At 29.8% G+C, this 144,179-nt stretch overlaps 13 protein-coding genes and 2 long non-coding RNA genes across 16 annotated transcripts; 9 read left to right on the top strand and 6 right to left on the bottom strand.

Moving 5' to 3' along the window:
* Positions 1–7,553: 7,553 nt before the first annotated feature.
* On the bottom strand, positions 7,554–11,308 carry LOC112702284 (putative BPI/LBP family protein At1g04970). Its single transcript, XM_025753256.3, has 6 exons — positions 10,575–11,308; positions 9,708–9,847; positions 9,169–9,523; positions 8,821–9,069; positions 8,117–8,242; positions 7,554–8,021 (listed from the first exon to the last, which is right to left on the bottom strand). The coding sequence occupies exons 1-6, from the start codon at positions 10,980–10,982 to the stop codon at positions 7,824–7,826; spliced, it is 1,476 nt and encodes a 491-aa protein (XP_025609041.1). The 5' UTR covers positions 10,983–11,308; the 3' UTR covers positions 7,554–7,823.
* Positions 11,309–16,315: 5,007 nt separating this feature from the next.
* LOC112702285 (protein IQ-DOMAIN 33) lies at positions 16,316–19,168 on the bottom strand. Its single transcript, XM_025753257.3, has 6 exons — positions 18,460–19,168; positions 18,080–18,373; positions 17,745–17,951; positions 17,361–17,474; positions 16,902–17,285; positions 16,316–16,688 (listed from the first exon to the last, which is right to left on the bottom strand). Exons 1-6 carry the CDS (start codon positions 18,529–18,531, stop codon positions 16,584–16,586), a joined length of 1,176 nt encoding a protein of 391 aa, XP_025609042.1. The 5' UTR covers positions 18,532–19,168; the 3' UTR covers positions 16,316–16,583.
* A 5,204-nt stretch (positions 19,169–24,372) lies between these two features.
* On the bottom strand, positions 24,373–25,519 carry LOC112703926 (heavy metal-associated isoprenylated plant protein 47). The gene is made up of 3 exons (XM_025755541.3): positions 25,413–25,519; positions 25,208–25,286; positions 24,373–24,941 (listed from the first exon to the last, which is right to left on the bottom strand). The coding sequence occupies exons 1-3, from the start codon at positions 25,419–25,421 to the stop codon at positions 24,667–24,669; spliced, it is 363 nt and encodes a 120-aa protein (XP_025611326.1). The 5' UTR covers positions 25,422–25,519; the 3' UTR covers positions 24,373–24,666.
* A 14,637-nt stretch (positions 25,520–40,156) lies between these two features.
* Positions 40,157–40,909, bottom strand: LOC112703927 (uncharacterized). Its single transcript, XM_025755542.3, has one exon. The coding sequence runs from the start codon at positions 40,798–40,800 to the stop codon at positions 40,354–40,356; it is 447 nt and encodes a 148-aa protein (XP_025611327.1). The 5' UTR covers positions 40,801–40,909; the 3' UTR covers positions 40,157–40,353.
* Positions 40,910–50,727: 9,818 nt separating this feature from the next.
* Positions 50,728–51,404, top strand: LOC112703928 (uncharacterized). The gene has a single exon (XM_025755543.2). The coding sequence runs from the start codon at positions 50,828–50,830 to the stop codon at positions 51,269–51,271; it is 444 nt and encodes a 147-aa protein (XP_025611328.1). The 5' UTR covers positions 50,728–50,827; the 3' UTR covers positions 51,272–51,404.
* Positions 51,405–56,401: 4,997 nt separating this feature from the next.
* LOC112703929 (uncharacterized) lies at positions 56,402–56,994 on the top strand. Its single transcript, XM_025755544.3, has one exon. The coding sequence runs from the start codon at positions 56,498–56,500 to the stop codon at positions 56,939–56,941; it is 444 nt and encodes a 147-aa protein (XP_025611329.1). The 5' UTR covers positions 56,402–56,497; the 3' UTR covers positions 56,942–56,994.
* Positions 56,995–63,728: 6,734 nt separating this feature from the next.
* Positions 63,729–69,918, bottom strand: LOC112701061 (myrcene synthase, chloroplastic-like). The gene is made up of 7 exons (XM_025751862.3): positions 69,771–69,918; positions 69,179–69,434; positions 67,227–67,608; positions 66,516–66,734; positions 66,270–66,411; positions 65,159–65,407; positions 63,729–64,459 (listed from the first exon to the last, which is right to left on the bottom strand). The coding sequence occupies exons 1-7, from the start codon at positions 69,852–69,854 to the stop codon at positions 64,163–64,165; spliced, it is 1,629 nt and encodes a 542-aa protein (XP_025607647.1). The 5' UTR covers positions 69,855–69,918; the 3' UTR covers positions 63,729–64,162.
* A 7,543-nt stretch (positions 69,919–77,461) lies between these two features.
* LOC112701062 (uncharacterized) lies at positions 77,462–78,400 on the top strand. Its single transcript, XM_025751863.1, has one exon. It carries the CDS (start codon positions 77,462–77,464, stop codon positions 78,398–78,400), a length of 939 nt encoding a protein of 312 aa, XP_025607648.1.
* An 8,628-nt stretch (positions 78,401–87,028) lies between these two features.
* On the top strand, positions 87,029–88,616 carry LOC112702287 (glycine-rich protein). The gene is made up of 2 exons (XM_025753260.3): positions 87,029–87,280; positions 88,003–88,616. Exons 1-2 carry the CDS (start codon positions 87,187–87,189, stop codon positions 88,251–88,253), a joined length of 345 nt encoding a protein of 114 aa, XP_025609045.1. The 5' UTR covers positions 87,029–87,186; the 3' UTR covers positions 88,254–88,616.
* A 5,038-nt stretch (positions 88,617–93,654) lies between these two features.
* LOC140174546 (uncharacterized) lies at positions 93,655–95,126 on the top strand. The gene is made up of 2 exons (XM_072199953.1): positions 93,655–93,985; positions 94,567–95,126. The coding sequence occupies exons 1-2, from the start codon at positions 93,883–93,885 to the stop codon at positions 94,809–94,811; spliced, it is 348 nt and encodes a 115-aa protein (XP_072056054.1). The 5' UTR covers positions 93,655–93,882; the 3' UTR covers positions 94,812–95,126.
* Positions 95,127–95,174: 48 nt separating this feature from the next.
* Positions 95,175–98,273, top strand: LOC112702289 (uncharacterized). Of its 2 annotated transcripts, XR_003153969.2 has the most exons (3): positions 95,175–95,425; positions 95,618–95,955; positions 97,772–98,273. It is a non-coding gene; the product is annotated as an uncharacterized lncRNA (long non-coding RNA). The 2 variants fall into 2 exon arrangements; XR_011864261.1 differs by lacking the exon at positions 95,175–95,425 and having other exon boundaries at positions 95,436–95,955.
* Positions 98,274–100,513: 2,240 nt separating this feature from the next.
* LOC140174547 (uncharacterized) lies at positions 100,514–102,156 on the bottom strand. Its single transcript, XR_011864262.1, has 3 exons — positions 102,090–102,156; positions 101,891–101,981; positions 100,514–101,019 (listed from the first exon to the last, which is right to left on the bottom strand). It is a non-coding gene; the product is annotated as an uncharacterized lncRNA (long non-coding RNA).
* A 3,371-nt stretch (positions 102,157–105,527) lies between these two features.
* On the top strand, positions 105,528–106,988 carry LOC140174548 (uncharacterized). The gene is made up of 2 exons (XM_072199954.1): positions 105,528–105,831; positions 106,415–106,988. The coding sequence occupies exons 1-2, from the start codon at positions 105,729–105,731 to the stop codon at positions 106,690–106,692; spliced, it is 381 nt and encodes a 126-aa protein (XP_072056055.1). The 5' UTR covers positions 105,528–105,728; the 3' UTR covers positions 106,693–106,988.
* An 11,104-nt stretch (positions 106,989–118,092) lies between these two features.
* LOC112702286 (uncharacterized) lies at positions 118,093–119,687 on the top strand. Its single transcript, XM_025753259.3, has 2 exons — positions 118,093–118,400; positions 119,003–119,687. The coding sequence occupies exons 1-2, from the start codon at positions 118,298–118,300 to the stop codon at positions 119,392–119,394; spliced, it is 495 nt and encodes a 164-aa protein (XP_025609044.1). The 5' UTR covers positions 118,093–118,297; the 3' UTR covers positions 119,395–119,687.
* A 6,238-nt stretch (positions 119,688–125,925) lies between these two features.
* LOC112702288 (glycine-rich protein) lies at positions 125,926–127,620 on the top strand. Its single transcript, XM_025753261.3, has 2 exons — positions 125,926–126,431; positions 127,221–127,620. Exons 1-2 carry the CDS (start codon positions 126,341–126,343, stop codon positions 127,433–127,435), a joined length of 306 nt encoding a protein of 101 aa, XP_025609046.1. The 5' UTR covers positions 125,926–126,340; the 3' UTR covers positions 127,436–127,620.
* The last annotated feature ends 16,559 nt before the right edge of the window (positions 127,621–144,179 follow it).

Here is a 144,179-nt window from a genome sequence, read left to right on the forward strand (position 1 = left end):
GGCTATGTCCTGTCTTCTTTCTCCCTTCGCAGATCAATTTCCGCGGCCATCGAAGATCTGCAAGGTTCACCTCCGCCGTTCGAACTTCCATCCTCCGACCCTATCAGCGGCAAGGAGCTTGGAAAAAAACAAATTTAAACCAGTAAAATATGCTTTTAATTTCAAACCAATCCAGGACGTACACTCATTAGCAGGAGAAACAAGGAGAGTGGCTCGTCCTAGTTTATCAGTAAGTGACGCAATACAACAAACGTACCGGAGTTTGCCTTTTCACATGAATTCTAACCGTTATTTTTTTAGGATTTTTTTCTAAAAATTATTTGCCATTTTCCCTAGGACTGTGCTAGTAGTAACTAGTAACATTAAGGAAAGAATACGCTAATATAACCTGTGAAATTAGAATGGTAGCAAAATCAAAAAATAATACATATATAATAAATTTGTAATATTTTTTTAATAAAATAATAAATAATAAAACTTTTCACTTAAAACTAAAAAAAAAAACAAGTTGGTATCATAGTTACAAACGTTAGGCTGAATCGGTCGAACCAAAAATTAAAAATTAATTCAATTTAATCTTTTAAATAATAAAGTATCAATCTCTTAAATTAATATCCAGTAAAAAAATTACCATTGATTATTATAATTAGATTTAATTATGATTTGTTTTTAGTTATGGTAGTATGAACAATGTATTAATCAAGAAGTACTTGTTGTATTAGACTCGTGTTGTAACTACAAGAGATTATGAATTTTAGTAAATTTTATATTTTTAATTTGTGTATTTTTAAAATTTATATTAGAATATAACTATATTTTTGTATATTTATTTATAATTTTATACAGTCTTTATCATAATAAAATTATTTCCATTCAATTTAATCTTGAACTAATAAAATAATAGTTAAAAATAATTGAATAAAAAATTTTATTTCCAAAATTTTGACTTTTACGCATCTCACTTTATTGAATAAAACACAAATTTCTAAATAACCATTTTAACAAATGATAAAATCATCATAAGTTTTATATGAATAAAACACAAGATGAAGTCATGACTATGGTTTTTCTAAAATAAATAAATAAATATACAATATTATAAATTATTTTAATATTAATTAGATTGAAAATTAATAAATGGACAACATTTTTTTGGGTGTCTAATAAATGGACAACATTATTATCAACTTCAAATTTTCTAAATTTTAAAAGAAGTAACTCTTAACTAAGAACTTGTTACTTATTTTTCATTGTTTGACATTTTATATGAATAATAATACTATATTTGATTTTACAACAAATTAAAACTCAATGAATGGGATAATTTATTTGTACTTTTGGAACAAAAGTACTTTTTTAAAAAATATACTTATTTTATTTTTTAGTTGTTTTTTTTTCTTAAATGATAGAAGTAAAATAATTTTGTATTTTTGGAGAATCAACTAGAGGCTTATTCCTATTGGAAGTAAAAGGAGTTAAAGAGAAAAAATATATCATTAATTTTAAAAATATTAGTTCAAACCTCAGAACTAAAAAAATAATTTCGCTTCTTTTTTAAAATTAAATTGTGTTAGCTTGTGTACAAACAAGTATGCGGGTATAAAAAAAAACACATACATTTTTTTATATACAAATAACTCTATAAAACATAATGTGAGAAAATAAAATATTAGTCACTATTAAATTTATAGTTTTTATTATATGAGATTTATTATGTTGATTCAAAAATAATTTTATATTTACTTACATGCTTTGTTATAATTCTTTATATTCGAAGAATTTATGAGATAATATGTTAATATAAAAACGGTGAACTTTTAGGATTAGAAATTTTTTATTTTATTTTATGTGTAATTTATTTTTTATTTATTTATATGAACAATAATGTATTATTGTATTAACATTGTCATCATTATTTTGCATATTTTGTAATTACAAAATTTAAGTAGAAATAAAACAAAGATTTTATCGTACTCTATAATAAATTATTCATATTTTGGTCTGTTTTCTTTCGCAGCAAACGAAAATTATGGCCCATCAATACAAAAAAGGAAAAAAAATGCAAATACATGTCAATTTGCGGACTATTATATAGTATTTAAGGCAACTTTGCGCCTCATGGCTTGTTCAGTTGTTACTTGTTTTTCAGCAGGAGACATTTATCATCTAATTATAAAAAAGTTGACAAAATAAAAGAGAAAACTTATAATAATAAAGATTTGCTAAAAGGGAATCATTAACCTATAGTAACTAGTGTATGCATTTAGGTAAGGTGCAAAAGATAGTAGGTCATGATTATATAAGGGTTACATCTTGCCAAAAAGTGGAGCAAAGCAAAATTAAAGACTTTTTTCTAAAAATTATTTTGTGTATATGTTTCAAATAGGGGTGCACATGGGGCCGGGTGAAGTCGGGTTCGTCGTGACCCGAATTCGATCCTAAATAATGATCGAGTCTATTTATGAGACCCTTATCCGACCCGAGACCCGATGAAATCATGTTACTTTCGGGCCACACTTAAGCCGGATTTAGACCGAGTAAAGTCCGGGTCTTGATCAACTTTATCACGACATCACAAAAAGTTAGATTCTACATCTTTTGAACCTCTAAATTTTGAAAAATAATTATTCTATAACATTGTAACATTCACGTAATAATAATTTAGAATTTAACAACAATAATTTAAAATTTCATAATAATAATTATATCAATTACACATTAAACATTTAAAGTTCAAAAGACAATTAAAACAAAGTTAACAACTAACACAAGATTAACATAATAATAATAATTTATAGTGTCATATCAACCAATAACAACAAAATATTAAGTAACAAACAACTACACGGGTCCAACGGGCCGGGACCGGGTGACCCGAGGCTTGGCGCGAACTCGATTTAATAAATAACCGGGGCCATCTATTGAAACTTCGAGTTTGACCGGATCATAACGAAGCCGGGCCAAATTAGCCCCGAAGTCATCAGATCCGGTCCAGATCTTCGGGCTGGACCGGGTCTTGTGCACCCCTAGTTTCAAAAACATTAAAATAACCTAGATGTAGTTAAACAAATTAAATAAATCGTATTTGGTATAGATAGATGAAAAGGAAATTGGGTTCTCCTAATTGACTACATAAAAGTTGAATTAAATTCAAGTAGCAACTAAAATAACTAAACTATTAGAAAGGTATGCGCGGTTTTGTCTACATAGCCAGAATTCTCCTAATCATCTGAGCTCACTGACGAGGATGACGATGACGATGTCGTATTCGGAAGTGGAGAATAATCACTTGGAAATTGAAGGCCTTCATAATGATCTAGAATCTCTTCCTCAAGAAAAACAGGGACGATATAATTAACAATTTAAACTGTAGGGAATGGTGCAGAAACCTTCATTCCCCAACCTTGTGCTGAAGCTATTCTGAAATATCCAATTTCCATTAGCATCATATCCAATTAATGCTATGGCATGAGGACCATCAGGTCGAATGCTTTTATCACGTACTATTACTTAGATTATTTCTTTATTAGTAATAGGCTTATCATTGTAATTTTTTTTAGTGAGAGTACATAAAGAATAAATACTACATAGTATATAAGGTGTAATAATTCATTTCATTTTAGTTCATCAAACCATCAACATCTCAACTTGAACAGCTTTGTTACCTAGTTTATTTTTTTATCAATAATAGACTTACCGTTGTAATTATTTTTTTAGTGAGAGTACATAAAGAGAAAATAGTATATAAGGTGTAATAATTCAACATGTTACCTAAATTATTTTTTTATCAACTTTTATGTGGTCGATTAGGAGAACCTAATTTCCTTCCCATCTATCTATACGAGATACAATTTATTTAATCTGTTTCACTACATCTACGTTATTTTAATGTTTTTGAAACATATGCACAATTGCACACTATTTTCATCGATAAAATTAATATTTGAATTAAAAAGTAGCTAGTATATAAATTTCTTGTACAAATAAAATTCTAAGTTAAAGCTAATTGAGATATGAAAAAATAATAAGGGTGGAAATGAAATGGAAAAAAAGATGTGTCGTAACCACTTCTCACGCTCTCCATTGGCAGAGTGCATAGTACATGAAGCATTCCCACATTTCATTTTCTATAAAATACGGTTGCAGAGTCTCCTCTTCATAAACGGGGACTTCTATTCGCGAAGGGTGAAAATGTCGTATGTACGTGTTAACTATGTACTCTTTATGTATTCTCACTAAAAAATAATTACAATCGTAAGCCTGTTATTGACAGAGAAATTTTCTAGGGAATACCCTCCCACAAGTTAGAATTGTGTAAATCTAACAATCCTAGCTTAGAAATATTTACAAGAAAAGGATCCGGTGGCAGAATTTTGATAAGAAAATTAGTAAGTTGATCCTTGAAAAGAATTGGGCATAAAATGAATGAGACTAGACAAATATTTATTGAATTATTACACCTTATATACTATGTATTCTTTATGTACTCTCATTATAAAATAATTGCAATAGTAAGCCTATTATTGATAAAGAAATAATATAGGTAACAAAAAAATCCTCTTGTGACAAAAGAATTCGACCTGATGGTCCTCATGCCATAGCATTAATTGGATATGATGCTAATGGGAATTGGATATTTCAGAATAGCTTCCGCACAAGGTGGAGGGATGAAGGTTTCTGCACCATTCCTTATAGTGAGATTGTTAATTATATCGTTCCTGTTTTTCTTGAGGAAGAGATCCTGGATCACTATGAAGGCTTTCAATTCCGAAGTGATCCTTCTCCACCTCCGATTATGACATCGTCATCGTCATCTTCGTGGTGAGCTCAGATGATTAGGAGAATTCTGACTATTTAGACAGAATTGCGCGTATCATTCTAATAGTTTAGTTATGTTAGTTATTACTTGAATTTAATTCAACTTTTATTTGGTCAATTAGGAGAACCCAATTCCTTTTCCATCTATTTATACGAGATACTATTTATTTAATTTATTTCACTACATTTACGTTATTTTAATGTTTTTGAAACATATACAGACTATTTTCATCGATAACATGTTAGCATTATTACACCTTATATACTATGTACTCTTTATGTACTTTTATTAAAAAAATAATTACAATAGTAAGTCTATTATTGATAAAGAAATAATCTAGGTAACAAAGCTGTTCAAGCTGTGATGTTGATGGTTTAATGAATTAAAAGGAATTAAGAGAGGGAGAGAAATAAGTTTTTTTCATTGTTGAAGAGAATAAAAAATTATCCTTAAAAAATATTTGTTGAATTATTACACCTTAATATACTATGTACTCTTTATGTACTCTCACTAAAAAAAATTACAATGATAAGCCTATTATTGATAAAGAAATAATCTAAGTAACAGTATGTGACAAATGCATTCGACCTGATGGTCCTCATGCCATACCATTAATTGGATATGATGCTAATGGGAATTGGATAGTTCAAAATAACTTCGGCACAAGGTGGGGGATGAAGCTTTCTACACCATTCCCTAGGCCTTCAATTACCAAGTGATCCTTCTCCACCTCCGACTACGACATCGTCATCATGATCTTTGTCGGTGAATTCAGATGATTAGGAGAACTCTGACTATGTAGACAGAACCGCGCGTACCCTTCTAATAGTTAAATTATTTTAGTTGTTACTTTAAATTAATTCAACTTTTATGTGGTTAATTAGGAGAACTCAATTTCATTTCCATCTATCTATTTGAGATACGATTTATTTAATTTGTTTCACTACATCTACGTTATTTTAATGTTTTTGAAACACATACACACTATTTTCATCGATAAAATTAATATTTGAATTAAAAAGTTGCTAGTATATAAATTTCTTGTACAAATAAAATTTTAAGTTAAAGCTAATTGAGATATGAGAAAATAACGAGGATGGAAATGAAATGAAAAAAAGATGTGTCGTAACCACTTTCCTCCCTCCCCATTAGTAAAGTGCATAGTACATAAAGCATTCTCTCCCTCCCCATTAGCAGAGTGCATAATACATGAAGTGTTCTCACATTTCATTTTCTACAAGACACGGCTGCAGAGTCTCCTCTTCATTTGTACATTTCTTTTTCTCTTCATTCTCCTATTCTTCTACAAAGATATGGTTGCATTGGCTCAACCTTTGGAAGAATGTTTCATTGGAAGAAAAGAACGAATGGTGCTAGAGGAGTAAAGATCCTTCCTAATGTAGAGAATCAAGGGAAGAAAGATAACTTTAATTATTTATTTTTTTATTAATTATTTCATAATTTTTTTAATTAAAATCTTATTATTCTAATTTATTTTGAAACAGAGACTTGCACTGCCTATGCCTTTAGAATATCCTGCGAGAGCAAAATTAGGCTGGAAGCCTCAAATGATGAAGACAGAGATCTCCTTGAACTTAATGTTCAAGATTTAATATCAGGAATGGGGTTAAAACCTATAAGATTCACTTTGTGGCTAGGTACGTGATGCGAGAAGGCGTTAAAGCTAGAAAGTTGACTCAAGATGGACGATGAGTCCATAGGAGACTGTGGTCCAAACGGTTTAAAATCCAAGCTGTCCGTGATTTACCCGGTGTCACTGATGAAGGAATTGAAGAAGTCAAATAATACATCCGGGAATGTGGAGCAGTGTTTGCGGCTATTTGGATAAACGTGGACTTCTATGCGCGAAGGGTAGAAATACCGTATGTACGTGATGGTCCTCATGCCATAACATTAATTGGATATGATGCTAATGGGAATTAGATATTTTAGAATAGTTTCGGCACAAGGTGGGGGATGAAGGTTTCTGCACCATTTCCTACAGTGAAATTGTTAATTATATCGTCCCTATTTTTTTTGAGGAAGAGATCCTGGATCACTATGAAGGCCTTCAATTCCCAAGTGATCCTTCTCCGACATTGTCATTGTCATCCTCGTCCGACTATGTGATCAACTTGAATTTAGTTATTTTAGTTTAGTTATTTTAATAGTTTAGTTATTTTAGTTGTTACTTGAATTTAATTCAATTTTTATGTGATCAATTAGGAGAATTTTAACTATGTAGATAGAACCACGAATTTACGCTTCTAATTGTCGTCCTTAGTTATTTTAGTTGTTACTTGAATTTAATTCAACGGTTTTAATGGTTTGTGCTTCTAATTGTCATCCTTAGTTATTTTAGTTGTTACTTGAATTTAATTCAACGTTTTTAATAGTTTGTTTATTTTATTTGTTACTTGAATTTAATTTAATTTGTAGCATGTGAGTTGTTATGATGTGATTTGGTTTATTTTAACTTTATTTATAAAATTATTATCACATCATTTTCATTTGTGACTAAAAATGACTCTTAAAATCAGTCTTTTGTGAATTTAATCTACAGTAAAAAAAAATAACAACTAAATCTTGATGTCTCAAAATATTCAGATTTTAGGCAATTACATAATTAATCATATTACGTGTACACTGAAAATTATTTATCAAATCAACTGCTTATATTAAATACATGGTAAAATACAAAATACACATTAAAAATAAATAAATAATATGTATATTTATATCCAAATATATAATAACTTCTTTATTGACTCATGACATATGAAATATATGTATGGAAAACAATGTACATCACGAATATAACCTTCATTGTACATAAAAATTTATGGTGTAAGTACATATGTATCAATGTTTAATTTTTCCCCTTTTCTTTTTCTATTGAGAGTTGCACTGTTGACTATCCTAACAAATGAATGAAAATTGTACAAGCAGATAACAATTCAGATTTCTAAACCGAGCTATTTACATGCATCAACAAACACTATCTCTAGTGAATGAATTTGAAGAGAAGCTTGTTCGAATCGGAAAACGACACGTCGCTGCAAACCGTGATTCTTGAATCTGACAATATTATCTCTGCTTCTTGTAAGGTGAAGCCATGAATGATGGGTAAAGGGAACCCTTTGCTGAGATGTAAATTTGCATATGGCAAGAACACAGTTTCAATGAGAGTCCACACAACTGGCTGCATTGGGAAAAAAAAGGATAACATAAACTTGAATCAATAAAAATGAGATTTTGAATTGTTATGCACTTGTAGAAAACAGAATACAAAAGCACCTGAACAAGGTACATCCTCAGATTGCCAATGGTGCTCCATTTCAATGACATTGAAAAGTCATCCAATTTCACGGCACCTATGAGGTTGTTTCCGTTGACTTTTACCAAGCCTGAGGCTCTAATCACCTGTGCAAACGCGATGAGATGGAGCAATAAAGGATCAAAATTACAACCACAAACAAGAAAGGACAATTCATAGCAAGGTGCTAAGCTGTATATACATTACAAGTTAGATTCCGAATTATCTATATTCTGATGACATTGTGTGTTATGTGATGCAAAGCCCAATATTTATCCTATAATAATTAGTGGCACAATAAGTACAAGCCTGACCTAGTGGCTAATGAGACTATTGAACATTATAATGACCTGTTTGGTTTTCGGCTGTATTTCTTGTTTTCACATTCTTTTTTCACAAAAACTTGAAAGCAGAAAACACAAAAAATAAAAATAGGAAATAAAACAAAACCAAACAGGTCCTAAAAGGTGAGAACTCCTTGACCTCTAGCTATAGACTACACTTCATCTATTCTACTCTCCTAATTGGAACTCTCTATATATGATCTGAAACCATATATGGTGAGATTCTACTACCAACTTCTGCAATTAGGTGCAACGCCCAATTTCTCTGTAGTACTAATTCCCAAACCCATAACAACAGATAGACCCAATAAATATAGCAAATTGAACATTGAAGATTATACCAATGAGATGCATGCCACTGGTATTACTTCATGTTCTTCCAAAACATCAATTGTTAGGTCTGCAAACACGTTGGCACCTGCTTTCTGCTTTGATATCTCCACAACCGGAGGAGAAGATAAAGATATATTCAAGTTCATGTCATGATTTGGGTATTTCCTGTATAGTTGGGGAACAATAAATCTCCATCCTGCAGTGTTCAATAGAGATTGATCTGGTATCTTGTCCACTATCCAGTGCATAAATTTTGCCTGAACCCGAAAACAATTTCTCAATTGACATTAACCCAAATGCAAAAGTAGTATTTAATAAATCTATGATTAAAGACGAGCTAAAACATCCATACTTACATCATAATACAATCCTGATGCGGAGTTAAAGACAGCCTCATCCATGTTTATGCCTAGCATTTTTGAAGAATATGCACAGGAAACTGGGAATTCTGATTTCTTATGGCATAACTTAGGAATATGGACAGAATTATTTCTTTCTATGAATAACCCATTAGTTTCAAATCCGATGGATGAATTGCTTAATAAGACATTATTAACAAAAGTTACATTCAAAGATGCATGATCATCAACTGGAACCTCCTTTGGAAGACTTCCCAAATACAAGTCCAGTTGTGAAATCCCTTCTTTAAGTTTCTTCGTAATTGCATTTTCTACTGCTGACCCGATTTCCTCTTCAAAAGCATCAACTATCCTGTTAGTAAAACGGGAAAATTACAATCATAAGGTATGCATAGACAAGACCAACTACACTGAAAAAAGGAAGAAGCTTTATTGGCTTCTAACACAAGTTCTATAAAGCAAAGAAACACAACACCCAGCAACAAGGAAGGAGGAAATATGAACCCTGAGATAGTCAAATACGGATAGTTCAATACCCTTGATAAAGCCAGGATGCACCTCCATCCAATTTTATTGAAATATCTTTAACATAAGAACCACAGTCCTCAAGTTTCAGCTTCAAAGATCCTTCTTGATTCTCCAAACCAAGCGTAAGGCCAACTTGCATGCCTTCAACCTTTTCAAGCAATAGAATTGATTAAATTCCCTTTTCTATAGTAGTTGTGACTTGCAAAGAAGAAAACTGAGAGATAAATACACATACTAGTAAGAAATAAAAAATAGGGATCATATGGAGCTTATGATACATGACAATAGTCACTGATATAGGGTGGTTTACTGCAAACATCTAGTCAATTACAATAACCAAGTCTTATCCCACTAATTAAGGTGGGCTACATGAATCAAATGACATCATAGTGCCGTATCATAGATTGTATATGTATGTTAAGCCCATTTATACCTAAATATCTTTTCTTTGAATAATTTACTAATGCAAGGAATCTACTTACCAAAAAATTGTAAAACGACAATACCAGGTATCACAACAGAAAAGAACACAGCATTCTTTACATCACAAAGCAAACTAAAAAAGGAAAGCTACAAAGGCATCCAATTTGCAGCAACAACTCTTCCAATTTCAAAGAAAATAACAAAGTTAACTAAACAATCTAACTCTTGTCCATAAAAGGAAATGCTCCAATTAACAACACAAAAGTGCTTAACAGTGAGCATACAAAAAAACAGGTTTTAAACATTCAAATCACCATTATATGAAATACAGAATCAATTTCTATTAACAGCATACATTGCTACTTAACAGTTATCATACAAAAAACAGGTTCTAAGTTCAAAAATCTCAAAACACCATTATATGAACTAAAAACAAAGAATCGCTTCAATACCTGAACTTCTGCTCTACCTCTATCAGAAATCCTCACAGGAACAAGCCAAGTGCTGTAAGAGTAATACCAATTCATGCTCAAATTACAAGTAACCCCAGAAGCCACAATTGAAACCCCTGCTTCCCCTGGCTTCACAATTGATGAAGCAACATCGATTTCGTATATTGTGATGTTGGAAAGTGACATATACACATTACCAACAACTGGAAAATTTGCTCCTTTCTCAATATCCCGCAACCGGAGTGAGATTATTGAAGAAATCGCCTTTTTCACCAGCAATCCCTTCACGAAATCAAGGCCGTTTTGGGTCACCAGAAGGGATATGAAAGCTTCGTTTTTTGGTTCAATTTGAGCATGCCCATGAATCAGAGAGGAGAATAGCAGAAGAAGAATAACGAAAGGTGCCATTTTGGTTTATGGGTAGGTGAGGAAAAAGATTGGAGTTTCTCATAGGGAAAGAAGAAACAGAGTAATGGAGGCAGGGTTGGATGAAACTTTCTGAAGACTCAAAACACTTGTAAATGGAGTGAAATGTCAAAATTGCCCATCCTTGTTGTGCCTGCATGTGATTGTTGGAACTTGGAAGTGGGAGATGGGTGAAAAAATGGGGATCGAATAGAGAAGAGAGGGAAGAGGGTGAAGTTGAGTTCCCAAATCCCAATCCCCTTCACGGAGATGAGTTGGTGCTTGGTAATTTTCTATTTTTATTGGTGAGGTTTTGGTTTCTTTTAACTTTTTGTTATCGGAGAGAAAATAATGAATTCTTGAATTAGTTTAAATTAATATTATTTTTTTATAAAAAATAATTATAATATTTTTATTATAAAAAAATTAAAATATTTTTATTATATATATTAATTTTAAAAATTTTAAATCATAATTTTACGATAAAAAAATAAAAATTTAAAATTTAAAATTTTTAAAATTAATATATATAATAAAAATATTTTAATTATTTTTTATAATAAAATATTATAATTATTTTTTATAAAAAGTAATATTAATTTAAATTAATTTAAAATTTTATTTATTATTTTTTTGATAAAAAAATAATTTAATTGATTATATTATTAAAGTTTAATTATTAAAAAATATTTTTATAAAAGGACATTTTCAGTGAATTGTTCTTATTATTAATAATTGAGCTATTTAGATTATATTATAGGACAAATCACTATATTAAGTCAAGGAGAGCAAAAAATTACACAAATCCGTCAAACCAAAAATTATTTCATGAATCAACCGATGCATATTTTTATATAATTCGAATTAGGTTGTTTCGAACTTTATTTGCATGTAATTCGAATCAACCTGATTCGAATTACACACAAACACACACACCCACTAATTCGAATCAACTTAATTCGAATTACACACATACAATAATTCGAATCAGGTTGATTCGAATTACACCCTGATTTATTAAAAAAATTAATAATTTATTAAAAATTATTAAAAAAATAATAATTTAAAATTAAAAAAAAATATATTTTATTTCATGCATTAAAAAAAGCTAACAAAATATTTAATTGCGAGATTTCTTTAAAATATTAATGAGCTATCAATTCGAATTCCATACAATATTCTTTTGTCCATTTTTAATAGTTCATGAATATTTTTTAATAAAATTTTTTAAATTATATGGTGAGATATTACATAATTCGAATTATGCATGGAGAAGTTCAATCACTCTGATTCGAATTATATGGTGAGCAATTCGAATTATATACAATATTCTTCTGCTCATTCTTGATAGCTCATGAATATTTTTTAATAAATTTATTTTAATTATACCACAAAAAAATATTTTATTCTATGCAAAATAATTTAAAAATGGCTTAAAAGATGTTAGGAGTACTATAAACATTTGTAATGACTTAGGACATTAAAGAAATACTCTACATAGTCTATAATAATTTAGAAATTAAAAAAAATATATTTTTATCATGTATTTACCTAAATCACTAGAATATTATAAACTTTATAGTACTCATAACATCTTTTAAGCCATTTTTTTAAAATTATTTTGTATAGAATAAAATATATTTTTTAATTATTTTGGATGGAATAAAATATTTTTTTAATTTCTAAATTATTATTGACTATGTAGAGTATTTTATTTAAAATTTGTGTACATGCATGTATTTACCTAAGTCATTAGAACATTACAAATTTTTATAGTACTTCTAATATTTTTAAAGCCATTTTTAAAATTATTTTACATAGAATAAAATATTTTTTTGTGGTATAGTTAAAATAAATTTATTAAAAAATATTCATGAGCTATCAAGAATGGGCAGAAGAGTATTGTATAGAATTTGAATTGCTCGCCATATAATTCGAATCAGAGCGATTCGAACTTCCTCATGTGTAATTTGAATAATGTAATATCTCACCATATAATTTAAAAAAAATTATTAAAAAATATTCATGAACAGTTAAAAATGGACAAATGAGTATTGTATAGAATTCGAATTGATAACTCATTAATATTTTAAAAAAATCTCGTAATTAAATATTTTGTTAGCTTTTTTTAATGCATGAAATAAAATATATTTTTTTAATTTTAAATTATTATTTTTTTTAATAAATTTTTTAATAAATTATTAATTTTTTTAATAAATCAGAGTGTAATTCGAATCAACCTGATTCGAATTATTGTATGTGTGTAATTCGAATCAAGTTGATTCGAATTAGTGGGTGTGTGCGTTTGTGTATAATTCGAATCAAGTTGATTCGAATTACATGTAAATCAAGTTCGAAACAACTTAATTCGAACTATATAGAAATGTGTATCGGTTGATTCATGAAATAATTTTTGGTTTGGCGAATTTGTGTAATTTTTTGCTCTCCTTAGCTTAATATAGTGATTTGCCCTATATTATATACCTAAAAATTGTAATTTTACTAAGAAATAAAAATAAAATACATGCTTATAAATTTCGCTTTTATTTGTGGTAGAATACAGCTGATGTTTTTTAATAATATGAATAATTAGCATATTTTTTTTTGGTATGAATACTATAAATTTAATCTTTAAATTTGTAGTTTTTATTTTATTTTTTAAATTTATAAATTTGATTTTTAGATTTGTGCTTTAATATTAAAATTTTTTTAAAACATGCATATCGAATCTTCTGATTTAGATTTTTTAAAATTTTTTTGTTTTTTTGTTTTTATCTAAAATCTACCCTCAATTTTTTATTTTTACCTAAAATTGATCTTCAGTTTTCTACTCTAATTAAAATTTGACCCTCAATTTTTTACTTCCACTCAAATTTGAGAGCCTCCAATTTATAATTTCTAATTAAAAAAATTTATTTTTATATCCATAAAAAATATACTAATTCTCTATAATTATATAAAACACACCTCTTCAATCCATTACAAAAAAATTAGCCTATAAATTTTGGAAATTTGAATATGGATTTACAATTAGTAATTTCTATATTCTATACATACACGGTATATTGTGACATGTTTTTATGCGAGATTTTTTCTGATATAAAAGACATTTTATATGTTGCGAAAAATAATTCATTACACCTACCGTCGGCTTAACATCTATTCTGATGTATTATATCGATGAAAAAATTATTTAAAAATTAATTTCTGCAAAATACAAATTATTTTTGTTGTACATTACATATATAAAAAAGGTTTGTTCTTGAAAATTTAATAGTTATCACTTTTAAACTAGGTGCATGCTATAGTAGTTATATATAGTTACTTAATTTATTAAAAAAAAATAAAAATTAATATTTAAATTAAAAATATAAAAATAAATAATTTTTTAATATTTAAAATTTATTATAAAAAATATATTCGACAATTTTGACACCAAAATATTTGCCTTTAAACTAATCATCGGCATGACAAGTTAAATTATTATTTACATCTTATTCTATTGTAATTAATATTTATCCTAAATTTTGAATTTTAAACTTTTTATTCTAATTTTTTTTTTAAATTGAGAGTTAAAAAAAATTAAGCCTTTAATACTTTTAAGCTCTTATTTGTATATTTTTATAATGCACGGACACTGACACGGACACGAGACATGATACGACACGGGACACACCAACACGCGAATTTTAAAATCTTATAAGATACGGGAATACGCATAAATATAAAATATAAATTATTTTTTAGATAAATCGTAATGATATTTTATTGATATTAAAATATAAATTAATTTTTGTAATTATTTTTAATGTCTTATTTTAATTATATCAAGTATTTAAAATATTTTTTGTTTTAATAAATAATAATATATACTTGTTTGGTATCTCCTCGGTAGGTCGGGTACCGGACGGTTCGAGTGAGGTCTCGGACAGTAAGGTGGGTTCTTCGCCACGTTCAGGTTCGCGGAGCAGGAGCTGGTGCTACCGCCTTCCCGAGCTATTGGTGTGGCGAGGGGTGTCACCTGCAAAGACACTCCGACGCGCAAGTCAGTGTGGAAGTGGTCTACAAGTGGTAAGAGAGTGAAGTTGTTAGTGACGTACCTTGGGGAGGGGTAGGTCTCTCCCCATATATACCTTGTCAGGAGTGGGACCTGCAAGGACAGACCCACCTTCCTTGAAATTTCCCAATACAGCTGTAGTGGTGAGCTGTAGGGGGACGCGTGTTCGGGTCGACTTCTGGGCGCCTCACGCCCGTTTACCGGACCATCCGGGTTGGGTGGTCTGTGAATTGGGTCAGCCAGCATGTCGTTTGGGTTGGGTCGTAACAATACTATATCTAAATTTATTTCAAAAATATATGTTAAGAATAAATCTGGACGCTGACACGTGATAGTATTTAGGTATGTCCAAGTGTGTACGGAGAATAACACACGGTTGGACACAATAGACACACGTGTCGGACAAGTGTCGGTAAGTGTCGTGTCTGAAATGTGCCCGAATTGCGGGTACGACAACTCAACGAAGTATCCGTACTTTATAACTCACCCGAAGTGTCCGTACTTCATAGGTATATTTCAACTGAGTTAAAGTTAATATACAAATAACATAAAAGACAGCCATGTCAGATGTTCTATTCATTTATTCTTTCATAGTTTTATGCTTATTGACATGCTAATTAGTTACTATGCTTCACTTTAAGATTACATTTGATGCCATCAAAATTTTGGGGGCTCGGCAAAACCTTTCCATTCATCCACATACTTCTTATTTGAGTCCTCTAAAATAAAGGATACTCAACGATAATGCCATAATGACTTTTATAGAGCAAGAAATAATGTTATTTTTTATAAGAAGAGAAAATTTACTAACTGCCATAGCTATAATTGAAAGGCAATGCTTCCTCTTCTGGCATGCTGATTGAATTCTATTGAACATCCACTCTGAGGGATATATGCAGGTACTAACCCCATTTTACTGGATCAACCTCTTTTGGATTACTGCTGAACAATATATATGCACATTCTGCTCAAACTCTTGAGTACTTTGTATAGTTGTATTCACTCCTCCCTTCTATGAGGATATTAAATATTTGAATTGAAACATAATAATTTAAAATGCAGTTACCTGTGTTTCCAATAACAGAAAAATTATTGTTATGATTTATTATATGATATGAAAATAGTCCACCTCATTGGATTTGCATGTTCTGCTTTTGTGTGACATTGTATGCAAAGTAGGATCTTTAATATTTAGCATTCTTCTTTCTTGGTAGCAAAATTATTTGTGTTGTGTGTAATGTGTCTTACCAAGAAAGGAAAAACTATATTATGCAAGCAATTTTCTTTATATATATTGCTTTTATTGCTTAAGAATGGATATAATATAACTTCCTAAGTCATTGGAAGTTGGAACAAACATCTCTTTCCATGCATTTGAGACACTATACTGAAGAGAAATTGTACACACAAGACACAAGATGAATCAACAAAATCTACAAAGAGAATCCAACCATTTATGCAGAGCTTACACCAAATCTTAAGTACTAGACACATGACTTTATTTAGCAGATTAATGTTAGAAGTTACTCATTGGGATTTTGAAGTTTTTAGGAAGGCCTAGTTTCAGTTTCAGTTTCATCTTCCTTCCTACATGCTTTTGGTTTTTGCTTAACATCCTTGCTTGCATTGTTTGAGCCTTCTTTCTTGCATACCTGCAAAACGATAAAAGTATATTTAGACGATTGAAGAAATCAACGAACAAGCAACATATCGATGCAATTCTGATAAACTATATAAGAAAATCAAGTTGTACATTCAAAAGAAGCCATAGCTTTTAGTGTTAGTGATTGATCTAAGAATTTAAAAGTCAACGAGGAAGGAAAATCATGAATCATGGATATGCTAAAGATTCCAAAACTATAAACCTTTGGCTGCTCTTCAAGGAACTGATAGCTTGGCACTGTTTTTCGCCTTGACACGGTTCTCCTAGCTTTGAAGTTGGTCTTTGATCTTGGTGATTTGATGCTACAATTTTCTTCTCTTGAATTTACTGAATAGCTATCGAAATGAGGCAGCACTTCATTCGAACCACAGCTCTCTTTTTCTTCCCCAGAAGCAGCATCCAAGAATCTAGTCTTAATTGTGAAATTACTATTAAGAGGATCATGCTGCTTCAAAGCATGGCTTTCAACAGATAATGAAGCAGTGTCTGGAACACGTGTAGCCATCCATCGTTCGAGCCAGCTCCAGCTCATATTCGATTCTATGCTGTTGTATTTTGTTGGTCTTCTCTTTGAACAGATTCTTAGCTGCATTAACCAGAACCAATGTTTTGAATTCTGCACTATCCATTCCTTCTATGCAAATAGTTTTAAGATGTTTACCTGTTGAGAGAAAGCATAAGCTAGTGCTCTTTCTCTTCTGGTTGATGCCTCCATTCTGTTCTGCATTCGCATTTTCGATACATAGCTACTCACAGTGCTATCATCCCATTCTTCCTGAAAATCTCATGAACTATGCTAGTTAACAGAATTCGATTGATGGCGAATTATAGCTAAATTGATAAGCTTAGCACCTTCAATCAAAACACTTTTTTATTAATGCAAGAATAAGATGAGCTTTGGTGAATTATTTTAAGCTTAATCTGAATTCAAGTCTTTAAATTTATGACATCATTTCAAGTGAACTAAAGTAGTTGTTTTTCTTCTAACAAAATCATGAGCTGCTACTTGCTAGTTTCATGAATTTAACATTGTCTTCTGTTATACCTTCTGCTTTGTTATATGACTCCTTGTCCGGCGATGAATACGCTGGTAAATGCTCAATTTTTCGCCTTCAGCCGAGAAAATTTCAGCTGAATTTGCAGTTTGAACTTCAATTGATGTTCCCATGGACTTTCTATCTGGACTTTCAGTTACTAAATTGAGCTGAACTTCACCATTATTGGTTCCAATTTCATCGTTTCGACGCCTTAACTGAAATTTACAACACACTAATCATAAGAAGAAGAAAAAAACACTATGCATCATATAAATAGTGAATTTATTGATGTAACTGATGTGAATATATGCAAATTGATGTAATGGAAGTTTGTTGAGCTAACCAGAAAGCTTCTATATGCTGATTGAATCCGAATTGCTGCTGCTTCTTCACTCAAGAATGTAGAACTACTTGAATTTGGCATTTCTTCTTGTTCTATTACATTCTCCACAGTTTCTTCACTTTTGGCATCTTCTCTATCACTCAAGTTCTCTTGTATTATTGGTTGTGTAACTGTAACTTCAGAACTCTTAAGTGAAGCTGAATCCTCCTCTGCCACAACTGAATTGAATTCATTTCCACACAAGTATGATCTAACAGAACCCCATCTTCGATTTTCTGTCGAATTTCGCCTACCCTGAGAAAAAATAACAAAATTTGTGACATGATCAAGAATTCTTGCAGCATATATATATAAATAGATAGCAATTTTGAGAGACTCACTTTGCTTTCATATGATGCAGCAGAACGGTTTCTGGAGAAGACACTTCTTACCAATTCTCCAGTAAAACCCATATCTTAACTAGCTTTATGAATTTGAGAAGAGATCAGAAGAAATAAGAATGAGATTTATATTAATATGGACAATGCAAAGATAGAGCATATAGAGGATGATGCTACTAACTTTAGCATTTCTACATTATTAGATAGTAAAGTGATAAAGGCCAAGCTACATTCTCACTTGTCCTCACAATATTAGACAAAAATAAATAAAGTTGTATTTATAGCTTACAACAATCTACTATCTCATTTACTCTCTCCTTCATAAATATTTATGATTAAGAATTTCGGTCCTTCACTTTAATAATTATTTTATGATTTACAAAGTAAGTCGCATTGTTTAGAACAACGTAATTTTTTCTTTTCTAGTAAACGCTTAATTCGGTCCCTATCCATTATCAGAAAGGAAGAATGGCGTAATCTTAGTCTTAATATTTTCTTAATATGTGCACTAAAACTTGAAAGACACTTATTATTGTTACTAACTTTATCATATAATATGGTGAAATCACATGTTAGCTAGAATTAAATATGATTGTGATCTATATGCAGGGATTTGCAGAGCTGGAATGCTGGCTCTAAATCAAGAAAAAATAATAGAAGCTGGAAAGTTAAAAAGAAAAAAAAAAGAAGGGTATATGGATTTAAGTGCAATGTTTTTATTGCTTTTTTTTGCATATATACTTTTTGCACATGGCTTGTAGAGGATAGGCTTCTAAAAAAGCTTTGCTTGATGCTGGGGTTATGTACTCTCTTTTATTCCTTTCTGGTTACTAGTACTACTGTTACTCTTTCTTTTTTCTTCTTCTTCTTCTGTCCTTCAAGGATAGCTGCTTTTTTTTAGGTTACTTTAGGTGATGCCAGTTATTTTGGGGACAGGTTTAGCATATATACAATTTTATTTTATTTTATTTTATTTTTTTCCCTAAGGATTCTTCTTCAATGTCAATTTTTTGCAATGTTTTTGTGCTTAGATTGTTTCATGATTTTGGAATGAAACTAATTTAGTGGCAAAAGTTCAAATATGTGAAATGCTTATACTTCATATGGCAAGTTTCTTATGTGGTGTGTTTTTTATGAGGAATTTTAGAATTAAAAAAAAAGTTGGAACCATAATAAAAAATTACTATAATTTTTTGAGTCGAATTAATCAAATAATAATAATAATAATAATAATAATAATAATAATAATAATAATAATAAAGGAATGAAGTAGTCTGAAATTTTTCACATATAGTTTAGGTTTTACAAAGTTGCAAAAAGTATTAAACATGTGGTGTAATAGTTATTTAAAGCAACATTGATATAACTTGATCTTAAAATGCTATGATTTTTTTCCTTTTTGGTATTATTAAAATGTTATGATTGATTATTGCTTGTCTTTAGCTAAGCACAGGAACATGGTACGGATCAAATAATCTGCACGCTAATTATTTGAGAATTAGGGTTGTTATTACTTAATGCACATACACTCTTGATTAGGTCTCTCTTTCTATGCAATAAAATAAAGGATTTAACTTATCTTCTAAATTAAAGCTTTGGTAAACATTAATAGCCTTTATAATAATAATAACAGCATCATTATGATGAAACCAAGTTTATTTCTGAATTTTTTGCTTTGAAGAAAGTTCTCAAGTGCCAAAATTTTCAGGCTAAGAAATTAAAAGATATCTGAGGGATGAAAAGAAAAGAAAAGAAAAAACAAAGGCATTAATTAATAGGCCTGGAATAAAGGTGTCACATAATCCATCATTGGTGGTCCAAATCAGTTTTAAAGTTAAAATTGATCCCAAAAAAAAAACAAAAAAAACTCTGCATCTCTTGGGATTGTCACACTCACACTCTACCCCCTCAGGAAGAAAAGTCCACATGTCTCTACAGCTATGTTTAACCATACATTTGTACAAGTGTTCAAAATTATGTCAATACCCAAAAAAACAAAATGTTAATAATTATGTGAAATTGTGAACAATAATTTATATTGAAAATGTTAATTTTACATTCAAGAGGCTCTCACTGCAATGGAATATATGCTTACTAGAGATTTTCATATTCAAATCAGTAATAAATAAATAATCTAAGAGATATAAAAATTACGAATACATATTAAATTTTTTATAGTGTTTAAAAGAAATTTTACAAAAAAAATCTAGATAGATTTATACAAGATATATACAAAATCTACGTGAATTTGACATAAATTATGTCTTTTATGGGTTGAAAAAATTGAAATGCCTAAAAAGACGTTTTGGGACAGTTGTTTTTGGTTCCACTTCAAAAGCTGAATTGTAATAATAGTATTCATATAAATTTGTACGAGATTATGGGAAATAATTTAAAATTTTTATTAAATATAAATCTTTAAAACAATCTTACAAATTATCTTCCTGTGCAAAATAGGACTAAATCCCTATTTTGTCTTAAAATTTACGTAATTACCCATTTTAATTACCGAAATTTAAAATTATTTATGTTGGTCTAGTCTTTCAGATTTGAGTCCGGACATCAATGTGATTTCTCGACTCTTTTCAACAATGACTAGACAAACAGAATGTTGAGATGACACCTTTCATGCCACGCTAAATGATAAGTAAACAACGTCGTTTATATATCTTTAGCACCTAAACAAGTCAGAAATGTGGTCGTTTTGTATATGAAGGGAGAAGAAAGGTAGAAACTCAAAATAAAGTATTTTTCTTCTCTACTTCTACTATTATTTATTTTTGACTTGTTTGGGCGTCAAGGGCAAACGACGTCATTTACTCATCATTCAGCACGACAAAAAAAGGTGTCATCTCAACACTCCATTTGCCTAATCATCGCCGAAAAGAGTCGAGAGATTATATTGGTGTCCAAACTTAAATTTGAAAAACTAATAAAAATAATTTTAAATTTCGAGACCAAATTGAATAATCACGTTAATCTTAATACCAAAATAAAAATTTAGTCACAAAATAGTATCGATCATGTCAAAACTTTTGAAAATTTACTGATCGACACAACCTTTACAGGTTTTATATACTAATTAATTATCTCTTATTCTTGATGAACCACGTTATCTAAAATGATTATTTCTGAATATTGCATGTGGAAAACAAGAGATTGGTTATTTATGTTCTGCCATGCCATGCCCTCTTTTAATTAAGCATATGGTGTGGAATTAGCATGAATATTATCGAATTGTGAAAATAATAATAATTAATATAAAAGTTTAATTAGCATGTGCATCATACTAAAGAAGGTGGAGTTTTTTAGCTTAGAGTAGTAGAATAGGGACCGTAGAACTATATATAGCATGATGTACATTATTAACTTTAAAAGTACATCAAAATTATTGGAGAACATGCTATTTTTTTCCTCGTTATTATGTACTTCTCATATGTTCTATTTGCGTTGCTTAATTCAAATACACCGATGCTTTTCTGTGTAAGGAAGGCCTGAAGGGATAAAATATGATGCCATGAGAATATCCAAGTGGCTATATATATATGAGTAAATAAGAGTTTTTGATTTGATATATTCATATTGTGACATATCAATAATGTAAATTATTTTTGTCATTCAAAATTTAAAAATTTATCTAACTTGAATTTATTATTTTTTCTTTTTTAACTAATATTGCTTATATATTGTATACACATAGTATGATCGACTGTCAAATTACTTCCTTAAATTATTATTAGTTATTTCTCCTTTAACTTATATATCATAGTTTTATATGCTTGATCTCAATCTATGACTCACAATCAAGAAAATCGGATGATGAAATCTTGGATTCGGTGATTCTTTGCTAGACATGTGTATATTAGGAGGGCTTTGAATTTTCCAGACCCGTTCCTTCAATAAAATCTTCAGATAAATAAAAATTTTTGTGACAGAATAAATACCTTGTTTTAGTACGAACACTTCTTTTTTTAATTCAGTTATATGAAGAAGATTAAACTGAAAAAAATTTCTTACAAAAGTCTATTTAGACTAAGCTGAGAAAGCAGTTGTGAGATAAATGACACTTTGAACGATAGAAAAAAAAGAAAAAATTATAAGAAGATCAAGTTATTGCTTCTCTCTCAAACTGAAAGAAGAGAAGATAACAGTGTGCTAGTGAAAAATCCAAATTTATTTTTAAAAATTAATATAGAAAACGACTTCAAAAATGCTAGTTATTTTTTTGAAGATATGAATGACAAAGACAGAAGTAAAACTCTCACTCTAAGGTAATGTTCGTTTTTAGGAATTAGAATTGAGATTAAAACTAAAATTGCAGTTCTAAAATACAAAATTTTAATTTCTTTAATATTTAAAGTCGAGTAGGCCGGAGAGAATTAAAATTTTTAAGATTGGAGACTGAAACTTTAACAACGTCTCTTTTTAAAAATATTCTCGTTTAACTTTTTAAAATTTAAAAACTATCCTTTAATATTCATATTTATCTTAAACCAAATATAATTCAATCTAATATATAGTTTGTTTTGAGGTATTGAGACAGAAACTGGGAGATTGAGACTCAGTATCATGTTTGTTGGTTCAGAGTCTGGTACTAAAATTTCTGGCTGTCTCCAAAATTTCAGTATTTTAGTACCTCCAAAAAGTCGGGACATAGGAGACTAAAATTTTTAGAGATGGAGACTGAAACTTTAATAACATTTTATACTTAAAATACCTTCATTTCAATTAATTAATTCCAATTTTACCTTTTATATAAGTTAAATTAGAATTTCATTCTTATTTTAATTTCTGTCTCCCACTTTACACCAAACAGAATACTAAAATTTATTTCAATCTCTATCTCTCAGTCTCAATATTTTCGTCTCTGTCTCTCTACCAAACGCTACCTTAATATCAGTCATCTAATCTCTATCTCTCGATCTCATTCTTCATATTAATATATGTGAAAAGAAAAAAATTTAGGGAGTTAACTATAATCTAAGCCAATTTAAGTTAACTCTTTATATTTCTAGTTTTGAAATTTAAAAAATTAGAGTAGTGAGAGCTTATTTTTTCTTTTTTATAATAGATATTTTATTTTTTAACTAGACTCTAATTGACTATCCTCTTAATTGGTTTTCTAGTGGAACTGACGTAAAGACTGACAGACTCTTGGAAAATATTATGGCTGGCTAGATTCTTCTATTGTAGGTGAGACAGAAAAAAACAGAAGAAGATTGGTTATTTGGATTGAAGGTTTTGATTATGGTGAGTATCAGCAGAATTCTATGAACTCTGATACTATAACAGATTTATAGACAATAGCGAATAAATTATATTATATGTATTTTTTTTTTCTAATATTCGATGATTGGGTTTACATTATATATACATGAAGAATATAATTTTATACAGTTATCATATCTCTACTAAATCTGTCAAATCTATATACAAGATTCTTAATATTAACAGAACGATGATATTTGTTGATGAGTCATTGTTTCTACAACATGTAGCAATACGAAAAAGAAGAAGATTGTTTGTTCAATTTGGGTATGTTCGTTCATTATTTTGATCTTTTTTGTCTTGGCCAAATGAAAGTGGCTGGTCCAATAGCAACCACATCATAATTAAATAAATAAATAAATAATTGAAAAGATGAAACACGGAATTAAAAAAAAAGTGCATCCTTTAATTTGTATTAACACTTATTGATTCAGTTGATAGAGAATAAAAATATTAAATAATGCGAATAATGAATATATGAAATGTTCAATTTAATTTATTAAGTGTGAAGATAATTATCCTAATATTAAGATTTAAGTAGGTAATTTAGGATGTAATATATTTTTACTTTAATTTATTAGACCAATTTTAAAGTCCATTATTCACATTGTTCATAAAATCCGCTAAAATAATCACATGCAGATATATACTTAACACAAATTAATAAGGTGCATCTATTTCATTACATTTCTCACACTAGCTATAGCTATAGCTATAGCTAGATGGTAAAAGGATTACAAAGAAAAGGGAGAATATTACACCACAAACACCATGTATAACACATGATATTAGTGTACTGTATATGAAAATTGTTTATACATACACACAAGTTATATATAAGTGTGTATAGTATAGTATAGTATAGTATAGATGCATGGATTCACCCCTTTGATGTATAGAAATGAAGTCTTTGACCGTTGAGAATGACATCATTATTAATTAGAAGAAGAAGGAACTGTTGGGGTATGAATCATAGACGTAGCATGAGGGATAATATGGTGGTGGACGATAGTAATCATATTGATGATGATAAGTAGTAAAAGATGGTTCTTCATTTTGTGGTTCTTGTTCTTTTTTCACATCTTCAACACTTATAATGGAAGCACCCGGGAACTTCTTTCTAATCTGATTAGTCAAACAAACTGAGTCAACTCCATCTCCAGTTACCACTAATTGGTCTTTGCTTTCGCCTTCTACTGCCACTGATTCTACACCTGTAACAATTTATTATTAGAAATTTGATCATTGTTTATTATTTTATGAATGTAAATTGGCTACATTTACATATAATTATATCAAATTTGTCATACATAGTCATTCATCTGTGTCTAGTTAATTATCGGTATAAATATTTAGCATGACTTAAGAGTTTATTGATCTTTCTTAATCATAACAAAAAATCAATATAAAACAAAAAAAAAGAAAGTTTAACTTGGATGAATCCATTATTTTCATTAGATACATGGACACACACACGTACCTTGGCACACTGCAGCAATTTTCATGGCTTTACTTCTGGATTTGTCACTTCCCATATTGTGCACCTGGATAACTATTTTCTGCATATATGTAGCATAGGATATATAGAAACTATTATTGTTAGAAACAAAATTGCATGCACATATATATAGCCAGCTAGCATATGTAATTTAATTTAGTAATTAATCATTGCAAAGTGATCTTACCTTCGTCATGCTGATGATTATCGATATATATAATTTGAAGCACAAGAAACTTTAGCTACTACTTAGCTATGTATGTGTTTGTGGAATTGTGTGTTGATTATGTATGTAGGGAGATTTGTGCGCTGTATATATATGAATCAACAATGAGTCAAGTGAATTTTAGTATTATTTTTTTGTTGACTATATATATTATTGGTAATTTCATGGGGAATTTCGTTAGGCGTGGAAACTATAGTTTATTTCTTGATTTTTCAGATTTTAATTACTTTATTCTCCGTTTTACACTTGTGGTGGGAGATTAGGTGTGGTGTGCCGTTGAAATTAAACGTGTTTGTTAGGAAATATATATTGGTATAGCTAATCAACACTCGTAAAAGTAGCACCAACAAAAATTATTATTATATTATTACTAAAAGGTCGAGGAAGCTAAGAAAATGGTTAGAATAAAAGGCATGTAATAGTCTATGTGGACACTTTCAAAAGATCTGTTGGGAATTACTTTGATTTTATTTAATTTACTATTTTAAGTTTACTTTGATGGTTTCAGTGGCTAAGAGAAGGGGGGTTGAATCTTAGTCCCCTTTTTGCTTGCTAATACTTGCTGGACTCAGAGGAAACTTTTCTGTTTTTACCTCGTTTCTAATCACGAGACATTTTTTTTTTCATCTGAACAGCAAAAACAGAATTGAAGTAGGAAGAGAGAGAGAAGATTACACCCAGATGTATCATGGTTCAGCTGCTAAGTGCAGTGCAGCCTACATCCAGTCTCCATCATAACAATGATGGAATTTCACTATAATCATCCAGATTACAAGTTGTAAAGTGCTAACCCAACTTACAAGGGGATTCCCACAGAATCATGAAACACAACACAGATGAACAAAGGAACTCTAAGACATCTATGACTTTTTCTTTTAATTTTGCACTCTCTGCCTTTTTCCGCTCTATGGCTTTTTCATACAAACCTCACTTGTTTGCCTTTTTCCATGAGACTCAAGACATGACAAAATTAAACAGAAAAATATTAAACAGAAAACATTGAAGGAGAAGAGAACTGCTAGCTTAGGTAGCTCTGAGAACTCTGTGCCTTGCACTCTCAAATCTTACTCCCTTGAATCAAACCATGACTGTTCACCCCTTTTATAGAGAAGTGAAGCCTTCACAGTTGAAACACAAACCCGAGCGTTGCTTCTTTTCCTTCAAAACACAACCGGTTCGGTCACAGAGAGAGAAGAGGTAACTCATGCAAAAACCAACATGCAAATACCTCTAGTTCTTCCTTGGTCATCACTCTTCATCAATCCGAGCGCTCCATCCTTGGCTTCCTCTCCAAGATGGATTTCTGGCCCTTGATGCTTCATGATGATGATGACTTCATCTGCTTCAATCTCTGCCTCAACCATCACTTCGCCACTCTAGCTACTTCTTGTGGTGGTTGAGCAGAATCAAAGACAAGCCATGCCTCCAAAGATCTTCCTTGCTGGCCGAATCTTCTTCCTTCTTTTTGAGTATGAAGGATCCGAGATTACCTCACCAAATCTTACCACATTTGGTGATAATCTCAGCCACACCATACTTTTCTTTTTCTTTTTCGTGCCATCAACTCGATGGTCTTTAGGCTTGCTTTCCATTCCTTTCGGTAGCTCCAAGTAGCTTCCACGGCTTCCTGGTTAATGACCGAAGAAAGAAGAAGAAAGAGATGAGAGAGAAGAGAGTATCTGAAGTAAAAGCAATTCCAAGTGATTAAACAAATTAAAAAAAGTTTGCTTTTACTTCCCTTGCATAAGGTAGCGTGCAGCACTTATGACAATCAATCAATTCAGTTGCAAATTTCTCTCTCATGTTTCCCATGCAATAAATGGTAATTTAATGAAATTTGGAATCCATCACATGGTATAATGCTTGTATCCGTTGGAAGCTTGTAACATAACTAAAGAAATGGGTTTTAGTTAAAATGAATAAGACAATATTGTGCCCCATTTCCTTTTAAATTCGGACCAAGCACTTTTAGTCTTATGCCAAGACTTTTAATTGGGCTTGTTATCACAATTGCTGGCCCATTTAAAGCATTTGCTTTCCTGGTAAGTTTGGATCAAGCATAGGAAACAAATATGGGCTTAGTTGCAACAACTTTTGTTTTTCGGCCCAACTATAAACCTGCATCACAAAATTAATAATTAACATATGATTGATTAAGATTGAATTAATAATTTTGCAATTAAATATTTTAATAATGTTTTTTCATCACAAGTATTAATTTGGAGTTTTCCAAACTCATCAATCTCCCCCTTGATGACAAACATTATTAAAATTGAAATGGGAAAAATTGAAAGATTTGAGTACGAGTACTCCCTTTGAAGATTAAATTTCTCCCCCTTTCAAATTGTCACAAGGCTCCCCCTCAATATATGCTATTTTTACCAAGGGAAACACTAACCTGTAACAATTTAATCAAGCTTCAAGTAACAATGTTATTCAACATATTTATTTTGAAATGTTGAATGCTTGATTTATGAACAGAATAGAATGATATACAACACTTATTTGCTATCACAAGTTTGATTTTCTGCTCAATATACACATCAACTAAGCACAAACAGTGTTGTTCAAAAAAATTCAATTATTTTCCAGTCAAAGTGTCAGAGCTATATCATTCAAGTAAGGAAAATATTTTTGAATCACATATGAACAAAACATGGCAGCTGTTAGATATCACAGTTTAAAGGAACTACCAAAAATATGTTTTCAAATCAATATATTTATCAAGATGAATAATAATATTCCAAATAAAAACATGTTCATCAAGATAAATCAACAATCAGGCTTTCAATAAATCAAACATCACTATAAACCAAATGCCAAATGCAATAAGCAGCAGTAACCATAGTGAAACAAATATGATAACAACATGCATTCTTTAAACAAGAGTGATCATGAATTTTCATCAATTGAAAATGTCATCCCCTGTTTTCATTAATATCCTCCCCTGTTTCATTAGTTCCAGTTTCAATTTTGAAAACTAATTTTCCTTCCCCTTTTGTCATCAAGGGGCACCTGCACAAAGTATGAAAAACAGAACAAGATATCCATAACAAAATAACAAGATTGTATCAAAGTATCATAGAGCAGTGAGTATCAAGTCATACTCATACAAAAAATCAGATTGAGCCTAATAGAGCCAATATCAAATAAAAGAAAACAGTCATTAATCATCAGACAAATTGAAATCAGAGTCTGCAACATCTTCTTCATTGCCAACTCCCAGATCCTTTTCCAAGTTTTCCAGCATCATACCCACTCTCTCTTTACATCGCCCCCAAGCTCGTTCATTTTCATAGGCTTTCGAGCAGCCCTATGAAATTGAACCATGAGTGTAGACATATTAGAGAATTCGGTGAGGATTTTCCTTATTGACTCGGTTGCTTTGGAGGATTCAAACTGGCTTTCAAGGTCGCTGTCCATTGGCATTGATTTCTTACTTTTTGTTCCTTTTACAGCACCACCGCCTTTGATCATAGAAAATTTGTTCTCCACAGTCTCATTTGCTAAGTCTACCTTATAGTACTCAAAGATGCACGTGAGAAACATTCCATAAGGTAAATTAGCCTTTTTAGTACTTCTTACAGACTCCCACATATGTCTAATCATGAGATAAGCAAATGAAATAGGAGAGGAAGTAACAAGGGCAAAAATTATTAAGGAATCAAATACGGTTACCTGATTGTGAGAACCACTTTGTGGAGTTAAAATGTGGGTAGTGATGCGATGCAGCAATGAGTTGGTTAGTCCAAGAGCTTTGTGAGTAGGAACAGTGCCATCTAATCCAAACATGTTTGCACAGATATGAGAGAGAACTTGCTTGTAAATAAGCCCAACATGATCATCCCATTTGTCACTCATGTATACCCTCGGTCCTTCATCCGTGTAGCCAAGGGCAGCACTGATGGTTTCAGTATTCAAAGCGATATGCACATGTTTCACATAAGAGTGAAGACTACCATCAATCAATCTGAGATTTGCATAAAATTGCCGAACCAATTTTGGATAAACCATTTTGTGAGTGTGGAGCAATGGGGACCATTTGATGTTGTCAAACAGAGGTTGCAAGATAATTCCTTTGGCCGCCAGTTGATCAAGATTCACCAAGTATGAGGGACAGATATGCCTCTTTTCCAAAACCTCTTGATGGAATTCATAGAATGCACAAGTCAAGAATCTGGATGGATCATAGTGAGAGTGTGGCTTGTGAAATTTGTTCTTGAATTCCAGTGACTCAAGATTTGCCGGTTCCCTGGTTTCATACAACACGAAACCTTTGGGCTTCTGAGAGCTTCTCCCTGATGTGTGTGGTGTAGCCTTCTTTGGTGAACGCGGCGGTGGAGAGGGAACGGGTGAGGTTTGAGACGATTCTTCTTCAACACTGGGCTCCTTGTTTTTGTCACGGCCAGAGCTCTTGTGAACAATCTTCTTTCTCATGGTGGGTGTTTGTTTGGCAGATTGAGAGGGAGAGGAAGAAGATGTAGAGTGAATGTGAATGTGTGTGTGTGATTGTGGAGTGAACTGTTTTTGAGAGAGACTGATTCTTCCACTTTTTCTTGATGCAGTTTTCTTTTTCATTATGTGAAGAGAGATAATGAGGGTGGAAGAAGAAGAGTTGGCCGAAGGTGGAGAGTGGAGGGAGGTTAAGGAAGCAATAAATGTTGATTGGAGAGAGATAATGGGGGTGGTTAATGATCATCATGCGCGGTTATTAACCAGAGCGGTTTCCCAAGGATTTGAAAAGAAGGTTCCTTGAATCAAGGGATTAGTTGAAAAAGAAGGATTTGATTTGACATTATCCCTTTTTCAACTAGATATGATAGGACAACTTTGAGATTTGGTTTTTCAAAAAAAATGAATAATTAACACAACAGTCAGAGATGGGTCAAAGGGATTTTGTGGGGCCCATTGGAATTTGTTTCTGCGCAGTCTCCCCTTAAGCATAGCTCTCCCATCATGCATTTATTTTTATCTCGTCTATTCCTGCGAGATAAAATTGAACAGAATCAGAAATTCACAAATTTTTATCATGATTTAAATTAATCATTCCCAAGCTTTTCCTTAACAAACAGAATCTATCTTCACAGAGGGGTTTTGTAAAAATATCAGCAAGTTGTTCTTCAGATTTCACAAATTGAATATCAATAGTACCCTTTTGCACATGTTCTCTAATAAAATGATATTTGATTTCAATGTGCTTTGTTCTTGAGTGCAGAACAGGATTTTTGGAAATATTTATTGCACTCATGTTATCACAAAATAAGGGTATGCTATTGATTTTTAATTTGTAATCTTCCAATTGAGTCTTTAACCAAATTAATTGTGAACAACAAGCAGATGCAGAAATATATTCAGCTTCAGCTGTGGATAGAGCCACTGTGGCTTGTTTCTTTCTTGACCACATGTTGAGTGAGCTTCCAAGGAAGCAACACATGCCGGAGGTGCTCATTCTATCCACTCTATCTCCCGCATAATCTGCATCACAAAAACCTACTACACAAAAATCATCAGACTTTGGATACCATAAACCATAATCACATGTTTCCTTAATATATCTAATGATGCGTTTAACTGTCGATAAATGGGATTCTTTTGGGTGAGATTGAAATCTTGAACATACACCCACACTTTGAACAATATCTGGTCTAGAGGATGTAAGATACATTAGTGAACCAATCATTCCCCTATACCGTGTTTCATCCACATCTAGGCCATCATCATCCTTTTCAAGTTTAGTGTTAGGATGCATTGGTGTTCCCATTGGTTTGGATTTTTCTAAGCCAAATTTCTTTATCAATTCTTTTGCATACTTGCCTTGGTGAATAAAGGTACCACTAGGAGTTTGTTTAATTTGGAGGCCAAGAAAGAAAGTTAGCTCTCCCATTAAACTCATTTCAAACTCACTGGTCATGAGTTTTCCAAACTCTTCACACAAGGACTCATTGGCCGATCTAAACACAATATCATCCACATAAACTTGAACAAGAAGGATGTCATCATTAGAAACTTTAATAAACAAAGTAGTGTCGGTGGTTCCCCTTTGAAAATGATTTTCTAATAGGAAGGCACTAAGCCTTTCATACCAAGCTCTTGGAGCTTGCCTAAGGCCATAAAGAGCATTTGAAAGTTTGAAAACATGATTTGGAAAATCTTTATGTTCAAAACCGGGGGGTTGGGCCACATACACTTCTCTATCAATAAAGCCATTAAGGAAAGCACATTTAACATCCATTTGAAACATTTTGAAACCCTTATGGGCAGTGTAGGCAAGAAGCAACCTAATTGCTTCCATTCTAGCTACCGGAGCAAAAGACTCATCAAAATATATTCCCTCCTCTTGATCGTAACCTTGGGCCACTAATCTAGCCTTGTTACGAACAACTTGTCCATCCTCACCAAGTTTATTTTTGAATACCCACTTAGTACCAGTTATCTTCTTACCATCCGGATGAGGTACTAATGTCCAAACCTCATTCTTATCAAATTGAGCAAGCTCCTCTTGCATGGCCTTGACCCATGATGGATCTTCAAGAGCTTGTTTGACATTGTTGGGCTCCATTTGTGACAAGAGAGCAAAGTTGCTAGGTTCGGTTTGCCTTTTGGTGGAGGATCTTGTGGTTACACCTTGAGAAGGATCACCAATGATGAAGTCATGAGGATAACCCCTCATGGACTTCCATTCTCTAGGCTTTCGGACAGGTGTAGAACTTTGATGAACTTCTGGTGGTCTCACTGTTTCAGTTGCTCGTGCTTGCTCAGGAGATAAAATGGAAATGTCTCCTCCCATCTGACGAGATAAAACCGGGCTGACAGATTCTTCATTTTGCACAAATTTGGGATTTTCTTTACTTGTTCCATCCTCTTCACAATCTGAATCACTATCCTTAACAATACTGGGAATTAAGTTAGAATCACAAAAAATAACATGTATGGATTCCTCTATGGTTCTATACTCTTTGAGATAAACTCTATAGGCCTTGCTTGTGGTGGAATATCCAACAAACATTCCTTCATAGAATTTTGGATCAAATTTTCCAAAGTTTTCCTTATTGTTAAGTATAAAGCATTTGCATCTAAAAACATGGAAATACTTAAGATTTGGAGGGGTTCCTTTCCATAGCTCATAAGGAGTTTTCTTTAACCCTTTTCTAATGATTGTTCTATTCAAAATATAACATGCTGTGTTCACAGCTTCAGCCCATAAAAATTTAGGAATTTCATTTTCACATAGCATGGCCCTAGTCATTTCTTGAAGGCTTCGATTCCTTCGTTCAACCACCCCATTTTGTTGGGGGGTTCTAGGGCATGAAAAATTATGAGAAATCCCTAAGTCATCACAGAATTTTTCAAAGTCTTGATTTTCAAATTCTCTTCCATGATCACTTCTCAAATGGGCAATTTTCAAATCTTTTTTGTTTTGAATTTTCTTGGAAAGGGTGGAAAAAGCATAGAATGTATCGTTCTTATGAGCAAGGAAAAGTACCCAACATAATCTAGAGTAATCATCAACCACTACAAGACCATAGTGTTTACCTCCTAAACTTTGAGTTCTAGTAGGACCAAAAAGATCAATATGTAACATCTCCAATGGCCTTTTGGTTGAGATTCCATCTTTTAATTTAAAAGAGGATTTTACTTGTTTGCCTAATTGACAAGCATCACAAGTAAGATCCTTATCAAACTTGATGTTTGGAATTCCTCTAACCAAATTCTTTTTAACTAGCTTAGAAATTTGGTACATGCTAGCATGTCCCAACTTTCTATGCCAAAGCCATTTTTCAGATTCAAAAGATGTAAAACATGTTACATTTTGTTCCTTTAAATCCTCAAGAGTTAATCCATACACATTGTTGCATCTCTTGGCTTCAAATAAAATATCCCTAGTTTTCTCACAAACAACCAAACAAACAAACTTCTTAAAAATAACATCAAAACCTAAATCACACAATTGACTAACACTAAGTAAGTTATGTTTTAAACCATTTACAAGAAGCACATCATTTATACAAGATGAAAAATTTTTACCAACTTTTCCAACAGCCACTATTTTTCCTTTTGCATCATCTCCAAAAGTGACCAGCCCTCCATCATATTCATCAAGCTTTATGAAGAAGGTTGTCTTTCCGGTCATATGCCTAGAGCATCCGCTGTCCATGTACCACATATTTTCTTTCTTCTTGGAAGCTAGGCATACCTACAAAATGAGCTCAAGTGACCTTAGGTATCCAAATTTTCTTGGATCCTTTCACGTTAAAGCATCTCTTATGTCCCAAATCATTGTAATCAAAAACAACCTTGTAAACTTTATCACCTATCATTCTTTCACCAAAGAAACATTGAACTGGAAAATGACCACTTCGATTGCATAGCCTACAAAACCTTGGAGTTGCTGTTTTGTTAAAGTAAGTTGGGTCTTGATGCTTTGTATCATTTGAAGATGAAGCAATGTTTTCAAAATGTGATTTTTCAGATTTATAAAATCCCAACCCAGCTTTATCATAAAGAGGTTTTTGACTAGCCAAGATTTGATTCAAATTTTCAGAACTTTGGGTGAACTTGGCTAAGTCTTTCTTAAGTCTTTTAACCTCTTTAAGCAACTCATCATTTTGCTTAAAACAATCAACATATGCAAGAACAGAATGGTCACTTTTACAGCTCTTGATTTGGGCTCTTAACTGCTTATTTTCTTCAACAAGATCACAAGCAGTTTCGGCCTCTCTTACTTTCTCTTTAAGAAAACTGTTTTCAGCTTTAAGAATGGTGATTTGTTGTTCAAGTTCTTGATTTTCCAACAGAAAACATCTTATTTTTTCAGAAAGGTGGTCTATCATAAGATGAAGGTCTTCAGTGTCAGGGTTTTGAAATGATACCTGATCTACCTCATTTGCCATGAGACAAGGCTGTGATTTAGTCTCAGACTCTTCATCATCATCATCTGAGTTATTTTCCAAATCTTCCCATGTGGCCATCAGTCCCTTCTTCTTCACTCTTTTCGGCTTCTCCTCCTTTTTCAACTTGGGACAATCAGATCTGAAATGACCCATTTCCTTGCAATTGTAACAAGTTACTTTGCTAAGGTCTTTCTTCATCTTCCTTGAGCTGCTGCCTTTGCCTTTGAGCTTCACCATTTTCCTGAATTTTTTTGCAAACAACACAAACTCATTTTCAGAAAAGTTATCACTGGATCCATCATCCAGAGGGTTAGTCATAGAAGAAAAAGCAATTCCTTTCTTTTTTGAATCTTTTTTTAAATAGGTGTTTTCAAAGGCTAGAAGATTTCCTCTCAAATCATCAAGTGTCATGGAATCTAAGCTACTGCTCTCAGAAATAATTAAAGATTTTGTTTCCCACTCTTTTGTGAGACATCTTAACACTCTTCTCACTAGCAATGATTCAGAATGTGTAATTCCCAGAGCATCTAAGCCAACAATGATGGAGTTGAACCGTTCGAACAGTTCATCAATGGACTCTCCTTCCTTCATTGCAAACATTTCATACTCTCTATTCAACATGTCTGTCCGAGTCTTCTTTACAATGGTGGTTCCTTCATGGGTGATTTGCAATTTGTCCCAGATTTTCTTTGCCGTTGTGCATCGTGATACCCGTCGGTACTCCTCGAAGCTGATAGCACAGTTGAGCAGATTTATTGCCTTGGCGTTTAACTCCACCTTCTTCCTATCTTCCTCGGTCCATGTTGCTTCTGGTTGAGAGAAACTACTCCTTCAGCACTTGTGGTAGATGGGAATTGAGGACCTTCTAGGATGATCTTCCATAGTCTGTAATCCACTGCTTGTACAAATATCTTCATCATCTCCTTCCAATAGGTATAATTTTTCCCATTGAAAAGGGGAGGTCTGTTGCTTGATTGACCTTCAGCCAGATTGTAAGACACCACATTTGCGCCACTGTTTTCTGCCATGAGGATCTTTACTCCAAGCTGCAAAGCTTAATCTCTTTGAGACCAAGCTCTGATACCAATTGATGGTTTCATTGGCTAAGAGAAGGGGGGTTGAATCTTAGACCCCTTTTTGCTTGCTAATACTTGCTGGACTCAGAGGAAACTTTTCTGTTTTTAGCTCGTTCCTAGTCACGAGACATTTTCATTTTGTCTCGTCACTTGACACGAGACATTTTTGATTTTTCATCTGAACAGCAAAAACAGAACTGAAGTAGGAAGAGAGAGAGAAGATTACACCCAGATGTATCCTGGTTCAGCTGCTAAGTGCAGTGCAGCTTACATCCAGTCTCCATCACAACAATGATGGAATTTCACTATAATCATCCAGATTACAAGTTGTAAAGTGCTAACCCAACTTACAAGGGGATTCCCACAGAATCATGAAACACAACACAGATGTACAAAGGAACTCTAAGACATCTATGGCTTTTTCTTTTAATTTTACACTCTCTGCCTTTTTTCGCTCTATGACTTTTTCATACAAACCTCACTTGTTTGCCTTTTTCCATGAGACTCAAGACATGACAAAATTAAACAGAAAATATTGAAGGAGAAGAGAACTCCTAGCTTAGGTAGCTCTGAGAACTCTGTGCCTTGCACTCTCAAATCTTACTCCCTTGAATCAAACCATGGCTGTTCACCCCTTTTATAGAGAAGTGAAGCCTTCACAATTGAAACACAAACCTGAGCATTGCTTCTTTTCCTTCAAAACACAACCGGTTCGGCCATAGAGAGAGAAGAGGTAACTCATGCAAAAACCAACATGCAAATACCTCTAGTTCTTCCTTGGTCATCACTCTTCATCAATCCGAGCGCTCCATCCTTGGCTTCCTCTCCAAGATGGATTTCTGGCCCTTGATGCTTCATGATGATGATGACTTCATCTGCTTCAATCTCTGCCTCAACCATCACTTCGCCACTCTAGCTACTTCTTGTGGTGGTTGAGCAGAATCAAAGACAAACCATGCCTCCAAAGATCTTTCTTGCTGGCCGAATCTTCTTCCTTCTTTTTGAGTATGAAGGATCCGAGATTACCTCACCAAATCTTACCACATTTGGTGATAATCTCAGCCACACCATACTTTTCTTTTTCTTTTTCGTGCCATCAACTCGATGGTCTTTAGACTTGCTTTCCTTTCCTTTCGGTAGCTCCAAGTAGCTTCCACGGCTTCCTGGTTAATGACCGAAGAAAGAAGAAGAAAGAGATGAGAGAGAAGAGAGTATCTGAAGTAAAAGCAATTCCAAGTGATTAAACAAATTAAAAAAAGTTTGCTTTTACTTCCCTTGCATAAGGTAGCGTGCAGCACTTATGACAATCAATCAATTCAGCTGCAAATTTCTCTCTCATGTTTCCCATGCAATAAATGGTAATTTAATGAAATTTGGAATCCATCACATGGTATAATGCTTGTATCCGTTGGAAGCTTGTAACATAACTAAAGAAATGGGTTTTAGTTAAAATGAATAAGACAATATTGTGCCCTATTTCCTTTTAAATTCGGACCAAGCACTTTTGGTCTTATACCAAGACTTTTAATTGGGCTTGTTATCACAATTGCTGGCCCATTTAAAACATTTGCTTTCCTGATAAGTTTGGATCAAGCATAGAAAACAAATATGGGCTTAGTTGCAACAACTTTTGTTTTTCGGCCCAACTATAAACCTGCATCAAAAAATTAATAATTAACATATGATTGATTAAGATTGAATTAATAATTTTGCAATTAAATATTTTAATAATGTTTGTTCATCACAAGTATTAATTTGGAGTTTTCCAAACTCATCATACTTCATTCTCATTGGATGTGAATAGGATTTTATGAAAAGGCCAAAGTCCTTTTAGTTAGATAATTATTAGTTAAATATATTTTTTTATTTGTGTTATGATATTTTTTTGTCACTATATTACATGTATATTAAAAATTAATTATTAAATTAGTCATTTAATTTAAATATAATATAATATATATTAAAATATAAAATATAATAAAAAATAGATTAAATAATACATATATTTATATATAAACAAATGATAACTGATTTTTCATGTGCATTAATATTTATTATTTTTTAATAATTATCAAATTCTAAATCTTTTAATCATAAAAGTTTTAATATTATATTATAAAATTATTTATTTTAAAAGTTTAAATTAATAAAAAATATGTGAATAAATATATTTTCAATTATCTAATTAGTTATATAATAATAATGAGTCCAAACTTTAATATTTTTATGGTAAATAGTTAATATTTTCATTTTGACCCTCTTATTTTTTTTTCACTTTGGCCCCTTCTTAATTATTTTTCGCATATTTGCTAGTCCCATTTTTCCTTTTTACAAGTTTCTTTATGTTGCCTCTCTTCCCCTTTTGTTTTTAGTTAATATAAATTTGAATGATCTTACATGTATAAGGTTTAGGTAAAGCTTTTATTTTTTAAGAGTAGTTTATAAAAATTAATTTTTAAAATATGACATTTTAAAAATTATAAGATTTATGTTTAATAAATTAAATTAAAAATAGTTTTTAATAAATACAAGTAATAACAATTGTGTTTGATAAAATAATTTTTAAAATTTAAAAATATTATAATATATATAAATGTAAGCATTAAATTTAAATAATAAACTTTTAAATTTTGAAAAATACAAGCTAACTTTAAAAAGATCTATCTTAAGTATTTTCAAAAGTACTCTATCTTTTAAAAATCGTAAGTACAAGTACATGGTTTTTTTGATTTACCAAATACAAAATAAAGAACTTGAGCTTTTAAAAAAATACAAGCACCTCTTTAAAAAATTTTACCAAACTAAGTCTAAGTATTTTTGTAATTAAATTTAATCAAGTTAGTGTAAACCCAGTAAAAAATATGGACATAGGTCGAACATATGTACTATTTAATTTCTCCTCTTCTGTGTTTTCTATAACACATAAATTAAAAAAATTTATTGATATAATATATAAATTTTTAAAATATAACACACAAATTTTTTATTTTTTTACAACTTTAATATTTCTTTTTACATTGAATATATGATGCGTCCTCACTAACAGTGATAAATTATACGTATACGTATTACTTCATAGATATATATTTAGGTGGAAATTCAACTAAAGTCAACTTCATGTGAAGTTGATAACTGTCGTTAGATAAAAATTTAGTCAAACTATTCAAATCATTTAACGACTTTCAACTATCAATTTTACGTGAAGTTGACTAGACCTGAATTTTCACCATATATTTAAGAGACTAATATTTAAAAATAGATATCTAAATATTTTAATTTGAAGAGTTTTCAACATGCATGCTCTTTCTTTTGCCATACGCCATAAACTACAATGTATAAATAGTTAAATTTACTATTACTATTACTAGCAGTATATTATTCAACTCTCATCTCTTTTGATAATAATTCACCAAAAAGACAATAAATCCCTTTAATAATAAGGATCTAACTAAAAAAAATAATTAGTATTATGTAATTTTTTTAACACGAAAAGTAAAAAAATAAATAAAATGGAACCATTGTTTTTTCTAATCAGAAATAATAGGAAAAGTATAGAATAGACCATAAATTATTATTATTATCATTATTATTGGGGGCTGTTCAATCACAATAGATTATTTCGCTGGTATTTTCTCCGTCAGGTCAACGTGAAGTCAAAATGGGCCTTTCAGTGTATATAGTCTTCGTCAACAAAAGTGTAAATAAAGTTTGTGCTCCATGTCCCATATGGCCATATCTATTGACTCGTCAACAGACAACAAGTATATTTTGTTAAAAAATCTACAAGTTATTAAAAGACCCGTATGTCCTGTCGAAAAAAAAAACTTGTATGTAATTTTCAATTGAAGAATTTATCTCCAATTGAATTTAGATTTACTATTGTTCTATTGTTCATGTTGATAATGAAAAAAATTAACTTTCCACATAAACATACTAATTAAATTGATACATAATACCAAAAATTCAATAGGGGACCTAACATATCGGTAGTAAGTAGTAACTATGATGGGTTTAATTTTAACAAACACACATTATTACCCTTATCAAAAGCTTAGCGTATTCAAGATGACAAAATCTGATAAAATAATTGTTGAAATTCAATTAAAGGTGACCACCTTTGTGTATATAATGTTTTAATTGTAGGATAACTTAGGCCTTATACTTTGAGCCTCATTGCTTTAGCTTTTTTCTAGGTCAGAAAACCGTATCTATGATACCGGGCCTTTGGAGAATTAGCAATCTTTATTTTTTGCTTTTTGGGCCTTTAGTCCCTAGACCCACCGAACAAAATAAGAACTAATCAAATAAAAGACGATTTTCCTTATCAAATTCGTCACGGATTAGTTCTTCCTGTCGGGTTTAAGAATATCATAGAAAACCAAAAAAAAAGATAAGTCGATTTTTGGTGACTTAAATAAACTAAATAAAAAAAAATAAAATATAAAACAAAAGAACTTGCTTAAATAGAAGGACAGTTTGATTTAAGACTATTCTTAAACTTCTTCCAAAGTGAAAAAAGCTCCACGTAAAAAAATAATTGTAACTCTATTGACATTTTTTACCATAATGTCTGCCACCGTATTTGTATTTAATCTAAGTTAGATTGATTTAATAGTTAAATTATTAATCCATTTAAGCTAAGTGTTAGAAGTTTAAATTCGTCTTGTACATACCTCAAACTAAAAATACCATAAAAAAACCAAAAATAAAAAAAATTATAAGACGATTTAACCATAAATAAATTCAAATAAATATAATTATGTATGTATGTTTGTAACATTATAGGAGTAGTCACGTGCACTATTAGAAGCACGAAAATTGAACAAGAATAATAATGAAATCACAGTTCACAAAAACACCTAATAGAAGAACAAGACACTAAGCTAAATTAATAATGAAGAATAACAATAAAAACAAGTGTTTTAATTAATTAAACTAAGCAGCATTAGCAAGAAGATTATTATTAGCAGAAGCAGCAGCACAGGAATATTCACGTTTGACAGCCTTCAAGAGGAGACTATCATGTTCAAGTGCCATCTGAACCGGCAATGATCCAAGCCCATTCGCCATGGCCAGAAGCATCTTCTTTGTTTCCTTCTTGAACTCATTCTTATCTACCCTCCCATTCATGTCGTGGTCAAACTGCACGAACAGCGACTCGTACACACGCGCCACCTCCTCGGGATCGCGCTTCACGTCCACGCCGAAGTGCGTCTCCATCACCCTCAGCCTCTGGAGCTCCTTCATCATCTCCGTGTAAGACAGGAGGCCGTCTTTGTCTGCGTCCAGTTCAGCGAAGAGGTCGCTCACTGATGCGGAGAAAGCCTCTTCGTCTTCCACGAAGCTGGTGATGGTGGTGCCGTCTATGATTTCTACGCTCATGGCTGGTCGTTGATATTCAAAATTCAAAATCAGCTTAATTAGGGTTTTTGTAACTAAGAATAATTAGAAGAGAGACTAGTGAGCCTTTTTGGTTTTGTTTGATGAAAGGTGGGTCTAATCTTATTTATAGGAATAAGGAGAAGGCGGTTATACGGTAAGCAAACGCAATATCTTTAATCTTTAATAATAGAATTCAATTGAAGATTGTATTTTTTTTTTACCAAAAATAGAAGACTCGAACTCGCAACTTTTTAATTCAGTATGGAAAGACTATCAGTTGGCTGTATCTTTTTCTTTTTAGTTAATATCTTATTAATCTTTTTAAATTTTGATCCAAATCACAATATTTTCAGTCAAATTAAATTCAAAATAAATTAAAAAATTAATACAATATACATTGCAATCTTTTGAAATAAAATTAGATTAGATTAAAAAATAAATATTAAATTGATATCACAAACTATATAAATTTTATCTTTTAAATTGATATAAATCATACTCCAGATGTAATCTTATCTTGTTAACAGTAACAATAAATTAAAATATATGTATTAATATCTAGTTATTATTACTAAGATAAATAATAAAAAAGAAATATAAATATTTAAATATACATAGTTCGGTAAATAATTAATTTATTTTATTCAGTTATAAAAAAAACGTTCCCATTTTGCGACCGTTGTTCTACTTTAAGTCTTGGGTTTTGAGATACTCTAGAAAGTTCGCCGACCAGGATATGCGCGTTTTTCAAGCAAGCTAATGCAACATTAAGCCTTAACAATTATTTAATGGTTATATTTTTAATACATACACCATACAAGCATCTATAGGGGGCATTCTCAAAAACAATTGGCCAAAGCCATACAGTAACAGTAGTTTTGTTAAGAATTGGATGTGTGTTTTCATCACAAATATGCTTGTTTGAAATAGTATTTTATAAATTAATAAAGCAAGTGATAAATAAAATATTACTTCTTAATTCATGAACTTAATTAGATGTTAATTAAAATTTGTTTTATTGCTAATCAAATTATATGACTTTAGCATGAAATAATAGAAAAAGTACAGAAAACAACGTTTATATTTTTAAGGTAAAAAACAGATTAAAAAAATGGTTGATTAATTTTAAAAATCAGATTTTAGAAAAAAAATATTTAATTAATTTTAAACAATAGAGTTTTAATAATCATAATTAAAATTTAACCTAATTCTATTTTTACTCTCATTCACCCCACAAATCCACTCCGTACTCAAAGAGAATGAGAGAATGAGAGAGGCGGGATGAGCGGTTGAAGGTGAAACACGGTGAGGAAGATGGCCATGCCATTGGAAGAGATAAGAGAGAGAGCGTGGGAGGTATATATCCGGTGTTAAGGAGGGTTCTTCTTTGAGAGGGTTTAGAAAATTCTTTTAAGGTCTCTTTTAGAGATAAAGTCATTGGTGTAGAAAAGTTTTAGGCCTTTGCATTAGTAGGGCCTTTATCTGGAGATGGTATCGCGACAGTGACAGGTAAGCAGGGTGATTATCGAACACCAAGCATTAGTTTTACTAAGGAGGCAAAGAGCTGTCTAATTGAACCTTATAAGGATGAACCTTATAAGGAAGCCATCGTGATTAAGGTGCTGGATAAGCATTATGGCTACACGGCTCTTATGCATAAGCTTCAGATAGTACGGCGCATCAAAGGAGGTTTGATTTGTTGGATGTGGGGTTTGGGTATTTTTTGGTTAAATTTGATATGGCTGCGGATCGTGAGAAAGTCATTCTTGGTGGTCTGTGTTTAATAGACGGTCACTATGTTGCAGTAAAGCTATGGAACGTGGATTTTAAGCTATACGAAAAACCCTTCGGATCAACGCTAGTATGGATTCGAGTCTCAGGACTTCCAATCTGGTGTTACCAGGAACAAGCAATGTTGCGAATTGCTTCTGCAATAGAGGTTCCGGTGAAAGTGGACTTGGCCACTAAGAGGAAAATATATGCCCGAACTTGTGTTCAAATTAATCTTGAATTGCCTGTAATCAAACATATTATAGTGGATGGTATGACTCATGAAGTGGAATACGAGAGTTTACATCTGATTTGTTCTACTTGTGCACGGTATGGGCATGATAAATCATTGTGCAGGGAGAAGGAGTCCTTGGAAAGAAACGGTGATTCTTTTGGTGATGATGGAAAAAATAATGAAGCCCTGACACTAGTGCCACACAACATTCATGAGATTCAAAAAGAGGCTGAATTGGAAGCTCGCGATTTGGGTGAGAATTCTCATAATTTGGGTGAGAAATTAGGAGTTGTTAAAGGAAAGGATGCGGTTACGAAATCATTGGCTCCTCACGTACTTGATGGTCATGTTAATTAGGCATGCATGAATGATGAAGAGGGTTGGAAATAAGTACTGCGTAAGAAAAAATTCACAATGGGTCAGCCATCAGGTTTGAAGGACCAAGATGGAAAGCTGCACAAGTATGGTTCGAGAAGGATTCCAAGACCCAATTTGCATGGTGATGGAGGCAAATCAATTGGCATTAGGATGGGGAAGCGAGAAAAACATGAAATTGCACCATCTCCATCGCGTAGAACTCCTGCACATCGTGAAAGTTTTCTACAGAAGCATCCGCGGCCTTCCTCCCTGTAGAACTCGCCAGTTGATAAAAATGGTGGCGCAACGGAGGAAACCTTAGTAGATGGAAGCATGGCAGGTGCAACATTAAAGGGTCCGAAGGTTGCAATTATATTATTGAGGATCAAAGTGTGCCAGTACTGCAAGATAAACCATCTATTGAGGTTGGTGATTCTATTTAGAGTTTATGTTCTTATTTATTCTGTCCCTATTATTTATGGATAGTTTAAATATGATTCTTTGGAATATTAGAGGTGCTTCTAATAAGTTAGCCCGGGTGCATTGTAAGGAACTTGTTAGGAAATTTAGACATATTTTTTTTATTGTGATTGAAACTCACTCCCCTTTTCAGCATTTAAAATTGTTTTGGGAAAGGTTGGGGTATCACTCTGTTAGTATAGTAGAAGCAGAGGGGCATAAGGGGGTATTTGGTTTTTATCCTCTATGAAGGGTGTTTATTGTAAGTTCATTGATACTTTTGATCAGGGTGTAACTGTTGAGGTTCAATCTGATAATTTAGTTTGGAGGTGTAGTGATATTTATGGTAGTCCTCAATTTAATAAAAGGGTTCTTCTTTGGGATTATCTTATTGCACAATTCATGGTATTTCAAGGACCTTGGATTGTTCTTGGTGATTTTAATGAAGTTAAATTTTCTCATGAATCTAAGGGCTGTCAATTTTCTCATCAAAGAGCAGACATGTTTGCTACTTCATTAGGAGATAGTGGTTTGTTTGATCTGAAGACTATGGGAGGCGGTTTTCTTAGTATAGGAGGGTGAAAAATTATGTTGACGTGGAAAAAAAAGCTTGACCGAGTCTGTATAAATAGTAGTTGGTTATCTATCTTTCCAAAGGCTTATACAGAAGTTTTAAATAGGCTTAAGTCTTATCATTGTCCTATTCTGGTGCGTTGTAAAGGTCATCCTCAGCCTAAAGAGAATCGACCTCTCCATTTTGTTGCTGCTTGGGCTACTCATCCGGGGTATAGGGATATTGTGAATCAGTCATGGTGGTCTGGTAATAAAGGGATTCATGGCAAGCTTTTGGAAGTACAGAAGAATTCACTAGAGTTTAACTCGAAGGTATTTAGTAACATTTTTGTTAAAAAATGTGAATTAGAGCAGCAGATTAATTATTTACAAAAGTATTTGGAAGTGGTGGATAGCATTTATTTGCGTCAGAAAGAGCAACAGTTGCTTGATGATTATAATAATACTCTAGTGCAAGAAGAGCTCCTATGGTTCCAAAAGTCCAGAGAGTAGTGGGTAAGGTTCGGGGATAGTAATACAAGATTCTTTCATATTCAAACTCTTGTGCGAAGGAAGCATAACGAAATTCATGGCCTTTTTCTCATGGATGGAGTGTGAAAAACTGATCCAAAGGTTCTGAGTCAAGAAGCAGAGTCTTTCTATAAAAGCTTATTCTGTCATTTGGATGATGTTGATTTGGGTTGCCTTGGTGATGTGCCTCTTCTTTCTCTGAATGAGGAAGCTTGCAATAATCTTACGGCACCATTTACTATGGAGGAAGTTAGAACAACTGTTTTTCACATGAACTCCTTTAAAGCTCCGGGTCCTGATGGCGAGCAACGAATAATGACATCTTTAATCCTCATGAAACTTGGCCTCTGAAAAAAGTGATTTGTCTTGCATTAACTTCAGAAAAGAAGCTTAGGAATATTTTTGAATTACAACGTATGTCCCTTCCCTCTACTCTAAATGGTTTTTGGAATCCCCCATCCATTGGTACTTTCAAGATTAATTGTGATGCTAGTTATCTTGGTTTGGGTGATAGTGTTGGTTTTGCTTGTGTTATTAGAGATTGTAATGGGAATTGGCAAATGGAGTGTTTGGGAATGATTGAGAGTAATAGTATTCTTCAAGGAAAATTGTTTGCTATTTGGAAATGATATCTCTTAGCTTGTGATGTGGGTCAACGAGATGTTATTTGTGAGACGGATTGTGTGGAAGTATTTAATCTTGTTACTAATCACCAAGATGGTTTTGGGTTTATTGATCCATTGGTGCTCAAAATAAGAGATATCATGCATTGAAATTGGCGTGTTGACTTTCGTTTGATTATGAGAGATGCAAACACGGTGGCAGATACTATGACAAAGATGGCGATAAAGTTACAACTTTCTCATGTAGAGCTTCCGTCACATTAGGAGGAGTTTAAGAGTAGTCTTAAAAAGGATCATCCCTCTATTTAAGCAGATCCTTTGTTTTGTTTTTCTTTGTTTAGTTTATTTCAGTCACCAAAAAAAAATTCACCCTACAAATCCTAATCTATCTCAACACTGTTCGTTATGCCTCCACTCTAATCTTATTCTTCCTTCTTCATCGTCGGCGTCACGTCTTCCTCCCTTGTAGGGGTGACAACATGTACCCTACCCGCGGGTATCCAATCCGATCCGCAACGGGTAGGGTAGGGTTCTCGTGGGGATCGAGTAGGGTGCGGGTTGAGCCTCAACCCTATCCGACCAACCCGCACCCTATATATGTATATGTTATATACTTATATAAAAATATGTTTTAAGTGGATGTTGAACTAAAGACCTCTTACTAAATACAAAAGATCCTTAATCATTAAAAGAAGATCATTAATTGATAATTTAATACTTTTTTTACATAAAATTTAGTTCTATTTTAATTTATTATCAAGTTATATAATAATATTGTATCTTTTTTGTAACCCGTGGGTAGAAAAGAAGAAGGCGCGTAGCGACAGCATCACTTTTAGGGAGAACAGGAAGGATGCGACGCATTGGAGAAGAAGGTGCAGCGGCGACATTGAGAGCAGGGGGCATGACGTAGGAAAGAAGAAGGTGCAGCAGCGATGGCGGTTGCAGGGAGCGCAGGGGCGGAACGACGTTTGGGAGAAGAAGGTGCAACAACAACGCGGCACGTTGCTTCTTCTGACGGTAACGGCGGTGGTGAGGTGCGTTGGCTACAGGGAAGGGAGAGTGAAATGGATGTGGTAAAAAGAGACAAAAAAAAAGTAGAAGGTAAGAGACTATGGTTGTGATGGAATATTTTTTTGTTTTAGTGGGATTGGAGTGCAACCTATTGTTCACGTTGTTCGCATTCTTTGTTGTCTATCTAGCAGAACTCAAACAATATTGCTCTATTTCATTTGAGATTCTATCCCTTAGAAATTTTTTACTGCACTTTTGGGAATAAAAAAATGAGTTAACAAACATTTATTTTTTGTAGAACGAATTACTAATGTTCTGTCAAGGATATTCTCTCTGAGGCATAGTTTGTTGCTGTTGTTCGATGATGGCTTTCTCGTCTCCTTAGCAATGATGGTGAGAATTTCTTAGAATTTTGACTTGAACATAAAACCTGCAGAAAGGATTACGATACTCAAATCAAATAAAAAATTTTTCAAGAGTGAAACGAATAAAACTAAGAATGTTGGAATTATAATTTTTTTCTGATCTGTCTCACTAGTTTTGCTTGTGCTTGTATTTATCGTTGTTTAGTGTAACCCACCTCTCGCCACCTTCTCTAAGATTTTGTGCGAGTTCTAGAGAAATGGAGGCAGTTTCATTTGGTCCAATTTCATTTAAATTACTTTAAATAAATTTTCGAGGTATAATCGTTATCTTCCGATTGACGAGGGTTAAGGAATAACTAATATATACAATTATTTTTTTTAAAATAATTGTTATTAATTAGTTTAATATATTTATAAATTAAGATGTTGCAATTAAAAATTTATATAAATAAATAGCATAATCTCCTCGTACTTACTTACCGATAAATTTGAGTTTCTCTATTTTTCGTTAAAAAAAATCTTAAGATATATAAAGGAAAGAACACAATTTAATTTGTTAAAGCGGAGGCAACCAAAGTGATGGAAGTCAAAATCTGCATGACCCACTGAATATAGTTTTACACTTTTACTTACTCTTATAACTATAAATATAAATCTATTACATTGACTGCAATAGTGTTTGTTCTTTTCCCAACACTTTCGGTGCACGAGGGCTGAAAATGCTCAAGAAAGGAATATGCTGCAGTGATTCCTTTTTGAGTTTTTGTTACTTAATTGATACGAGTACAACTTAGGAAAGCACAACAGGTGTTTCAATTTCATCATGTGGTTTTCAATTATTAGTTCCGCTATATTTTATCAGTGGGTAGTAATAACTAGTTAGTTGAATTCTATTGGCTGAATCTGCACATGTGCATGTTTGCCAAAATATTAGTACTATCTTAATATTAGGTACACCGGTAGACCTTAATTTAAAAAAATAAAGCATTTTTATTAATTAAAGAAAATCCGTTTATTAACCCAAATACTACATGAACAATTAATTTGTATATAATTACTATTAATCACAGAATCCAGCTAACTTGGTTATATAAATAATAGTTTTATAAATAATTAACGGTTCATGTAAGTTTTTTTTTAATAATAATACACATTCAAATTTGATTGGCAATCAACGGGAGTAAATTAAATTAAGTTTGCACACATTTCTCGTAATGACAATGCGATCCCTCACCAATCATCAAATGATCTACTTTGGTCCCTATCCTCTACTTCTGTGACCCAATAATATGGTCTTTGTGAGTATTTTTTCGTCAACCAAAAAATGCTGACGTGTCAGGTTCAAAAATAAATAAGAACATAATTACCACTAAATTCAAATTGGTTAAAAATTTATTTATCTCTATTTTTTGAATAATATTTTTTTAATTTTTATTCATTATATTAATATTTTTTAATAAATTATTGAATATATAGAATAATAATTACAAACTAATTAATAAATTATTCAAATTTAAAAATATCATTTATTATAAATAATTCTCAAATATAATTTTTAAATATATATAAATAATAAATATTAAAATTCGGTTAATACGTTAATAATAATAATCCTATAATATACTATTAGTATTATCATCTAGATAATTTTTATAATAAAATAAAAACTAATGAACATATTATTTAATATATAGTAAAAAATTTTTGAGTAATAACAAATTTATTTTTTTTATTTCTTTAAACTAAATTAATAATTCTATTTGATATTTTTACACTAAAATGTATTATGAATAGGCTACTAATAGTCTAATACTAAATGAAATAAAACATAATATATATATATATATATATATATATATATATATATTATGGAGACCATTTATAAATTCAACAAACTCAAAATATCAATAATATTATTAATCTATGAATAATATTTTGAGTAAAATATATGTAAATTTAATTGAATTTTAATATACATAAAATTTTAATTAATCCACATTATTCTTATATTGATAAATCTTTATGGATATGTACCTTATAAGAGTATGTATTTATCAATATATTAATAATATCATTGATGCTTTGAGTTTGTTGAGTTTATAAATGGTCTTTATAATATATATTATGTTTTATTTTATTTAGTATTAATAGCCTATTCATTGGGTATTTTAATGCAAAGATATCAAATAGAATTATTAATTTAGTTTAAAGAGAGAAAGAATTAAATTTATTATTACTCAAAAAAATATTTACTACATATCAAATAATGTGTTATTATTTTATTTTATTGTGAAAATTATCTAAATTATAATACTAATATTATATTATAAGATTATTGTTATTAATGTATTAATTGTATTTTAATATTTATTATTTATATATTTAAAAATTATTTAATTTATTTAGTTTCATAATAAATAATATTTTAAAATTTAAATAATTTATTAATTTATTTGTACTTATTATACCATATATTTAATAATTTATTAAAAAAATATTAATATAATGACTAAAAAATTTTTAAAAAAATATTATTTAAATAATATGAACAAATAAATCCTTAACCAATTTGAATTTAGAGACAATTAGATCTCTGTCTATTTTTGAATATGACATGTTGATATTTTCCGTCCAGAATTAATGAAAAAACACTCACAAAAACCGTGTTTGGATCACAAAAATAGATGACAGAGACTAAAATAAATCATTTTTATAATAAGGAATTACATTGTCATTCTAAAAAATGAATACAGATGGAGTTGGTAGTTCACTCTATTTTACTCCGAGGACTATTGACAAAGGTCTTTTGACTTTTGACACATTGACATCCAACTAAAGGATCGGGGTATTATACTATAGTACTATACACGGTATTTTTTTTTTAAAATTAGGCTCAATAACTTTGTTAAATTTTGGTCAGCATATAATTAATAAAAAAAAGTGAATCATTGGATGAAATCTCACACTAATCTCACATCATTAAAATTATCATTGATGATTATTTAATGGTTACAAATTACAAAAATTACTAGCCCTAACATTGCTTTTTTTTTTTAATAGATGCAATCGAGCCCACTGAACTCGGCATTCAGCAAGGTACGAACACGTTTTACTTACGCCTACCCAATTTTGATTTCTACCAAAAGTTCCCAATTTATTTGACTAAAGAAGACTTTTTTGATAAATATTTGACTAAATTAGGGGATCTGAATTAGCTTGTCTCCCAATACTCAAACAAAGAAATTAACTGTTCAATTTTCGGTTAGCCTAAAATGCAGATGAATCGAATAATTTACAACGAAATGTTCTTCGCGATAATAAGATCGTCAAAGAATATATATGATATCCTAGAACGGAAAATAGAATACCTTCCCGAAACAAATAAATTAAATATGTGCACACTGACGAAATAAAAATGATTCCCATCAATTAAAAAATAAAGTCCTAATGCTACTCCTGTATTAAAAGAACAAAGGAATAATATAAAGTTGAGCTTGAATTAAATTTGGTCCTCAAGCTACGCTTTCTCTAGATTAAATTAACTCAAATTCGGTCACCAAAAAAATTAACTCAAATTCAAAATCTATAACTAAAACAAAACAACGGTCACACCATGCGAATTGAGAACAATAATACATTAATAAAGAAATCAAAAGCGTTTCTTCAACGCGAGATGAGAACATTCTCAAACACGTACACACCGTATTCGTAATTTTTCATTCCCCTATATGCCTCATAACCGCCATCCCAAACCATATTCAACAAATTAATTAATTTTTCAATGTAATGTAATTTTATTTCAAAAGATTGCGATCTATATTGTATTAATTTTTTATTTTATTTTGATTTGGATCAAAATTTAAATTTAAAATTTAAAAGATAAATAGATATTAACTAAAAAGAGAAATTCTTTATTAGAGATACTTCTTCTTTTTCTAAATTCAATTTCAGAATAAGATATTGCGTTTGCTTATTCCTATAAATACCCTTCAAATTAGACCCACCTTTCATCAAACAAAACATAAAAGTCTCACTAGTCTCTCTTCTAAGTTCTAATTATTGTTACAATTACAAAAACCCTAATTAAGCTGATTTTGATTTTTGAAAATCAACTACCAGCCATGAGCGTAGAAATCATAGACGGCACCACCATCACCAACTTCGTGGAAGACGAGGAGGCCTTCTCTGCGTCAGTGAGCGACCTCTTCGCTCAACTGGACGCGGACAAAGACGGCTTTCTGTCTTACACGGAGATGGTGAAGGAACTGCAGAGGCTGAGGGTGATGGAGACGCACTTCGGCGTGGACGTGAAGCGCGAACCGGAGGAGGTGGCGCGTGTGTACGAGTCGCTGTTCGTGCAGTTTGACCACGACATGAATGGGAGGGTAGATAAGAATGAGTTCAAGAAGGAAACAAAGAAGATGCTTCTGGCCATGGCGAACGGGCTTGGATCATTGCCGGTTCAGATGGCACTTGAACATGATAGTCTTCTCTTGAAGGCTGTCAAACGTGAATATTCATATGCTGCTTCTGCTAATAATAATCTTCTTGCAAATGCTGCTTAAATAAATAAATCTTTGTTTTATATTATTCTTCATTTTTGTATCGAAGGAGTGAACGTGCAATACATGATATATTGAATGTTGTTTCCAATACTTTTTCATATCAGAAATGCTAGTTATCTTTTGATTTTCAGTCTTTAGTGAGTTTTTAAAATTTATTATTATTTAATTAATTTAGATATCCACTTTTATTTATTAATTGTTTAAAAATTAGAAAAATTATTTATTTTTATTTTTTTATCTTCTAAAAGCTGAATAAAAAATAACATTTAAAAGGATACTTAATTTTTTTAAACTAAAAATAAAGAAATTTGAATCCGTAACTTCTAAATAAAAATGGAAAGGCTATGTTATTTGAACTATAATTCTTTAACTAAAAGAATACTTAATTACATTATATATATAATGAAATTTATTATTAAAAAATTTTGATTATTAAATAAAAATTTTATATATACGTTTAATTAACAATATGATTGTCTTGCCAATCTTATTACTCGTATTCTCTAAGATCACCTGTTTTTAAGTCCTACCTACATTGTCTAAAATTAAACTCTAGAACATTGTCTAAAATTAAACTCTAAAGTCTAGTGTGAAACGATTCTTATTTTTTGACTTAGTTTTCGAAATAACTAAGTTTACCTTTTTATGTATTTGACCTGACTTGACATGATTTATTATAAAATTGGCATAAGTTTAGCCTTTTGTAAAAATCTTAATATATTAATATGCTAAATCCAGACTTATTAATTAGTCTTATTAGCCTGTTAGGTCTGCCTAACCTGTTAAAACATAATTAAATATATAAATTATTTTATTATAATTATTAGATATTTAAATTTATTATATTTTATTATAAATATTTTTGTATATTTTAAATATTTTAAAATTTAAATTTTTTTATAAATATTAAATATGATATATTATTTATAAATATTTTTATTAAAAATAATTTTTTAAAATAATATTTTTATTTTTGTAAAAAAAAAAATTATTAGACCTTTTAACAGCTATAAGTCAGGCTAGATTGAATAACAGATCAGGTTTAATATTTTAAAAAAATTTATAACAAACTGCAGGTTAGATCTAGACTAATTAACTACATAACAGGTCAGACCTATTAAGTGTAAAGCCTAACCTGACCTGACTTATTTCCATTCCTAATTAATTTCCATACAATTGTGAGGAAAAGTCAAATGACAAACTTCACAAGTAATATAAGATATCATATTATATTAAAAAAAATATAAAAGATTAGTTACTTAGAAATTAAACAGGTTAATCTAGCCTATTTTGTTTTGGTCTACCTAAATTTATGGGCTAAATATGTTTAAATTTGTTTTAAGTAAGTGACCAGCCTCATAAAAGCGTGTCGATTTTTTTATGGCCACGTTTTTTAAGTGTGACAAAAAAATGGCCAAATCACAAATTAGTGGTCACCCTCGCAAAAGTATGGCCATTGACCATTTTTAGGCACGCTTTTAAAGCGTGACAAAAAAAAGTGTGCCGATAGATCTTTTTTCTTGTAGTGTATTAAATAAGATGTGGATTGAGAGGATAGGATTGGTTTGACATTCAGACTCAATCCTACTTGGTAATTGCTAGAAATTGAGTTATCAACCTGTTTTAATTATACTAAAACGGATTAGATAAAATTTGGCCAATATTTAACCAATAAAAGAAAAGTGAGTAATTCTATATTATTGAATGAAATTTTATACCATTAAAAATATTAATAATGACTAATTAATAGCTACAAATTACAAAATCTATTGATTATTTTTTTTTAAAATTTTTTTAGTGAAATTATTTCCTTTAGTTTTGTAAACATTTATAAATAAAGTAAGGATTTTATAGGAAAAAAATTGAATAAGGATTTTAACTTTGTGTTGCATAAAGGAACTTGATTAGAATGATTAATAATTAAATTGAGTAGAGTAATTTATGAATTTCAGTGAACATTAATTTAGTAATAGCAACATGCATCTTTATTATAGAGCAGGTATTACAATTTACAATAGATACACTGATAGAACACAAGCCACAGTACAACAAATGATGAAAAAACTAAATGCAAAATACAAAAAGATTATAAAGACAAACAAAGCCACAACACCTTATGAAGCAAGTCTTCAAATGGAATGTTGCTTTTCTGCCATTCTTGCATCTAATTCTCATGTGCTTTTATATTTGGTCGCTATTTCAATAAAGATTTTATAGTTGTTATTATGTGAAAATATTTTATTTTAATTATTGGATAATAAATTATAGAATTTAATTTTTATATATTATAAAAATATTATTTTTATTTAAAATTTGGCCAAATAAATAAATTATATTTTTTAAATAAAAATTTTATAAAAAAATATTTTTATATTTTTATTGAAATAGCTGCGTTTATATTTATGTAGTTATAAGAATAAATAAAAGTGTAAAACTATATTCAGTGGGTCATGCAGATTTTGACTTCTATCACTTTCGTTGCTTCCGCCTCAACAAATTAAATTGTGTGTTCTTTCCTTTATATATCTTAAGATTATTGTTATTAGTATACTTACATAAATTTTAATTGCAACATCTTAATTTATAAATATATTAAACTAATTAGTAACAATTATTTAAAAAAAAAAAGATAATTGTATATATTATTATTTATTCCTTAATCCTCATAATTCAGAAGATAACGGTAATGTCTCGAAAAGTTAATTCAAAACATTTTAAATGAAATTTGATCAAACAAAATTGCCTCCACTTCTCTAGAACTCGCACAAAATCTCATAAAAAATGGTGAGAGGTCGATTACATTAAATGATAAATACGAGTATAAGTAAAATTAGTGAGGCAGATCAGAAAAAAGCTATAATTCCAACACTCTTAATTTTATTTATTTTATTTTTGGAGAGATATTTATTTGACTTGAGTGTCTGAGTTTTTTTTTTTTTTTTTTTTTTTGCAGATTTTACATCCAAGTCAAAATTCTGAAGAATTCTCACCATCATTATTTAAAAAACGAAAAAACTATCATCGAACTACAGCAACGAGCTATATTTCGAAAAAAATATCATAGACGGAATATTATTAGTAATTCGTTCTTACAGCAAATAAGTGTGTTAGCTCATTTTTTTATATCCCAAAAGTGTAGTAAAAAATTTTTAACCGATAGAATCTCAAATGAAATAGAGCAATATTATTTCAGTTCTGCTGGATAGACAACAAAAAATGCGGACAACATGAACAATGGACTGCACTCTAAACCCACTAAAACAAAAAATATTCCACCACAATTCTAGCCTTTCACTTTTCACCTCTCTTTTTTTGTCACAGTTGCTTCACTCCCCCTTTCCAATGGAGCCGTCACTAACGCACCTCACTGTCGTCGCCACCATCTGAAGAAGTAACGCGTCACGTCGCTGCTGCACCTTATTTTCCCTTGTGTCGTTCCGCCCCTGTGCTCCTTGCAACCGCCACTACTGCTGCACATTCTTCTTTCCTGCGTCATACTTCCTGCTCTCGACGTCGCGGTTGCACCTTCTTCTCTCCCATGCGTCACACTGTCCCTGTTCTCCCTGCAAGCGACGCTGCGGCTACGCGCCTTCTTCTCCCTTCCGTTGCACCGCGACCGTGCTCCCTGCAAGTAATGCCGTCGTTCATCTTCTTCTCCCTTGCGTTGCGCCGGGTATTTCGGACAAAGAAGTTAGTCCTCCTCCTTGTTCGGTCGCATTTTTGTGTTGCGTTGCATTTGAGGAATCAACGCAGTCGCGCTCGTCTGTCCCGTGGTGATAATAAATGCTTCTTTTCATGTTTTTGGATGATTTTTTAATGATGGATTGAATGTTTCTTTTATTTTAGGTGGATGTTACTTTGCTGTTAGAGGGATGTTTCTTTGATTTTAGGTGGATAGATGCTTCTTTTCTTTTAAGAATGATGTTTTTTTTTAAAAGATGTTTTTTTAATTTTAGGTGGATGTTTCTTTCAAGAAGTTGACACAAGGGCGGGAGCGCAATGTGATGGAAGACGGCAATGCGAGGGAGGAAGAGGTGACACCAGCGATGAGGAGGAAAGAAGAAGATTAGAGTGGAGACATAACAAACAACACGAGAGAGTAGGGTTTGTGACGTGAGTGAAAGTAAAAATAAAATTAGGTTAAGTTTTTATTATAATTATTAAAAGTCTGTTTTTTAAAATTAAGTAAATATTCTTTTTTAAAATTTGATTTTTAAAATTAATCAAACATTTTTTAATCTGTTATTTATATTAAAAAAGTATAAACGCTGTCTCCTGTATTTTTTCTATTGTTTCATGCTAAAGTCATATCATTTGATTAGTAATATAACAAAATTTAATTAACATCTAAATAAGAAGTAATATTTTATTTATCCCTTCTTTATTAATTTATAAAATACTATTTCATACAATACTGTTACTATATATGGCTTTGGCCAATTGTTTTTGGGAATGCCACTATATATGCTTATATAGTGTATGTATTAAAAATATAACGATTAAATAATTGTTAAGGCTTAATGTTGCATTTGCTTGCTAGAAAACGCGCATATCCTGGTCGGCGAACTTTCTAGAGTATCTCAAAACCCAGGACTTAAATAGAACAACGGTCGCAAAAAGGGAACTTTTTTTATAACTGAATAAAATAAATTAATTAATTACAGAACTATGTATATTTAAATATTTATATTTTCTTTTTTATTATTTATCTTAGTAATAATAAGGGGATATTAATACATATATTTTAATTTATTGTTACTGTTAACAAGATAAGATTATATTTTAGTATGATTTAGATTAATTTAAAAGATAAAATTTATATAATTTGTTATGATTTTTATGATATCAATTTGATATTTATTTTTTAATCTAATCTAATTTTATTTGAAAAGATTGCGATGTACATTGATTAATTTTTGAATTGAATGTAACTTGATTGAAAGTATTGCGATTTGGATCAAAATTTAAATTTAAAATTTAAAAAGATTAATAGATATTAACTAAAAAGATATATTCTTTAATTGAATTCTGTTATTAAAGATATTGCGTTTGCTTACCGTATAACTGTCTTCTCCTTATTCCTATAAATACTTCAAATTAGACCCCCCTTTCATCAAACAAAACAAAAAAGTCTCATCACTAATCTCTCTTCAAGTTCTAATTATTGTTACAATTGCAAAAACCCTAATTAAGCTGATTTTGATTTTTGAAAATCAACCACCAGCCATGAGCGTAGAAATCATAGACGGCACCACCATCACCAACTTCGTAGAAGACGAGGAGGCCTTCTCCACGTCCGTGAGCGACCTCTTCGCTCAACTGGACACGGACAAAGACGGCTTTCTGTCTTACACAGAGATGGTGAAGGAGCTCCAGAGGCTGAGGGTGATGGAGACGCACTTCGGCGTGGACGTGAAGCGCGATCCCGAGGAGGTGGCGCGTGTGTACGAGTCGCTGTTCGTGCAATTTGACCACGACATGAATGGGAGGGTAGATAAGAATGAGTTCAAGAAGGAAACAAAGAAAATGCTTCTCGCCATGGCGAATGGGCTTGGATCATTGCCGGTTCAGATGGCGCTTGAACATGACAGTCTCCTCTTGAAGGCTGTTAAACGTGAATATTCCTGTGCTGCTGCTTCTGCTAATAATAATCTTCTTGCTGCTGCTTAATTTTTTTTGGTGACTAATGCTGCGTAATTAATTAAAGGAAAGGAAAAGTATAGGTAGATAATGAAAATACTAAATAATGTAAATAATAGATATATTGAATGATATTATTGATATTATTAATATTTTTTATTATTTTTAAAAAAATATTTTTTTTTACAAATATATGTAAATACGTATATTTCGTTTACAGTGTTAACGAGATATACATGTACCTATCTTATTTCGTTTACACCGTATAATATAAGGTATCATATTTAGTTACTTCGAAATTAAACAGGTTAATTCATTTAGTTACTTCGAAATTAAACAGGTTAACTCAGCTTATTTAGTTTTGGTCTACCTAAATTTAGTATTTATTTGGATATTATTATTTTAATAAAAAATATCCTTTTTTTTTTATTTTTTTAGTGTGTTTGACAAATTTTTAATTGTAAAAGTAAAAACACTAGAAAAATAAAAATATCTTTTTTGAGAAGTTGTAATTTATATTTTTTTTAAAAATATTTTTTTTAAAAAAATGATATTTTTCATGTAATAAATAAATAAATAAATACTTTTATATTATTATACCCAAACATAATTAATAAATAAAAAGTTCTTTTTGTATGAGATACCCAAACATAAGATTACTTTTACGTTTTTTTTATAAGATCTTTAAAAAAAATAACTCAAAAAAAAGATCTTCTCTTAAAAATTCACCAAATAAGTCCTTATGGGATAAACAAACTAACACCTTTAAATTTATTTTATTTATGGACTATAAATTTTTAGTCCAGATTATTTATGACCAATCTAATAAATTAAATGTATTGATCTATTTATTCTTTTATTTTAATTTTTAAAAAATATTTTGATAAAAAATATTTCTTTAGTTAAAAATATTAAATAAAGAGCATTATTTTTATAGATGGGTTGAATTTTTGGATTAAATAGAAAGAATGTTTAATTTTTTTTGTTAGTTCTTATAATTTTATCAAATTTTTAATTAGATTCTTATACATTTTTTAAATTGAATTCTTATACTATTATTAATTTTATAATTAAGTCTTTTTCATATAAAAACGTTTATATTAACAGAATATTTTTTTCTAAAATATATGAGGTAAAAAATATAAATAAATTTTTAATTATGAATAAATTTTATTTACAAAAAATATTCAGTTAATTCTAATATTTTTTATACTATACATGATTTAATTATAAAATTAAAAGTAGTATAAAGATTCAATTAAAAAAAATATAAAAATCTAATTATAAATTTAGTAAAAGTACATAAATCAATAGAATAATTAAATATTAGTCTGAAGTGTTAATTTTTTTTAATATATAAAAAAATAAATGAGTGGTCCTTTTAGCTTGCAAATTAATTCATTTAACCTAAAATTTAAACTCACTTCGTTTTAAAACAAAACTCATGCATTTAAATGAGTTGGTCCAATAATTTAACCCGTTTTAAGATCTATTAAAAATTTAGAATAATTCTATATTTATATTTATAATTAAATAAAACACAAATAAATATGCATACATGAGGTTAATCGCGTGTCTGGATCGAGCCATATTGGGGTCGTTGATCGAGTTTATAGATCACACTTGAAAATAATATATATTATTTTTGTCTTGAAATTGAAATTTTTCTGTGTCCATGACTGGCTAATGCTATAATTATTGAATGCTAAACCCTTAGCCCAGTTCAGAATGTTCAGGTGATTGTTTATTTTATATATATATATATATATATATATATATATATATATATATATATATATATATATATATATTCTAAGTATTACTTTTAATTAGAAGAAGGCAATAAAAAAAGTGACTGTGATTAGTGTAGATGTGAGTATACTTTCAATGTAAAAATAACATTGGTGACACGTAAAATGAAAAATCAGAAAACAGTTGGTCATTAGGATATTTTGAGTTTGTTGCGAAAATTTGAAAGAGCTATCCAAATCGTTTTGGAGTACGTAAAATGTTTCCATTTGAGTGGAAGTTATTTCATATGTAATGATGAGACAAAATCAAGTCTAGATTCATGAATAATGAAATTGACTTATTAATTTCTTGTAGTAAAAATAAATTGTCACACTAAACTGTAATTGTTTCATTAATTTTTAGCAAATTGAAAATGGTTCGATATTTAATAGTTTGAGAGCGAAATATACTTCTCTTTGTGAGTATCAGTTCTATTTGCATTAAAATCCAATCATTTGACAATGAGAAAGAATAAAGAACTAAACTTTACAAAAATTCAAAATAAACAATAAAACTTAAATGACTTGAATATAAGAAAAATCAAAATGCAGAAAGAAAAAATATTTGGAAAAGTAAAGGACAAATTAAGAGGTAGATAATGGAATGGGTAAAAGTTACTGAATTTAAAGAAAACGAAATGACATTGCAAAGAAGATAAATTGCATGGAAAGAAAGTTACCGGAAATTTAAATGAAAAGTAAAGATATGGATGAATCTCTTAAAAAAGACTCTTAGAAAGTCGCTGGAACGTGAATGAATGAGTGTGAGTGTTTTCTCTGAAAAGATTCCAACCAATTTTCTTCCATCTTTCACCTATTTATAGAAATCTTTAACCAATTAGTTTCAAATGTAACTCCCACGTGCATTGATTTTTGAGTTCCTTCTCTTTTGTACAACGTGGGTGATTGCCACTAATAAAATCCACTTGTTCTTCTTCTTCAATCTGATTGAATTATATCTCTTTTCCTCGATTAGTCTTTTTTTCAATAAAGATTACATTGTTGGAAAGAATGTTTATTGAAACTTGACCTCGACACCTCTTCTTCGACACAGTTGACCTCCGTCGAGTCTGCCTCTTCGACTTTTACATTTGTATTAATTGATTGATAGAGAGTATCTAATGGAGTACGTAATTGGTTCCAATACAAAGTTAATTCTATCGTGTATTTGGAAGTTGAACAAAATATTTTTTGCACTTAGCAATGATCAAAGTTGACAAACACTTAGCAATGATCTAAGTCTAAACTTGTCGAACATTAGTTTGTCAAAGAATTCAATAATATCTTTGTCGAAAATATTATTTTTCGATATAACTCTAAACACTAAACACTAAACCATAAATTATGAACCTTGAACTTGAACTCTAAAACATAAACCATGAACTCTGAACCTCAAACCTGAAAAGCTCAAACCCTGAAACTCATAATCCTAGTCCATAAAACACAAATCCTAAATCCGTTTAACCCTAAAAATCAATTGATTTGTTTATTTCTTTTAGGAAGAGTACATGACAACACTAATTCTGAAACCTCATCCCTGAACCCCAAACCCGAAAACTCCAAACCCCAAAATCAATCCTGAACCATAGTCCTCAAACTCGAACATTTTTGTCGTACATTTTTTTTAATAGAATAACAAGACAATTTAAAACTTACATCAAGAAAAGAACTATTATTTTTATACATTTAGATATTCAAAAGACATAAAAACTAATTCTTTTAACAATACTTCAGCGATTTATAAAAGTTAACACAATAAATAATTATAGATCAAAGTGATAGACAAGATTAAAAGTTGCGTTAATGGTATTTGGTGATAATTAATTATGATCTGGTGAAAAGAAGGTGCGAGGAAAAGAAGAAAATGAGAAAGGAGAATAAGACAATAATAGTATGCGATAGAAAATAATACTAAGAAAAAATAATAGTGTCAGATACAATAAGAAGATATAATAAAAATATACATTAATAATTTAAAAAGTAATAAAATTAAATAAAATTTAATAAATTAAATATAAAATTTAAAAAATATATTTTTTACCTATCAAAATTATGAATATAAAATTAAAAATAAAATATTTTTTTATCTATTAAAATTGTAAATAAAGATAAAAAATTATTTTAAATATAAATTTTTATCTTGACTTCAAATTAAATACAATTAAAAAAATAAATAAATAAACTTTATAATATTATAAATAATTACTTTATAAATATTTATCTTGATTTTACTATGTATAATAACAAGATAATAAATATTTTAATATCTTATTTAATTTAAATTTATAATTTTTGAACGTCTTAAAAGTTAAATAACTTATAAAATTTTTATATTTATTTTTAAATATATATATTTTTATTTTTAAAATATTTTATAAAATCTATAATTAATTGAATTAATTAAATTTGTCCTTACTATATGAAGAAATTAATTTAATTGAATAATCTTGAAGTGCTTATATAGTTATTTTTATAGTTAATAAATCTCACAATTTTTCAAGATTCAAAAAATTATTAATAAGGATATATATGATGAATTACGAAAATTTTTTTTAGGTACATAATTTTCATATTCTCCTATTTTATTTATTAATTATTCTTATAGTTTAATATTTAAAAAAAAAAATAAATATTTTCATTTCTTATGTTTTTTATTTTTTTTGAACAAGAAGGCTCCACACAATAAGTGGAGGAAGAACAACAATAAGTAAATAGAAAAGTTAAAAAAGAAAAAAAATTGCAAAGCAACTCATCCACTATTTTTTTCGTGCTCCTCTTTTTTATAGTGTACTCCTGATTTTATTCTAATCTTACTAAAATTCTGTGAATTCAATTGCAAGATCGCTAAGCGGAAGTCTACCAGCTGCATATCTTTTTTCATCCAATACTTACTAAAACTGTTTTTTCATTATCTATAGTAAAATGAAGACCTCTTCATATTCATGTCTATATTTTGGCCTACTACTTAAAAAATATAAAGACAAATATAAATATCTATGATATTTAAGTAAAAATTATCTTTTGTAAATAACTAATTTGTATTTTAGTTTATCTATAATTTTTTTGAATCACAATAATATTATTATCATTATTTTTTGAACTATATTATATATACACCTTTTTATTGTGTATTTTATAATTTAACATTTTAAATTTTTTTTATAGTAGTTTTAATTTTAACAAAATATGATATAAATAAGACCATATCAATATTAAAATAATAAAAAATATTTATCTAATAAATTTAAAAAATAAATAATATATTAATAAAAAAATAAAATTAATTTTTTAAAAAACAATAGAAAAACAGCTGAACAAACACAATTATCTGTTGAGCCGCTAATCTTTATAAAGTGAGGTAATTTTTTATTTATTTAGTTTAATATTATTTTATATTTATTAAATTTTTAACTGAATGTCTTTTTGACTAAAAATAGTATTCAATAAGTATTTTATAAATTTAAATATTTATGTTTTATTTTTTTACATATTTTATAAAATAAAAAAATAATTTTCTGATGAATAGTTTGTTATATATATGAAAAAAGAAATTATTAAAAAATTTAATTTTGATCTAATTATTAAAAAATTTAAGTCACTTAAAATTCGAAGATAACTGTTATAAACTATTTTTTTCTCTCACTTGGGCATCAAAGATTCTCTCCACATTTTTTTTTCTAATAGAGTAGTGCTAGGGAGCCAATGACCTAAGTGTACAATGTGTAATCTTTGATCCATGAATAGAATGAACATCACTCATACTATCCAGAATAACTATCCGGATATCAGGATAAATAAACATCTCATGTCATAAAATCACTCATCCCAAAAACTTAAATTGATTTTGGGATTTACCAAGGATCAAACCCCTGACCTTCCGAATCTCGAACTCTAATATCATATCATGAAACCACTCATCCCAAAAGCGTAACTTGATAGAAAAATATAACACATGATTATATCTCTAATACTTTTTAAACCTCCATTGTACGCATTGTACGCTTAAGCCATTGGCTCCCTATACTTTTCCTCTCTGATATTAACGTCGCATGTTAGTTTTTTCTGTACAATACATCCCAAATTTTATACTTATTTTAAATGCTATGCTAACCTATGCCCGAAACCCATCAACACTCCTCCTCGAAGCCCAAAAACTTTGTTGTCGCCACCAATTCTCCACAAAAAAAAACTCAAAAATAATCCAAAACACAACCCACCAACTCATGCAGCTCATTACCAACCGCTAAAAAAAGAAAAATTATTGTAACTACATTGGCTAAACTCAGTCAAGCTAATCCTTCATTTAGCATAAGAATGGCACATGCGTAAAATAGAGTAGGGTACTCCTGAATTTAAATTCTCAACTCGAAATTTATTCACACTTTAAATCCCTCCATCTGATTTTACTCGATTTGAAAAAACAATTTATTTTTACTTTGATACAATATTTAGTCCTTCTTCCATAATTTATAATATGAAATATTATATATTTATGATTAGTTAATTGAATTGCTTTTGTAGTGGTATTATGTATTTGTACAAAAAATAAAAATTTAAATTTTTACTCTTCATCGTATACTATGTATTTGTACAAAAAATAAGAATTTAGATTCAAATATTTATTCGCTCATTCACGTTATATATTAAATAAGACGTGGATTAAGAGAATAGGATTGGTTTGGCATCTAAACTCAATCCTATTTACTACAAATTGAATTATCAACTCGTTTCAACTATATTGAAGTGGATTAGATATCCACAAATAAAAATTGTATATTGTCAATCCTAATTTAGCATAACAAAACTCTCTTCATTTAATTTATTCTTTTCTAATTTTTTTAATGAAGTTATTTCTTTTAGTTTTGTAAATACTTATAAATAGAGTAAGGATTTTATAGAGGATTTTGACTTCGTGTTGCATAAATGAACTTGATTAGAATGATTAATGAAATTGAGTCAAGTAATTTATGAATTTCAATGAACATTAATTTAATAATAGCAACATACATCTTTATCATAAAGCACGTATTACAATCCATACACTGATAGAAGTATAGAACACAAGCCACAACACAACAAATGATGAAAAAACTAAATACAAAATACAAAAAGATTATAAAGACAAACAAAGCGACAACACCTTATTAAGCAAGTTTTCAAATGGAATCTTACTTGCTCTCATCTATCATTCTTGCATCTAATTCTCATGTGCTTTTATTTGTACCTTTATATCTTGTCTTATTCAAATAATGTTAAACACACACACATTTAACAATAGAAACATTATAATTTTTACCTTTGAATTTTATTTTTATTTATAATTCTTTTCACATTAAAATCAACAACTAATATTTTTTTCTGACAGAAAAAAATACATGCAGATTTCATGTGAAAATAATTCGCAGATAAAAATTTGCAAATAATTTGCTATATTTTAGTAGTAATTCATAGACAGTAGACATTAACGTGTAAGAGGAATTGGTTGAATGATTAATGACAAGATACCACTCTTGGCTTCAGAATCTTGAAAAGTATGGTAATCTCCATGATCATACATGGCTAATACCATTCTTGTAAGGCCTAAAATAGAGTCTATGAAATCTTGAGAGAGAGAAGAATGATGAGCTTCTTTGTTTATGTTCTTCCAGAGTGTATTCATAATTGATCTAACATGCTCACATGCCTCTGCCTCTGAAGCTCCACTTTTTTTCATGTAGCATTGAATTGATGAAGGAGCATCTCCAGTCTCTTTCTCACGCTAAACATCAACGACGAAAATACAATTTAGTTAATCACAACTATTATTCGTACATTAAAATTAGTCACTTTTTAATTATTAATATATTTATGTATTATTTTTAATATATATTTATATTTTACATATATTTTATATTAATAATTGATTTTAATGGTTGATTTTAGTATATATCTAATATAGTCAATACTAACTTATTAAACTATTTTAAATTACTAACAAATTAAATTCAAAGATTTGAATTATCCTTCAAATGAATGAAATGATAGACTTAACTGTATATTATTGAAGAACAATATAAAATAGTTTATATTATCAGTTATTAATATATTATTTAAGTTGGAAATTTAATTTTAATATATAGTTAATTATTATAAAAAAATATTTTTATTTAATTATATATTGTCATATTGACAAAAAATAACTATTTTTTATATACATCATATAAATAATAATTCAAAAAAACATATATAAATAAATGATTGTGTGGTAAAATTAAAAATTTTAAATTATTAATAAATTAAGTTAAACTTCCAAAATAAATCTTTAAAAATTTTAAAAATAAAAAAGTTGAACAAGTAAAATAGAAGATAGTGCTGCTTTTTTAAGACATAATTCTTTTTTTTTGGTGACTAGACATAATTCTTTTGTTCCGATGAATAATCATCTTTAATAGAAGAAGATATTTTAGTTTCCGTGTACCTTATATGTACCAAGATCATTAACAAGGCGGCAAAACAACGACGTAAGACGAATCATGTTGGGATATTCTTTTAAGGAATCCAGTTGCTCCTTTTTTAACGCATTCGGAAGTGTGAAATAAGCATGAAGAAAAAGAACATGTGAGCTTATAGATCTCCAACCATTCTCCAAGTACTCTTCAAAAGTTGGTATATAACCACTATAGTACCATTTTGCCTCAACAAAATATGCCTTACACAAATCTGCCCACTGAACAAAAATTGCAAAAGTGAGCCCAAAATGATATTATCGACACTTTAGGTAAATAGTTTAATTAAATTTTTTTAAAAAAATACGTTAAATAATAAATATTTATATTAAAAATAATTTATAAATAAATTATTTTACATTTAATTTTTTAATTTTAAAATGTTTATTTTAAAAAAATATAATAAAAAATTTATTACGAAAAAAATTATTTTTTTAACTTCTCTATAAATATTTAAATAACTTTTTTGAAAGTTACAATTTTATTTTAAAAATTATACCAAATATTAATACTACTATTTTTTATAAATTAAAAGATAAAAAAATAACTTTTAAATTTTTTCAAACAGATTCTAAATAGATTTTTAATTAAGAAATTGCAACATAGAAGTTATATATGTATGTCATCATAATTATTTTTGAGTTTATTTTTTCATTTGATAGATTTTGAATTTCATTAATTCAACCCTCGAATAATTAAGAAATTTCACCATATAAATAAGTTGTATAAATTTTGACGAAACTTGAAAGTAATTTGCTATTTCATCATAAAATTAAACTTTATTTTGATTGAGGATTTGGTTTAAAAATATTGAATTACAATCCTATTTATAATGTTCAAATTTTATAAAATTATTACATATATATGCCTAATAATAGTTAAGATAATATAGGTGATTCAACAATTGGATTAATTAAAAAAATTATTCAATTTGTAAAAAGGTTTGCATGACAGGCATGGCTTATTATATTTTGTTAACGAATTATATATATATATATATATATATATATATATATATATATATATATATATGCAACAAAGGTAATTATTGTGCATAAATTATATTAAATAATATATACTTACCGATTTTCTAAGGAAAGGAACAATATAAACTTCATTATTTTGTAGGCTTTCGAAGGCTACTTCATTAACAAAGTTATTGAGTGCAAGGAAGCACATTTTCATGTGGTATGGAAGGTTGTCCATACCAAAACTTATATCCCATCTAGAATTCATGAACGAAAATTTATGAATTAATAAGAATTTTGTATAAGATAAATAAATATCATTTAGCAATAATAACAATAATAATAATATAATAATACTTACCTCTCAATAGCTTTGGTAAATAGCTCTAAATCTTCTAAAGTGCCAAAGATCTCATACATATCATCTATTGTATTTACTAAGCAATTGACTTTTGTTACAGCTCTTCTAAAAGAACCAAATTCTGGATTAAAATTCATTCCCACTGTCCAAAAGAAGTTTTCCACCAACCTATCTCTTGCAAAACTTAACTTCTCTGCTAAGTTGGTTCTTTTCCACCACCTAATTAAAGATACAATAAAAAAAATAATTAGGGTTAGTACACAATATTTGAAATAATGATCATAACTCATATTTGAAAAATAATAAAATTTATTATTAAAATTTTATATATGATAGCAAATAATGACAAGTTTAAAAAATAGAATAAATGACCATTTATACCAATAAAAGATGAAAACGCTGGCATGCACATGTATCCACACTAAATCGAAACTAAACTTATACTCATGGAAGATGTCCTCTGTGTGACAAAAGTACTCTATCGTTGGAGGGTTGAAGTGTCACGTATGGTATTTTTGTCACACGAAAGACATCTTGGGTGGGTATAAATTTAATTTCGATCTAATGTAAATACGTATATATGTCAGTGTTTTCATCTTTTATGAATACAAATGGTCATTTATTCTCAAAATATATATATAATAATAATAGAAATATAAATAGTAGCTAGTATTTAAGTGTTTTTCTAAATTCATAACCTTTTGTTATTACCTTGACATATCCTTCAACTCTTCTTGGTAAATGCTTTGAACGATGTTAAAATCCAATTTAGCAAACTGAAGAAGTGTAAGATTCAAATTGAAACTTTTTTCATATGTGTTGATGAACCAAAGAGCCTCCCATCTTGGTACCCTCCAATGCAATGGATACTCCAATGAATGATTGATTAAGAGGGATGTGTAGCTACCATCATTATTTCTTTTTACATGTTCTTTGAGAATTTTTGAACTATATTTTTTTGCATCATCTAATATAGTTTCTTCTTCTACTAAATAAAATGAGGCTTCATATAGTGACAAAATTCCCTCAATGCCAATTGAAGATTGATGTTCCTTGAAATTGTTTGATTCTTTGAGAAAGAAATCAAACACATCTACAACAATAAAAGAGAAAGTAATTTAATTAAGGTTAATACTTATGTACTTGCTTTTAAATATCTTTTGTACGTACAACCCTAATTGGGTTTCATAAAGTTAAATATTAAAAAAATATATAGGTAAATAATTTTTAATTAGTTAATTTTAAATAACTGTAATTAATAATTAAAAATTTTGAGGAAAAATGTGGTAGTTAAATAGGGAAATGTGCAACTTTTGAAAAAATTGATAACTATACAGAAAAAGGTGAAAAAAATATTGTGAAAAAATAGATAAAAAATAGAAGTGAGAACGAAAAAAAAAACCAGAAAAGGATAAACTATTACTTATATTCCAAATATTAGGAGTATATAATAATCTTGTCTCAAACTATTTTTTATTCTATTGGTGTCCCAAACGATTCATTTGAATCACTCAGTTGGCCCGTAACATAATTAAAAATTACTAATAAAGTGTGACATATATAATAAATACTTCATGTAAGAAACTCCGATCCAATATGATACCATTGTTAACAAGAGTTGAACTTCATATATTTTAGTAAAAAATCTTTGATACTATGTAAAATGATTTAGAAAGTGAAAGCTAGTGGCATGTTTACCACATGTAAAACAGTTACATACTTATTATATTTAATATTACATAATTATTTTAATAATATTCAAACATATAAAATAAAATAAATAATAACTAAAAAATATAAAATAAGATAATCTAACATATTTTAGACTCATTTCTAATTTGTTATTGTCTCCATATGACCTTTTATTATGTATAGTTGATGAGCAGTCACACGTATATTATTCACTATATCCAACAATAATTTTGTGGATCACAAATTAACATTTGTACTATAGCTAGCAACTTGCCATGGTTATTTTTATTATTTTTTTTTTGTTGTCCCAGTGCATAAGTACAACTGTACAAGTGTACAAGTATCATGCCATCACTATTATTGCAAAGAATTTGCTATATATTCATCACTTATTTTATTAAATAAAAATATATTTTTTAAAATATTATGAATCATTATTTTTATTAATATTAATAATATTTTAGACTAACATCTTAATCTTATACTATTAAAATTTAGTATTTAAAATTTAAAATTTAATTAACAAAAAATAATAAATTTTATTGATCATGTAGCATTGTTATTTTCTTTAACTAACAATATTCAATGAACAAAATAATAAATGAGTAAAAAATAGGAAAAGAAAAGAAAACTAAGAAAATATTATTAATTATTGAAAAAAAATAATTTCCAATCTTTTTCCTTTTATTATTTACATCCACATATTTATGGCATGTCCTCTAATTTAAAGTTATTAAAACTTTTGATAAAAAGTGTGAAAAAATATTTTTAAATATTCTTTATTTTAATAATAAATTCAAAAATATTTTTAAATATTTATTTTAACAACCAATAACCGTCAAAACTACTTATATAGGAAAAAATGAATAAACATAAAAATTGTTCTACTAAATATATTTTTTTTAGTGACTCTAAAAAATATTCATGTTTAAATTAAAAAGGGGATCAGATTATAAGGGTTTAATGAAAACCTGCAGATATATCATATCCATGCTGTCTTAAGATCCTGAATCCAAGTGCTGTAGTATACAAAATATTCGTATTGAATATTTCCATGTTGTAAATATTGTCCAAAATGCTCTTTATTTCATCTTTAAAATGATAAGCTACTCCAAGTCTTTGTAATATATCAATCAGCTCAAGTTGATGAACATGATTTTCCACTTTGTAAAGCATCATTCTTACTTCTTCCTTTAACACTTCCCTTTTCTTTATGTGTGATTCTTCCTGCATTAATTTTTCAATAATAATTGAGAGATAATAAACAAATTACTTCAAATAATCCAAAATTATTTTATTTAATATTTATTAGTTATTATTAAAATAATTATGTGATTTTATATATAATAAACATATATCTATAAATATTATATACATAAAAATATAAATATTAAATAAAATAATTTTAATTATTGTCATTCTAGTATTATCGTAATTTTGTACAATGTATTATCCTTAAGAAATAAAGGAACTATCCATCAAATTAAAGTATATAAACATTTATTGGACCTATATATAATTGCATGGTTGGATATAGTCATCATCATCATCATCATACTATACCTTATATTCACTTATCAGTGATTGAATATATTCATACTTCCAAATGGAAGGTTGCAAATCTCCAAATCCTCGTTCAGCAGCCATTGATGGATGTAAAAGAGTAAAAGACTGAGACCTTGCTACTTTGAAAGCTATTCTTAGCTCTGTGTGAAGTTTGTTTTTCTGTGAACAGTAATGTAATAGTGAATCCTTTATATAGATTTTCAAGAGCATAACCAGGCTTTGACTTTTCTTAGTCCATGGATGTAAATTTTAAAATGTACAATATATCTAAGTTTAGTGAGAAACAAACGCAATTCATATTTTAAAATAATCAATAATAATGACCTAAGATTTTGCTATTTTTCTAAAAACTATCAACATTTATATATGTGTTTTTTTTTTTTTTTACAACAAAAGGACACACCAAACATACTGTAAATTAAATAATAAATTATGCTTCAATTCCTTTTAATCCTGATCATTTACATGCATGGATGTTACACAATTTCCAATTTTGTAAAGGAAGGAATAAGGGTAAAAATAGATTAGATCAGGTCAGATTTTATTTTTAATAGACTTAGTCTGTCGTGTAGTTAATTGGTTTGAATCTAACTTATAGTCTATTATAAAATTTTATTAAATTAAGCCTGAGTTATTATTCGATCTGATTTGACCTGAAACCTGTTTAAAAGGTTTAATAATTTTTCTTTACAAAAAAAATATTATTTAAAAAAATTATTTTTTTAATAAAAATATTTATATATAATATGTCATATTTAATATTTATAATAAAATATAATAAATTTAAAATATTTTATAATTTTATTAATAATAAAAAAATTATTTATATATTTAATTATATGTTAATAGATCGAAACATGTCTAATAAATCAATAAAATTAATTAATTAATTTAAATTTAGTCTATTAACATATTCAAATGTTTATAAAAATTTAAATGTGTCTATTTTATAATAAAATAGGCTAAGCCAAGCTACAGGTCGTGATTGGCCACCTAGTCTTTTTTTCACTGCTAAAAAGGAAGCGAACAAACTTCGGAAGAAGCAAAAAAGGAGGGGGATATTTTTGGACAGGAAGAGGGGCACATTTAGTTTATTGTGCAGCATTTTAAATGGGCAACACGAGTAAAATGTCTAACTTATAAGAAAATCTCTGAGCAATGTATTAAACATGGTTGCGGTGGCTTCATGTGTCATCTCCATATACAAGTCCAAAAACCTAGCTGGCCCAGTTCTAATGTGATCTCGTTTTAAATGTTAACGAATGTTTTCATGACCCAAAAAATGTGAACGAATATTTTGAGACCTTGTCCAAAAACGTGATAAATATATTATTAATTCTTTTATACTATAAACGAAATAAATAAAATAATTAAAATATTTATTTAAAAAAATATCTGTTCCTGCTTATCATATTATATTATTTTAACGTGATCTTATTAATTACTATTTACATTATAAATATCAAGAATTGAAAACTTTTTTTTTGAATTATTATTTCTGGATTTTCATAATATCATAAGTTTATATTAAATTAGATAATAGAGTCAAGTTATTAATTAAATAACAAAAGAAAAAAGTACAAATTTTAGGAAAATCAGAATAAAAATAACATTTTTTTATAATTTTTTTGTTGTCTATGATATTTTTTAATTTAATAAACTAAAAATTAATTCGTTACAGTATTAAATTTTATTTAAAAATTTGTCATTGATCAATAAATTACTATATATATAAACAAAATTTAAACTCTAATACTTATTTAAATAAATTAATAAACTAACTATTATACCAACTCAATTTCGTTACATATTTATAATCTTTAATTACTAGAGTAGACGCTCATATGATAAATGGCGAAAAGTCATCAGAATGCATTACTGAACTGTACGGGCGTACGGATCATCAATGGAGCACCAAGTGTATCTGACAAACATTGCTGAGCCAATTAGCAAGATTCAATGCTTCAGAACTCATAAGAGACGTGCATGAATTGAGACTTGATTATAATTAGGGCAGCTCAGCTAACACGTTGGTAGTTTTGATATTTTTATGACTAAACTATTATTTTTAGAAAAACAAAATTTCATATGTTAGAAGTATATAACTATTTAGGTATATTTTTTAATTAATTTATTTTTTTTAAAAAGTAGTTTCATAATATAATACAAAAATTTCTATAATTTAAAGTTTAAATTTTAATTTTTATTATTTCTGATGAAAAGAAAAAAATAACATAAAATAAATAATAAATAAAAACTTATGCAAGAATTTACATAAACACAAAAAAGATTTTTGTCCAAGAATGTGTTAAGAATTTAAGTATTTATATACTTTTTTATTAAATTAAATTAAAAAAATTAATTTTATAACATAAAACTGATAAAAGTATGTCACAAATTTTTTCCCACTTGCAGGAGAAAATGGGGATTATTTGTTAGGAATTAAAAGACTTTACCTCATTTCTTAGCATTCTATTTACTTGTTCAATACACAATCATCTATATATCAATTTATATATTGTATTATTATTTATTAACATATAAATTTTCATTTTATTTTTTATTTTTTATAAATTATATTTCGTTTTTTTTTTCTAGCACCCCAAACTTCAATAGGCTCAATTTTATGGATATGGAAAGCTTGTGTGTGATCTACTCGAATATAGATTTATGGGTATACAAGACAAATTTATGGGACATTTTTTTGTGAGTGTGAGGTAGAAGAACTCGGATCATGCAAGTTCTTTGATTTTAAAATTTTGCTTAATAAATCGTATGGTCCGATTTGGATCTAGAAAAATTTGAATTTTGGAAGGTGGAAATCGGACCCTCCGTATTATTTGTAGTTGGTAATTTTTTTATGAAATGGATTATCAAATTGCACGGTACGATTCGATTATTTTATATTTTTTTAATCAACTTAACCTAGTCGAAGGGTCCGATTTGATTGTAAAGGCATATATAAAAGTGTGTAACTGGTGAAAGAGATCAACTCGCGTCTTCTTCTCCTTCTTCAACGGTTTATTCTTTTGGTTTTTTGTTTCTGTGTTTCTTCCGTGCTTGGTATGAAACCAAAAAATCTAGTAGTCAAGTTTATGTTCTTGTTTAAGTGATTGAGAGAAATGAGTGACAGAGTTCTATTAAAAGTGTATTATTTTGGATAGATTTTGTTACAAGCATCTGAAGGAGTAAAATTTGTTTGTGAAAATCCGTTAGATGTTATTCCTTTCACAATCTCATTTGAAGAGTTCAAATGTGTGATCTGTGAAAAGATTGATTCTAAGAGGGCAAGAAAAATATTATGTATTCTATACAGATATCCCATACCGATGTTTGGTGGATTCGTCCAATTTCAAACAAAATATGTAACGGACGAAGCGAGCATGCAAGAGATGTTTTCAATTTATATTGAAAACCAGGCTCAAATCTCATTCATTCAGTTGTATGTTGAGCTTGAACAATCTGATACCGACCGGAATATTGTACGAGAAGATTACAATAGTGACAATGAAGAAGAGTTCGAAAGTAACTACGAAGTTGTTGGTCCAGACGGAAATGAAGATCAAGGTGACGGAACTATGGCTCCGAATGTGTCAGACATAGCAAATGCACTCGCAAACAAAGTGCAGTTTGAGGAGCCATCATTCATGCGAGTTTTAGATTTCAAAGTCATGCATGTTCCGGAGTTTCCGGAATATATAAGTGCAAGTACATAATTCTCCGTATTTATAAAATGGATTAGAATTTTGTAATAATTTATCTTGATAGATGGATCAAATAGTTAAGTAAAGTGCGAAAATATACTCAATTAGTATTTGTTTTTGTGTATCTATTTATTTATTTTAGTTTAAGATAGTAATTTTTTTAGTTAGTTATTAATTTAGATAAATATAAATTAGTATTTATTAATCATTATTTAATCATGCGTTGATGTGTGTATTTTGTTTAGAATGATATAATAATATGATGTAAAGTTTGGATTTATATCATAATTGATGTAGTAAATATTGATTTACCTTTATTTTCGGTGTTTAAATATTTGTGTATTAAGTTTTTTTTGTATGGCTGCCGTCGCGGCAGAAATTTCTATTGTTGCAGATGGTGAATTTGCCGTTGGGATGGAATTCAGTTTCAGGGAAGCTGTTATTAAGGCAATAAAAGAGTATACCATATGAAGAAGCGTAGACTATCGGGTGTATGAGTTTGAGCCATTGACATTTTATGCCAAGTGTACACAGTATGGGTCAGGGTGTGATTGGCTTATCAGGGTTAGCATGATCAGCAGGAAGTACTGTTGGGTTATAAGGAGGTATAATGGTAATCACACTTGTACCAGAGCCACCATTTCTCAGGATCATTCGAAGTTGGATTCGACCACAATTGCAGAAGCAATAAAGCCGTTGGTTGAGACTGACCCCTCCTTAAAGGTAAAATCGATTATAGCAGAAGTGCAATCGAAGTTCAACTACACCGTTAGTTATTGAAAAACATGGTTGGCTAAACAAATGGCAGTAGAAAAAATATTTGGAGGTTGGAAAGCATCGTACGAAGCGTTGCCTATATGGTTTGAGGCCATGTGTCATAAGGAGCTATCAACTGTTGTCCATTTTGAGACTATGCCTGCATATCAAGGCGATGACTTGGTGACTGATATTCGGGGTAAATGTAACATAATATTACCTATTTGCAAGCGAAAAATTGCGGGATTCCCTAGGAAACGGCGATATATATGGCAGTCGGATCCAAGCCCAATAGAGCAGAAGTGTTAGTAGACCATCGATTTCTTTACAGTCAAAACGAGATGCCCTACATAACGCCCTGTAGAGGTGTGCTAGGCATGCTGATCCCCAACTGTACTGTGCAATACTGCCAAAATCACGAAGCAAAGGTAGAAACTTTCAGTGCACACCTGCCCCACATTTATCCCCAAACAAGATCGTCCTGATCAGCAACATAATGTGGTACTTCACATACCTCTTTATACTGTTTTCATCAGTCAAATATAAATTTTCTTTTAAATTCCGTAGCCACGTCAATTTTATGCAACTTCCTCTACAATCCGACTTACGCGGTGCAACTCCAAATTGGTGCAAGCACTCCACCTCCAAAACTTCAAAACTACTCATTGTCATCCCTATGACTGAAAGACCAAGAATTATAGCCATATCTTCAAGCGTCATAGCACATTCACCAATCGGAAGGTGAAACGTACGTGTGTCTGGGTACCACCTTTCGATTAGAGCATTCACCAATGCTTTCTGACACTGGACAACCCCAATCTGAGATACATGATAAAAATCAGTAAGTCGTAAATACTCCTTCACTCTATCATTGTACCAATCCTGAGGGACTGGGTGATCACATGCCAACATTCTTAATTTCTACAAAAACATAACAAATTATTAATCAACTCATTAACAATTACTAACTTACTACTAAAAGATAATAATTTTTTAACTACAGCAACTAAAATATTAAACTCATGCTAAACTTTTTGTTAATTACAAAATTAAATAATAACCGTGTACTAACCTACCAATTAATTAACTCTCATGGTTACAAAATTTGCACAACTAACTCAATAACACACATATTACTTAAAACCACACAACTATCATAAATTATTTTACTAAATCCAACTAAAATAAATAATTCTAACTTCTAAAATTAATTATTAATCCTTAAAATTATTCATAACTAACTATTAATAATAATAACTAATACATATATTTCTAATCAAAATTCACAACAATATTACAATATCTAGAGATGTTGTTTATTTATTTGCAGTACAAAATTTTTTTATAATATCTAAAATTATAATTTCTAATATTAATTATTTATTTACTATTATTTAAACATATATTCTTAAATTTTAAAAATAATAATAATCATTCTCATTATATTCCTAAATTTATTTTCTAATAATAAAAATAATTAACTTCCTAACAATGATCATTATAATTAAAAAACATTAAAATAATTTCAAAATAAACTTACGTACTTTTAAAAAATAATATTAATCATTCAGTTTTAATTCCTAAATTCAATTTCTCACGGCAACAAAAATATTTAACTTCCTAAAAATTATAATTAAAAATTTTGAAAGAATTTCAAAAAAAAATAACGTTGTTTTAAAATAATAATAATAATAATAATAATAATAATAATAATAATAATAATAATAATAATAATAATTGTGTTTACATTTTAAAATTCATTTTCTAACAACAATAATAATAATTAACTTCCTAACAATAATAATTATAATAAAAAATATTAAAAATTTTTAAAAATAAATTACATTTGCTATACAAAATAATAGCCATCGTTCTATTTACATTTTGAAATTCAATATCTAACAACAATAATAATAATTAACTTCCTAATGATAATAATTATTATTAAAAAAATAGTAAAAAATTTTTAGAAAAAACTTACAAATGTTGAAAATAGTAATAATCATTCTATTTATATTCCTAAATTCAATTTCTAACAATAATAATTATAATTATAAAATATTAAAAAAACTTACATAATCAGAATGACTTAAATAATGTATAATATGAAACTCGAGACGATCAACATCTCTAATTTTGTATTTCTTTGGCATTTTAATTTTTCTTCCACCAAACACAGCAAGTAGCAATGGAGAAATGAAGAAGAAGAAAGGTGGTATGAAGTTAAAAGTAAGTGTTGAAAGTGATAACTCGGATGGTGAGTATGGATTTTGCATGGGTTTATGTTGGTATTTAGGGCACTATTCGAGGAGTAGCCTTTGCGTGACACGTGTCCAGACCTTCACAACACGGACCGTGCGTTTTGGCTAACGCAACTCGGACCGTCCGTTTATTGAAAGAGAAATCACATAGTCCAAGTTCTATTCCACTGACACCACACCGATATGAAACACCTGTTACATGATCAATAGTCATTATACATTTAGTTTGAGAGTACATTTGTGCTCCAAATTTGTTATATGATAATTAAGTTAGTCAAGCTTAATTTGTTGAAATTTGTACAGTAGGTTAGTTTGTTAGTTTTTTAATTGTAAGCATATATATTGAATAGAACCTGAATAAGTGATTTTTTTGTGTGGTTCATTCTCTCATTTTGGAGATGCCAACACTCATGCTTTTTCTCTCTGAGAACCAACTTCTTCTTCCATCTCTTTCTTCTACTTTCTAGAACTTTCTTCTCGTTCTTCACTCATTCTTGATTTCTTTAGTTTTCTTTCTCCATTTTTTCACTTCTCTTCACATCTAAGTTTACACGACAGAGATGATGAGAGTTGCTTCACCTCAATTCACGGTTCTTTAACATGGTGCGGCGAGCGTGAAACAGAGGTGAAGGCTCCGATCACGAGCACTGATGTGAAAGATCTAATAGGTTTGAAGTTTGAATCAAACTTGTGGTTTTGAGCATCCGAATCTTGAAACTTACAAGATCGTTGAGTTGAATCCCTAATTTTCAGAAAGAATGGCCAACCAAACCTCGAATTTCGACATTCAAACACTTGCGAACCTCATTAATTAGGTTAATCAATTGCAATCAGCAGCAAATTGAGCGAACAAAAATTCGATTATGGATCCAATGAGTTTGTATTTCCTGCATCCTGGTGAGAGTCCAGGAACTTCTTTAATTTCTGTGATTTTAGGTCCAGTAACTATCATGCTTGGGAGAGAGCTATGTGTAGAGCGTTGAGATCTAAAAATAAATTGAAGTTTGTTGATGAAACTTTAGTAAAACCATCGGAAGATGATTCACTATTTGATGCGTGGGATAGATGCAACACATATGTGGTGTCTTGGTTGAATTTGTCTTTAAGTCCAGAGATAGCACACAGTGTGGTGTGGATGGACGTTACTGCAGATATATGGTGTAGTTTGAGACATCGCTATTACCAGGGAGACTCTTTCAGAATGGCTGAGTTACAAGAAGAATTGTTTAGCATAAGGCAAGGAGACCTCAACATTACTGCACACTTCACCAAATTGAAAGGAATTTGGGAAGAGTTAGATAATTTTCGCCCAATTCCAGCATGTAAGTACTACACTGAAACTTGTGATTGTGATTTAGATGTGATGAGGAATTACCAAGAAGATACCAATGTAGTGAGGCTCCTCAGGGGACTAAATGATCAATTTGCTGTAGTGAGGTCCCAGATCATGTTGATTAAGCCGCTTCCAACAGTAGATGCAACCTTTTCACTTTTGTTACAACAAGAGAGACAAAATGCAGATATCATTGAAGAAAAAGCATTGATAACCACGGGTGACACTAGAGCCAATCAAGAATTTAACCCTAAGATCAATATGGCCACTAGAGGGGGTAGGAGCCTTAGAGCCAAAGGGGGTAGATTAAATGGAAGAGGAGGTCAAACTTACAAACAGTGTGTATTTTGTGGTAAGAGTGGACACACTAAGGATGTATGCTATAAAAAGCATGGATACCCACCTCATATGAGGAGTGGCAGTGGCAGTGGAATCATCAACATGGTTACTGATTTGAATGGTGATAATATCAGTAACAAGACTCAAGAAGCAATTAGCAAGTTAGAGGCTCAGTTATCTGCAAATCAGAGAGCAGCATTATTGGCACTTCTTGAAAGGGAGAATAATCAATAACAGAGTCATAACACAGGTTCTAATCACACCATTTCTCTACCATCAAATTAATGTATGTATTCATTATGTCTTTGGCCACATTTAGTCCAAATTCCTGGGTCATAGACTCAGGAGCTAGTGAACATGTTTCTTTTTTATTAAAATCATTCAAAATTTTGTATCACATAAAACCTATACACATTAACTTGCCTGATGGTACTCAAACAGTTACTGACGTAGCTGGAACAATAGAGTTTAGCAACACATTTCATCTAGTACATGCATTATACATTCTTAACTTTAAATTCAATCTCATTTCAGCATCAAAATTGACTACTGATCTGAAATGTGAATTCATTTTCAATGATTCTACTTGTGAGATACATGATTATCTCTCCAAGAAGATGATTGGAGTAGCTGAACAAAGAAGAGGATTATATGCATGAGAGTCTGACAACTATTGCATCACCAAAACTGCATACAGCATTATCATCTCTGAGTTGGCTTCACAACTCCAATAAACATGAAGCAAGAGCCTTATGGCACTTTAGACTAGGACATATACCATTTCAAAGAATAAATGTAATGCAAAAATCATATGAATTTTTGACAAATAAAGGATTTATGGATCCCTGTGATTCTTGTCATTTTGCCAAACAAAGAAGGATAACTTTTTCGCATAGTTTCTCTCAATCTTCAGCTTTATTTGACCTTGTGCACATGTACATATGGGGACCCATAGGAACACCTTCTATGGAAGGTCACAAATATTTTCTAACAATAATAGATGATAAAAATAGATATACCTGGTTGCATCTCATGCGCTATAAAGCTGAAACTGTTTTCCATGTGCAAAATTTTGTCAATTTTGTACAAACTCAATATGGCAGCACCATAAAAAAAATTAGAACCGACAATGGTCTTGAGTTTAAAATGCCTTCTTTCTACAATTCCAAAGGCATAATTCATCAAACAACTTGCGTTGAGACACCTCAACAGAATAAAATTGTAGAAAGAAAGTACCAACATATTTTGGAAGTTACTAGAACATTAATATTTCATTCAAATGTACCTAAAAGTTTTTGGCATTTTGCTGCAGCTCATGCTGTCCATTTAATCAATAGACTTCCTAGTGTGTCCCTCAATGAATCATGTCCTTATCAAATTTTAAAAAATAAATTATCTGAAATTGCTTACTTGAGAGTATTTGGTTGCCTTGCTTATGCATCTACATTGACTGCACATAGGAAGAAATTAGATACAAGAGCCAGAAAATGTGTACATCTTGGTCATAAAATTAGAGTTAAAGGATATCTTTTATATGATTTGTCAAATAGAGAAGTGTTTTTGTTAAGAAATGTCAGTTTTTATGAACATGTACTACCTTTTTTGCAAACTGAGAAACTTAAATCATCATTATAACATCATGCAGCATCCTGCATACCTACACATTATATATTTTTTGACCCTTTTGACTCACCTCATCATAATATCATCAATAATAACACAAATCACACACAATCTGATGGTACTCAGCATGCATCTCATGACTCTCAATACACTTCTACATCCATTGAGCTAAGCAGTGACAATTCTAATCAAATTGCACGGGTTAATGCTCAAATTCGTCTCTGAAAGATCACGTGATATTCATTTTCGTCCCTGAATGATTTTTTTAATCAAATTAGTTCTTGAAAGATAAACTGTTAGTCAAATTAGTCATTCCGTCAATTGAATGATGACGTGTCACGTTAAGTGCCACGTGACATGATGACGTGACATGCCACGTGGCAGAACAGTGACACGTGGCACGCCACGTGACAGGTCAGTGACACGTGGCATGTCACGTGTTACTTGACATAAAAAAGTTTTCTATTAGTCAAAATAGTCCTTGAAAGTTCAGACGTAAGTCATTTTCATCCCTTAAATTTTAAAAATTAGTCAAACTAGTCCTTATATAATTTTTTTTTCTTCATAAAATTATCTCTCTCCTTTAATTCTTCTCAAAATTAAGAGATGGGGCACAATATTGCTTTATCCTTTTAACAAATGAAACCCATTCCTTGATCATGTTATTGCATGCTCCAACGGATATCACTTTTACTCTTTGGTGGAATCCAAATTTTATTAATTGGAGTTATTGCAGACCTTGAAACAATGAGAGAGAAAGTGTGATTGACATGATGTTGATCATCAATGCTACACGCTACTCAACCAAAGGGAAGTAAAAGCAAATCATTTTAATTAATTTATTCAAACACATTTAATTGCTTTTCTTTCTTACTCTCACTTCTCTCTCTACTTGCTTCTCTTTCGGTCATTTCACTCAGCAACCATGGAAGCTACAGCAAGCTACCATAGAAAAGAAGAAGCACGCCTAAAGACCATCACTATGACGACACAAAAAAGAAAACATAAAAAATGTAGTGGCTGAGATTCTTATCACTTATGGTAAGATAGGTGATGAGATCTTGGCTTCTCCATACCAAAAATGGTTGAAGAAGATTTGGCCAGCAAGGTGAAGATCCTTGGAGGGATGGCTTGTCTCTGATTCTGCTCAACCACCACAGGAAGTAGCTAGGGTGGCTACGTGATGGAAGAGGCAAAAATTGGAGCAGATGAAGCTATCATCATCATGAAGCATCAAGGGCCAGAAATTCATCTTGGAGAGCAAGTCAAGGATGGAGCGCTCGGATTGATGAAGATTGATGACCAAGGAACGACTAGAGGTAATTGCATGTTGGGTTTTGCATGGGTTATCCTGAGCTAACAGTTTTTCTTCTCCTTCAATGTATTCTGTGGGAATCCCCTTGTATGTTGGGTTAGCACTTTATAGTCTGTAATCAAAGAAGATTATAGTGAAATTCCATCATTGTTGTGATGGAGACTGGATGTAGGCTGCACTGTACTTAGCAGCTGAACCAGGATATATCTGGGTGTAATATTCTCTCTCTTCTACTTCATTTCTGTTTCTACTGCAAAGGAGATAAAACTGAAAAATATCTCGTGCTAAGTGACGAGACAAAAATAAAAGTCTCGTGGTTAGGGACGAGACAAAAATCAAATAGTCTCCAGAAGTTGTTTCAAAGACCAGCAAGTGTTCAGAGTACGAAAAAGGGGCTAAGATTCAACCCCCCTTCTCTTAGCCACTGAAAACCATCATATTCTAAAACATTTTTTCTGACATTACTACTTTTTGCTAGAATATATATATATATATATATATATATATATATATATATATATATATATATATATATATATATATATATATATATATATATATATATATATATGGGTTAATGCTCAAATTCGTCCCTGAAAGATGTAGTAGAAAAAAAATAGTGGTATAACTTTGTTTAGGTTAACATACATAAATTTTGATTTTGAGCATATAACTTTGTTTAGGTTAATAAATACATACATTTCAATTTTGAGTATATATATATATATATATATATATATATATATATATATATATATATATATATATATATATATATATATATATATATATTCCAGCAAAATGTAGTAATGTAAAAAAAAATGTTTTAGAATAGAAAAGAATAAGAGAGATTTTGAGAAGAATTAAAGGAGAGAGATAATTTTATGAAGGAAAAAAATTATATAAGGACTAGTTTGACTAATTTTTAAAATTTAAGGGTTGAAAATGACTTACGTCTAGACTTTCAAGGACTATTTTGACTAATAAAAAACTTTTTTATATGTCAAGTGACACGTGACATACCACGTGTCACTGACCTGTCACGTGGCGTGCCACGTTTCACTGTTCTGCCACGTGGCGTGTCACGTCATCATGCCACGTGGCACTTAACGTGACACGTCATCATTCAATTGACGGAAGGACTAATTTGACTAACAGTTTATCTTTCAGGGACTAATTTGATTAAGAAAATCATTCAGGGACGAAAATGAATATCGCGTGATATTTGAGGGACGAATTTGAGCATTAACCCCAAATTGCACCTAATAGTCCTCAATTAGAAATTACTCTTAGAGATTCATCACCCCAAATAATACCTCATCAACATACATTACATGAAAACCATGAGTTTCGTTTAGAGACATGAAAGTCACTTCGCCCTAGGAGACCACCGTCTTATTTGAGAGGCTTTCATTGCATGATTGCCTCTTCCAATGGTTCAGCTACTACCAATACTACACATAAATATCCCCTCTCACAAGTAGTCTCATATGAGTCGTTGTTCTCAAAGCACAAAGCATTCACACTAACTGCATCCATGCATTTAGAACCCAAAACTTATGATGAAGCTGTTAAGGATTCAAACTGAAAAGAAGCTATTAATAATGAACTTTCTGCTTTGGAGAGGAATAAGACTTGGACACTTACTGAATTGCCTGTTGGAAAGAAAGCAGTGGGTTGCAAATGGATTTTTAAACTCAAATTGAACCCGGATGGATCTATAGAGAAATAGGAAGCACGCTTAGTGGCACAGGGTTTTTCTCAAACTAAGGGTGTTGACTACAAAGACACTTTCAGCCCTGTAGTAAAAATGAACACGTTTCGGATAGTTATCGCTGTTACGGTTATCAACAATTAGCATTTGTACCAGTTAGACGTCAATACAGCATTTTTACATGGAGATCTCAATGAAACTGTCTATATGAAACCTCCACCAGGTCTCGAAGTTCATAAACCAGGTCTAGTATGCAGATTAGATAGATCCCTCTATGGATTAAAACAAGCAAGTAGACAACGGAACACAAAGCTTGCTGGCTCTCTAACTAAGGCTGGCTACACTCAATCTAAGCATGACTATAGCATGTTTACCAAGAACACTTCGAAGGGTTTCACTGTTATCTTGGTATATGTTGACGATTTAGTGGTTGCAGGTAGTGACTTGCAGGAAATTCTTCACATCAAGACTTATTTGCATAACTTGTTCAGAATTAAAGATCTTGGGGAGCTCAAATACTTCCTTGGCATGGAGGTAGCTCGAAGCAAGAAGGGCATTTCCATTTGTCAGAGAAAATACTGCCTCGACTTACTGCAGGATTATGGAATGCTTGCTGCCAAACCAATATCCACTCCTATGGATTATACCACTCATTTGTCAAAAGACTCGGGAACCCCTCTAGCCTCAACTTTAGAATATCACAGAATTGTTGGAAGACTTTTATATCTAACAAAAACAAGGCCTGAAATTTGTTATGCAGTATCTAGATTAAGTCAATTCTTTGATTGTGCTACAGATAAACATTTTCAAGCAGCATTGAGAGTGTTGAGATATCTCAAAGGAGCACCAGCAATGGGTTTATTCTTTTCTTCAACCACTGACCTCACTCCCTCTGGCTTCTCAGACAGTGATTGGGGAACATGTTTAAATTCTAAAAGATCCATCATAGGGTATTATTTTTTCTTGAGCACTTCAATAATTTCATGGAAGAGCAAAAGGCAAGATACAGTTGCAGCATCATCATGTGAAGCAGAGTATAGGGCATTGGCTTCAGCAACAAGAGAGGCGCAATGGCTTCGTTACATGATGAAGGAACTTCAGATTGACCAACAACGACCAATGAGGATTTATTGTGATAGTCAATCAGCATTACATATAGCTGCTAATCCTGTTTTTCATGAGAGGACAAAGCATATTGAAGTGGATTGTCATATTACAAGGGATAAATGGCAAGAGGGGGTCACTAAGTTGCTGCCAGTAACAAGTGCTGATCAAGCCGCATATATTTTAACTAAAGCTCTTGCACCTAGCCTGTTTCGAAACTGTTATAACAAACTTGGACTATTGGACATTTGCACTCCAAGTTTGAGAGGGGTTGTTACATGATCAATAGTCATTATACATTTAGTTTGAGAGTACATTTGTACTCCAAGTTTGTTAGATGATAATTAAGTTAGTCAAGTTTAGTTTGTTAAAATTTGTACAGTAGGTTAGTTTGTTAGTTTTTTAATTGTAAGCATATATATTGAATAGAACCTGAGTAAGTGGTTTTTTTGTGTGGTTCATTCTCTCATTTTGGATATGCTAACACTCATGCTTTTTCTCTCTGAGAACCAACTTCTTTTTCCATCTCTTTCTTCCACTTTCTAGAACTTTCTTCTCGTTCTTCACTCATTCTTGATTTCTTTAGTTTTCTTCCTCCATTTTTTCACTTCTCTTCACATCTAAGCTTATACACCAGAGATGATGAGAGTTACTTCATATCCGTTCTTTAACAACACCTGTATTTTCAATATTCGAGTCCAACGCCATTGTTACTTCCATATTCAAATTAAAAAACGACTTCAATATATTCAAAAAATTCACGTATTTAACCATAGTTTATTTAGGTATTTTACCATATTGTTCCTTCTGTAACTAAATTTTTAGCCAAAACTAACAAGTCTTCTTAAATTTTAAAATTTCTTCTAGGGTACTATGGATGCTTGTGTGGAGATAAGGATCCACGCATGCATAGTTCTGTGGCTAAAAAATTTTAATATGGAAGTAAGATGAGTAATATACTCTAATATGGTAATTTTTGGTATTTTTTAAAATTGTGGGAGTACACAAATCGGACCCTCTGATTTGTGTTTAAAAAGGGAAAAAAATTTAGAGTACACAAATCGGAGGGTCCGATTTGTGTTAAAAAATTGAAAAAAATTAGAGTACATAAATCGGACCATGCGAGTTGTTTGATTTTAAAATTTTACTTAAGAAATCGTATGGTCCGACTTGTGGTTGGACAAATATGAATTTCAGAAGCTAAAAAACGGACCCTCCATTTTTGTCATGAAATAGAATATCCAAAGCAACTCGGACGCTCCGAGTTGTTTTATTGACACTATATGGCCGTGAAGCACCTGTATTCCCCATATCTGAGTTCAACAGTACTGTTACTTCCATATTCAAATTAAAAAGTGTAGTTCTGTCGCATTAAATTTCTGTTGCAAATTAGTTGTTATAAAAGTTTAATAATATTTTAAAAATATAACTAAAACTAAAGTTATATTCTTTGTTAGTTAATAATAATTTTTAATTTAATATTTTTTATATTTTATTTTTTTAAATTAAAAATTTGTTAAATATAAAAAATATAATCTTAATTTAAATTTTTTTAAATATTACCAAAATTTCATAAATCACCTAACCATAACCACTGTAATCAATGCACCTTATTGTTATCCAGCGATAATTTATATTTATTTAGTAGTATATAGCATCCCTAATATGCAATTCGTGGCATAGCTGTTTTTTTTAGTATATAGCAAGTTGATATAAATGCTTGATTTGTTTCCATAGCCTACCACTGGTTATTATTGCCACACTTGAAAGATGGAGAAGAAGGATATTTAGGAGGAAATGAAGAAACCTTTTTGTTGTTTATGTGATAGTTCTTCTAAGTTTTAAGTAGGAGTAAACTATTAATTTTTTTATGAAAGTTTAAAATATTGACAAATGTATTTACAAATAAAAAAATTATTATTTTTATTTATGAAAATAGATTTTTGCTAATAAAATTATTCGAATTTTAAAAAATTATATAAAATTTTTAAAACTTTCTTTAATATATTCTCATTTTTTTAGTCCACATCATCATTCTTCCAATCTCAAATCTCATCACCGTACCATTTAAATCCTGAGCTTTTTTATTACTATCTAAATTCTTTTTTACTCCACACCACCTCTCGTTTGCTTTGCCACTTCTGTCGCTTCCTTTCCCGGCAGCTAGCCCCCTCTTGCGCCTCGTCCTCCGCGTCACTACCGAAGCCTCCAAACAAGAACCTCGATCGTGTTTTATCCCTCATCTACAAGTGCAAGCGCCGCTCTATCTTCCGTCGCTTTGTCACCATTATCTCTGTCGCAGACTTTTGCAAGGTCCTCTCCTACTTTAAAACCTCCATCGATGACATGTGCTGGATCCTCTCTATCTTTGATGTCGACAGCTCCGCCGTGGCTGCAAGTGGTGGTGGTGGCATCATCCTCTCGCTTCCTCTGATCGTCAGCAACGGCCCACATTTTGTTTTGGGTATAATCTTTCATTGTTAGTGCTCAAATAAGTCAACTAAACGATAGGGTAGAAATCACTAATAAACTTGCTTCGTTTACGAATGATAACGATAAGAACAAAAAGATCATTTTTTAGGAAGGTGAGATTTGTTCAAGCTCTTGAAAGAGAATAGTGGTGGTGGTGGAGTTTGAAATTGAGGGGCGATATAATGTGGTGGAGTTTGTTCTGATTTTTCATAAGTAAAAATAATAGTAATTTATTCTTTAAATAGTTAATCTTTATTTTGTCAGTTATTACTGTTTGGAGCATATTTAGACATATTTATTTGTGTCTTTGGAGTTTGTATTTATTTTTCAAATTATCGACTTTATTCTTGTACTACTGTCATATAAGATATTCCATTAATTATTTAATTTTGATCTCACGGTGGGATTACATTAAAACTAAATGAAACTTTTTGGTATTTAAATAGAACACTTTAAACCTTAAGGAACAAAATAGAATTACATCCAAACGTAAAGGACTAATTTAATACTTTACCCCTAATATAATTATTTCAACATTTTGACAAAATAAGAGTATGTTGTGATTAAATAAAAATGATCGTATAATGGTTCACAATCTTTACCTTTTATAATAATTTTATGTCTGATAATCTTTAATTTGAATACTAGTGTTGCGCCTAGAAAGTTGAAAAGTCCTCCATTTTCCAGCACCCTCCACTCCTATATAGAGAGCATACATTCCCACTATTTTTCTCATCTATCCTACACTACTAAACAGATAATACAACTTGATTTGAATTCTAGTACTGAAAAATGGGTTCAAGAGTAGCAATACTCATGCTAGGCCTCTTGGCCATGGTTCTTCTTATCTCCTCAGAGGTGGCTGCTAGGGACTTAGCTGAGAAGGGTGAGCTTTTTTTTTTTTTTTTCATTATGTTATAATTCTCATCATCATTGCATGAGAAGAGCATTTCTTACAATCAAGAAATTGTGCAAGATGGCCTTCATATATATTAAGTTATTAACACACTAATGGATGGTTTTCATTACATTCAAATTATAATTAAATCATAACTATTTAATACACAAACAGTATTAGGGGTTTTTATTTAAATAAAAAAATTTTATTTACCAATTTAAATCAAGATACAAAAATCAATTAATCAATTAATTTATGCATTTAGTTTCATTTTCATCATCAAAGATTGAAAAAATCATATTTGTTGATATTTGGTGACTGTACTAGCAAAAATAAAAAATATTTAATTTTCTATTTTCGAACGTATTGAAAGTGAATTAATTTTTTTTTCCGATATTTTTCCAATCACTATCAACAAAGAATGACAAAAATAAGAGAGAGATTTAAGGTAGATAACAAGAAAGAAGAGTTTTTTTTTTTTTCAATTTCACTTAACACTTTATTAACAAATGTGCGAAAAGAAATTTGATTTTATTTATGTTTAAATTCTTTTTTATAGGATTCAATAAGAATCGAACTTTAAACATTTTATAAAAATTCTGACATTTCTTCCAAAAATTTAATATAATAAAAGAATATACGTAAATGATTTTATTTATAACAATATATTATTATTTATTAAATTTTTATTTTTAACCTTTTGGCTGAAGTTGATAAAGAGAAAAATAGATTGGGTGATGCCAAGTATGGTGGTGGAGGCTACCCTGGATATGGCCACAATGGAGGAGGAGGATACCCCGGCTCTCATCATGGTGGTAGCGGATACCCCGGTCACGGAGGAGGAGGGTATTGCCGATACGGTTGCTGCGGCAGCGGATACGGCGGAAGGTGCAGAAGGTGTTGCTCTTATGCTGGTGAAGCTGTTGAAGCACAAACTCAAGTGGCTAAACCTCACAACTGAGCCTTTGGTGGTGGTGGTGTTTGTAATTAATAGTAATGTTGTCATTGAATAAATAAATTAGGGCTTGTAGTAATGAAGATTGAAGACTCAAGAGGCATAAAAAGTGATGTTTGTTGCTCATCTTTCTTTTTCTTTGGTTGCCCACGGTATCTTTGTTGGCCAATGGATTGCTACATACATAAGACAGGCTTGCTTAAACAGACGATTGAACTGACAACTTGACCAATCCAAGTTGGTTTGTTGCTCATCTTTCTTTGCCACTATATGCTAGTGTTGAACATACATGTCACTCACATGTTTAATTTGTGTTATGTTTAATTTTAACTTTGAAGTTTAAATAAAAAGGCTGTTGATTATTATATATATCATGAATCATGTATATTTTGGAGAATTTTTAGTTCTTTAATAATAATTTTGATTTTTTTTCTTAGTTGGCACCAAAATTTTTTAGGTACATTTTGGTAGTTAACCCACATTTCTATGAATATAAAAATTGCATATAGAATTCATTCATATATAAAATCTTCTTATTTTTGCCCAATATACAAAATAAATTGTTACTTATTTCTATTATTTAAAAATTTCAAACTTAAAGAATATATTAAAAAAAATCCAAAAATTTATATTAAGGAATATATTCAACTCTTCCAATGCAAAACCGTCCATGCAAGCAAACATATCCTTAGAAGGGAACCAAGACTTGTTCAAAGCATATTGTACTCAGCATTTTAATAAATTTATCTAAATGTGAATATTTTAAAGCGAGTGATTTAATAATATTAAATCAGATATATTTTGATATTATATTAGAATTAAGATTGAGCGAGTCAAATTTAATTCCAAAGATTAGTTTATAAGATGAAGGATGTCTGACATTTATAAACTCTCTAATGACCTATTCTTAAAAAGATATAAACTTATAACATAGTTCAAGTTTTCAACATTAATATAGGATAGTTCTAGGTAAAACTAGTTGTAACAAGAATGCTTTATCGTTAGTTCATCTTTAAAAAATAAATAAATCTAAAATCAATACCAAAATGGTCTTCCAGATAGATATATATTGTACAAGCCCAAGATCAAGCCCAAGCCCATTACAATCTTTATTTTCTTTTTGGATAAATGATGCCTTTACTAGAAATTGCAATAACACCTAATTTTAATTTCATGTCTGAGGCAGGCCATAGGACATTAAATACAATTGAAATTCATGGATCTGAAAACAATAACGAAATTGTATAGATCCCGTGAACTGTCCAGAAACAAACAAGTTTGTACGGTTTGTGAGGGGTCACATTGAATATGTTATGTCGTCGCATCACATTAATGATTTTTTTTTACACACTGTTCACATACAATTTTATCTTAAATGAGTTAAATATAGGAAGATATCTTTATTATAAATATAAAAAATTTGAAATTTCTACATTTATAATAACAAAAAAGGTTAAAATTTTTACATTTATAATATTAATAAAATAATAAAAAATTATTAAAATTTATCTAAAAAATATTTTATATTATATATATACTATATTTTCGTATCTTATAAAAAATTTTAAAATTCATACATCGATATATTTCATATTATATCGTATTTTGGATCGTCGAGCATCATAGATAAATAATATCAACCGAGTAAGAGTGTCCTAACGATGAAGGCTTAGTAAGCATTATTATTTTTTTATTTTTGATTTTTTTTTGTCTAAATTAGTTCATTAGTTTGATCGAGTACAAAGATTGCTTGAACAAAAGAAAATATAGAAACTAAATAATACTAATCCCTGGATGACAAAAAGAAGACAAGTAAAATAAAAGGAAAGTAAATATTATCAAAATTAAAATTAAAGTACGATAAAATCGTATGATCTGTACAATGTATACGGTATACGTGGATATTTATAGACGAGAAAAACATGTGGCAATTGCAAGTAGCAACTATATATATCCCAATTCCCAAGTACATAAACAGTGGTAATCATTTAGCTTATTCTCCACCCTTGTATTATTACAAGCGTCCCTTAGCTGGTCCTGTCCTACCATTGTAAAACTCGTTCAATAATGCTTATCCATATTTCTAAAGCATGTGCCATTGTCACCAAAACTCCACATTTATTGTTTGTGGTCTACAAACAACCACAATGCCCAGATCCCAATAATTGAAAGTGCCCCTCGATTAATTATGTTGGATATATTTACTAGACTAAACCATTAAAACAAAGTTTTGCCTAACACGTGTTATAAGCACATAAATTAAGATGGTTAGGAATACAAAATTTTTAAATAATTTAGTTTAATAAATATATTAAAAATTTAAATTTTGTGATTTTTAAATAAATTATTTAATTAATAATTTTATCATGTGCTCTATTTAAAAGACACATATTAATTAAACTCTTAAAATCATTATTAAAATAATATTTAAAAATTTTATATAATTAACAAAAAAATTTAAAAAATATAAATAATAAATAAATTTTCAAAAAATTAAATAACAAAAGTAAAAATTATATTATTTATAAATTTATGTATTTAATTCAAATTTTTATATAAATATTTAAATAACTATTTAAAAGATGTATATAAAAATCAGAACAGAATTCGATCTTTAATTTTTTTTTGAAAGATTTTTGTCTTTGACAAAAAGATAAAAGAAAAATTATTGGATATAAAATCATCAAATTTTAAAAATAAAATAATCTTATTTTTTTAAAATAGTTACAAAAAGTAGCATCAAATTTTAATCTTTAATTTTTTTGAGAATATATTATATCTCATATTTGATTCTTTTGCATTTTTTAAACACTTTTACTAAATTTATTTGTCATTTATATTTTTTAAATTATTTTTTTAGTAATATAAACTTTTGAATATTAATCAATTTAGTAAGAGTAGTTTCGTAAGTTGTAAATAATAATAATAATAATTTAATTATCTTGTGTCTTAAGAATATATTTTAAGAGTATAATAATAAAAAATTTAAATTTTTAATGTATTAAAAATATAAAAATAATTTGATAAATATACACTAAAATTAATAATAAAATAAAATATATATTAAAAATAAATTAAATTTTATATATTTATATAATATACTAATAATTAATTTTAATAATTGATTTTAATTAGTATAGACTTTAATAACATGTATATTCATGATACAAGATAACGAAATCCATGCATGTCCAGACACAAGTAACTAAAAGTCTAAAATCCAAGCTAGCTATGAAGCTAGAAACGAGTCAACTGACGATGACTCTCTCACTGCACATAGACTTTAAGATGGAGTTAGTAGCAGCTAACATGTTGGCCCAGTTAATTAATTAAGAGATCAATTTGATCTGCTAGTTTTTAATTTGGAGTAGAGATATTTGTTTGTAATGTCTATTTGTTGGACTAGCTAGCTAAGGGAGAATTATTTTTAGAGGAGTGGTAGAGTTAGCAGGTTTTATAATTTATAATCTTCAATTAGTTATTATTAGAATTTTTAATGGTATGAAATTATATTTAATAATATAAAATTATTTTTTTTGTTAGTTAATACTGACCATATTTTAATAAAAGTAATAATCTTTTAGATTTTTTTATTTTTATTTACAAATTATGTGAAACTCTCACCATATACAATGATATGGATATTATACCCAAGTATACAGTCTAGTAATCTAGTTTGCTTCTGTTTAACATCCATCCACCACTACATATAAATTTTGAGTTAGAATAAATTGTTTTATGAATCTAAATTATTCATATTAAATCATTAAAAATATATATTATAATGTAACAATATACCTATATTTATAAGAGCAATTGAAAAAATTTAATTTTTTAATTTTTTTTAATAAAAGATTTTTGTATTTTTAATAGAACTGAATCATAATTTTTTAATGGAAAAAAAGCTACGAAAACAATTTTCATATGTTAGAGACTAAAATCCTGAAATTACTATTTATATTTGAGCATAACATCCATTAGACTTTAAAGTTCAAATAAAAATAGTTTCTATATATCTAAAATCGTAAAGAAAATATCTAATTTTATTCTCATTTAATTTTAAATAAAAAATAATTATAATTTATTTAATTTAATATTTATAACAATAAATAAAATTACTGTTATATAAATTATTTAATTTAAAATATCATAATTTATGATTATAATTAATATATATTATCTACAAACAAATTAAAAAATTAAATAATTTCCCAATATTTTGGTGTAGGATATAATGCAATACCGTACATTTTTTATTCCGTTGTTGAGTTTTCACCTTACATCTTGTTAGTTGTTATTAGTTATTCAAGATGTTGATTTTTAAATATTTAAAATAAGAGACCAACTAAGAAATGAATTATTTATCGGTTAATATTAATTAATTTTTAAATTTTTTAACTCATAATAACATCCAAATAAACATTCAAAATTATGAATAAAAAACATCTAAATTAAAATCTCACCGAAAGAACATCGAAAAGTAAAATAAAAATCTGTGAGATTTATTTCAATTCATACATTCAAAATTTAAAATAAAAAATCCAAAACTTACTAAAAAATAACTAGAAATATTTATTGTGATGCACATAAAACAGATGGGTAGAACGACGGCTCCAAATTAAATGGTAAGAAAGAGTAAGAAAAGAGAAAAGATAAGAGAGAGAAGAGTATGAGAGGAAGAATAAGAAGAAGAGAGAGGGACCATAAGAAGAGAGAGAGGAAGAGACAATGGCCGAAGAAGAGAACATTATATGAAAGAGAGAGGAGTTGAGAGGAAGCTAATAAAAAAATATTAACCAGAAATTAGTTAGTAACACTGGCAAAAAACCCTACATAATAAGCGTTTATTCTGGTGTTTACAATTTCGTGTTTAATTTATTAAAAAAATTAATATTTAATTTAAAAATATAAAAACTAGTAAATTTTAAATATTTTATATAAGTTAACTATTAATTTTTAATATCTAAAAAATTCAAGATAAAAAATTCTAAAAGAATATTATTGACAGAATTTCTTTTGAAAAATTTGAAAATATATAAAAAATAATTAATAAATATTATATTTTTATAAATAAAAAAAATTATTTTTAACAAAAGTCTTATTTATTTTGTTTAAATTTTTATGGTAATATTTGAATAAATATTTAAAAAATACACACAAATTTTGAACTAAAATTTAATTTCCAATTTTTTTTAAAAAATTTAATCATTTACAATAAAAACATTTTAAAAAATTTTATTTGACATCAAATGATCAAATTTTAAAAATAAAATTGTATCAAAATCTTAAATCTAAAGTAGTTTTTTAATATTGGGACTACTTGCTCTGATCCGTACCCATCAAGTTGATGAGCAGTTAAAAGGCAATTAATGCTTCTACATTTTCATAGCCAACAAGTTTTTACCATGTGGAGAACAAGGAAGCTGAGTTGGAGATTTAAAGAATTTCTCAGGGTTTCCATTAGATAATATCCAATTAATGTTGGATACACTATTCCATCTGCAAAGTTGAAAAGTCCTCCATTCTCCACCACCTTCCACTCCTATATATAGAGCACAATTTCTCACTATTTTTCTCATCCTTCACTACTGAACACATAATACAACTTAATTAATTTGAATTCTAGTACTGAAAAATGGGTTCAAGAGTAGCAATACTCATGCTTGGCCTCTTGGCCATTGTTCTTATCTCTTCAGAAGTGGCTGCTAGAGACTTACCTGAGGCTTCACTTAACAAGGGTAAATTTTTGCTTTCTACATTAATTGTACTTCCCATAAACAATAATATAATAAACAATGGCATTTTTTAAATAATTTTAGTATCAGAATGCCGTACTTAAATAATGATATTACTAATAAAAAATATTATGTGAATTTATTGAAGTATTTATTACATAATATAAAAACTTTACTTATTATATTATGTAATCATTAAAAAAAATTCAGATCAGTTTTTCAAGAAAAAAAAATAACTGATAAGTCCAGACAATATCCATATTTAGAGATACTATGACTAAAACATGGTATTTTATTAATGTAGGTGTTATATATATTTCAATTATTTTAGAGTTTTGTGACTTATTGGCTCAATAACAATTAACTAACTCTCTCAAATACTAATATAAGTGAATACACAATGAACTCTGATTTTCTGCATTTTGTTTTTTGTTGATTTATTTTAATTCATATTAGGTAAAGAAATAAAACTAGCTAGTAAAATCATGCTAAATAGGTTTAGATATTTTTGTCCATTCTCTTTTTTTTTTTTAACTCTTTATATAAACACCAATTGAATGATGAATCCATGCATGTGCTTGCAGATGAAGCTGGTACAGAGGCAAATGAAGTGGGTGAGGCCAAGTATGGATACGGTGGTGGTCACTATGGCCACGGTGGTGGTAACTATGGCCACGGCGGTGGAAGCTATGGCCATGGTGGCGGAGGATATGGCCACGGTGGCGGAGGATACGGCCACGGTGGCGGAGGATACGGTCACGGTGGAGGAGGGCACGGTCACGGTGGAGGAGGGCACGGAGGAGGAGGGCACGGTCACGGTGGTAACTAAGCGAGTGTTTATTACATATTGTGCTTCAATAATATGTTATTTAAGCATAATATGTAATAAATAATTATTATTATAATGGCATTTCAGTGAATAAATGAAGCTCGTGAGATGAGAGAGAGACATATACATGTAGAGAAAGAGAGAAATAGTAGATAGGACTAAAGGCTATTTTTGTCTTTTTCCCTAAATGCTAGATCGATCTTTCTGATGATCTTAGCTTGCCTTACTCTCTCCACCAGTGGAATGTTGAATGTATGTATATGCATCCTATGTTTCTGTCATAATGAAAATAGTAACCAAAGTTGTTTTCAACTACGTACATTTTGTCTATTACCATTCAAAGATAAGTTTTTTTTAAAAAGCATAGGTAGATAATAAAAATATTAAATAATGTAAATAATAGATATATTGAATATTTAATTTATTAGTGTATAAATTATTTTAATATTAAAATTTAGATAAATAATTTAAAAATATAATATATTTTTATTTTGTTAAATCAATTATCTATCTAACAAACTCTTTTTTTTTCTTTAAAATTGATGAAAAATGTTGAGAAGGGATAGTCACGAACTAAGGTTCCCACTGTATCCTTCGCATTATTAGCGGAAGAGGTATTGCCATTCTTTTTTTTCTTTTTTTTTGGTCTATTATCACCACCTTTCTTTTTTTTTTAACTAATATTTTAAAAACTGGATCGAATTAGTTGATTCAACTGAATTAACCGAAAACCAGTTACTTAATCGATTCGATTCATCTACAAAATTATTTTGTAAAAAACTAAAAAAAACTCGGTCGAATTTCAGCAGACATCAGTTCTCTCCCAAATCACTAAATAACGTTGTTTGGCGCTGAAGAAAAAAAAAAGCAAAAGGATGAAGTGAGGTCTGAGTGCAGCCACTTTCTTAATTTCTTCGACCTCCCAACAGTCCAACCCTAATCTCTTCTCTGCCTACAAAGCAGAAACGCTACCCAAACGAAACAAATGCTGGAGGGAAGTTCTATCGTCGCGGGTCGAAACCTCACCGTCGCGGGTCGAAGCCACACCGTTACTGAAGCGTTGCGTCATCTTGGTCGTCGGCTTGTTATCGTCACCGTCACTGAAGCGTCGTCGTCTAGCTCTGGCCTTCTGTACTCTCCTGCGGTGAATACTAATGAGTTCTTCTGTTCTTCACTGTTTTTGAGTTTTTGTTTTTGTTCTTCTATTCTTTGGTTGTTATTAACTTCTTCAATCCTTTTAAGTTTTTTGGTTTTTGACCTTTTTCAATTAAATTTTTATTTAGTGATAAATTTAGGATAGATTTGAAGTAGGTTGATATTCTTCAGATGCAAAGTTTTTCTGGATTCTTGTTCTGTTTTTTAATTTTTTATTTTATTAATTATATGATTAATCATTTTGTACTGTTGAATAAATTCGATGTAGGTTTAATTTTAGAATTCTGCTCAATGCCAAGCTCACGAAAGTTCTGCTTCTTCCATTTTTTACTTTTTACGCAAATTCAATTCTATCTAACTTAGGGTTTTTGCATAATTATAGTGAATTGTTAGTAGTTGCTGCTAAAGATGTGAGCTTGGTTAGTTATGTTGCTCTAGAATTTAACTTCAATTTTTTTTCTTAGAACTGGTTAATTGTAAATTCAGATTCAAATAAAATTAAGTTCATTTCATGAGGTCTCATTAGATGATGAAATTATTGTTAAACTAAAGGATTCAATTCATGATAAAGTTACATTGAACTTGGTTTTGACGGATTGTATAAGAAAGATGAATGTGAAAGGAAACTGAATAGAGAAATTATATTGCATTATGATATTTACTGTGCACAATCGATTATATACGAGAAAAGGAAAAAATCGTTCTAAATACTGAGAGATTTCTAGACCAGAATTAATAATAACAATTTTTTAGTTATAAACTTTGATATTTGAAATTGTTTATGACCTTTTAATGATAAATTATATATTATTCATTTTGTGAAATCGTTAAATTTTGAATCTTATTAGTTTAAAAATTATTGAATTTAACTTTTTAAAATTATGTATTGAATTTTTTATAATTTTACTCTATATTTAATTAAACCGATTTAATTATAGTTTAACTTCGATTGAACTATTAAATCATTAAACCAATCACTTGACTGATTTGATGACGAGTTCAATTCTCACAACCTTGCTTTTAACTTTTTTTTTTAAATAATTTTATTGAATTGATTAATGTTAACGTGCTAGTGTGCTGCAGCCTACCGCAGTACTACCTAACTTCCATGGTTTGATTCTTTTCTTAATTATTTTTACGAAATAAGTGAAATAAAATAAATAACTATTAATAATCTTTTTTTTCCTAGAGAACAAACGTGTTAGTTTCTATTTCTCAAATTAATTGTTCATTTTACTTTTTAAATAATTGTTTATTTCAGAAGAAAAGAATATTAGAATTGCTTTTATGTTTTTGAAAAACCATATTTACATCGATCGAAGCTGGTTGTTTACCTCTTGGTGAAGAAAATATTATTTCAGTTAAACAAGAAATTAAACGACAATATTTGTTGCTTCCGAAATTTGAAAACAAATTTGCACACTTCAGGAAAATACCAGAATTTCACTAAAGCAAAAAAAAAAAAGAATTATCTTTGACCGAAAAAACGCTGTTTTTGACTGTTTGTCCACCTGAAATCAATATCACTTTCAGACTTTCATCGTTTGAAGCTTAAAGTTATAAGGGTGTATTTGTAGAAGTATATTTCAGCTTTTTGAAAGCTTTAATTTTAATGTTATTTTTTTCTTATTTTTTCTTTTAAAATGAATAATTTCAGGATATCTATCAATAAAATTGCTAAGTACTCTAGTTGGTGATAATTCTCTGTCTTAATACTTAGCTTCGAGTCTTCATGCATGGCTTTCATCAATTATTATCATTTCTAACATTTCTTTGTTTCTTTGTGATGGTTCTCATGCACGTAGATATATATATGGAGAATGATGTAGCTATAGAGGTTGAAGCAATACTGGAGAACGCACACCATTTGTTACAATTCAAAGCTGCTGTATCTACAAAGTACCCCACAAAATTCGTGAGTCAAACGAAGATGCATACACCCCAATGCTTGTTTCGATTGGCCCCCTCCATCATGGCAATTCTAGGCTGGTAATCATGAAAGTCCACAAACAGGTTTATTGTGAACGTTTCATTCAAAGATTGGAGGCATGTTTATTCAATTTGGTGAGTTGCGTTCAACACTTGGAACCAAAAATCTGTACATATTATTCTGAGAAGATCGATCTCACAGCAGATGAGTTGGTGAAGGTGATATTCATAGACTGTTATTTCGTAATTGAGCTTTTCAGCAGAGAAAAGTGAACAAGAAATGATGCTATACATGATTTGTTATTGCTTGAGAATCAAGTTCCTTTGTTTGTTTTTGAGAAGATATACAATTTAGCTTTTGCTTCTCTCTTAAACAAATGGTGCTGATGAATTCCCTTCATTTATGAAGCTTGTTTTTGATATGTTTAAAAATCACAACAAACAAGGAGTGTCACCACCGCCAAATGGTAGAACTATATCACACTTCACTAATCTGCTTAGATGCTTCATCTTGCCACCATCTCATAGAATACCTTTTCAAGTAGGGCTGGAAGTGAGTCAAGCCAGCTCATGAGCTAGTTCGAGCTCGATTCGTTAATAGCTCGATAAGCTAAGCTTGTGAGCTAGTGAGCCAAGCTTGAGCTTAGAATTGACCTCATAAATTAAATGAGTCGAGTTTGAACTTGGATAAGCTCAGCTCATTAGCTCGTGAGCTGACTCGATTATATATAGATAATTATTAATACACATATCCTATATGCATTTAATCTATATTTTTAATATTATATATATACATATGAAATAGTACTATATAAATATATATATTAATGATCTTAATTATTTAAAATTTAAAATTTATTTTTTACATATAATTTTGATGTAGGACATAAATAAAAAATTTATAATTTATTGATAGATAACAATATATAAAATTGATCTTTTTAAATATTTTTTAAAATATATAAGTTATAATTTATTGATATAGAATTATAGATTATATATTTATGTTTCTATTATTTGAGCCAGTTCGTGAACTCGAACCAGCTTGTGAGCTTTCGGTGAGCCGAACTTGAACTTAAAAAATAAGCTCAATTGTTAATAAGTCGAGCCGTTAGCCAAGCTCAATTTTTATGAGCCGAACTTGAGCTTGGTCTAGCTCGACTCAACTCGGCTCACTTCCAGCCCTACCTTCAAGAAACCATAAAACGGTAGTTCTTGGTAACAGTGCATCTGAGTTAGTTGAAGCAGGAGTGAAGTTCCAAGTATATTAATCAAGTCATGGATGCATACTTGATTTGAAATTTAAGCATGGTATTCTTAAAAGGAAAATACTTAAGTCGGACAAATTAATTTGATTAAAAAAATGGTAAATCAAATCTTGAATCGGTCTAAATTAATATTATTTTTTATAAAAAATAATTATAATATTTTTATTATAAAAAATAATTAAAATATTCTTATTATATATATATATATATAAATTTTAAAAATTCTAAATCCTAATTATACGACAACAGAAAAATAAAAGATTAGAATTTAGAATTTTTAAAATTAATATATATAATAAAAACATTTTAGTCATTTTTTATAATAAAAATATTATAATAATTTTTTATAAAAAATAATTTTAATTCAATCAGTTCAAGATTTGATTCACTATTTTTTCAATTAAATTAATTTATTTAGTTTAATTTTGACAAAAAAAATTATCAAATTTTAATTATTAAAAAATATTTAAAAAAAAGATGTTTTAAAAAATTTTATTTGAGCGGCTCTTTTTAAAAAATGCCACACGTTTTAGTGGATAATGATGCTGAAGTCATCGTGGCTTTAGAGAATTGTCAAGGTGACGTCTTTGGTGGCTCAACAATCAATGGCTTAGCATGGCTAAAGGTTGACTGGCCATTTAAACGATGGCATGTGGTAAGTGATGAATTCATTATTATATATTTAAAAGAATGTAGAGGACTATAAATTAAAAAAGTTTTCTGTTTAAAAAACTGAAAATTAATTACCTAAACATGGCTAACCAAAAAATTTATGTATCATGAGCAAAGAGAAACAAAAATTCTTGTAACTTTCTGTTTAAAGAACAATAAAATGTCTAAAAAATAAATCTATTTAAATAAGTGTTAGTTGATGATTCAAATTTTGTCTTATATATATAGTAATTTATTAATTAATAATAAATAGATTAGTCATTGACTTATTGAATTAAAAAATATAATAAAAAATAAAAAATGTCTAAAAAAACAAAAAAATATCTAAAAAAAGAATACATCATACAAATAATAAGCAGGATAATTGAATAATCATGCCGTTCAGGTTATTGTAGAATTAAAAAAGACAATAAAAGAGAGAACTAAATATACCTTATCAAAAAATTTGGCTTCAAATTTCCGAGCTCTATGATCAGTAGTTGTAAGGAGGAGATATTATAAAAAGGAAATAAAAAGAAAAAATATGTGCGCCTTAATTGAAAATTGGATACTAAAATATACTGTTGAAAAAAAGAATTTCTAAATCAAATATTGTATTTTTTATGAAGTTCAATTTTACTGTTCAATTCATGTGAAAAAAGAAACAAATGCAAAAATAATATGAAAACAGGCTAATAATAAAAAAATAGAAAGTATAATTTATATTAAGCAATTAAAATTAAAAAGAACATAAGAGAATGGTTTTAATATAACACCAATCCCTAATTATGAACAATATTGATTATTATGCAAAATCAGAATTCAGGACTAAGCTAAAAATAAAAAAATTAGGATTTTAAAATAAGAAACTTCACTCCACAATCCTATAAAATAAAAGCTAGAAGAAAATTGCTAAATCAGAAACACCATGATCCTCTTGAATCCAAGAAAGGTTAACCATCAATTTGCCATTAGGAAGCCACTCAAAATCCACATCAGAACCATTCACTTGGAATTTCTTTGGAGGTTCACTTGAGTAAGCCGAAAATTGGCCATCACCCTTAACTTTGAGCATAACAACACCCTCAACATATTCCACTTCTTGAATTACACCTCCATTATTGAGCATATTTGTTAGTTCTATTGGTGCAAATTTGATGCTGACAGATAGTACTCGCTCCAGATTTGTTACTGTTCTCGTTTTTCTAATGAAATGTCCAAAAGAAGCTTCTGATTAGGATAAAAAGGATACATGTTTTATCCCAACTAGACAGAATCAACTTGCTTTACTTGTAATCAAGCATTTTTTATACATAGTGCACAAATTTAGAATTGCAGAAGTGCACAAATTCAAAAGAAAATGAGCTAAATTGAAAATAAGGTAATTTTATGATAGCAATAATTTTTTAATTTAAATAGTTGAATTATATAATAGTGAATAGTGAATAGTAAAATGTGAATTATATAATACTAGAATTACATGAATAGTTGTATTTCATAATAGCAGTAATTAATTTTCTCAGACTTAAACTGCACTATACAAAACTAACCAAGAACCGAACAACTAAAACTATTTCAGATCTGCAAGGATCACTTGACTTGTTATATGAACCAAACACTTGAAATCTCCAACCACATGTTACTTGCACAAATGATGTGAATACACAATTTCATATATAACAATAACGAGTGTATGATTGATCTTATGTTCTTACATACTAATAAAAAGGAATGTAATGCATCTCATATTAGATAATCACACAGTCCAAACTCCAAGTCATTTCTAATTACTCTCTCCAAGCCTTAATTTACAGCATAAATTGCACTTAACAAGTAAAACATTAAGAGTATGAAAAATTAATCAATTAGCTCCAGTTGATAAAACTAAACAGCTATGGTTAAAGCACGAATGTATTGAATTAACACTAAAACCATAGGATATGTCACATGCAAATTAGATCTGATAAATCGAAAGAAAATTAACGAAAAAGAAAGAAAGAGATGATTCTGGAAAACAAAACATTAAGAAAGAAGGAGAGTTTTGGAGAGAGAAATTAAAAAGTATTGAAAGATAACCCGAAAAAAATTAGAGCTGAACCCAAACACTGCCGTCTTGGCTGAGAATTACTGTGGAAAAGAGGTGATTGCCTTCAAGTTGTTCTAGCACCTGCAAAAAAACAGACAACAACTTTAATTATAAATAAAAAGAAAAACTAAAAGAAGAAGCAATACAAGGCGAATCTTAGCAGCTCTCGTGAGACGATCTCCATCTCACCCATAGGGATATTGAGAACGAGCTTCTGCACCTTAATCTCTCTCATTGGATTCGCAAATTTCTTCTTGGAAGCCTGTTAAAATTTTTTGAGAATATATTATATCTAAATTTGATTCTTTTGTCATTTTTTTAAACTTTTTTATTAAATTTATTTGTCATTTATATCTTTTAAAATTATTTTCTAGTAATATAAATTTTTGAATATTAATCAATTTAGTAAGCAGTAATTTCGTAAGTTTTAAATAATAATAATAATAATAATTTTATTGTCCTGTGTCTTAAAAATATATTTTAAGAATATAATAAAAAATTAATTTTTTAATGTATTAAAAATTAAAAAATAATTTAATAAGTATACACTAAAATTAATTAATAAAATAATATATATTAAAAATAAATTAAATTATATATAATATACTAATACTTAATTTTAGTAATTAATTTTAATTAGTATACAATTAATATTTTTAACATGTATCTTCATGAAACATAAGATAACAAAATCCAAGCTAGGAAACATAGAAAAAGCTAAGTCAACTGACGATGACTCTCTCACTGCACAAAGACTTTAAGATGGAGTTAGTATCAGCTAACATGTTGTCCCAGTTAATTAATTAAGAGATCAAATTGATCTCCTAGTTTTTAATTTGGAGTAGAGATATTTGTTTGTACTGTCTATTTGTTGGACTAGCTAGCTAAGGGAGAATTATTTTTATTCACAAATTATGTGAAACTCTCACCATATACAATGATATGGATATTATACCCAAGTATACAGTCTAGTAATATAGTTTGCTTCTGTTAACAACTTAACATCCATCCACCACTACCTATAAATTTTGGTGTAGCATATAATGCAATACCGTACATTTTTTTTCCTTTTTTGAGTTTTCAGCTTTACATCTTGTTAGTTGTTATTAGTTATTCAAGATATTAATTTTTAAATATTTAAAATAAGAGACCAACAAAGAAAGGAATTATTTATCAGTTAATATTAATTAGTTTTTATTTTTTTAACTCATAATAACATCTAAATAAACATTCAAAATTATGAATAGAAAACATATAAATTAAAATCTCACCAAAAGAACATCTAAAAGTAAAATAAAAATCTGTCAGATTCATTTCAATTCATACATTCAAAATTTAAAATAAAAAAAATCCAAAACTTATTAAAAATATCTAGAAGTATTTATTGTGAAGCACATAAAACAGATGGGTAGAACGAAGGCTCCAAATTAAACGGCAAGAAAGAGTAAGAGAAGAGAAGAGACAAGAGAGAGAAGGGTATGAGAGGAGGAAGAAGAAGAGATCAGAGAGACCATAAGAAGAGAAAGAGGAAGAGAGAATGGCCGAAGAAGAGAATACTATAGCAAGAGAGAGGAGTTGAGAGGAAGCTAATAAAAAAGATATTAACCAAAAAATAGTTAGTAATGTTGGCAACAAACCCTACATAATAAGTGTTTATTATGGGATTTTTTTCTAATATAAAATAAAAAAATTAATTAATTTCTAAAACATGATTTTTTTTATTTTATTTTTTGAAATACGATTTTTTTTTGCGTTAAGGACAAGTTCGCTGCACCCCAACGAACTTCATATAAATTATGAAGTTTGTCGCATCCCCGACAAATTCTATGTCAGATTTTTAAAATAAAAGTATGTCTGTTGGAGAGTGGATTAGGGAACTACAATTTCATTGTCCACTTTTGTTTTCATTGTTGACATTTTTTCTCTACAATGTCAAAGAATTCATTGTTATCCATTCATTACGATGGTAAAATAGTGTATGATGAAAAATGTTCTATCGTTTTTAGATTGGGACAACCGATAATTACCTATATGACACTGAAAGTCAACAGTCTAACAGCGTTGAAGAATAAGATATTACATTCCGTCGGATAGCAAGAGGCAAAAAATGTGAAAAAAATTTACTACAGATATATCCGACTGAAGTAGATGGCAGTTTGTTTTATAAAAGGTATATTACAGTTGTCTTGTCTCTGTTGCTACTTATTTATTAGACCACGGTTGTGAAAAATATTTCTATTGTTTTGAATTAGGTATCGTTTACATGACGAAGAGGACGTACGATTTATAAGGTCGTGGCACAACCGATGAACAAATGTTCATCTGTTGGAATTATTCGTGTTTTTCGTTGAGTTGGGTGGCCAAAGATCATTTGCAGATACTGTCGATGCTAGTCTGTTGAGTGGAGCTGTTAGACGAACTATCAGAAGGACGATGGTGGATCTAAATATGCCACCTAAAGGTAGTCAAGAGGAATCTAATGTTGAAGTTCGTAATGCTGACTTGATGTATGACAATGTTAAAAGCCACGAGGGTTCTGCTATTAGGGATCCGATGATGGATCAGTATGAAGTTAACCCTGATGACGGAGATAATGCTGATGAAGAAATGAACTACTACGGTGACACACAAGTTGCTCTGACACAATCTGCCATTTCTCGACCATATGACCGGCCGATCATTTCACTATGTTGAATCTTGATGCAATGACTTCGGATTGGTCATTTACTCCCTCGAAGAGGATCAAAGCAACAAGTTTAAAGTTGGACAACAATTTAAGAACAAGGAAGATGTGATGTTGGCAGTTAAGCGGTACAACATTAGAAGAGTTGTGGAGTACAAAATAGTAGAATGACCAGTTGAGGTATAATACACTGTTGTATCCAGGTTTATATAGTCTGCCGAACTCATCCTAGAGTTCGTTGGGGTGCGAGGAACTTATCCTAATTACCAAAAAAAAAATTGTATTCTAAAAGATAAAACTAAAAAATTTTGTTTCGAAAGCTAAATAATTTTTTTATTTTATTTAAGAAAAAAATTAGTTTATTCTAGTGTTTATAATTGTGTTTAATTTATTAAAAAATTAATATTTAATTTAAAAATATAAAAGCTAGTAAAATTTAAAATTTTATATGAATTAATTATTAATTTAATATTAAAAAATTCAAACGTCAACAAAAAATTTTAAAAAGATATTATTGATAAAAATATTTTTAAAAAATTTAAAAATATGTAAAAATAATTAATAAGTATTATATTTTTTATAAATCACAAAAAAATTTATTTTTAACAAAAATCTTATTTATTTTGTTTCAATTTTTATAGTAATATTTGAATAAATATTTAAAAAAATATAAAAATTTGGACTAAAATTTAATTTTTAAAATTTTTTAAAAAATTTAACCAGTTACTATAAAAAATATTTAAAAAAAAAGTACTTGATATCAAATTGTCAAATTTTAAGAATAAAATTATATCAAAATCTTAAGTATAAAGTAGTTTTTTAATATTGGGACTACTTGCTCTGATCCGTACCCATCAAGTTGATGAGCAGTTAAAGGCAATTAATGCTTCTTCATTTTCATAGCCAACAAGTTTTTACCATGTGGAGAACAAGGATGCTGAGTTGGAGATTTAAAGAATTTCTCAGGGTTTCCATTAGATAATATCCAATTAATGTTGGATACACTATTCCATCTGCAAAGTTGAAAAGTCCTCCATTCTCCACCACCTTCCACTCCTATATATAGAGCACAGTTTCTCACTATTTTTCTCATCCTTCACTACTGAACACATAATACGACTTAATTTAAATTCTAGTACTGAAAAATGGGTTCAAGAGTAGCAATACTCATGCTTGGCCTCTTGGCCATTGTTCTTATCTCTTCAGAAGTGGCTGCTAGAGACTTACCTGAGGCTTCACCTAACAAGGGTAAATTTTTGCTTTCTACATTAATTGTACTTCCCATAAACAATAATATAATAAACAATGGCATTTTTTAAATAATTTTAGTATCAGAATGCCGTACTTAAATAATGATATTACTAATAAAAAATATTATGTGAATTTATTGAAGTATTTATTACATAATATAAGAATCTTTACTTATTATATTATGTAATCATTAAAAAAAATTCAGATCAGTTTTTCAAGAAAAAAAATAACTGATAAGTCCAGACAATATCCATATTTAGAGATACTATGACTAAAACATGGTATTTTATTAATGTAGGTGTTATATATATTTCAATTATTTTAGAGTTTTGTGACTTATTGGTTCAATAACAATTAACTAACTCTCTCAAATACTAATATAAGTGAATACACAATGAACTCTGATTTTCTGCATTTTGTTTTTTGTTGATTTATTTTAATTCATATTAGGTAAAGAAATAAAACTAGCTAGTAAAAGCATGCTAAATAGGTTTAGATATTTTTGTCCATTTTCTTTTTTTTTTTTTTAACTCTTTATATAAACACCAATTGAATGATGAATCCATGCATGTGCTTGCAGATGAAGCTGGTACAGAGGCAAATGAAGTGGGCGAGGCCAAGTATGGATACGGTGGTGGTAACTATGGCCATGGTGGTGGTAACTATGGCCATGGTGGCGGAGGATATGGCCACGGTGGCGGAGGATACGGCCACGGTGGCGGAGGATACGGTCACGGTGGAGGAGGACACGGAGGAGGAGGATATTGCCGTTACGGTTGCTGCGGCAGCGGATACGGTGGGCGGTGCAAGTGCTGCTCTTACGCCGGTGAAGCTGCTGAAGCTGAACCTCACAACTAAGCGAGTGTTTATTACATATTATGCTTCAATAATATGTAATAAATAATTATTATTATTATAATGGCATTTCAGTGAATAAATGAAGCTCGTTGAGAGAGAGACATATACATGTAGTGAAAGAGAGAAATAGTAGATAGGACTAAAGGCTATTTTTGTCTTTTTCCCTAAATGCTAGATCGATCTTTCTGATGATCTTAGCTTGCCTTACTCTCTCCACCAGTGGAATGTTGAATGTATGTATATGCATCCTATGTTTCTGTCATAATGAAAATAGTAACCAAAGTTGTTCTCAACTACGTACATTTTGTCTATTACCATTTAGAGATAAGTTTTTTTTTTTTTTAATATAGGTACACAATAAAATTACTAAACAATGTGAATAAAGGATATATAGGAGGTTTAATTCTTTAGGTGTGTAAATAATTATTCTAATATTAAAATTTAAATAAATAATTTAAAAGATGTAGTATATTTTTATTTTAGAGTTACTTAGATAAAGACGTCTAAAATGTCTTTTTGTAAAGATGTTTTTTTAATTAAAATTTAACATATATAATCAATTAAATTATGTTATTTTTGTCAAAATTAAGCTAGACAAATTGATTTAATCAAAAAAATGGTAAATCAAATCTTAAACTAGTCTAAATTAATATTATTTTTTTATAAAAAATAACTACAATACCCTTATTATAGAAAATGATTAAAATATTCTTATTATATATATATATATATATATATATTAATTTTAAAAATTCTAAATCTTAATTCTACTATAGAAAAATAAAAAACTAAAATTTAGAATTTTCAAAATTAATATATATAATAGAAATATTTTACTCATTTTCTATAATATGATATTGTAGTCATTTTCTATAAAAAATAATATAAATTTAGACCCGTTCAAGATTTAATTTATCATTTTTCGATCAAATCAATTTATCTAGCCTAATTTTTACAAAAATAAAACAATTTAATCGATTATATGTATTAAATTTTAATTATTAAAAAACATCTTTATAAAAAAGACGTTTTCAGCGTCTTTCTCTGAGTGACTCCTTTTATTTTATTAGACCAATTTTAAAGCTCATTGTTCACATTATTCACAAAAATTATTATCTACCTAATAATTTTTTTTTACTTCAAAATTGATGAAAAATGTTGAGAATGATAGTCACGAACTAGGGTTCCGACTGTACCCTTCGCATTATTAGCGGAAGGATATTGCCATTTCCTGCTGCTTTTTTTTTTTTCTCCCTTTGGTCCACTATCAGCACCTTTCTTTCCTTTTAACTTTTTTTTTTTAAATAATTTTATTGAATTGATTAATGTGAACGTGCTAGTGTGCTGCCGCCTACCGCAGTACTACCTAACTTCCATGGTTTGATTATTTTCTTAATTATTTGTACGAAATAAATAAAATAAATAAATAACTTAATAATTTTTTTTCCTAGAGAACAAACGTGTTAGTTTCTATTTCTCAAATTAATTGTTCATTTTACCTTTTAAATAATTGTTTATTTCAGAAGAAAGGAATATTAGAGTTGCTTTTATTTTTTTGAAAAACCATATTTACATCGATCGAAGCTGGTTGTTTACATCTTGGTGAAGAAAATATTATTTCAGTTAAACAAGAAATTAAACGACAATATTTGTTGCTTCCGAAACTTGAAAACTAATTTCCACACTTCAGGAAAATACTAGAATTTCACTAAAGAAAAAAAAAAAAATCTTTGACCGAAAAACCGCTGTTTTTGACTGTTTGTCCACCTTAAATCAATGTCACTTTCAGACTTTCATCGTTTGAAGCTTAAAGTTATAAGAGTGTGTCGTTAGAATGGGAGAAGCATGTTTAAGCTTTTTGAACGCTTCAATTTTAATGTTATTTTTTTTATCAGTTTAAATTTTTAAAATGAATAATTTTTGTTATATACTATCAATAAAATTTCTAAGTACTCTGGTTAGTGATAATTCTCTGTCTTAACTCTTAATACTTAGCTTCGAGTCTTCATGCATGACTTTCATCAATTATTATCATTTCTAACATTTCTTTGTTTCTTTGTGATGGTTCTCATGCACGTAGATATATATATGGAGAATGATGTAGCTATAGAGGTTGAAGCAATACTGGAGAACGCACACCATTTGTTACAATTCAAAGCTGCTGTATCTACAAAGTACCCCACAAAATTCGTGAGTCAAACGAAGATGCATACACCCCAATGCTTGTTTCGATTGGCCCCCTCCATCATGGCAATTCTAGGCTGGTAATCATGAAAGTCCACAAACAGGTTTATTGTGAACGTTTCATTCAAAGATCGGAGGCATGTTTATTCAATTTGGTGAGTTGCGTTCAACACTTGGAACCAAAAATCTGTACATGTTATTCTGAAAAGATCGATCTCACAGCAAATGAGTTGGTGAAGGTGATATTCATAGACTGTCATTTCGTAATTGAGCTTTTCAGCAGAGAAAAGTGAACAAAGAATGATGCTATACATGATTTGTTATTGCCAATTCTCTCTTAAACAATGGTGCTGATATGATGAATTCCCTTTATTTATGAAGCTTGTTTTTGATATGTTTAAAAATCACGACAAACAAGGAGTGTCACCACCACCAAATGGTAGAACTATATCACACTTCACTGATCTGCTTAGATGCTTCATCTTGCCACCATCTCATAGAATACCTTCAAGGAACTATAAAACTGTAGAAAATGGTGAATCAAATCTTGAATCATTCTAAATTAATATTATTTTTAATAAAAAATAACTACAATATTTTTATTATAGAAAATGATTAAAATATTTCTATTATATATATATATATATATATATATTAATTTTAAAAAATTTTAAATCCTAACTCTATGACGGCAAAAAAAATAAAGGACTAAAATTTAAAATTTTTAAAATTAATATATATAATAGAAGTATTTTAATCATTTTTTATAATAAAAGTATTGTAATCATTTTTTATAAAAAATAATTTTAATTAAGATCAATTCAAGATTTGATTCACTGTTTTTTTTGGTCAAATTAATTTATTTAGCTTAATTTTGACAAAAATAATTGTCAAATTTTAATTATTAGAAAATATCTTTAAAAAAAAATTTTAAAATTCTTTATTTGAGTGGTTCTTTTCTTAAAATGCCACACGTTTTAGCGGATAATGATGCTGAAGTTTGATTGAGGAACATTGTGGCTTTAGGCACCATTTAGTTGATGTCTGTGTATGCCAAAGACAGAGACACGATAGGACGTGTTCTTTGTTTGGTATGTGAGACACAAATTAAGAGAGACACAGTGACATATAGATACCCACAAAACATATGTATTTTGTATCTTTTCAATTAGCTTAGACACTAATTTTTACCATTTTATCCTTTCAACCTAATTTTTTTTCTTCAACCATTCTTCATTTTCTCTCTCATCCTTCATACTCTCTCTACCCTTTTTTGTTGCCCGATTTGTGCTTCAATGGTGTCGCTTCCATCCTCTCTCTAGCGGTATTGTTTGTCTTCTGTCTTCTCCTTGCAGGTAGTGTCACAGCAAAGAAGAAAGTCTTTCTGCCTCACCCTTCGATCAAAATCAACAACGACTATTGTCGGTCCTGTCTTTCTTCCACCTTTACTCATTTTTATCTTCTTTTCATTTTTCTCTATCTTTTTCTTTTCTTCATTTACTTTGTTGCCTTGTTCTACTTCAGGTTCAATTTGTATTTGTTTTAATTTTTTTAATAAAAATTTGAATGTTTTTATTATTCAATTAGAATGTTATTGAAGCACTTTTGTTTATTTTATAAATATTAAATTTCGGATTAAATTTTATTTGTGGTGTTCTTTGTTGTTGATGAGGTGATAAATTTTCTATATTTGGATTGATGAAGATTTGTGTTTGTTATGCTAACTTTTAGCAATTTTAAAATTTTTTTTTATATTTATGGAGTTGATTTTGTTTTGATAAAGAATTACCAAAAATTAAAAAAAAATTGTGTTGGTTTTGAAGATCGATGGTGATGCCATGGTAAATTGTGATTATTTTGAAGGAATATGAAAAAGTATAAGTGGTGATGATGATACATAAATGAATTGAATAAAATTGACTTTTTAGTAAAATTGTGAGTTATATGTTCTGTCTATATCTTAATTATCAAATAGAATGCAAAATTAATGTCTTCTTATGTCTACGTATTCTTGTGTATTTGTGTATTCTTGTGTATTTGGTGGCTCAACAATTAATGGCTGAGCATGGCTAAAGATTGACTGGCCATTTAAACGATGACATATGGTAAGTGAATTTATTATTATATATTTAAAAGAATGTAGAGGACTATAAATTAAAAAAGTTTACTGTTTAAAAAACTGAAAATTAATTACTTAAGAATGGCTAACCAAAAAATTTATGTATTATGAGTAAAGAGAAACAAAAATTAAGAACAATAAAATGTCTAAAAAAAATAAATTCACTTAAATAAGTGTTGATGGTTCAAATTCTGTCTTATGTATGCAATAATTAATTAGTCAATAATAAATAGATTAGTCATTGATTTACCGAATTGAAAAATACAGTAAAAAACAAAAAAAATGTCTAAGAAAACAAAAAAAAAGACTAAGAAAAAGAATACGTCATACAAATAATAAACAGGATAATTGGATAATCATGTCGCTCATATTGTTATGGAACTAAAACAGACAATAAGATAGAGAACTAAATATACCTTATCAAAAAATTTGGCTTCAAATTTTTCAGCTCTATGATCAGTAATTGTAAGGAGGAGATATTATAAGGAAGAAAGAAAAAAATATGTGCATTTTAATTGAAAATTTAATACTAAAATATAATGTTGAAAAAAAGAAGTTTTAAATTAAACATTGCAATTTTTATTGAGTTCAATTTTATTATTCAATTCATGTGAAGAAAGAAACAAATGCTGAAATAATGTGAAAATAAGTTGATAAGAAAACAGAAAGTATAATTTATATTAAGCAATTAAAAATAAAAAGAACATAAGAGAACGGTTTTAATATAACACCAATCCCAAACTATGAACAATATTGATTATTATGTAAAACCAGAATTTAGGACTAAGCTAAAAATGAAAAATGAGGACTTCAAAATAAGAAATTCCACTCCACAATCCTATAAAATAAAAACTAGAGAAAATTGCTAAATCAGAAACACTATGATCCTCTTGAATCCAAGAAAGATTAACCATCAATTTGCCATTAGGAAGCCACTCAAAATTCACATCAGAACTATTCACTTGGAACTTCTTTGGAGGTTGACTTGAGTAAGCTAAAAATTGGCCATCACCCTTAACCTTGAGCATAGTAACACTCTCAACATATTTCACTTCTTGAATTACACCTCTATTATTGAGCATATTTGTTAGTTTTATTGGTGTAAATTTGATGCTGTCAGATAGCACTCATTCCAGATTTGTCACTGCTCTCCTTTTTTAAATGAAATGCCAAAAAAAAGCTCTTGATGAGGGTAAAAAAAGATACATATTTTGCCCCAACTAAACGGAATTAACTTGCTTTACTTGTAATCAAGCATTTCTTATACATAGTGCACAAATTCAAAAGAAAATGAGACAAATTGAAAATAAAGTAATTTCATGATAACAGTAATTTCCTAATTTAAATAGTTAAATTATATAATAGTAAATAGTGAATAGTAGAATGTGAATTATATAATACTGGAATTAAATGAATAGTTGTATTTCATGATATCAGTAGTTTTCTCATGCCTAAACTGCACTACACAAAACCAACCAAGAATAGAACAGCCAAAACTATTTCAGATTTGCAAGGATCACTTACTTGTTCTGTGAACCAAACATTTGAAATTTTTAGCCACATGTTACTTGCACAAGTGATGTGAATACACAATTTCATATATAACAATAACGAGTGTATGATTGATCTTATGTTTTTACATACTAATAAAAAAGAATGCAATGCATCTCATATCAGATAATCACAGAGTTCACACTCTAAGTCATTTATAATTACTCTCTTCAATCCTTAATTTATAGCATAAATTGAACTTAACAAGTAAAATGTAAGATCTATAACTTTTAAAAAGTCTTATTACGATCAAGTCTCAAATCAGATATTTAATTATAATTTTAATTTCAAAAATTAATTTATAAAAGATAATTAAAGCAAGTTTTGATTAATTGAATTTAAAATAAATTAAGATTATTATGTAATTTTATAATTATTAGATTATTTTCTATATTTAAATTATAAAGTTGGTAGTTATGAAATAATAAGAATTTTATATGATTTGGACTAAATAATTAATATTTTTAAAATATTAATACTTCTATATTGAAAAATAAAAAAATTAATTATATTATTTCTAATTATGGGATTTGAACATTTTATTGAAAATAATTTGTGAAATTGATGAACAAATAGTATTTTTATACATTATTATTGTTGGATTAAAATCTATTTCTAATTACTATAGTATCCCTATTTTTATTTGAAATTACAAAACTACCCTTAAACCTAATTTTTACCTAAACCCTAATTCCCAAATTGAAAAAACCCTAACCCTAACCCAATGACCTGTTTCCCAAACCCAGCAACTGCACCCTACCCGGTTCCCTTTCACCATCCCTTTTGACGCAACACATCCTAACAATACAGCAGCAGCAGTGGCGAAGTGAAAGAAAGAAACGAAGAAAGAAAGGAGTAGAGGGAAGGGGATACTGCGGAAGGAGAGTGAGGGAGGAGGAGGGAAGGCGGTGCGGTGGGCGTCACTGCCACCATCGCCGCCGCTGTTGACAAGGACGTAGGAGATCCGTGAGAGCTGAGGAAGGAGAAGGAAGAGAAGGCCGCGCTGCCACCGTAGCCCTTGCGCCGCCACCGTTTGGTCCGTTCATGAGCTGCCGCCAGAACCATGCGAGAAGGAGCGTCGCTGTCCTGTGGAGCCCGTGTCGTCGCCGTTCAGCCCACTGCCAGACAAAGGCCGCGTGTCTCTGAGGGAGGAAGACCCGGCCAGGGACGCGAGGAGCGCGACCCGCTGCACGAAGCTGCGTCGCCGCATGCTGTCACTGCCGTCGAGCTCCTATGGCGATGTCGAGATCCTATGGCCACCGCCGGCAAGATCTGAACAGAGGGAAGCTTGAGGAGAGAGAGAGAGAGATCGATGGGAGGGGTTTCCGTCCATGCAGCCGTGCCTCCACCGCCGTAGATCCTCCACCGCCTCTCACTACCGCTGATGTCCTCCGCCGCCGTTGCTTGCCGTTCGAAGCTGCTGCAATGCAACTGCCGTCGCCGGAAAAAGCATTGCAGGTAAGGGTTTTAAGTCTGGTTTCTGTTCTTTCGAAATTTCGAGAAGATTATTGACACTGTGTGGTTGTACAGCTGCCATTATCAGAGATTCGGGCCCCCGCCGTCACTCAAAAATCATTGGCGGAGCTGTTGCCGGGTCAATTTATAGTTGCGGTTGCTTCTTTTTTTTATTTTTGAGTGATTGTATAAGTCTTATGTAATTGTTGATTGTCTTGGATGAATATGAATGCTTGATTGGTTGGGTTGTTATTCGATTATGTGAAACGAACAGTTCTTAAAATGCTTCTTTAAAGTTAATTTATAAATGCTTGAAATCGAGTTTTTTTTTGTCAAGAATTGATTTGAATTTGATTTGGTATTCTTGAAACTTGAACACGATGCATCTTTGTAAACAACTTGTTTTTGAACCCCTTGAAGAGGGTTGCGGAATGGTTTGATTGGACCTGGAAAGGGTGGCAAAGTCCAAGTTTTAGGGGAGATGCTGTCGAAATTCTTATAAAATTCGAGTCTTTATTTAAATTTTATTTGGAAATTATGAGTTTAATGCCTTTACTATTTTACTTGGAGGATTGTGAATTTAAGACCCTTTTTATTATCTTTACTTGGATCAATTATGAAAGCGATAAAGCTACGTTTTGAAAAGAATTATTGAAAAGAGAATTATGATTTCTCTTTATTTCCTAAGAAAAAATAGTATGTCTTTGGGTGCAAGTTATTCGAAAGAGAATTATGCTTTAAGGCGGTTTTAAAAGGTGAAAATGGTTTATGTTTTTCTTTATTTAACTTAAAGATTGTCACTTGGAGGAGTTTTTGTGACTTTAAAAGAATTTGAGTTTCGATTGATAAATCTCTTTTTTTTTTACGTTTTAGATGAGATTCAAAATATCCTTTGAACTCTGGTTTAGCAAAACAAAAATGATTTTTCAAACAGTTTGAAACACTTTAGATGTAATCATGAAATTGAAGCTAGTTTGTTTAAGTAAAGAAAATGGTTTTGAAAGGAGTAAGTAATTACACGACTCAGTTTGGCTTAGCTTATATTTTTACTACTCAAATCAGGAAGCCAAGGTTTTAAAGATTTTGAACAAATTTGAGAAAATGAGTTATGTTATTCTCCCCTAAATACTTGAGACTTTGCTGAAAAACTTTTGTTATAAACTCCCGTTGTTGGATGGATGATTTTTAATATTGCAAAAGAGATCTTTAATTTGCCATGATTTTTTTTGGAAGTTTTGGAAAGAGGATGCCGAGGGTGGCTTTGTTTTAAAAAGGGAACCTACTTTGAGTAAAAGTGGCTTATGAGTCTGAGATGATTTGAGGGATAGGAACTTTAAAGCCAAGGCTGAAAAGAAATGATTTTTGATTTCAAAGTTAAGTGATTTGAGAAAAAGTGATTTATGACTTGAATGATGATTTTATGAATTTGATGATGTTGGATGGTGGAAGTGCTATTTTGTTATGAGACAGAATTGCTGTGTATGAAAATGAATTATGGATGATTGCGGAATATGTTATGAGCCGGAATGGCTGTATATGATAATGAATCATGGCTGGCTGTGGAATATATTATAAGCCGGATGGCTGAGTATGAATATGAATGGTTATTGAATTGATAAAGTGATTGTTGCACTTCTAATTTTCTGAGATACGAGTTTTCCTGGGTAGAAGCAGTGGCTAGCCACCACGTGCTCCAGATTGAGATTCGATACTCTGTTGACCCTATGTCGTAAGTGTGGCCAGACATTGTGAAAGTTCCGGAGGAGCTCGCCCCCCTGAATATACACCAGTGAGGGTGTTGGATGTGAATTATGATTATGATTGTGAATAACTCAAGTTGGGGATGTACGACAGAGGGACAGTCCAATGGTTAGCTACCAGGACTTGTTGGGATGGCTTTATAACCAACAGATGATATCATCAGCCACTAGGACAGGCATTCATCATATGCATCTATGTGACATTGTTTGGGTGTGCATATTGTACTTGATTTGCCTTTGTGATTACTTGTGATTAACTGCTAATTGTTCTACTTGCAGTAACTGTTTGTTTGTGCTTGAACTTTTCTATTTGTGTTCGCGACTGAGACTCTGTTGGATTGTGGTGATTGGTTGTTATTTGGGTTGTTTGGGCTTAGAGCCATGGTTGATCATGAGGTGGGCTGACGATCATGTCTGGTTGATGTTTCTGGTTTGGAAAATATGAAAAACTAATTTGGTTCAGCATAGATAAACCTTTTGAAAGGCTTTTAAATTTTTAAGAAATGAACAGTTCCTATTTCAGAAAAGATTTCAGATTTTTCTTTTATAGTAAGCCTTTGCCTTTGAAAATATGTATAAGGCGGTTATTAATCACTGTAACGATCTTATCTCGCGTATCCTATTATAGTAATTCTGCAACCCTATAGTGAGAACCCTTTTGAGGATGATGTTCTCACTCTCCTATAGGTCTTTTCTTTTCAGTTTACGGATGACGAAGTTCAGAAGAGCTTATTCCTTTTCTGTTAAACAATATTTCTGTATTGTTTTAGTATTTATGTTTCCCTCGCCTTTGGCTTTGCAAGTTTTCTAAGAGGAATAGGATTTTGATATGAGGAGATTGTAAATTATATATATATATATATATATATATATATATATATATATATATATATATATATGTATTTCTTGTGAGTATTGCAACTCATATTGTAAGTATGAATGTATGTTTTCGAAAAAAATCAGTCTAAATTTTAAACAGGCTCATATTTTAGTATTAAATATTATAAGAGTCGTCGTAATACCCAAGTTATCAGAGTGGCGCAGCCGAAAGCGTGACATTTTGATAGTTAGGGTGTTACATAAAATATTAAGAATCTGAAAAATTAATCAATTAGCTCCAGTTGATAAAACTAAACAGCTATGTTTAAAGCACGAATATATTGAATTAACATCAAAACCATAGAATATGTCACATGCAAATCAGATCTTATATATCGGAGAAAAATTAACAAAAAAAAGAACGAAATGATTCTGAAAAACAAAGCACTAAGAAAGAAGGAGAGTTTTGAAGAGAGAAATTGAGATGTATTGAAAATAACTTGAAAAAAATTAGAGCTGAACTTAAACACTGCCGTCTTGACTGAGAATTGCTGTGGAGGAGAGGTGGTTGCCTTCAAGTTGCTCTAGCACCTGCAAAAAAACAGACAACAATTTTAATTATATATATAAAGAAAAACTAAAAGAAGAAGTAATGTGAGGCGAACCTTAGCAGCTCTCGTGAGACGCACTCTCAGATCACCTACAGAAATGTTGAGAACGAGTTTTTACACCTTAATCTCTCTCATTGGATTTGTAAGTTTCTTCTCTAAAGCCTGTTCTCATTTTCACTCCAAATCAACACACAAATAAGCAAATAAAAGAAAACAAGAGAAGATCCGAGCGATTACCATTTGATTTGGATTTGAACTAATATGAAGGTGGCAGAATTGAGAACAAGAAAGACGGTCTTTGAGGGTGTCGATAAAGAATTTTTTGATTTATTTTTTTGTCAGATGCAATTTTTTTTTGTATGAACATGATCAGAGATTAAGATTCATGAGGGAGTAATAGAGTATTAATAAGATTGACATAATTTTTTTTAGTGTTCATGAATAATGAATAACTAAATGTATTTTTATTTTCTTTGTTAAATTATTTAAAATTTAAAATTATAAGATTAAAGTTAGTTAAATTTAAAATTTTAATTAATTTAAATAGGTAATTTTTGTCCAATATCAAAAAAGATATTTAATTTTTTTATAAAATTAAATAAAAATATATTTTTTATTTTTACTTATTTTGATAAAAGTATCGATATGATATATATTTTTTAAAAAAAATCAACTGCTGACGGATATAATATAATTCACATAGCGTTTTATTATTTATCCACATTTTTATTATATCAGTACATATGAATTTATTATCGTACCAAAATAAACACCAATAATATTGGGACAACTACTGTCTGCTCTGATGCAAACGAATCAAGTTGATGAGCAGTTAAAGGCAATAAATGCTTTTTCATTTTCATAGCCTACAAGTTTTTACCATGTGGAGAACAAGGAAGCTGAGTTGGAGTATAAAGAATTTCTCAGAGTTTCCATTGGATGATATCCAATTAATGTTGGATATACTATTCCAACTGTAAAGTTGAAAAATCCTCCATTCTTTAGCACCCTCCACTCCTATATATAGAGCACACTTTGCCACTATTTTTCTCAACCTTCACTATACTAAACACAATACAACTTAATTTGAATTCTAGTACTGAAAAATGGGTTCAAGAGTAGCAATACTCATGCTTGGCCTCTTGGCCATTTTTCTTATATCTTCAGAGGTGGCTGCTAGAGACTTACCTGAGGCTTCACCTAACAAGGGTAATTGTTTGTATTTTACATTAATTGTAGTTCTCATAAACAATAATATTGTAAATATTAAACAATGCCTTTTCTTTTATTTTAGACTTTTGTAAATTTTAATTTTAGACGAGTTTAAGCTAAATAATGAAGTAATATTTTCAATTATGTTACTTGTAAAAAAATAATGGTCATTAAATTAATTAATCAAAAGTGTAGAATGTATATTTGAATATAAAATAAATATTAAAATAAATTAAATAATATATATACATAATAAATAATTTAGTAATTGATTTTTAGGGTGCATATAATATTTTTCATATATAACTACTCTTCAAATAAACCGATCCTTTAATTTCCTTTTTAATCTGTAAATATTTTTTCTTTAAAGCTCCAATAACAAATAACTCTCAAATACTAATTAATAACTGAATTCACAGTGGACTCCGATTTTCTGCGTTTTTGTTTTTTGTTTATTTATTGTAATTCATATTAGGTAATAAAACAAAAATAGATAGTGAAAATGTAAAATCATGATAATTTTTTGGTTTTTCTTTAACTTCGTACAAAGTAGCATCACAATAAACATTAATGATATGAATCCATGCATATGGTTGCAGATGAAGCTGGCACAGAGGCAAATGAGGTGGGTGAGGCCAAGTACGGATACGGTGGTGGTAACTATGGCCACGGTGGTGGAAACTATGGCCACGGTGGTGGATACCCCGGCTATGGTGGCGGAGGATACCCTGGCCACGGTGGTGGAAGCTATGGCCATGGTGGTGGAAGCTACGGCCACGGTGGCGGAGGGTACCCCGGCTACGGTGGCGGAGGATACCCTGGCCACGGTGGTGGAGGATACGGTCACGGTGGCGGAGGATACGGTCACGGTGGTGGAGGGTACGGAGGAGGAGGATATTGCCGTTACGGTTGCTGCGGCGGTGGATACGGTGGACGTTGCAGGTGCTGCTCTTACGCCGGTGAAGCTGCTGAAGCTGAACCTCACAACTAAGGCAGTATTTATTACATATTATGCTTCAATAATATGTAATAAATTATTATTATTATTATTATGGCGTTTCAGTGAATAAATGAAGCTCGTGAGACGAGAGACATACACATGTAGAGAAAGAGAGAAATAGTAGATAGGACTAAAGGCTATTTTTGTCTTTTTCCTTGAATGCTATGATCGATCTTTCTCATGATCTTAGCTGTCGTACTCTCTCCGCGAGTGAAATGTTGAATGTATATGCATCACTATATTTCTGTCGTAATGAAAATAGTAACCACAGTTATTCTCAACTACGTACGTTTTGTCCATTAGCATTGAGAGATAAGGTTTTTTTTTTTTTTTTACTTCAAAATTGATGGAAAATGTTGAGAAGGGGTAGTCACGAACTAGGGTTCTGACTGTGCCCGTCGCATTATTACCGGAAGGAAGTGGCGGCAGTTAGCGGTGGCTACTTGTCGACGACGAGTTTTTGTGGTTTTTAGGAGATGTCGTCTCCGCTTTACTGATCAGCAGAGCCGCGTAGGTCCACGTGGACGCTGACCGTGGAATTCTTACAAACTTTGATATCGTGATACATTAAAAAGAAGTGAATGTCTAACTCCCTCTAAAATAACATGTAAGTTATTTTTTATTATGTGTCACATTGTAATTCGTCTTTATCTTAACCATAATTAGGTTATTTTATAATTTATTATTCTTAAAATTTTAAATCTCCACTCCCGTTAATTGAAGCACATTCCACTCCTCCATTTTTTATTCATCACTTCATCACCTAAATTCGGTCCTTCCAAGCACCGTTGCGTTTGTGACAAGAAGCACCAACGTCATCGCCATCTGCTACCTTCCCACACAACCTCTATTTCTTTAGTGCATCATCCCTTAGTCACGTCGTTAAATTCCGTCGCCTATAACTTGTCCTTTCCAGTATAGTCAGCGCTTCTTTTTGCCATGTATCACTGCTTATCCATATAATTAATGGTTAATTTTAGTTATTAAATTTTTTATTAAAAAAATATATCTTTATTTAATTACGTGACGGAACATATATTTATATGTAAAATATAATATAATAAAATAAATCTATTCAAAGTATTTAAAAGTATAATTAAAATTATGAACATACAAATATAATAATAAAATTTGTACTCCAAACAAATAAATATATTTTTTTATCATACATATATTATTTAAAAAATAAATATATTATTAAAATTAATAACAAAAATTTAAAATAATAAAATTTAACTTTCTTACCGTATTTTTTATAGTATTTTTATTTTTTTAATTTTTAATTTATTAGTACTTTATTATTTAATTAAAAATTAAACAAATTATTTTTATGAAAAATTATTTTTTGTATTATATTAGAGAAGAGATCAATATAGCAGTTTAAAAAATAAATTGTGAGATAAATATGAAATACATATCTAAAATAAATAAAACAGATAAAATGGAAGTACTACTGAGAAACGGAGAATTATTTTTGTCTGTTTTATTTATTTTAGGCATGTATTTCATATTTATCTCTTAAATATCTATCTATATAATTTACTTTTGTATTTAAAAATTTTAATATTATCTATTTTTTATTTAAAAATCATTTTTACATTATTTTTTAGATTGTTATATTGGTCTCTTCTTTAAGATAATACAAAAAATAATTTATCATGAAGATAATTTATTTAATCATTAATTAAATAATAAAGTATGAATAGATTAAAAATTAAAAGAATAAAAATACTATAAAAAATACTTGTAAGAAAGTTAGATTTTATCATTTTAAAGTTGTGTTATTAATTTTAACAATTTATTATTTTTTAAAATAATTTATGTACAATAAAAAATATACTTTTTCTAATTTTAATTATACTTTTAAGTACTCTAAATAGAGTTATTATATTATATTTTACATATGAATATATGTTCTATCGTGTAACTAAATAAAGATTTATTTTAATAAAAAATTTAATAACCAAACTAAACATTACTTAGGTATGTATTTCATATTTATCTCTTAAATATTTATATAATTTATTTTTTAAACTGTTATATTGGTCTCTTCTCTAATATAATATAAAAAATATTTTTTCATAAAAATAATTTGTTTAATTATTAATTAAATAATAAAGTACTAATAAATTAAAAATTAAAAAATAAAAATACTATAAAAAATACCGTAAAAAAGTTGAATTTTATCATTTTAAATTTCTGTTATTAATTTTAATAATATATTTATTTTTAAATAATATATGTATGATAAAAAAATATGTTTATTTTTTCGGAGTACAAATTTTATTATTATATTTGTATGTTCATGATTTTAATTATACTTTTAAATACTTTGAATAGATTTATTTTATTATATTATATTTTACATATAAATATATGTTCCATCACGTAATTAAATAAAGATATATTTTTTTAATAAAAAAATTTAATAACCAAATTAACCATTAATTATGTGGATAAGCAGTGATTCACGCGAAAAAGAGGTTGTGTAGGAGGGCATGGCGATGAAACGCGACGGTGCTTGGAAGGACCAAATCTAGGTGATGAAGTGATAAACAAAGAATGGAGGAGTGGAATGTGCTTCAATGAACGGGAGTGGAGCTTTGATATTTTAAGAATAATAAATTATAAAATTACCCAACTATGGTTAAGATAAGGACCAATTACAATGTGACACGTAATGAAGGATAACTTACATGTTATTTTAGAAGGGGTTAGGTAGCATTCACCTAAAAAAAATAGATGTTTCAATAAAAATTTTATAATTATTTTTATATTATTTTTTTAAATAATAAATTATAAAATTAAATTTTAATATATTAAAAAATATTATTTTTATTTAAAATATGACTAAATAAATAAATTATATTTTTATATAAAATATTTTTTATTTTAACATTTTTATTTAAATAATCTTCTTAAAAAACAGTTTAATATGTTGGAGATAATAACTTCCGGGAACATATATTACGATTTACATATAATTCTTTTCCTTTTAATTAAAAGTTGATGTAATATCGGGGTTGCTTTTGACCGAGTGTTATTAGTAATTAGACCCCTTATAGTAGCTTTCTTTTTTAAAATTTAATTTATTTATCTAATCAGTAAGGTGGAAATTCAGGTGCAGTGGATTTCACGTAAAATTAATATCTAAAAACTATTAGATAATTTGCAGACTCTCGAATATCAATTTCACATAAAGTCGACTTCACTTGAGTTTTCACCGATCAGCAAAACCAAAAGATAGTTTTCTAGAAACAAAAATAAAATTACTTTCTCAAGGCCTCATCATAAATTCAATTTTGATTTGTATGGGTTTGGTTTGTATTGGAAGTGATCAAGGCAACAGTTCGGTAATAATAATAATAAGGAAGTTAAAATTGATATACAATTATTTATATATAAAATTGATGGTTAAAAATTAATAAATGATAATTTAATTAAATTTATTAAATTATTTAATAATATTTAATTATTAATTTTATATAAAAAATAACAGTATATAAATTTTTATTTTACTAATAATCTCCTCCAAATACCACAGCACCTGCCAAGTATCATGCATCTATGGGCTGGTCAAACTATGAGCACCCTTAGTCACGAAAAACAGACCACAGATAATCATCAATATATCCACAGCCACTATTGTTTTTTAATTATTTATGTTGTTTTCAATTAATTAAAACTATTGCAAATGGTCCCTTTTTTATAAGGATGAGATGGAATTAGGGGGAATGAAAAATTAACAACCAAAGTCTTTGCATTTCTATGTTTATCTTTTTCTTTTCTTTTCATTTTTTAGTTTTTAAAATTAAACGAAAAACAAGTTGTAATAATAAATAGTGAAAATAGTGACAGTTATGAGTTTAATCCATATTTAACTTCTTTCTTACTTACTGTATTGGTTTAAAAAGGAACTAATTGAGTAATTATACATTAAAATTGATCATTAATATAAAATATAAAAAGTACACATTAAATATAAATTAAATAATATATATTTAATTACAATAATAGACTAACATTGTAAATATGTATAGAAGATTATTATAAATGGAACTGTCTATCTTATGTTCTTAAATAGATAGAAGAGAAAGGATTTTGTCATGTGTACAAAATCTTAGATCAAACTCTATCTAAGATAGAATATTATTTTTTATCCGTCCCGAAAATTATGGCTACTTTTTTTAGTAATAAATTTTCATTACGTGTTATACATTATGGTTATGAATTGTTAGTGTATTTTTTACAGTAATGCTAGGAAACTAAGAGGGTATCAGCTAAAAATTAGTTAAATATTTTTGGGTGAATTCAAAATTTCTATGTGGATAATACGTATATTAGGTATTAGGATGTTTCTTCTACTAAATATCAAAATGTTTCTTTTTCATATTAAATGGATATTTTTTATATATTTTATAAATTTTTTTATATACTAAGAATCGAAATTGTTGAAAGCAAAATTTCATGATCTCTGTCCCTTTATTTTCTAACGTATCAATCAGAATGTTAATTTGGAGTGAAAAATAATTAATATCAAATATTATAAATTGAAAATAAATAAAATTAATTAAATATAACCAGAAATTAGTTAAGTTGTTTAGTTTTTTGCCGATCACTTTTTAGTTTTATATACTTTTTCTTTTTATAGATATAAAAATATTTTTTAAAAAAATAAAAATTCATAAATCGAAGGCTCAGAATTGTGGAAAAGTAAAAATTTAGGATCTGATTTAAAATTTGATGAATTTAAAATAAAATGATAAATATATCGGATCTTTGATGTTGTGAACAAAATCTGAGACTCGATTTTGTGGAGCTATTGATGTTGATCTGATCTTAGTGAATTTAAATTTATCCCTTGGATAGATTTATCCTCCAATTTAAGTCGATACCGACTTTCTGTTTGCAGCAAACTAATGGGACCTTTTGATTTGTTCACAGTTATTTTCATTCTACATTTCTACACCCTTAAATAACACTCATAACTCCAATAACAATAGATAATATCACTGTTTCTTCAATATGAAAATTAAAAAGTGACAAATTATTTCCTCTATATAATATTTTTGTAAAAGAAAAATATGACTTATCAACTTATTATTTATTAATATCAATTATCTTCGTTTTTTCCCCTTAAAAGAACCTTATTAATACGATTAACAATTTAACATGCAATGCATGCAGGCTCAATTAATGGAAAAGGCCAATTCAGCCTCTCGCTTTCTGGGGAAACAAAACTTGCCTGCATGCAGGGTTATTTTTTGTTTGACTTGGGGACAATGACTTTTATGATGTGAAACTTTAAAACAATTCCAAATTAAAAAGGGTATATATTGATATATCATTATAGAATCGATGGTCCTCATTAGATATTTTCTTCGCCAAAGATGATGATGATGATGATGATGATGATGATGATGATGATGATGATGATGATGATGATGATGATGATGATGATGATGATGATGATGATGATGATGATGATGATGATGATGATGATGATGATGATGATGATGATGATGATGGCGGACTCATATCCGAGATTATACATGTAGTATAGCTAAATAGTATTTGATTGTATATTCCAATTTTTTGTGATTTTATTGTATTTAAAATCAATTATTAAAATCATTCATTAAATATTTGTGTATAAATATATATGTAGTTTAATTTATTTTTAATGTGAATTTGTATTTTAATATATATTTTATATTAGTAATTGATTTTAATGATTGATTTTAGTGTACATACGTAGCATAATTCGATTACTAGATACTTAAAAATATAATTAATAGATGATATTTAGAAAATTAATAGAAAAAAAAATATTTTTACCGATGACGGAAGCGTCTGTAAAATGAATTTTAGAAATAATATAAAAATATTTATTATTTATGTTGATAGTTCATCAAGAGTCGGTAATTTCAATTTAATTTTTAAATTTTTTTACATTGCTTTTACTCGTGTCATCAGTAATATTTATCGAAAAATTCCAACTAGATTCTTGCACATTCATTTTTATCAGTAAAATTCATTACCGATGCTCTGGCCTGGCCATTAGTAAAGCTATCGATAAAAAGTATTTATCAAAAATTTTAATTTATTTTAAATATATAAATGGTTAGATATTTAACATATGTTAAATATAAATTAAAAAGAATTTCCCACAAGTTATTATATTCTTAAATCAGTAATGCTTGTTGGCTTGCATGAAAATCCTTTTCGTATTTCCTACCCAAGAATGAAAGTATTGATCGGTGGAATATAATTCTGACACTTTCGTTCTGGATATTGATCGGTGGAATTATAAAAAGTTGAACTAAGCTGATGTTTCCAACCGTGACAAAATTTGAACGTCAATTCTATTTATAAAATATATACAAATTAATTTGATATTTATAAAAAAAATTGAGTTACTATTTTAATTTGTCAATGTTTTTGTGTAATTTTGTTAAAATAATTCAATTTTTTATGTCTATCAAATTAATAATTTACATTTTTCATAATTATTAGAAAGTCATCAACACTCAATTTTTTTTAAGGGAAAAAAATGTCAAAGTGACTATATTATTTGAGTACCCTGCAAACTTGAAAACAAACAGTTCAGACAATAAATGCTGCTCATTGTTTTCATAGCCTACAATTCTTTAACATACTCATCAGAATGCAAAGGAAAATGAGCAAGACATGCATGCATGGAGAAATTCTCAAAGTTTCTACTAGATAAGAAGAAGATTGGATTTTATTGCTCCAACTATAATGTTGAAAAGTCTTTCATCTATATCCTTCAATATTATGATGATAATAATAATAATAATCACCATAGCCTCCTCTCCCTCCTATATATAGAGAACACATTCCCACTAATTTTCTCATCCTTCACTACTAAACACATACTACAATAATAACTTGTTTGAATTGTAATACTGAAAAAATGGGTTCAAAAGTAGCAACACTCATGCTAGGCCTCTTGGCCATGGTTCTTCTTATCTCCGCAGAGGTGGCTCAAGTTTCTTCTAATAAAGGTTAGCTCTTTTGAATTTTTTCTTATGAACAATATAAAATTTAAATATATAATTATGATCTATTATTAGAAATATAATTATTTATATATATTTTTTATCGATTTAAATTTTTCTAAAAACAAAATATTTAGCCTACAAAACTCAAAAAGAATCTTATTATAATACATACAAATATTTATTAATAACTAGGGTGATAATTAAATTTGCTTACATGATTTGGTGACTTGTAGAAGAAATAATACATCATTTGATTAGTTCATGATGGTTCCAGTTAGAGACGTATTTTAATTATATCATCCATGTTATTAAGTTGTATAAAAAAATCAATCATCAAAATAATTACTCATATAATATATATATTAAAATATAAAAATATATATTAAAAATAAAATAAATTAAAAATATTTATATACAAATATATAATAATTGATTTGATAGTTAATTTTTAGTGTGTCTTTAATATTTTTTATTTTATATTATTATATTAATCATGTTAGGTATATATTAAAATCAATTATTAAAATTATTTATTAATATAAAATATATATTAAAATATATAATATATATTAAAAATGAGTTAAGCAACATATATATTTATTATATATAAATATATAATAATTAAATTTTATGTACAAATAATATTTTGGTATTAACAATATCGGAAGTATTTGCCTCGTTAAAATTGAAAAATTTTTATTTATAATATATAAATATTATGTATATATAATTTTTGTACCTACTATAATTTTATAAATCCTTCCTCGACTGATTCGATTTATGTCTTTATAGATGCAGTTGGTAACGAGGCAAATGAAGTGGGCAATGCCAAGTATGAAGGATACGGTGGTGGTGGAGGGTATCCTGGAAGCGGTGGTGGTGGCGGCTACGGAGGAGGGTATTGCAGGTATGGATGCTGTCGCCGCGGATACTACGGCGGGTGCAGGCGGTGCTGCTATTATGCCGGTGAAGCTCCTGAACCAGACGAAGTTAAACCTCAAAACTAAACCAATGTTGTTGCTATGTTGCTATATGTTTTGCTTTTAACGTTGCTTCCTTAATTTGCATGAATAAATAATCAAAGCTCGTGATGAGAGGCTTTGAAAAATCTGCATGTATCACTATATGCTTGTGTGATATTGTTACATAGAAAACAAAGTTGAAATATAATATATAAATGTGTTTTTCTTAATTATTTGCTTTGTTTTTACATTAAATATATAAGATTGGCCTTAAGATGTTTATCAATTACACATAAGTAAATAAAAGAAGAGAAAATTTTGGTAGCTAACACTGCATCGCCAACAACCAATATTTCTCTTATTATTTTTTTATGGATAAGGATAGGAATAATTAGTGCTATAACAACTAATTTTAGCAAATACTATAGTATGTTACTAAACAAATTCAATATGAAACTCGCTAAATATAAAGTTTTATTGAGTTTGGATTTTGAATATGTCTTTTGATTGAATTTTGGATGTTTCTGTTTTTAAAAATTTAAGAGAAAATTTTATTATTTTTTATGAGAAATGTTAAAATGATATTTTTTTTTCTCTATTTATAAAATGTACATTTTCTTTCTTTATAACTTTTAAAAAATTTTCACTTTAATCAATTTTAAATTTTTTGTGTTAATTAATGTTAACTTTATCCATTTTTCAAAAAAAATAAATTATTTTACAAAAATACTCATTAGCAAAAATTTTATTTTTTTATCATTAAATTTTGCTTATAAAATATCTTTTAATAAATTATTTTTTATTGATTAAATTGTATTTTTATCAAAATATATATAAAAAAATAATAAAAAAGGATATATTGACAAAATACGGTAAAAAAAAAGTGACAAATTGTCAAAAAGACAGGGAACTATTAAAAAGATGTCAAACGGTTAAAAAGATGATAAACTATTAAAAAATATAGTGTAAAAAAATGGTTGAAAAACAACTAATTTCTCTTTGAGAATTGTAAATATACCTCAAAAATATAAAAACAGCAAAGGTTGGAGTAAAAATCGCAAAAACAAAAAACAAAAATAAAAAGGAGACGCTAAAAATTTTTCAGGTAGTGTTTGTTTTGAGGTATTAAAATAGAGACTGAAAGACTGAAATTTAGTATTATGTTTATTGGTTCAAAGATTAATACTAAAATTTCTGTCCTTGTCTCCAAAATTTCAGTATTTCAGTACTTCCAAAAAATGGGGACAAAGGAGACTAAAATTTTTAGAGATGAAAACTTAAACTTTAATAACATTTTATACCTAAAATACCCTTATTTTAATTAATTAATTCTAATTTTATCCTTTGTGCAAATTAAATTAGAGTTTCATTCTTATTTCAATTTCTGTCTTCTATTTTACACCAAACAGAATATTGAGATTTATTTCGTTTGGGAAGTTTTAGAAGTTAGTTTTTTGGAGAGAAAACTACGTCAACACATTTACTTAAGATCCGTTTGGGAAGTTTTAAAAGTTAATTTTTTGGATTTTTAATTTATAAAAAGTCATATTAATAGTGTTTGATATAATTTTTTAGATATGATTTTAACCTTTTAAAAAATTGTTTAAGAGTTTTTGAAAAAATAAAAAAAATTGACTTTTTTCTCTTTCAAAAACTATTTTATCATTCTTATTTATTACACAATTTTAAAATAGATATTTTTATAATAATTTTTCAAATACAAAATAATTTATTTATACACTATTTTTAATATAATTTTTTTTATCAAAGATTGAAATATTTAAATTCGTAATTTTTTAGATGAATATAAAAAATTATGCTATTTAAAATATAACTCATTAATTTTTAATATAAATTTTTATATTTTATTTTTTTAATTTAATTAAATTATTTATCTAAACTGCCTTTAATTCTGTGCTGACATGAGAGTGCACGGATCAAGAAATGAATTGGATGCGGAGGCGGATCACGGTAAACCATTTGAAACGTTGAATTTCGTCTAATTCAAGTGTGAGAGTTTTAAAAGTTATATTTTGGAGAAACTAAACCTATTTGTGAGGGTTTTTTAAATTATATATATTCTATAGTTGAATTTTAAATTTGTAGAGTTTAAAATTTTACAATAAATTTAAAATATAACTATAATTTTGTTGAGATTTAAAAGAAAAGTCTAGGGGACAGCAGTTTTGTTGAATTTTGGTCAGCATTTAACCAGCAGAAAAATGTGAGTCATTGGATGAAATCTCACACCATCAAATTATCATTGATAGCTAATTGATGGCTAATAATCACAAAAATTACTGACCTCCTAACATTATTCAGATTTAAAACCCTACAAAATGATTGAAAATAACAAAATTTAAAGGAAAGAATGAATATCGAATTTGACTGATATTGCAAGATTTGAAGAATTAATTATTTGGTTATTGAAAATTTAGATAACTAATTTAACTAATGAATAAAATTTGAGGAATCATTTTTACTATTTAAAATATTTTTTTAAGTATTTTTTTTAAATCTTAAAAAAATAAAAATATTTTAATATTTAAATATCTCATGTAAAAATAATTTTTTATTTAGATATAATAATATAAAAAAAATTTTATTTATTATGTTAAAATATTTTTTAAAATAAAAAATATTTTAAAAAATAAATTGAATCCTTTAAAAAAGTATATTTCTTTTAAAATGATTTCCTATTATTTAATGACATCCAAATAGTCAAACACACATCATTTTTGTTTATCTCTAATATTTGGGTTAAATTTTATTTGTATCCCTAACGTTTAAATCGTTCTATTTGTATTTTTAACGTTTGTAAAAATAGTAATTCAATGTTATCATGCCGTTAATTACATATAATGAGCTTTAGTTGGAGTTCTAAAAAATCTATTTTTAAAGTTAGAATATAAATGTTTGGGACATAATTAATGATCCATTCTGGATAATAACTTATCAAAAATTAAAATTAATCTCTACAACATTTACATAATTAATTTTTTATGGATATAATTGAACTTGAACACAAATAGTGGGTACAATATTAAAATCGAACACATCTAAGTGAGACCTTATTGAGAATGAGAGAAAATTGAAAAATATAATCTAATTTGTTAGTATAATTGACGGTATGTAGAATAATATTGAATAACTTTTATAAACGTTAGGAATACAAATAGAACAATTTAAATGTTAAAAATACAAATAAAATTTACTCCAAATATTACGAACAAAAACGATACTTTACTCTTTAAAAAAAATTTCTTTTTTTTTTCATGTTTTCCTTTCTTTTAGCTACGCTTATTTAATTTATAGAGACAAGACACTGAGAGAAACACAGAGACACAAAATCGTATTTGACAGAAGAAATAAAGATAAAAACACTAAATTAATATATTTTGTATTTATCCTAATAGAAAAGACATAAAAACACTAACAAAAAATACAACGTATTTTTAATTTTTGATTATTTTTATTAATTTTTATAATTATATTTTTTATTTCAAAAATTTTAAATAAAAAATAAAAATAAATTATATTTTTATAATTTATTTTAATTTATTATCAAATAAAATATAATAATATAAAATTTTATATCTTTATTTTTTATATTTTATTTTTAGTACCTCCTTATCTTATTTTATTTACCTATTATCAAAAACAAATACAGTCTTTTATAGTTTCACATGAGATTATCGATTTTGATAAGACGATATGATCGACTGTAATGTCGTTGACTCAGTGACGTTGACACTGATTAATGTGGTCGATCAATTCTACTAATAATTGACAAGATTAGCTTGATTATTGTCAACTAATAATTAATTTTGTACGAATACGTGGAGTAGAAAGCGTAAGAGCATCTGGCCACAAAATGCTGAGCCATAGTTAGGAACATTTAATGCTTCAACCTCCTCAAAGTATTGGTTCTCCTTTAATTTTATCCATCCACAGCCGCTGGTTTAAAGGTACGTATTAAATTTATAAATTAAAATTTTTTTATTAAAAATACAAAAAAATTTAATATTTAATATATTTATTTTGTATAAAAATATTTAAAATTTTTTATTAAAAATAAATTTATTATATATCTTTAAAATACATATTAATTAAATTCTTTTTTTATATATAATATTATTTAAATTTAGCAATAAACATATGCCTTAAAAGCATATATAAATGAATAGTATTTATTAAAATTTTTTCAGGAAAAATGTAAAATTTAGTTTTTTTATTGTGTATTTATTTAAAAATTTTAAAATTCTTTTAATAATAATAATAATAATAATAATAATAATCTTAATATGTGTTTAAAGTTTAAAGACATATAATAGGTAAAACCCTTGTTATTTTAATTGAGTTAATATTTAATTTGGTCCCTAAATTTGTATGCAAGTCTCAATTTTGTCTTTGAAATTTTAATTATTTCTATCTAGTCCCTAAATTTTATAAATGTGTCCACATTAGTTCCTGAAATGATTTTTATTTCAAAAACGTTAATGGAGCGTTGAAATGGACGAACAAATGTCACACCAAAATTTGTAAAATGATGTAGTTTTAGTTTTGGCATTCAAATAACTCAAAAATGATATCGCATTACTTGTTTTGTTAGGTAAAGTTTCAATAAATACCACTTATGATGTTGTTTTTGAGTTATTTGAGTGTCAAAACTAAAACGACATCATTTTACAGAATTTAGCGTGGCGTCCATCTATCCATGACAGCATTCTATTAATGTTTATACATTGAAAATTATTTCAAGGACTAATATGAGTCATATTTACAAAATTTAAAGACTAAATAAAGACAATTAAAACTTTAAAAATTAAATTAAAATTTGTATGTAAATTTAAGGACCAACAAATTAAGTATTATCTCTATTTTAATTGGTTATCAAATCTACCATTATATTTTCCGAGGATCATATCTAGTGTTTCAAGCCTAAGTTGCTCTCTTCTACCTTTGTTACTTTGTTCAAGAGAGTATAAACTAACTAATTGTATAACTAACTGTATTTATCTACAACCGTTTTTATATTTGAAGAAAACTTGTTTAACCAACTCTGTATTTATCTTCAATTTTTTTTTACATAAAGAATTATTTTTCGTATCTATGCTGAAGGGAGCATTTTATGGTGAACATGCTGTAGCAAGCCGCCTTAGTTGACTCACGTTGATGTTTGTCCATTTTTTGTTTTCACATAGAGGTGTACACTCATCGGTCAAAATTCCGAGTTGATTTGCACAAAAAAATGGAATTGAATTATATCAAATATGTTATTTTTACTTTTTTTTTTTGGTTTCTGTACTGAAAGTCTCCAAATACGGGGTGAGAGATAGATTGAAAACTTGCGGATCGAGGCGGATGCTGGATTATTTGACTAGAGTAATAGGGGGTGGTACCTGCAAAGATACTCTAACGCTCAAGTCAGAATGGATCTGAGAGATATAAGGTGTGTAGAGTTAATGACATACCTGATGGGGCCTGTGACTCCTCTTTATATAGGTGATGGTAATTATCTTATCTTATCTTATCTGGTTAAGATAAGGGAGGTATTTGAATTTGATTGTTGGTTAGAAGCTCTAGTGGGCCGGTTCCGGACCTTCTAGAAGGGTGAGGTGGGTCGGACCCGGATAACCGGATTTGGAGACCGTTCTGGGTGTGAGATCTGTGGCCGGATCTGTAACAGTTGCCCCCCATAGCGGGAGAGCGAGCGAGGTCGGTCTCTGTCACTGGAGGATATGGTTTTGGCCGTTGGTGGCCTTCTTAGGTTTGTCGGAGCGGAGTCGCAGTTTGACGGATCTTTTTTTTGCGGGGTGTCGGTGCGTCGGTCCTGAGTTTTGCGGTTCAGCTAGGGTTCGCCTTCTTTGGAGTTCGTGTCGTTTGATCAACGCGAACTTTTCGTATTCTTGCGTTCGTTTCGCTTTTTGAGGTGTGCTATCAGTTTTATTTTTCCAAGGGAACATTTATTACGATGGGACGTTTGGACTGCTTTCTAATTTTACCCTTCTGCGTCACGTTTATACTTGGGGTTATTTACGTCTTTTTGTCGCTTTGAAACCATTTTGGTTTTTTACCTTTCTTCCCTCGTTCGTTTCATTTTCCAGTTGCTTTTGCTTCTCCTCTGTGAACCTCTCTTTCTTTTTTCTCTCATTTCGGTGTTTTCCTGCTTCTTTGTTGTTGTGCTTCTGCTTCCTGCTCTTCAAGTTAGTGCTCGCATTTTCAGGTTGGTGTTCTTTCTCTTTACCCTTGTAATCTGCATTGCCTACTTTTTGTGTTTTTGTTTTATTTTTTCTTGCCTCCCTTCATTGTTTTTTGGTCTAGTGTGGATTGGGGTTGTATCCTGCCTTTGTATGATGCTTTTTTATTTTGGGTAGTGGGTTTTTGAATGGATGAGCACCACTGTGTCATTGGCAGTAGGTAGTGGTGTGTGTTTTGATTTTCTCCACCATTTTTTGCCGCGCGGTTTTGGGCTGATGGTGGTGCTCACCTCTATTTTAGGTATGGCTCGGCGGAGGACTGAGGGTATGGGTGTTCTGGTGGTTCCCGCCAATGGCGTTCCCTCCCTTTATTCCTGGGTGACTAGTGATGTCTGGGGGACGCTGTCTCGGGTGACAGAGGCGGACCTTCAGCGGCTCCATGATCAAGGGGCAATTTGCGGAGGGGCTGACACCCAGCGTCAGTACGAGCTTGCCCCTTCGGGGGTCGACGAGAGGGTTTGTTATACTAATCTCGACTCGCCGACCATCCCGGATTAGATGTGGGTTTATTAGGCGATGTTCACCCGACTCGACGTGTGGCTCCCTTTTTCTCCCTTCGTGCAGCAGCTATATAGCCGGTGTTCCGTGGTGCCATCTCAGCTACATCCAAATAGTTGGGCGGCGATACGTACTTTTGAGCTCGTGTGCAAGTACCTGGAGCTCCCGACTTCGGTGAATGTCTTTCTTTTCTTCTTCTTATGTACCTTACTGACCAAGGAGGGGAGGCATAAGAAGTGGTATATGTCGTTTAGGGCTCATCCTCACCATCGCGTCTTCGGTTTATACGAGGACTCTTTCCACGGCTTTAAAGGTGGATATTTCAAGGTTCGTCCCGCTAGGGGACAGCATCCCTTTTCGCTGACGTTGGAAAGGGAGCGCCGGTTTCCGACGTATTGGAATTCGGTGCGGGGCCTTCCATTTTGACGCAGTTGACGCAGGAGTTTCTATTTTCGGAAGATCGGGATATGGCTAGTATTCTTTGGCATCTGTTTGGGGAGCGTCCCCTTAATCCTAGGGATGTGATGAGGGATCTGGTTGCTTGCCGAACTTATGTTGGTGTGCATTTTGTCTCTCTTCTTTTTTTTTGGTACGTATTACCGTGTTTGGTACTTACATGTTTTGTTTGTTTTTTCTTTTCTCAGTTGAGATGGCTGGTGGTTTGACCTCGTAGGCATGGCTAAACGCTGCTATGGGTCGGGAGGAAGTGTCGTCGGCTTCTCCTTCTACACCTTTGTCCCATCCTGCTGCGAACTCTCTGGATGTTTCATAAGGTGGTCTCGGCTGGGGCCAGGGCTGGTGCCCAAACTTCCCCAGGTCTCGTGATTTCCCCCGAGGAGGAGGTCATCGTGGTTTCGGCTGCCGAGGCTTCTTGGAAGTGAAAGAGGCCTGAGGAGGTTAGCAGCGAGAATTTGGAGGAGGGGGGTGTTGTTCCCTCCGTAATGGATCGGCTCTTCAATGCATCGGCTTTTATTAACCAGCATTTGATGCCTCGTACCAAGTCGTTCTTTGGTGATTGTGACGTGGCTTTCCAGGCCAATTCAGTGTATCGTTCCCTCCTTCAATCTGCAGTTATTGTTCGGAAAGCTGAGCCTGTGATGGCCCAGGTTGGCCTTCTGGTCAAGAAGTTGCGCAGATCTCAGGCCGAGGTGGTTAAGCTGAATGAGCAAGTTCAGGTTTTTGAGGTGGAGAGAGAAGGCGGTGAAATCATCTGAGGAAGTCGGGGCCAAAATTCTCCGTCTTTCCGAGGTTGAGACTTCACTTTTGTCTCAATTAGGCGTTGAGCAGAAGAGGGCTTCCGACGCCAAGTCTCAAGCTGCCGTGCTTCTCGATGAGGTAAACACTTTGAAGGTCAAGATTGCTGCTCTGGGGGTTGATGCCGAGGTCCTGAAGAAGGAGAAGATGGAGTTGCTTGCGGATGTGAAAGAGGCTATTGTTGCTACTGAGGAGACGATGAAGGCCCAGGCTTCGGTCCTTGTGCCAGGCGTGGATATGTCCATGATGGGGGTATTTAGGACTGTCTGTGATGGTCAAATCGTAGATCTCCAATAGTTTTTTGTATTTTTTGATTATGTTCTGAGAACTTTTGTAGTTTTATTGTTGGTATTTTGGCCATGTGGCCATGTTTGTGACCCTGGATGTTTGTGACTTTTGTTGACTTATACTTTTTGGGCTGTTGTTGCCGTTTTTAACTCATTTTTCGATGACTCGGGTGCGAGTGTATTTTGACCGTTCGGGCTTTCTATTTTTAAGCCGTTTGTACGCGTTCCTGAGCCGTCGTGAGCTAGGGTGTTCGGTAGGCCGTTTCGTCGTACGTTATGAATATTCGTTTTTAGGCCTCGAGGGTGATCGGTCCTTGATGTAGGCCGTTAGTTCCTTTTGTCGTTACAAAAGCATAGGGAGAAGCGAGGAACGTGCATTTAATAAATAAGTTTTTATTAAGTTGGGCCTCGTTAAAACTCTTTGATGTGGCGGGAAAGAGTACCCAAAATTAACACTTATGGAAAATAAAGCAAAGGAGAATAAAACAAAGGAATAAGCAAAAAGAAGAACTTAGAGGTATGGGATGAGCCTATGCATAGTATCGTCGTAGGTTGGCCGCGTTCCAGGTCCCCAGGATCTCGATGTCGTTGAATCTCTTGAGCTTGTATGCTCCTTTCCCTATTGCTGCCTTGATTCTATATGGGCCCTCCTAGTTGGGGGTGAGTTTTCCTTCTCCGGGGGTAGGGGCGCCGATGTCGTTCCGCCATAGGACTAGGTCTTCGGGTGTGAATTCCCGTCGGACCATGCCGGGATTATACCTTAGGCTGATTCTTTGCTTTAAGGCTAGCTCTCTCATGTGGACTATGCTTCTCACTTTGTCTGTGAGGTCTCGTTCTGTTTTTTCGTCGTTGCCTCCGATTGTTCTTTTGGGGCTTGGGTCTTCTATCTCTACCGAGATAATAGCCTCTACATCGTATGTTAGGCGAAAAGCGGTTTCCCCTATGGAAGTCTAGGGAGTGGTTCGGTACGACCAGAGAACTGATTTGAGTTCGTCGGCCCACAGTCCTTTGGCCTCGTCGAGCCGTTTCTTGAGTCCCTTGATTATTATCTTGTTCGCAGACTCCACTTGTCTTTTTGTTTGGGGATGTTCTACTGAGCTAAAACGGTGGGATATGTGTAGCCCCTCCAAGAATTCTCTGAATTTTTTATCGATGAATTGGGTTTCGTTGTCCGAGATTACGATCTCGGAGATCCCGAACCGGAGTATGATATGTCTCCAAAAAAACTTTCGGCATTGTGTTGTCGTGATGGAGGCCAAGGGTTCGGCCTCGATCCATTTGGTGTAGTAGTCTATGGGGACGATGAGATATTGAAGTTGTCCGGGTGCCGTGGGAAAAGGGCCGACGAGGTCGACGCCCCACGTTCCGAATGGCCAATCTGCCGTTATGGTGTAGAGTTGGTGTGGGGTGGCTTGGCGGAGATCAGCGTGTATCTAGCATTTGGAGTAGTTTTTTTACCAGCTGCATGGAGTCCCTGATAATTGAGGGCCAGAAGTATTCAGCTCGGATAACTTTCTGTGCTAGAGTTTCGCCTCCGATGTGATGGCCGCAGCAGCCTTCATGGATTTCGCGGAGTATGTACCCCGTGTCCCCGGGCTCGACGCACTTGAGTAGGGGTTGCGAGAATCCTCGTTTGTACATTTGTTCTATTACGATGGTGTAGTTGGCGGCTTCCCTTTTTATCCAATTTGCTTCCTTAGGGATATGCTGTGGACCACAGGAGGTTGACCGTGGTGCGATTTGGCGATGGCACACTGATAATGAGGATTATTACCAATTCAGAATTTAGACAAAATAGAATTTTTTTCGTTGCAAGTATAGTCCAAACTGGCAATGGATCCTCTCAATCTAAGTTTAGAATCAAGAATTGTCATAATCCAATACAAAATAACCGGGAGTTTTAATTCCCAGGTCACTTTCCTAGGAGTTACAAATGAAGTACTCAATTATTGGCTACAAGAAATTTGAGGTTGATGGCAAGGGACAATAAATGTAAATAGCAAGAAAATAAATGAGCAAATAATAACTAAATATTAAAAGCAATTAAACTCAATGCAATTAATCAAGAGAAAGGAAACTTCAAATGCTAGAAACCTCTTGGCAAATATTGAGAGTCAAGGTTACCTATCCTATCCATTGACCACAAACATATGATGATTATGAAGAGTTAATCCTACTTAGTCAACCCTAATATCGAGGATAAGTCAAATAGGCATAGTTGATCTCAATCCACAAGTCCTAGCCAACTATATTAATGGAAGGCTTAGAGTTAGTGGAAACTAAATCAACTAAGTACTCTAATATATCAATCAAGAATGGACATCAATGACTCAAAGTCACCAAAGTTCTCAATTCCAAGTTAAGAGTGAAGAAAAACTAAGTAAAAACTAAGTCAAGCATCTTATCAAACACTTGGTGTGCATGAAATAAAACAATATTAAATTGCAATGAAAATAAAATCTAAAGCTACCAAGTATAAGAAAACCATAATAACAACTCAATTAAATAGCAATAAGCAAAGAAACATTAAATTGCATTAATAAAAAATTAAGATTTACAAGAGTATTCATAAAATAAAAAGTGACATAAAAGAGAAATTAAGAAGAAGAACTAAGAGAATTAAGACAATAAATCATGAAAACATAAATAAAACTACATTAAAACAAGAATTAGTAACTGAAATTAAAGAAAAATTGACTAAGAAAACCTAAATTCTAGAGAGAAAGGGGAGCTTCTCTCTAGAAAACTAAGACAAAACATGGAAAAATCTCCACCTAATTGCTCCCCCCTTGCCTCCTCTTGGATTAAAGTTAAAATAGCTTCAGAAATGAGTTGGATTGGATTTTGGAGGCCCAAAATTCGTTGCTAGCGAATTGCATTAATGAGCTCACATGCTGGGACCTGTGCGTACGCACAAACGTGTGCGTACACACAAAGGTTGTGCATAGGCATAACTGCATGCTTCCACCTGTGCGCATGCACACATAGTTGTGCGCACGCACACTTGCCGAAAAGCTCCAAACTCTATTTCTTCATGCTTTCTCCACTTTTGCATGCTTTTTCTTCACTTCTTCAATCCGTATTAGCATTGTAAACCTGAAATCACTCAACAAACACATCAAAAAATCAAATGGAATTAAAGTGAATAAAATTTAGCAAATAAGGGCCTAAAAAATATGTTTTCAATTTTGAGCACAATTTATGGAGAATTTACAAAACCAAGCTATTTCATTGAATAAGTGTAGGAAAAGTTCATAAATTCACCCAATTAGAGCAAATAAATACCATGAAATGTGGATTCATCACACACCCAGGAGATATGCGGCCATATCGCGATGTGGGAGGGGAGGATGATCGGCAGTTTCCACCATCGAAACCGCCGGACCAGTCGAAGACCATCACAAATGACACTGCACGGCGGCTAGGGGGTGTTGCAATCGGCGCCGAGGTTGGCGCCTCCGTGGCAGGGAGGGATAAGGGCGTCCGATCTCGGAGGTGATTCTGTGACGTTGTCGCACCGCGCAAAGGAGAACTGCAAGCTCTTCGCAGAGGTTGGCTTCGCCGATAGTGGTTAGGCCACCACCACTCATGGCGGCATCGTTTTCCTTGGATCGTGTTGCAGAGGCGCCAAGCCTCGAGTTCTCCAGCAATGGCAGTACACGCGGTTGTTGGCTCATTCCACTGTGGGTGGCGTGTGAAGAAAGAGCAAGGACAAAGAGCGAGGCGGTGATGGAAGGAGAAGAGGCATGAGCGACCCTGGTGGTTCTCCCTGTAGCAGTGAAACCCAGGGTAGAGAAGGGAGGAGCCGCTGGAGAAGCTGCAGAGAAGCATTGCAATTCTAAAGCGTGATGGACAAAAGAGGACCTCTAGTGTTGAGTTGGGTCTTTTTGGTAAGAACCAAGCCCAAATCCATTCTCAGCAAAGTGGGTTAAAAATTGAGCCAAACATCAAAGAAAATTATTTTAATCAGCTGATGAGTCTCGCATTTTTTAAATAATAAAATTCTGGTGGTTAAAATTTTTTTAGCAGTAGCATAGACAATATTATTTTAGGATTACTGATATCTTTTTTATACTTGTAATTAGTATTTACAATTTTCATTAGGATTTATATTTTTTCCCAACCTTGAGGACAATGTTGTTTTGAAGGGTAGGGTAATGATAGGATTAGCATTGAGCTAACCCAATTAGAAAATTATACTATAAATAGAAGTATGATATAATAATGTGGGATATGCATGATGTAATTAGAAACTCTACTTTTTCTCTTTGACCCTAATTCTAGAGATTTTTCATCTATTCTCTCCAATTATTTCTAATTCTCTCTATTCTTGATACAAATTCGTATCACATTAATATGACAATAAATTGAATCAAATAACTTATATTTGAATTAATTAAATTACACAATTGATATAATACATTAATTATAATTATTTGGTTCAATAAAGTAAGTTAAATAAATAAAAAATATCTTATAAATTTGCTATATAAAAATTATAACACTTTTGAAATCATTAATCAAAATATATAAGATGAAAAATTAATACAAATTAAAAAAATTAATTAATTTATTCTAATCAAATCAGATAATTAATATAATTAATTAGTTATATTTAATATAATCAAATATAATATTAATAATTTGATATTTATTTTAATCAAATTAAATATATAATTAATTATAATATTTTAAAAAAATACTAATCAAAATAATTAGGATAAAAGTTAATACAAATTAAAGTAAAATAATTCATTTATGCCATCAAATCAAATAATTAATGTAATTGATTCGTTATAGTTAATGTGATTGAAACAAAATATTAAATAATTTACTATTTATCTCAATTAAATTAATTGATTAATTAATTAATTAATATATTTGGATGAATCAAATAAGGCAAATAAAAAATACCTTTAAAAAATTTTTATGTCAACTATACTATTAATTGAAAAAATCTAATTTTAATAATATACTATAGATAGATAGATTATTTTATTGGTTCTTTTAGTAATTTTTCTTGGTCTTATTTTTATTTTTATTTTAAGGAAATGAAGATAAAATGCATTTCAGTTAAATGTAAGTCGAATTTTAAGGTGATTCGTTTGGTACCAGATTCGATGGTATCAGAACGTTTGGACTATTAAATGATTCTATTTTAAAATATATTTTTTAAGTTTTTTAATAACTGTTAAATAGTCTTTATTTAATTTTAATTACAAATTAATTATCCTTTATATTATTATTTAATTATAAAATCTATTTTTTATTTTATAAATTATTATTTTATCATTTATCTATCATGCTTATTAATAATAAAAAATAAAAACAATAACAAATTAGATCTTCAATTAATTGTAATAATCTTTTTGGTTATCCTAATCTATTAAAATTTTATCTTTGATCCGTTACATCCGTATAGGGTTGTGAAATCGTGTTTTTTAGAAAATCAATCGATTGGATTTACAAAACAATTGATTGAATTTTAGGTTTTCCATAATTCAATCGATTGGAATTGATACACAATCGATTGAATTTTGCAAGACATGTGAATTTTTTCGTATTTAATCGATTGTTCGTGTTACCCAATCGATTAAAGTCTTCAAAACAATATGAGGTCTCACAATTTAATCGATTTCTCGATTGAGTTAAGCTATTAGAATGATATATCAAAATTTAATCTATTGGTATGATAATATAATCGATCGAAGTTTTTACGTGATTAATTGTATTTTCGAATTCAATCGATTGTTCTGATAATACAATCGATTGAAATGTGTCGATTTTTTTTTCATTCAATCGATTGGTAATCCTCCTTTTTTTAATATAACAACTCCATTTCTACATAATCTCTCTTCTCTCTCTAAGTCCAGAAAACTTCTCTCTTCATCTTCTCCAATTTCATTAACACCCACTCCAAACTACATACATATTATTAATTCTCATTCAAATTTCTACAAAACCCAACGAACCAATATCCCTAAAATGGCCAGAACTAAAAACGCAAAGAGAGCTAGGGTTGAGGGTGAAAGTTCTGCATCCGCCAGACTAGTTGCTTCATCCCATTACATAGCAAAGTGGATGTTGTCTCCGAATGCATTGAACAACTATGTGGAGAATTTCAAGTCAAGGGCGATTGTTCCTCCTAGGTACAAAACAGCCAATTTCATTCATAGTAGACATTATAATTTGTGAAATACTTTGCAAATACAATACTTGACTGATTTTGTATAAACTATGGATGAATATTATCCTCACTTGGTTAGAGCTGTTTATAGTATTTTAAATTATGTTGTTCTTGAAAGTGATGAAGAGAATGAGAAAGTAATGTCGCTCATTGAGTTTGATTTAGGGTCACGACATTATAGAGTTACTTTGGAACAATTAGTTAAACAATGGAATTTAGTTTATCACGGGATAAAATTTACTGGAGGTATTGCAGCAGATGAGGAATGGGGGTGAATATGAAAGATTGATTGGTTTGCAGAGTCTGTAGTATGAGAATTCACACATGCATGCTAGAGGTAATATAAGTTACAGTAGTTTGGGTAATAAACAGCGTATATTGATGTATTTGTTTTCATATGTGTTGATTTCAAAAAAACATAATCATGGGATCTTGTTTAACGAAGATATTCTAGTGCTTTGAGCTATGGTGATCGGAAAGGAGATAAATTGGCCTTATTTTATGGTTCATTATATGTTTGAAATAAAAAGAGGAAAATCAAGCGTTGGTTTAGGATATGCTTACCAATGGACCAATATTTTCAAATGGTTTGTAATTGACTTGACTGAAAAGAATAGTATCGTCTTGAGTAATGTAACCAAGATTGATGACAGCACTCTAAAAAAGATGGGAAGAGATTCGGATGCCCAAGAACCTCAGGTACAAGGACAACCACAAGATCCTGAGGTGTAAGTACAATCCCAAGAATCACCACCACCGCCGCCTTCTTCGCTAACAATGCGAGATTCAATGGATGAATTGCAAAGCATAGGATTATATATTAAGGGATAATTTGCTGAGATGAGACTGCGTCAAGATAGGCAAATTTGGGTAATGAAGTGAATAGATATGATTTTTGAGTTTAAACCAAAGGGTAATAATAAGATGAGCGCAGCCAAAGCAAATCTCTAATATTTATACTCCATTTTGTGGTACTAAATTGTAATAATTAAATTGCAGCTTGAAAATCATGATATTCGCATGATAACCGCTGTGCATTTACTCAAGAGTCGAATCAACTAGAAGAAGTCACGAATTATATTGTCGGCAAATGAATTTTGGAATATACACACAAATCATGAGATGTAAAGATAATATTAGTAATCTAGATAAATTATACTACTAGATGTAAAGATAATATTAGTAATCTACTTTGTGGCTTTATAATTTTTCTCTAATTTTATGCACTATATAAATATCTTAATTTAAAATAATTCATATTTTTATGATAAAGTAATGTCATTTTCATTTATTATTTCAACAACAATATCATATAAATATTATGTCTTATGAATTATATTTTATTTTATACAATTAATGTTTTAAAAAAAGATTTTTCTATTTTTTTTATTTGTTTGCATTCTATTTATATGTTTTCATATATTCAATATTTGAACTAGTTTGAAAAGTTTTTTTTTCTTAAATCCTTTTATTTATATTTGTAAGGTGTATTTTAAACTTATTGAGATCCAAAATCAGAAGAGATTTCAACTAATAGGGATTAAACGAAATCTATTTACCATAGCTATAATATTCTTGCTGCAAATGTGATTGAAATTGTCAAATGCAAACTAGCAAATTAAAATCTAGTATTTATTACAGTGGTTTATATTAAATGTTTAAACATCAAAAGTAGTAGCAGATTACCAGTTTATTAAGACAACTGGATTTAATCATTACATTTAAAAAAATTTTCTCCTCAAATTCTCAAATCCTAACATTATTAGTACGTATTTTTTGATATTTTAATTACCCATTATAATATAAATCAGAAGTGAAAATAAGAGGAGAATTAGAAAATTGAATAAGAGAAAAATGAGAAATATTTTATTTAACATAAAAAATTTTGTATTTCTTTCATTTCCATCTAAGAATTCTACCGATCTCCTCTTCTACATTTTTGTAGCTTCATCCTCAGCTTCTTCAAGTTAAATCGTTCTCTTTACCAGTAAATAGTAAAAAAACTTAAAATAAATATTATAAATTAAATGACTAGACATACAAAATTATTGTTTTTAATGAAGTCGCAAAACCACTTCTAAATGCTAAATAAAATTTTGTATAATTAGTGTTTTTTTCTTTGTTGTCATCAGTGACACTAATCTACATCACATAACTATCTTACTGTATTTGGTGACACTAATTAAGATTTAACTATTAAGTTCCACAATCTACAAAAGTTGAGAGAGAGCACAAAACACTCATTTAATAACAATCTACATACTAGTAAATTTTTTTATTCTAAAAGAAAATAAAAAAAAATA

This window comes from Arachis hypogaea, chromosome 7 (assembly GCF_003086295.3).
Source record: "Arachis hypogaea cultivar Tifrunner chromosome 7, arahy.Tifrunner.gnm2.J5K5, whole genome shotgun sequence".
NCBI classification, from domain to species: Eukaryota; Viridiplantae; Streptophyta; class Magnoliopsida; order Fabales; family Fabaceae; genus Arachis; species Arachis hypogaea.

Excerpts from the sequence above, each read along its gene's own strand:
- LOC112702285 (XM_025753257.3), bottom strand. The coding sequence starts at position 18,531 with ATGGGTTTTACTGGAGAATTGGTAAGAAGTGTCTTCTCCAGAAACCGT. Across the intron at positions 18,374-18,459 it reads CTGCATCATATGAAAGCAAA|GGTAGGCGAAATTCGACAGA; the intron begins GTGAGTCTCTCA and ends ATTTTTTCTCAG. Across the intron at positions 17,286-17,360 it reads CTTATGCTTTCTCTCAACAG|CTAAGAATCTGTTCAAAGAG; the intron begins GTAAACATCTTA and ends TGGTTAATGCAG.
- LOC112702286 (XM_025753259.3), top strand. The coding sequence starts at position 118,298 with ATGGGTTCAAGAGTAGCAATACTCATGCTTGGCCTCTTGGCCATTTTT. Across the intron at positions 118,401-119,002 it reads TGAGGCTTCACCTAACAAGG|ATGAAGCTGGCACAGAGGCA; the intron begins GTAATTGTTTGT and ends ATATGGTTGCAG.
- LOC140174546 (XM_072199953.1), top strand. The coding sequence starts at position 93,883 with ATGGGTTCAAGAGTAGCAATACTCATGCTTGGCCTCTTGGCCATTGTT. Across the intron at positions 93,986-94,566 it reads TGAGGCTTCACTTAACAAGG|ATGAAGCTGGTACAGAGGCA; the intron begins GTAAATTTTTGC and ends ATGTGCTTGCAG.
- LOC112702288 (XM_025753261.3), top strand. The coding sequence starts at position 126,341 with ATGGGTTCAAAAGTAGCAACACTCATGCTAGGCCTCTTGGCCATGGTT. Across the intron at positions 126,432-127,220 it reads TCAAGTTTCTTCTAATAAAG|ATGCAGTTGGTAACGAGGCA; the intron begins GTTAGCTCTTTT and ends ATGTCTTTATAG.
- LOC140174548 (XM_072199954.1), top strand. The coding sequence starts at position 105,729 with ATGGGTTCAAGAGTAGCAATACTCATGCTTGGCCTCTTGGCCATTGTT. Across the intron at positions 105,832-106,414 it reads TGAGGCTTCACCTAACAAGG|ATGAAGCTGGTACAGAGGCA; the intron begins GTAAATTTTTGC and ends ATGTGCTTGCAG.
- LOC112702284 (XM_025753256.3), bottom strand. The coding sequence starts at position 10,982 with ATGGCACCTTTCGTTATTCTTCTTCTGCTATTCTCCTCTCTGATTCAT. Across the intron at positions 9,070-9,168 it reads CATCAGGATTGTATTATGAT|GCAAAATTTATGCACTGGAT; the intron begins GTAAGTATGGAT and ends TTTCGGGTTCAG. Across the intron at positions 8,243-8,820 it reads CAGTGGCATGCATCTCATTG|GTGATTAGAGCCTCAGGCTT; the intron begins GTATAATCTTCA and ends GCGTTTGCACAG.
- LOC112701061 (XM_025751862.3), bottom strand. The coding sequence starts at position 69,854 with ATGGCTGCTGAACGAGGATTTGGAGATTTGCAACCTTCCATTTGGAAG. Across the intron at positions 67,609-69,178 it reads TGGATATGATATATCTGCAG|ATGTGTTTGATTTCTTTCTC; the intron begins GTTTTCATTAAA and ends TTATTGTTGTAG. Across the intron at positions 66,735-67,226 it reads GAGTTGAAGGATATGTCAAG|GTGGTGGAAAAGAACCAACT; the intron begins GTAATAACAAAA and ends ATCTTTAATTAG.
- LOC112703926 (XM_025755541.3), bottom strand. Across the intron at positions 24,942-25,207 it reads AATTGCTGCAGTGTGCCAAG|GTGTAGAATCAGTGGCAGTA; the intron begins GTACGTGTGTGT and ends AAATTGTTACAG.
- LOC112702287 (XM_025753260.3), top strand. The coding sequence starts at position 87,187 with ATGGGTTCAAGAGTAGCAATACTCATGCTAGGCCTCTTGGCCATGGTT. Across the intron at positions 87,281-88,002 it reads TAGGGACTTAGCTGAGAAGG|TTGATAAAGAGAAAAATAGA; the intron begins GTGAGCTTTTTT and ends TTTTGGCTGAAG.
- LOC112701062 (XM_025751863.1), top strand. The coding sequence starts at position 77,462 with ATGTGTAGAGCGTTGAGATCTAAAAATAAATTGAAGTTTGTTGATGAA.
- LOC112703928 (XM_025755543.2), top strand. The coding sequence starts at position 50,828 with ATGAGCGTAGAAATCATAGACGGCACCACCATCACCAACTTCGTGGAA.
- LOC112703929 (XM_025755544.3), top strand. The coding sequence starts at position 56,498 with ATGAGCGTAGAAATCATAGACGGCACCACCATCACCAACTTCGTAGAA.
- LOC112703927 (XM_025755542.3), bottom strand. The coding sequence starts at position 40,800 with ATGAGCGTAGAAATCATAGACGGCACCACCATCACCAGCTTCGTGGAA.